The sequence below is a fragment of the Cupressus sempervirens genome, chromosome 5 (assembly GCF_028749045.1).
Source record: "Cupressus sempervirens isolate cs-2001-9-10 chromosome 5, ASM2874904v1, whole genome shotgun sequence".
Taxonomy (NCBI): Eukaryota; Viridiplantae; Streptophyta; class Pinopsida; order Cupressales; family Cupressaceae; genus Cupressus; species Cupressus sempervirens.
Genome location: NC_143122.1, coordinates 204,343,282 through 204,487,460, shown reverse-complemented (window position 1 = coordinate 204,487,460; position 144,179 = coordinate 204,343,282). Strand labels below are relative to the sequence as shown.

Below are 144,179 nucleotides of genomic sequence, written 5' to 3'. Positions count from 1 at the left end.
AAATGTGTGCATAATTACTTTCCAAGACTAAAATGAATATGCTATGAAATGATATGTCATTTGATTACAAAATGGTGAGAATGATGTTTTTCTTCCTTAGCTAGGTTGGATAGTTCTCCTGCAACAATGTGACATAGGGTAAACTAATTTAAATGACATATCTTCAATTAGTCTTGATGTATGTTATTACTTTGGAGGCACTAATACTTTGCAAATTCAAAGGTAAAGTCAACTCAGCTAAGAGGAGTTAGCAGTCCAAGAAAATGGTGGTAAATTTCATTGATGACCTTCCACATCACCAACTGTTTCATCCATAACGGCTAGTACCCATTTTTAGGAAAGCGAGAGTCAAAGCAGGAAATCCAAGGGTCATGAGTTCCTAAATTCATGTTCCATTTGGTGCCAAAGTTAATCTATCTCTTGTAATATTCAATGATGTCCATTGTTTTGGTAGTTGATGAAGTCTAAAATCTAGGAATTTTGTTCCTAGTTTGTGCTTAAATAACTAGAAGTCTTTGTTCTAGAAAAAGGGAATTAATTAGTAGTTTTTAGTAGAAGGAAGAAGTTTTATGAGTTTTGAGTACTGAATATAACATTTTTGTCTATCAGTATGTATATTTAATTTTGTTATGAATAAAAAGATCATTTTAGGTTTCCATCTTTGAGTAGTTCTATTTCACTTCTCTATAGGGGCCCACATAGGAAGTGAACTAATTAATTAGCATAGGATTTACTTTCAGATCATAGAACTAGAGTAGACTCTGTAGTTCATGTAGCCATTGATAGCAAAATTAGTGAATTGTTCCTCCAGCATAGGCAGTTGAAGTAGTTCTTAGTTGTATTTCCATGCTTTATTAAAATAGATTTGATTCTCATCTATAGTGTAGATTTCCTGTAGCATAATCATTTGAATTTTTGTAGAATAATTATTAAGTTGAGAGAAGTTTGAAGCATATACTTTGCAGCCACCATTTCAAGTTTATGTCCCTGGTTGATAAATTAAATGAGTCCAAATGAGTTGTGTTAGAAACACTTAGGATGTCCAATCCTAGATTAAGTAGTCCATTGCTGTAGTATTTTGATCCCTTTCTTTGGCCAAGCATTTTTGGTTTTATTGTCAGGGATGGTGTTAATTCAAACCAATCTTTGCAGTTGCACCTGTATTTCTTGTACAATAGAATTTAGTATTGAAGAAGCATGTTATGCATAGAAGAAGAGACCACCTTGGGAGATTCCTTCCTCATGATAATTAATCCAATGATGTTCATCCTAAACTAGATGAACCCCAAAGAGAGAATGACGAAAAAAAACCTTTTGAAAATTTATTTGCTAATATTCAAGTTGAAATACCTTCTTCATCTTTAGAAGAATCACTCCACTTGAATGAACTTTTTTTTGAGCTTGCATATCAAGATAATCCACTAGCCATTGTTATATATCAAGCACCACCTCTTCCTCTAGGAATGGCTATGCCTACCTTTTCTTTTCCTATTCCACCTTAGGAAGGGAATAAAAATTTGAAGAACATACATGTTGCTACCCTTCCAAAATTCTATGGGGATAAGTGCACCAAGTTGTGGTGCCAAAGGGAGGTATAAGTGGACACCTTTTTTTTTAAATCAGCAATTTCTAAACTTCAACAAGAATTTGAAGATAGTTATGCTCAAAATTTTAAGATATGACAAAAACAAAAGTAGTAGTCCTTTGAATCTAGTTTCTAAACTACTAATTTTTTTTGAAAATGGTTTAGTTTTAGGTCCTCAAAAAAGGGGGCCACAGAAAGTGGTACTATTTATTTAGAAAAAAATATACCACAGTACAAAGTGTGGCCCCCCTAAAATTTTAACTTTTTTTTAAAAATTCCTTAATTGCTCTAGTCAAAAGTTAGCTAACACTGTGTAGTTTATCCTAGATTTTTTGTGTAATTTTATAATGTGTATTTTTCTTTTATGAATTTTTTAATTGGACACATCCCAAAAATGTGAAATATATGTGTGCTCCCCCTAGAAATGATTGAAAACTAATCTAAAATCAAAACTTCTTTTTTTCAAAGTGTGTAGAATGGAGTCTAGTTTCTAAAAAATTAAGTTGTGAAATTCAATGAATAAGCTAAAATCTACAGCCCAATTAGTACATGTTGGTTTTTGACAAAAAATGGACATACATTCAAAAGAAATTATAGTTGAAAGGCTTGAAATAGTTCAAATAAAAAATAAATTATATGGTTATATAGCTAACACAGAGACCTACAATGTCATGTAACCTGATTTTATCAATGTTCAACCATGAGGAAACTTGAAGGGGAACACACAAGAAAAATCAATCATTTTTGTATGTTTGTAGCAAAGCAAGTCTCAAACTAGTTTAGAGACTCCAAACCTTTGGGTTAGATCCCCAAGGAAAAACCAAGCCTTAGGCTTGGTAGAATGCAAATTTTTAAATAGCACGTGTGTTCTATAGTGCACACGCACTATTTAAAGGTTTTTTTTTAAATTTCAGTCTTAATACTATGTACACGCGTTAGTGCGTACATGCTTTGCACTACTAAAACCTAAATGGCAGAGTGAGAGTGAGAGAGGGGGAGAGAGAGGAAAGGGGGGATGGGAGTGTGTGTGTGTGTGTGTGTGTGTGTGTGTGTGTGAGAGAGAGAGAGAGAGAGAGAGAGAGAGTAGGGGATGGGAGAGGGGAGAGAGAGAGTAAAGGATGAGAGAGAGAGAGAGAGAGAGAGGAGTGTCAGAGAGAGAATAGGGGGTAGCAGAGAGAGAGAGAGAGAGAGAGAGTAGGGGATGGGAGAGAGAGAGTGTGAGAGAGTAGGCAATGGGAGAAGGAGTGCAAGAGGGAGAGAGAGGGGGGAATGGGAGTGTGTGTAAGAGAGAGAGCAGGGGATGGGAGAGAGTGAGAGTGAGTGTGTGTGTGTGTGTGTGTGTGTGTGTGTGTGTGTGTGTGTGTGTGTGAGAGAGAGAGAGAGAGAGAGAGAGAGAGAGAGAGAGAGAGAATAGGGGGTGGTAGAGAGTATAAGATGGGAGAGAGATTGAGAGTAGGGGATGGGAGAGAGAGAGAGAGAGAGAGAGAGTAGGGGATGGGAGAGGAGAGAAAGAGAGAGGGGGGGATGGTAGTGTGTGTGTGTGTGTGTGTGTGTGTAAAAGAGAGAGTAGGGGATGGGAGAGGGTAGAGAGAGAGACAGAGTAACTTGAGAGAGAGAGAGAGATTAGGGGATGGGAGAGAGAGAGAGAGAGTATGTGATGGGAGAGAGAGTGGGATATGGAGAGAGAGAGGGGGGATGGGAGTGTGTGTAAGAGAGAGTAGGGGATGGGAGAGAGTGTAAGATTGTGAGAGAGAGAGTAGGGGTGGTAGAGAGAGTAGGAGATGGGAGAGAGAGAGTGAGAGTATGGGATGGGAGAGAGAGGGGGGGGAGAGAGAGAGAGAGAGTAGATGGTGGGAGAGGGAGAGATAGAGGGGGGATGGAGTGTGTGTGAGAGATCTAGAGAGTAGGGGATGGAAGAGGAGAGAGAGGGAGGAGATGGCAATGTCTATCTATGAAAGAGAAAGAGTAGGGGATAGGAGAGGGGAGAGAGAGAGAGAGAGAGAGAGAGAGAGGGGGGGGGATGGGAGTGTGTGTCTATGAAAGAGAGAGAGAGAGAGAGTAGCCTGAGAGAGATCGAGGGGGGATGGGGGAGAGAGAGAGTAGGTGGTGGGAGAGGAAGTGGGAGAAGGAGAGAGAGGGGGATGGGAGTGTATGTAAGAGAGAGAATAGAGTATGGGAGAGAGTGTAAGACTATGAGAGAGAGTAGGGGGTGCTAGAGAGAGAGTACAGGATGGGGGAGAGAGAGTGAGAGAGAGAGAGAGTAGGTGGTGGGAGAGGGAGTGGGAGAGGGAGAGGAGGATGAAAGTGTGTGAGTGAGAGAGAGAGTAGGGGATGGGAGAGAGAGTGTGAGAGAGAGTAGGTGGTGGGAGAGGGAGTGAGAGAGGGGGAGAGAGAGGGGGAATGGGAGTGCGTGTAAGATAGAGAATAGGGGATCTGAGAGAGTACAAGATGGGAGGGAGAGAGAGAGAGAGAGAGAGAGAGAGAGAGAGAGAGAGAGAGAGAGAGAGAGAGAGTAGGTAGTGGGAGAGGGAGTGGGAGATAGAGAGTGAGAGAGAGAGGAGGAGGAGGATGAGAGTCTGTGAATGAGAGAGAGAGTAGGGGATGGGAGAGGAGAGAGAGAGAGAGGGGAAAGGGAGGATGAGAGAGAGAGTGTGTGTGTGTGAAAGAGAGAGAGTAGGGGATGGGAGAGGGGAGAGAGAGAGTAGGAAGTGGGAGAGAGAGTGGGAGAGGGGGAGGGAGAGAGAATAGGAGATGGGAGAGAGTATGAGAGTGTGAAAGAGAGTAGGGGTTGTAGAGAGAGAGTGAGCAGGGGATGGGAGAGAGTGAGAGAGTGAGAGAGAGAGAGAGAGAGAGTAGGCAGTGGGAGAGGGAGTAGGAGAGGGAGAGCGAGTGAGAGAGAAAGTAGGTGGTGAGAGAGAGAGTGGAAGAGGGAGAGCAAGAGAGAGTAGGGGATGGGAGAGAGAGTAGGTGGTGGGAGAGGGAGTGTGTGTGTGTGTGTGTGTGTGTGAGAGAGAGAGAGAGAGATAGAGATTAGTGGATGGGAGAGATTGTAGGAAATGGGAGAGGGAGTGGGAGAGGGGGATAGATAGAGAGAGTAATAGTGGGAAAGGGAGTGGGAGAGGGAGAGTGAGAGAGAGGGGGGATGATATTGTGTAAGAGAGAGAGAGTAGGGAATGGGAGAGAGAGAGAGAGAGAGAGTGAGAGAGAGTGTATGCGGTGGGAGAGGGAGTGGGAGAGCAAGAGCAAGAGAGAGGGGGATGAGAGTGTGTATAAGAGAGAGTGTGTGTGTGTGTGAGAGAGAGAGAGAGAGAGTAGGCGGTGGGAAAGGGAGTGGAAGAGGGAGAGCGAGAGAGAGAGAGAGACAGAGAGAGAGAGAGAAAGAGAGAGAGAGAGAGAGAGAGAGAGAGAGAGAGTAGGGGATGGGAGAGAGTAGGCGATGGGAAAGGGAGTGGGATAGAGAGAGAGTAGTAGTGGGAAAGGGAGAGAGAGAGAGAGGGGGGATGGGAGTGTGTGTAAGAGAGGGAGTAGGGGATAGGAGAGAGAGTAGGGGATGGGAGAGGAGAGAGAGTGAGAGAGAGTAGCGGATGGGAGAGAGAGTGGGAGAGAGAGTAGGTGGTGGGAGAGAGAGTGAGAGAGAGAGTAGGGGATTGGAGAGAGTAGATGTTGGGAGAGGGAGTGGGAGAGGGAGATAGGTAGAGAGAGAGTAATGGTGGGAGAGGGAGTATGAGAGGGAGAGTGAGGGAGACATGGGGGATGGGAGTGTGTGCAAGAGAGAAAGAGAGAGAGAGAGAGAGAGAGAGAGAGAGAGAGAGAGAGAGAGAGTAGGGGATGGGAGAGAGAGTGAGAGAGAGAGTAGGGGATGGGAGAGAGAGAGTGAGAGAGAGTAGGGGATGGGGGAGAGAGTGAGAGAGAGAGTAGGTGGTGGAAGATGGAGTGGGAGAGGGAGATAGAGAGAGAAAGGGAGAGGAGAGAGAGAGTGTGTGAGAGAGTAGGGGATGTGAGAGGAGAGAGAGTGAGAGAGTAGAGGGGATGGGAAAGAGACAGTGAGAGAGAGTAGGGGATGGGAGAGAGAGTGAGAGAGAGAAAGTAGGTGGTGGGAGAGGGAGATAGATAAATAGAGAGTAGGGGATGGGGGTTGGTGAGATAGGAAGATATTATTCTTCACATAGTGCATACGCACTATAGTGCATACACATTTTATAGGGCATACACACTATAGTGCATACGCACTATATGAGAACACAAAAAAGGGTCATAATGCAAGTTTGGGTCCCTTTTGATCCATATTCTACTTTTTTTCTATTGTTCATTCTGTAGTTCTGACAGAAAATGTGAGTTTCAAGCTATTGGAAGTTAGCAAACACTATTTGAAGGCTTTTTGAATATTCTTTCATTCTATTTGAAGCTAGCAAACACCAAACTCAATCATTGGATACACTATTTGAAGGTTTTTTGAATATTCTTTCTATAGAAAAGGTTAGTGCATTCCTTTTTAAATATTCTTTGTTGTTATGTGGAGACAAATTTGACTATAATTTGACATGTTGTTTAATAAATAGTGAATTCATTGAAATTTGTATGTTTGAATGAATTGTTATTTGAAAATGATTAGAAATTTGACAAGTTGTTTAATAAATATTGTGTATTCATTGAAATAATTGTAATTTGTATGTGTATTTGAATGATTTTTAATTTACAAAGTTTAAGTAATTTAGATGATGAATAATTTGACATATAGAAATCATCATCATGCCAAAGAAGAAACCAAAAACTCAAACAATGGAAGAAAGGGAGAGAGATTTGGTAATTAAAAGAGATAAAAAGAAACTACTAGGTGAACAAATTTTTTTTTAAAGCAATAATAAAGAATTGACTTTCAAAGAGGAACAAGAACCACTGATACAAAGAAACAAAGAGGAAGAATTAGAAAGACAAAGAGAACAAATAAGACTGTTGCCCTTAAGAAGACAATTGAATTGTGAAGCTACACCATGTTCCAATGTTAGAGTCATAACATCATCCCATTTTGAAGAGATGCTAATTTGTAGATTCAATGATGTACACACTCCATCATGTCATGTTGAAGGCACAACATCAACATATCAAATAGGCGACATTCTATCTTTTGCATCTTATTACCAAGGCACATAATCTTCAGTTCAAGGTATGCAAACCACTCAACCTTATGTTGATATCAAAATGTTGATGGAATGGAAGAGATTATAACACCTTCTAGAATTAATTTTACAAGACCAAAATATTTTATTGATATTGATACTAACATTTTGAAACCAATACCTGACAAGATTAGCAAGCGTACTTGTCAAAGAAAAGTTAATCATATGTAGAGATTATTCTTTGAAGAATTAAATATTATAGGTCAATGCCAATTATTTTTTGAAATGATGAGGAATTTGAAATTTAGGCCTATCATGAAGATTCTTGGGCTAAGAATGATGGATGATTCAAATGAAAAAAACATTGTAAAGAATCTAATGAGTGCTTATGACAAAGTGGGTTCTAAATAATGCACCAAAGATAGTAATATTACAAGACGAGTGCTTACATCGACAATAGTAAGTACTCAAATGAAGAAAGCTCGACTCATGAGAAAGACAAGCAAAACATTAAAAATCAATAGAGGTACTCTAAGGAGAGCCATGCTGAGGCATGAGAGATTGGAAGATCCAACAAAAAATGAGTTATAGACATTTAGTGGTAGACTACTGCAAAAGGATAAAGAAATTAGTGAAGATTTGAAATCATTGATCGAAGATTTTTGGACAAATAACACACATGTTTCCCCTAATCAAAGAGATGTTGTAAGAAGGAGGACTCGTAGCCAAAATCCTGACCCACATGCAAAACATTTTTTGGACTCAACTTAGATAGAATTTTTTGCAAAATTTATTGGTATGTATTCTCAAATTTGAATAATTCAAAATTTTTTTGAGATGGCTAAAATTTTTTATATGAAGATAAATCACACACACACAACTTGTTGTTCTAGGATACACATTGAATTTTCTAACCATTTTGATTTTTTTAGGCATATATGTGTCTTTTGCATTCTAAGTTTATCTTGCAAGATTGTGACATGAATGAGCCACCTAGATCTTCAAGGGAATTCATATCCAACATTTTATTTGAAATAGGGGATGGCCAACAATTTTACAAGACATCATTCTTGGATGGTACATGCTTATTTTGTGGTTCTTTGCAACTTTAATCAACTTGTGAACATATGGATAGTACACATGAATTGGAAATGAAATAGTAGATTACAAAAAAATATAAGACAGTGACATATGCTCTAAAAGATGGGAAAGAGGGTAAAAGATGTGATTTAGTCATTGAAAAGATTTTAGTATATGAGTTGATGAAGATTTGTCATGAAAATATTATTTACAAGTATGCAAGGCCTACACATAGAGCTCAATGGCTAGATTTGCAATTCAAGTTGTGCAAGGACATGTTTCCACTGGATACCATTGTTTTGGTTGTAGACTCCACAGAGAACTACACACTACAACCACAAAATGAGGTGCAAGCAAAGTATTATACTTCTCAATAGGCTTATTTATTTGTTCACATAACATTCATGCATTCATCTACAAGTACAAAAGATGATAGGAAGATTTTGAGGGAGTACCATTTTTACATTAGTGATGATTGATCACATTCTATGGAGTTTGTACACAGTTGTTTTCAACTATTTTATGGAGATTTGGCTAACAGGGGCATACCATATCATTAGACCATTATTTGGTTAGAAATTTGTGCATCTCATTTCAATAATGCATGGATGTTCTATTGGTTGAGCAAGATGCACTAATACATTAGGGGTCAATTTGCGACGTTAATTTTCGACGACAAGAAAAGATAATGTGGTTTTGGATTTTTTTTTTCAATTTTAGCCCGATGGCGTCGCAATTGCGACGCCAGCGGGATATAAGAGAAAAAAAAAAGCCAAAAACCCTCATTTGAATGAAATTGCATGACACAGGGTCCTTCTGAAAGGCGTGCGTGGGAGAATATCAGGCATCCTTAAAACTAGTTCCATGGAGTTCATTTTTTGAATGCAATGACCCATTCTATTCTCTATGTTTTGGTGGCAACTTGAGATCTCCATTCACAGGTGAGTCCTAATGACTCAAAAAGATTTTAAGGCACCGGCATTTTGTGCACTTTGAGGCTTCATTTTTTCAAGGCAGGGCACCGTTTGCAACCTACGTGGATGTTTTATCAAATGGGAGCAGCTGGTTGAAGGAAGGGTGATTAGTAGGAAGAAGGATCTCACTGCCAATGTTTGGTATGTACATGTAAATGTGATAAATTTGTTTATTATTTCTGTGTTTTTTGGATTACTGATTATACAATCTCCTTTAATCTATCCTAAAGACCTGATTAGCAGCTTAGTAGCCCAAAAACCTTTGTATGACTATTTTGGGCCAACACCAACATATTTCTATGGCAGATGCTCTATTTTAATTGCATAAATTCACCAGATTAACAAAGGAACTATATGTAAGACACTTCCTAAAACCTTCAACTCTTGGAAAATTCCTACTTATACTATCAAATGGTCAATTCCAAAAGGAATTAGCCCCAAGAATTTTGCAACACCCGAATCCCCAAATCTAGACTCCAAACCCCTATTTTAGGGACTCCTTGATCTCTTGTCTGCACATACTCTTGTAACCAATTAAAGATGGGTTCACCATCTACTAGACATCACATAATATTCCCAATCACCACCTATCTCCTTTTCTTGGCAGATTAGCCACTGCTACACTTTGTCACACCTTTACAACACATGGTCGGACTGTTCTCAACAATGATCACCTCTGTCCCAATGAATTCTGCATATGCATGGTCAATATTATATAATACATGTTAAATTTATTCATTCCATGAATATCAGGCCTACATATTCATGGAATGATCACCATTTCTCTTAAAACCCGACTGTGGTAAAAAAATAGTTAAAGAAAATTACTGTTACTTCAACAGGCGCCGCAGCAGTGAATTCAAAACAATATGGAATTCATCAACTAGTAACTGCAATAGTTAAAGAAAATCTTGTCAAATCCTATGAACTCCAATGAATCAATAAAGACTTCCAAAAACCATAGAATAGTAGAAATCTCAGAGTTTTTTTATTCACCAATGTTACAAACCCGCACACCAGTCTCATTCACTGTCGCATAACAGCGACTCCACAAGATTAAATAAGTTAAGAAACTATCTCAACCAACTTGTCATTGAATTGAGAATAATTCATTAAACAAAGCACACCTAAACTCTAACTTCACTCCAATCCCAAACTAGCCGTTTATGTTTAAATATTTGAATATTTAACTAACAAAAGGTTTTATTTGAATATTCAGCCTTAATTTTAATGTCTTGGGATTACCTCCTACCTAACCTAGACTTATCAAATATTATTAAACATTACATCCCAATACTTAGTCCTTTGTGGACATGACCAACATTACACAATGAAGAGTACTCCTTTAAGGACCTTGTAAATATGCCAATGTAGTGTACTACTTGAAGGTCATGATCGACGCTAGGTTCTTCCAACTGATCCTTGGACTCCGCTTATACATTCCACACCTCTGATTTTCTTGGAGAGTTTTGAAGGTCTTCATGATCCTTAAGCCTGACTTGAGTGTTTGAGGTGCTCTTGCACCAGTATATTTATTATTTCCACATATCTATTAAATATACAAATATATATTCAAACTCATATCCATTGCAAATAATAACCAATATAGTTCATATAGAATTCAAGATTAATTCTATATTAATCCATTACTGATCTGACTGAAACTATAACACTAACAGCAATATCATAGATTCATGAATTCAAATACAATTGGCCACAAACAATACAGGCTTATAGAACATACAGGTATATACCTATGCTCCACAGTATAATGGCTCGCCTAGGGCAAGACATGAAAAATAGCAAACTGCATTTTTTCAACCCAAAAAAGATATAATACATGATACATTGAATGCCCTCAAAAGGCTGTGAAACACTGTGGGAGTTCAAGAAAATGGCATGTTTATTCAAGAAACCCTAGTTCTGGCAGTGAACAGGCCAGTGGGTTTGGAATTTTATTACACTGTGCCAAACTATTCACAAAGATCTACCAAAACATATAGAGCAAGGAATCAAAGCAAACTAACTAAGAATAAAAATAAATTGTGAATTTCAATTCATATTAAGGTAGTTTCTCGAGTTGCAAGCCAAACTGTGACAAAATTGCAGTTTTAATGTTATTGCTTGCTATTAAGGTTTGAGAAAAACCTCAACCAATACATACACCAGGCCTTGGATGACCTTATATATCTCCATATGCCATGTTCAAACTATTGGAACTGACCCATAACCACCTTTGGAGATTTTGTAAAATCTTTCCCAAATGTTGAAGTTAAAATGACAACTTTACAACTTTTCAGCATCTTGACTCCTATCAACCTACCATCACCTCAAATCGATGTAGAATGCCTTCCTTAGCTACATGAACCATGTCTCCATCCTTTTCAAAAAATTATGCTAAAAGTGTTAGATGATACTCATCAATGGCAAGTTAAAGCAATGTAAAGTTCTTCTTTGCCTGCAACACATATAACAACAATGTAAACTTATCTTGAAACTTCTTCTTTTCCTGCAACACATATAACAGCAATTATAAGTGCTTGCAAGGTATATAGTGGCTTTTGTTCTTCAGGATACCTTTAGGGGAAGAGTATGTGAATGCCCCCTCGTGTCTGGAGTCCTGTTTAGAGGAGATGGCTATTTACACTGCTAAGGTTTGTTGAATCTAATTTTGAATAACATTGCTTGCTATTGTATCATGACAGAAATGAAAGCAAATGATTTAAGAGTTAAAAGAACAAAATGGATTTTTTGAAAAGGCTTAAGAAACTTTCAAGTAAATACTATTGCTAATGATTTATTGCTGCTCTATTTTGGTATTTGATGATCGTCCATGCTTAAACATTTAATGTCATTATGGTTATATGAATAGATTCTTTACCTTAGAACACTATCATCTTCAAAATCCCATATGAAATCTATATGACCATATCATTTCTTCAATATGCCCTATGGATGTCCCTATCTAACTTTATATCTTTTAATTGCATATAATAACTATTTTATGTGCTTTTTCATGACTATGTTTGACTCATATAATTGTGATCTCTCTAGTACTATGTTGTCATTTAATATTTCTTGCTAAAGCTTGTAAATTTTGTTCCTTTTTCCATGTCATGTAATATGTCTTGCCTTGTAGCTTATATATTTTGTAATTTTTGTTAGGCCTTGTAGCTTGTATGATTTGATTGCTGGAGAGCTTCTACAACTAAGCAAGAAGGTCGTTGCACGAGTTATAGCCGCGCATTCGGGTATGAAAATTGTATATTTTTTAATCTAATGTATATTTTAACTAGACTTGTAGCTTATATGTTTTGAAATTGTTGTTAGGCCTTGTAGCTTGTATAATTTGATTGCTGGAAAGCTTCTATAGCTAAGCAAGAAGGCTATTGCACGAGTTATAGCCACGCGCTCGGGTATGAAAATTGTTTTTTTTAATTCTAATGTATATTTTAACTAGACTTTTAGCTTATATGTTTTGAAATTGCTTTTAGTGGCTTAATGTTGTAAGGTCTCTTGAAATAAGACCTTCAGGCTGTTGGTCAAAGTTTTACAAATAATCTTAGGAATAAAGTCAAAGAAAGTATTTTTAAAATATTAAAGTATTTAGCTAGGTCTAAGAAGATTTGTGTACTTTCAATAGTTTTGCTTAGTTTTTGAAAGTTGTAGTAGACCGAAGTTTTCATAGCCCAATTTTTGCTTCCTGCAAAGAACGATCATGTTAGATAATATAAGTGAAGAACAAAATAGGGAGATAATCGCTAGATTGTGGTCTAACTTGAAAAGAAAAGGTGATGGAAAATGTTATTGTCCTTGCAATATTTGTAAGGGCTTAAACCGTAAAAGACTGCTAATCAAAACAGTTAAGAGACATTGTAGGGAGAATGGTCACATTGAAGGGGGGCATGACTATCATCCACTGGTAAGTCGTTCATTATATCATTTTAACAATTTATATACATATGAAATCACTTGATGATGAGTTGATGATCATGGTTTATTTATGTTAATCAATTTTATATAGGTTGATCTTCCCAGGGAAGTACATGATATGAACCACAACAATTCGAAGAATATGGTTTTCGAAGTGGAGGAACATGGAGGTGCAAATATTGAAGGTGAAGATAATGATCCCATGGAAGATGACAATCATGCATCAGAAAACACAATTGAAGAGGATGGTATAAATACATTGATCCATGACACATCTAGTCCAAGCGTATCTGATCATGATGATGATGATAGCCTTGATGTACCTCTACTTCAGAAGGCATACAAGCCCCTATACAAAGACTCCCAAACAACTCTTCTCTCTGTTGTATTGTTGTTGTTGAACTTGAAGGTTATGAATGGTTTATCCAACATAACAATGTCACATATGTTAAGGTATGTCATATATGTCTTTATAGTTAACAAAGGGTGAATAATGTACCACTAATATTGTTTATATTAACAACTTATATTTTTGTTGTAGATTGATAGGCGAGTTTCTGTTACCATCATCAAATATTCTACCTCACTCATATCGAGAATTAACTGCTGTTATGAAAGATATTGGAATGGAGTATGAAGCAATACATGCTTGTCCCAATGATCATATTATATATTATAAAGAACATGAATTTGCAACACAATGCCCTCTATGTCATACAAGTAGATATTGAACAGATCGACTAACAAAAAAGGTGCCTCAAAAGGTTCTTCATTACATCCCCATTAATCCACGGATGCGACAATTATTCAGGTGTAGTAGCTTGGCTCAATTTATGGATTATCATGCATGCAATAGAAGTCGAGATGACATTATTCGAATCCCTGCAGATGGTTCGGCATTTATGCACATAGAGGAAAAGTGGCAACACTTCAAAGAAGAACCTCGTAATCTCAGGCTTTCATTGGCAGCGGACGGTGTCAATCCATTTGGAGAGATGAGATTTGTTTACTCGGTGTGGCCTATTTTTGTTATCAACAATAACATTCCTCTGTGGATGTCAATAAAGAGGGAGCACATTATGTTGGCAATGATTGTTCCAGGTATCTTATCGTTTGATAGTTATTAATTTACACGTACTTACAAATCTTGTAGTAAAACGGTCACAATAACTATGTAATGTTACTGTTCATTCAAGTAGGTAAATATCAAGTAAAAGATATGAATGTATATATTGAGCCTCTTATTGATGAGTTGGTGGAGTTATGGAACATTGTCACTATGTATGACGTGTCTAGACCAATACAACAAAGACAATTTCAATTCCATGCAATACTTGCATGGACAATACATGATGCCCTAGGGATAACACATTTTTGTGGTATGTTATAGTGAATTCAAGTTGCGCACAATAATTCTAATTATAAAAATCAACATATTTAATAATCCAATTACATCATTATCTTGTAGGTCTTCAAACAAAGGGAAAATTTGCATGTCCAGTTTGTGGTCCAAAGATGAAATCTCGTCATTCAAAAAGTTCAGGAAAGCAGGTGTTTGATGAGTGTAGACACTTCCTCCACAAGAATCATAAGTATCGAAGTACAGAAAAACATCTTTTCAATGGGAAAGAAGAGACTACATCAAAGCCACGAAGAATGACACCTCGCCTATGGAAGTTGGAATATAATAGAATTAATCGTCGAGGTAATGTCGTTCCACCTAATGGTTTATGTTTGTAATTTATATATTTCTATTGTGATTTTTGTTGACTAATTGTGTAATTGATGATCATGAAGGTCGTCAATGCAATACTAACAACCTTCCAAAGGGACTAAAAAGCTATCCCAGATAATTTAGTAGGTTGCCCTACTACGAGCACTTACAAATTGTGCATTTGTTTGATACTATGCATATTGGAAAGAATATAACAGAGACATTGTGAAAAATATTGGATGGAAGGCGTGACAAAGAAAAAAATGTCAAAATTTGTAATGACATACATGAATCCAATCATATTGCATTGAAAAATTTCATTCACTCAAATAGCAACAGAGATCAGATTAATATAAGTGCCCTTCCATGGTTATTAACGGAGCAACAAAGTGATGCCATAAAAGAAGTCCTATGAAAAATTCGATTTCCCATAGGATTTGCTGCGAACATAAACAATCTCATATCAAAAAAAGTGAATTTGGGCCAGGGCTCAAAACACATGATTGGCATACTTTCGTCAAGGTAAGTTATGTTCTTCTGTATTTACAATATATTCATAAACTACGTGAATTGTTCATTATGTTATGTTAGAAAACAATGAAATGATTGGTTTATAATTACTGCAGTACGTACTTCCTCTATCTCTCCCAGAGCACTTCAACAATAACATCAAACAAGTGATATACAATCTTGGAAAATATATGAGGTAAGCAGTAATATCTGTTCAATTTGTTGTATATATTTATTATATTGGTGATTTTTTTTTCTTGCTATGTAATCTATTGTATATTATTTTGTAAAGTCTCATATCTATATATTTTTTGTGACTTGAATCTCTTAATGTAGGTGGTTGTCATCTAAAGAAATCCATAAAGAAGATATAAACTATTGGAAGAGAAGAATTCCTCATTTACTGTGTGAAATGCAAAAGTGTCTACCTCCAACTTTTTTCAATGCACAGGAACACTACCTCATACACCTAGTTGAGGAGATTGAATTGTGTGGACCTGTACACACTAGGTCAATGTGGATGGTTGAGAGGCATTTGAAATCTTTGAAGGCTTTGGTTTGACAAAGAGCACATCCTGAGGGTTCTATGGTAGAGGGATATATGGTATACCAGACTATGGTGTACATTACTGAATATCTTCCTAAGTTTGCATCAAATATCCATGTAGATCGCATTTGGGATCTTGAGCCTTTTAAAAAATTAGAAGGGGAGTACTTGATGGGGAAAGGTACATTGAGGAAAGTGAGAGGTAATAAATTATAAGATGTTATTGTAATAAATTATTTCTTAATCTTCAAAATAAATCAGTTGTAAGTTGTCTATTTTTTTTTTGTACAGGTGCTCGAGAGTGGGATGCACTACATTTGTATATTGCAAACAATCTTGATTGGATGACAGTATGGATTGAACGATGTCAACATTTTGGTCGCACATTAACATGGGAATGTGTATCTTCATTGGTTAAAGAAGCTCATCGTAATGGAGATTCCAATGTTACGCAAAGGGAAATAGATCTAGCACGTGGTTCAAGAGATTTCCAGGTACGTACAAATTTATTAATCGCCCGTATGTTTATCAACTCACGATACAATAATTTTGATATGTTTCACATATTATTGCAGGTTAAACACCACAAGGCTATGTTCTGTAATGGTCAAAAATTTTGTGTCAAAGTGTTGGATGACACGAAGAAAACTTGTGATTCAGGAATAACTGCAGTCTTTCAAGTGACTAATATTTCATCTAGAAATGACTTACATCCTCAAGAGTCTGAAAATCGATACTATGGCATTTTGGATGAGATAATTGAGTGTGACTTTAGTTCCTTCAAATTAGTACTCTTCGTTGTCAAATGGTACAGGCTACGACTTAATCCAAATGATCTCGATAGAACTGTTATTGAACATGATAATGGATTTACAATGGTTAATACAAGGTCGTTTGAGCCAGTTGGGGATGAGCCTTATGTTCTTCCAAGCCAATGTGAGCAGGTATTTTACTCAGAGGTTCCACATAAATCGGGTTGGTCATTTGTTGTTAGACATGAACTGAGAGGAAGGCCAATAAAGTATTATGCGATGGAAGAAGAAGATACCGAAGAAGTAGAAGATGATGTAGATGGTGATCATGATCGATAGTTATTGGATGATGTTCCTGACACAAATTTTCATGAAGAAGAAGAAGAAGATGATGACAATGATGCTGCTACTGATGATGATGATGAAGATGATGTTGATGTTGATGATGATGTTGATGATGACGATGACGACGATGATGATGGTGAGGAGGATGATGATGATGACGATGACGATGATACTGAGGACGATGATGATCATGATGATGATGATGACGATGACGAGGATGATGATGATGGAATTTAGAGGTATGCCATCAATCCTTAATCTATTTAATATTCATTTCTTGCTAGAAATATATTTGTCTTATATATATGGTTACATAGTTTATTCATTATCTATTTAAAAGCTACAAGTTTCAACTACAAATAGAATATTGCTAATCCATTTTAAAATTATTATAATGGGTTTTGGAAGAAATTATAGTTATCTTAATTAATATAAAATATCTAACTGAATTTCAAAATGTTATGCAAGTGGCTTTAGTCTAGGTGTTTCCTCCACCTCCACACACATCAAACAACTTCAAATAGCATGTCCCCAAGGTGACTAAGCCCTCAACTCATCAGCTGATACAAAAACCCAGTTTTAGCCCTTCACTAGGCCTACTTCCCTAGTAGGCTTATAATGTGAGCCTGATTTAAGTGTTTTATTGTGTACCTTTTAATGTTTTTAATTTTTATGTGATGCTAATGATGGATGTGATTATGATTATGATGTGATTATGCTCACAATAATTGAATTACATTTGCAGGAAATTGAACCCCTTTCAGGAGCATCCCGCACAGTCTCATGGATCGACAGGTATAAGTCAATACTCCTTATAGACAGTCTATTTAATACACTTATCAATAGTAAGATTGATGTCTTCTAAGATCTCTCTCATTTGCAGGTACTAGCGAACAGGTATTTGTTAGAAGTGTCTTCCTCGAGTGAGGGAAATATAGGAATAGAAGAGGAAAGTGAGACATGCAGTTTATCTAGAACAGGGAGATTAACTAGAGGTCAAAGGACTAGAAGGAAATTCAATAAATGCATGAAATTTTTCCTTGCTCAAGGGGGGTTATGTTCTTATAATGATGAGATGGAAGGCGACATCGAGGTGCCCTTGAGGTACCAACATCTACAGAAACATTGGGTACCCAAGGAACTTCCTCCAATAAACACTGATTTTTGTGTTAACGAGAGGATATATCGCATAGCACCATCATCACTACATGGTTTGGGCCTATTTTCTATGGACGGCATAAAGGTGTCTTACAACAAAGTTTATGAATCGATGCAATATGTTGGACCATGTTACGATTACAAAAGTTGGATGCATATTGTTAAATATAAAAAAAGTATGCGTAGGTATGCCCTCTCGGCAAATTATATACAACAGCAAGACAATAATCAAAGTAAAAGTGTGGCTATATACATTGATGGAAGGCCAAAAGCAATAGGGAATATTGCAGGTTTTATAAATAGTACACGACCTGGGTCAACTATAAAGCAACCCAATTGCATATTTGAGGTGCGTGAGGGAAATCGTGTATTCATCTGTGCGATAAAATCAATACGTTCAGGGGAAGAGCTTCTTATTGATTACAATTTGAATCGCATAGATACAAACGAGGCTACTATCATGGGGGTGGTACATACTATTAAACCAACTTCTAATCAATGACTCCAACATACCATTTAGTCAATAAATTTTTGGCTAACATTTTTATACTTCATCTTTGACACAGGGGCACAATATGGAGCAACCGCTCGGAGGGGATGCTGACGATGCTCCCGGCTCATCTACACATGAGTAGGTAAAACTCATTTGTAATTGTGCAAACTAGATAGAAGAAAAATGTTATTTTTTTAATGTTGTTTTCTTTATTGTTTTGGAGTAATTTTGATAATACTAATACTATTGTTGTCACAGAGGGCTAGTGGTCGGAGGGAGGGAAAGGAACCTGCAGTCCCTCAGTAGGCCCCCCCTGAGGAGGACCCTATCTATATCGATTTAGCAGAGACCGATGACCCGATCGGTTCGATTAAGATTAATTTAAAGAAAATTAGCAAAGAAATTCTACGTTTGGCAACCATAAAGCCTATGACTCAACAAATAAAAGATAGGGCATCTGAATTGTTGCACACCTCTGAGTCCTTAAAAGTAAGTATTAATGAAATTTTTAATTATAAAAAGAGTTCAATAATGGTTTTTATGTTATGCTCTTTTATGGCATTAATTAAAATATGGATGCGTTGTCTTTACAGAGTTTTTTGCTTGATTTCGAGCCCCGTTCCCATAATGAGGGTGCTGCAGGTGGTTCAAGTAGATCGCATGTTCCATTCGCCACTTCTATTTTCCACTAAATATATATAGGAATGATCATAATCATTGACAATACATGTTCGAACAATCATTTTTTTTAATGCTCTAACAATCTTGTCCATGCTAGTCCACACGTTCTATATTTATGCATGCTCTAACAATTTTATTCTTCAGCTTCACATCAATTCAATCCTACGATGACACCGCCTCCATCTAGGAAAACCACAAATCTCTTTTTGACTGCTGAGTTAGCAACACGCAGCTTACATGCATCGACTGTTGCACCATCTGCTGGTACACGAATCCCTCTTTTTCTCTCTTATGACAGCAACAAACAGTTTCTTTTTTACAACTTTATAACATCAATTATCATTTGTTCTTTTATACTTCGATCGTGACAAAGACTTATGAAACTTTTTGCAATAGGACCTGCAACATCATTTCCTGGATGTTCCTATGTTCCTAGTATGGGATAGGTGGCTATAGAGCCATGGCTGAATGGCTACGAGTTGAAATTAGTGTGGAAGGTTCTAATATTGATGCATCTCAGCCACAGGTAAATAAGCTAAATGAAATTTATTTCAAATTGAATACTTTACCAATTAGTCTATTTGATGTTAAGTTCCAATATAAAGTGAGTATATCTGTTTTAAGCAAGCAATGATAACAATGCATAGGATGTTGGAATGCAGCCTCACAATCCTTCTACACAATCTGTGGATGTCGAAGGTTCGCATGATGTGCATTCCAGTGGTGGAGGTATACATTTGCTATTAAATTTTTTATATGTAATTGCAATTGGTGTTTGGATTAATGTAACATTTTGTATAGCAGCTGTAGAGGATCGAGGAGTCGATGTTCATGACCGTGTTGACGTTGAGTCCAGACAAAATGATGTGGTCAGATCAGGTAAAGAGACACAGTTATGTTATTTAAAATAATTAAATACTTGTAACAATTATAATAAATTATTTTTAATTTAACTCTTTTATTTGTTATTGCAGAGGACCCCCCTTTGCAACAGCATAGGAATTTGAGATCATCAAGAACAGAGAACAGAACAATTGATGAGGGGGGAATTGATGATGACACTGATGGTCCTCTTAGAGCTTACATAGAAAAAAGAAATAGAAAGAAAAAAAAGAAATGATTGTCACTACATACCTTAATTGATAATGACTGTATTTTATGTCTCAATGAATTTAATTATGTGCTAATGAATGTTCATGAATTATGTGTTAATGCAAAATATTGATGAATGTTGCATGTTAACGAATCTAATGTGTTAATGAATGTTATCATGTGATATTGATTGAATGTTACATTTTATTAATGGTTGAAAGAATGAATGAATGTTAGATGTTAACAGGGAATGTAGAGTGATGTTAGGGGGAGGGGAGTGGGGCCAAATGAGCTTCCACCTTCACGTGGTTGGCCCTGTTTAGTAGAGAATATTAAACTATTCTCGAAACAAAGTGAAGCTCAATAAGATGTAAGTGAAGCTCAAATTGGCACAAATAGGGAGTCTATATGATGTAAGGGGTCATTTGAAGTCCTAGGGCGTCCTAGGAAGAGTTATGGGTGGATGGTAGTGTTTACATGATGTAATAGGCTATTAAAGCCCCTATATGATGTAAAATGCACTCAAAGTGCAAGATCCGTTATTTCCCGCTCCTTCCCCAATATCAAATGCTTTAATTTTGATCTCCCTGAAGTCATGTCGGAGGCTCCCAATTACACCAATACATGGATGCAAGAACACTGGCAACAACCTCATGTGTTAATAGGATATGGCATAAAGCTGCACAAGATAGATATTTTTGTTCTCAATAAGATATCACAGATAGACTTGAGACTTGATACATATTCCAAATTGAAATAAGTCACCATCTTTTCCTGAAGTAACCAAATTTTGTAAATATGTTACCTTGGATATTTTAGTCTTACAATTTATGTACATATTATTTTATAGTATGATTAAGTATTGTTAACTGTGTATATTTACTATTTAGTTGTATAGGATACTTAATGAAATAAATTAATGTAACTTTTTTGTTTTTTTTTTTTTTGTATGGAGTTACCCAGCCCCAAAAAACATTGTTGTATTGGTATGTTGTATGCAACTACCCATTCCCAATTATGATTCCAATTTGGCAACTTAGGAGTTGTGAGAGCAGTTCAAATCACTCACTGGGGAAGATGGTTCATAATCATTTCCCCACTTGCTTCCTTGTATTTTCATAATTGGAACATAGGCATCTCTCTCTAATTAATGCTTACCTCTGATTTATTAACCGTATTGTTACTATGGATATAACATAATTAAATTTAAATCTCTTGATATCAGGATCATCAATCCAAGCATGGCTGTAGAGAATCGTAGCTGTGTAGACACCAAATTTGAACAGTCCACTTACAATTGAGAAATAGATTATTGGTAGTGTCCTCATCTACTTGACAGATTGAGCATGCAGAAGCTTGGTAGGTGCCTCAAACCTAGCTCTAGTTTCATTGCCAACCATAAATTTGGTGTATACACGAAAGCTGTTTTGATCTTGTGAGCATTGAATATCAGGATCTCCATTTGACTTCTCATTATTAATGCCTTGACTCACTACTACTGGATAAACAACCTAGTTGAAGTCTAGTGCAAAGAGGTTGCTAGCTACCAAAGATTTGATAAGTGTTACGAAAATATTCACTGTAACAATCTCCTTCTAAATTGAACTCCCGATGAATATTAATCTGGAATTCTTTTGGCACCATCTTTTTTATTTATTTTTTAATATTCTAAATTCCTACTCTAGCCTCATTGCTCTATTTTTGTTTTTATTCTATTTAATTATATATGTAATATTACAATGTGAAATTCAATGTTCAGATGTTTTTGGATGAAGTAATGGAACTTGTGGAGCTCACTTCTTTGAGAGGTGCCTTGGTTGGGCTTCCTGGACTGAATGGCCTATCTACTGAATAGCGTAAGCGGTTAACAATAGCAGTAGAGCTTGTGGCTAATCCTTCAATTATATTCATGGATGAGCCAACTTCAGGCTTGGATGCTCGAGCAGCAACTATAATTATGAGAACAGTAAGAAATATAGTTGACACGGGGAGAACTATTGTTTGCACAATCCATCAGCCTAGTATTGATATCTTCGAGGTATTTTACGAGGTAAAGATTTGGTTTTCTTAAAATAGCTTTGTGAAGCATTTGAAATTGGCATCTTCTTAAAGCTAAATGAAATATGCTGCAGCTATTCTTAATGAAGTGAGGAGGTCAGCTTATATATGCAGGTCCACTTGGTCACAATTCTAACAAACTTATAGAATATTTTTCAGTAAGATGTCATCCACTACGGTTTTATTCTGTTGAGAGATTTAGATCTAAATTTGTTACCTTTTGATGAGCAGTTTGAATTTTGGAGTTGTAAGTAGTCATAGTTTATTGTACCAGAACCAATAGGAAGTTGATTTTATATACAAGGAATTGGTCATGCCGGATAGTGTTGACCACTAAGCTTTTAGCAAAAATTCTCAATACGTTGAGCTTAAGAGTCAAGCACTAGCTGCAATCATCATATATGTTTCAACTAATTGAAAATGATTCATGTAGGCCATTGAGGGGGTTCCACAGATCAAGGAAGGTCATAATTCAGCTACGTGGATGCTGGAAGTAACTTCTATGTCAGAAGAGCACCATCTAGGTGTCAACTTTAGTGAAATCTATAAATCATCAGACCAGCTTAAAGCACGAATTTTTTTTTTTTTGTTTTACTCCTTCTACCGTCACAATTGCGACGGTGTTTTCGTTGTACCTACAGTAACCTCGTCGCAATTGGAGGGGTTGGCATCGCAATTGCGACGGAAAACACGCAAATTGTGATGCGGTTACCATCACACCTACCCTCCAATTGTGATGGGGTAGCTGTAGGTGCGACAGAAATCTCGCCACAATTGCGACGAAAAACACAAGAATTGCGACGATGATGACAAGACAACATGGTGGCTGCATAGCGACGGATAGGCGTCGCCATTGCGATGGTGAGAGTAGACGTCGTAAATTGCAACTAAATAACTACGATGTCTATGTCTGTCGCAATGTCGACACATTACTGTCGTAATTGCGACACATAGCTGTCGCAAATCAATGCCAAATCTATTAGTGATGCATAGGTTGTCTAGAATTCAATATATGTGGAATTTCACAGAGGCTAGTCATGGAAAGGGAGAGCATGATGGTGCAAGTGTGTGCATCAAAAGAGCCTTAGCTCATGAAGAACTAAAGTACAAAGATGGAGCAATACTGATAGATGAAAAATCCATTATCTAGTGGTGTAATGCTACAATGGATCTAGGTAAGGAAGGTGAGTCTACAGCTCGTAGATTTGTTTGGTTGATAGATAATACTAACATTGCACCATATGAGGATTGTTGCACACTAATAGGATCAAGTGAGTTGTACTCTTTTAGAAGCTTTGATGCAGGTTCATGGAGTATCCAAACATGAAAAATTGCATGCTATTGTCCATCATGTGCAAAGGAAAATTAGGTTGATTGTGAGTGAACTAAATGGGTGGACAAATAGGATATATGGATTTTTGACCCAATTGACACCTATCATCCCCCACAAGCACTAGAAATGGTAGAGATGGATTTGTCTATTGACTTTGACCACTTGTCTGATGTAGTGTAACCTAGTATTTATATATCTTTGTAATTTCAATATGTAACTTTATAACTTTTACCTAAGTATTTTCTTAATTAATGACCGCATTTGTACATTTATCACTATAGGCCATGTTTTTACTATTATTGCACCTAAAGACAATGAAGAAGGGATAGATTATTATTTGTGTCATTGTGTCCAAGCCAAACAACAATTGGATCACTCGGTTATAGATGGTGAAGGTTTACAGTACCATATCAATGCAGTGGTTGTATCTTGTACATGGCTTAGACGATATTCTATGAAGAACCATAACTTGTGGTTATTCAAGGATTGGGAATCAGAGAGGAAGATTCTTCATTATTCAAGCCTTGTTGTTGCATCAAATGTTCACTTGATAAAATATGGTGGAAAACCACATAATAAAACTCTTTGGAAAGTTCGTGAGTTAGACCATGAGGAAATACTTGAGATATTAAAATGTAGAGCAGATCCAGTTGGTTCATTAGATTAAATGAGGAGAGAGGGAGAGAGAGAGAGAGAGAGAGAGAGAGAAAGAGTGGTGTTGGGTCACCTTGAATCATTGATGCTAGTGGTAGGGTACTAACAATGAAGGTTGGGAAAGTACAACCCACAAGGACACCTAAACAAAGTTTGAAAGCTCAAACAAGGCCCAAAACCCCACACTTGCACCTTGACAACAATAAAGGCTTAACATATGAAACCTAATCTAGACATGGAACCATGAACACTGACTTAAGGTATCTTGCTTTTACATCATCAAGGGCATATTTACTGAATTTGAAAGCCTCAAACTAAGAAAAAGTCATAGTTCCTTCATTAACCTCTTGGATTACTAGTAACCCAAGAAGCAAGGTTATAGCCTACAACTTAATAAATGTTGAATGGAAGAAAAAACTAACCACCAAGACACCTCCTACTCTTGATATACTATCAAATTCCAAAGTTCTAACATTGCATACACAAAAATGATGCATTAACTTGTGGGGACAACAATTAAAGCTAAACGGCTGATTAGGCCACTATTGCAAAGGAAGTACTATTTAGACATGTGCTAGAACTACAAAAAAAATTTGACATGTTGAGGAATGTTCTAAATAGCCTAAATCCCAATTTTTAGGCTTTGGAAATGAGTTTCAAGGTCTCAAGTGTTGACTGTAGCAAAATAGTGAGTTGGTGTATATATGCTACATGCACCTAGGGCATCATCTTTCTCCCTTGTAGCTTCATTTTTGCAACTAAAACCACACAAAAAATCTCAAAGAGCATTGAGAATTAAAGTACTCCACCAAAGGCCATAAAAATTCCTATGGTGGAATCTCAAGTTATAATGTGATTTCCACCAAAACCCTTGAAACCCTTAAATTCTTGGTTGTCAGCACTAAAATAGGAATAACTTGAGTTCTATAATGTTTCAAGACCTTAAACTAGTTGCATTAGAAAGGTAACTCAAATAGTTATCCAACCATACCAAGCTTTGACACCTATTCATCCATACAAGTTCGTACCATGTAAAAAAGTAGCCCAGAATGTAGAAAAATAGGTTATATTTTATTGATTTCAAAGAAAAATCTTACATTATACCTTCCACCCACCTAAAAGGGATATATTAAGGTCTTACCCAACTGATCCAACCAAATTTGAAAGTTTGTGACCATTCGGGGAATGATTACAAATATTTTTTTCTTAGTTATGCAAAAAGTTGCAAGTTGCATATCAACTTTTGCAACTTTTATTGCATTTTTGTGCCTAAAATGAATTTTAACTATGTAAATGGGTCCTACTTGACTCAATACAACTATTAGACCCTAGATGACAATAATATACATTAAAAATATAAAAATTGTGCCCTTGTGACCTCATTGAGCAACGGGCTTATAAAACACCCAATACTGCTAATGGACCTCACAAAAGGGTTAATGGAAAATCTAGGAGTATGAAATCATGACCTTATTGAAAAAATGGAAAGAAAATTGGAAAGAGGTCATAAATGACCCAAACAACTTGATTACATGATTTCATAAGAGGGGTGCTCCTACACCAATCATAGGGCCCTCACCTTTTCATTTTTTTTGTTTTATGCTCCAAGTGAGCCTTGTAAGTATAATAAGCATCATTGGACCTAGGTGTGGTAGTTAGGATATTGAATGTCATTTAATGCCCTTAGAAGAGTCATTATTTTGGCCTAAAAATTAAGGCATACATTGCCATAGGACAATGAATAAACTAAGGGATGATTCATTAGCTTAGGGAAGAGTCCCTAGCATAAAATTGCTAAGGGATAGCCTAAATAACAAGTTAGAAGTGTTAAGAATTGAGCAAGCAAGAAAAATCCAAAAGTTGCTATATTGCAATTTTGCAATTTTTGTAAAATGTTGATTTTGCAAGAAATTTTGGATTTACCTTTTAAAACTTGAAGGAGGCCAATGCAAACCATAAGGATGAAGGAGAAAGACCTAGGAGGAGATATAAAGACTTTCCAAACCTTAAAATGAGAGAAGTTAGAAGTGTTAAGGCTTGAACAAGCAAGAAATATCCAAAAGTTTCTATATTGCAATTTTTTAATTTTTGCAAAATGTTGATTTTGCAAGAAATTGTGGATTTTCCTTTTAAAACTTGAAGGGGGTTGACGCAAACCATAAGGATGAAGGGGAAAGATCTAGGAGGAGATATAGAGACTTTTCAAACACTAAAATGGGAGAAGTTAATATCATTGTGTACGGTCAACATTTTATAGCATGATATTTGAAGGCAAAATGATGTAGCAAGCTAGGGTGGTCAGCTTCAATATACAATAAGTTTTAGAAATTTTAGTGGTTTAGGCATTTGGGCCTATCAACAATCTAAATGCTCCAAGGAAATGACCTAAAACTTGTCTTAATCTACATATGCTCAATTAGTACTTAATAATACAAGTTAGTTTGGTCATCCCATGAATATTGGGCCCTAAATTATTCAAAATAGTGATTCTTAGTACATAACTTTATTGATTCTTTGGCATATCAAAACAAGCATAGTTGAGATTCTCAAGAATGAACAAACTTGCAAACACAAAGAGATTTATTGTTCTATTTCACCAATCTCACTGTGTCTATCCATACACCTGATTCTCACATATATTAAAGCTTCAAAATAACTTCTCCAAACCATTTCAACCAACTTTTATCAGTTGGGATGAAGGTTTAATGCTTTAAAACAATAACAACTCCAACTTCCCTCTAAATCCAAAATTCCAACATACAATATCTTGAATTCTTTTAAACAAAAAGACTACTAACTTACTCATTTTGATCTTTTATGATCATTAAATTTTCCTAGACCCTAAAAATTCCAATTTAACCCAAAGATTCTATTGGTCCCCCTTACAAAGCAAATTTGGTCCCTTTAGGACTTTTAACAATTTCTAGGATTTGCAAAATCAAAAAGCCATTATAGGCTTTGTTATTTCCCAATTAATTTGCCTTATCCTCTGATTGTCTTGTTGCCCCTGATTGTGTATTTAATGAAAATGATCATAGTACTAACAAGGTAGGTTGGGAGAGATCAACCACAAGAACACCTTCACAAGGTTTGAAAGCCCAAACAAGGCTCAAGACCCCACACTTGCACCTTAATCACCAGAATTACTTAATGAATGAAACCTATTACCAACATGGAATCATGAAACTAGACTTAAAAAATACTATTCTTACACCAGCAGGGTCATGTTTACTATATTTGAGGACCCCAAAACAAAAATAATGCATAATTCCTTCAATACTCCCCTGGATCACTAGTAGCCTAAGAAAGTGGATTAAGGCCTACAACTTGAAAACCTAGGATTGAAATAATGAAACTAACCACCCAAATTTTTTTATTCCTAATGTACTTCAAGATCTCCAAGTGTTAAGACCTATCATCAATGATACTACCCAAACACTTGAAATCAGCAATTAGGCCTAAAGGCTAATTAAGGAAAATTTTCAAAGGAAGTACCAATTAAACGCATGGTAAAAACTTAAAACCAACTAGGTTACATGGAAAACATCTCAAATAGCTTAAATCTAGACTTACTGGCCTTAGGAACAAGTTTTGGAGTCACAAAATGCTGCTATGGTAGGACTATGCATTGATGCATACAAGATATATGCATCTAGGGCATCACCTTTCTCCCAAGTTGTCCCTACATATTGAAAGCTAAAACCAAAATAATTTAAAATTGCATTAGAATTACAAGGATTCCACCAAAGGCCATAAATTTCCTGTGGTGGAATCTAGAGTTATAACCCGATTTCCTTCAAAACCCTACAAACCCTCAAAATTGAGGTTGTTTGCACAAAAATAGGTATAACTTGAGTTTTAATAAGTCTTATAACCTCAAAAAAGTTTCATTATGAATTTTATTCAAGCAAGCATCCAACCATACTAGGTATAGATCCCTAGGCATCCGTACATATCCGTAACATTCAGAAAATTGACTAAAAATTCATAAAACAGGGTTGTCTTTATTGATTTTCTTGCCAAAACATTACATTGTACCTTCCACCCACTTGAAAGGGCTATATGAAGGTCTTATTCAATGGATCCAACAAAATTTGAAAGGTTGTGACCATTGGAGGAATGATTACAAACAATTTTGCTTAGTTATGCAAAAAGTTACAAAGTTGCATAGCAACTTTTGTACTTTTATTGCATTTTTTACATTTTAGAGCCTAAAAGGCATATTAACTACCTAGATGAGTCTTAATTGAACTAATTAGGCTAGAATAAACAACCCTTGGATGAGAAGTCCATGGTTGTCAAAGAAAGACACCATTTTTTATGCTTAAGGCACTTTATGCAATTTACAAGCAAAAATTGCTCATTAGGAAAATTCAGGACTTTTAATATGTTTGGTCAAGAAATCCTAGGATTAGTTTTTTAAATTATTTTTAGGTATGTTGGAACCTTTTCCAAGTCCTAGAAGTTGAATCAAGTGAAAAATGTAAAAATTGCACTTTTTGTGCAAAGTTGCATTGTTGAAAGTTGTAAAAGTTTCTCAAATTTTTAACTTAGTGGGAAAAGGGTTATAACTATTAAAATATTGGTTATAACCATTAAAATGTAAATAGGAGATATATATACCTCATTTTTGAGGTCTGGAGGGCATTAATGTACAGATTGGAAGAAGTTACAAAGAAAGAAATTTAGTTTTGTAGTCATTTTTACTGTTGTTTGCATGTTGCATAAAGCATATAGACTTTTAGACTAGATGTGATGGATTTTTGAGATAGATATTTAAATCAGCTTTCTTTTTCTTCTGGTTTCATCATTCTATGTGCTTTCTAACTCAAGTTATTACATTTTTAGTGAAACTAGGTTTTTAGGACAGCATTTTTGGTGCACATAGCAAAAATGGGCCTCTAACTGTAATTTCCTTGGTTGAAATTTCATGGAAAATTGGGAAATGGTAGTTAATAGGGTACTTTTTAAGATTCTATGGTTTCAAGACTAGAGGATGTGTTTTGTGATTTTTTCAATAAAGCCCGAGGTCAAGTACCATGAAGGATTTGACCTCTTGTAAAATATTGATTTGTGAATGGCAAGAGTTTGGGAATTGGTGAAGGGCTAAGCATTTGGACATAAGTTATTTTATTGTTTTCAAACCTTCTTGAGCATTAAATTCATTTCTATGACCCTATTTCCTACTGGTTTCTTTGTAAACCAGTCATCTACTTGACTGGGACATGTTTGGGAACTGACAATCTCCATTTAAACTGAAGTCTCCATTTAAAGGTGGCAATGAGATTTTTGTTGTTCTGTTAAGATCATTAATATATTTCAATGAGAACTTTAAGGGATCATGCCCAGCTTGATTATCTTGGCTTCCCAAGTCTTGCAAACGCAAGGCCATTGATGAATAGGCATTTCTAATTAAAACATCTATGGTGCTGGAATGAAGTGTGTGATCAGATTCTTTGCCTACCAATGAGCCAATTTGAGGCTTTACTTCACATTTCTCTATGAACAATTCTATAGCACTTGTTACTTCTCTATTTCAAAATTTCGTGTTTGTGTACATGTGCACTCTTTCCCAATAGCTGTAGGCTTTGTCTCTTCATCCTAAGTAATTGGCATACCTTGGATGGCACTAAGATAACCATTTTCTTATGAAATTTCCTTTTCTCTCAAATTAATCTCTCTATTAAGGAGGTTTTCTATATCTTACTTTGTATATTTAATAGATAGAGTTGCAATTCCTCTGTATATATATTCCTCTGTATATTAAGCTTTCCTTCATACAAATGAGAAGGCATGGGGAGTGAGGCCAACTATTGGTCACTATATTAAAAAGGTAGTTCTTGGCCATGCCACTAATGGGAATCATTTCAATCTTGCACAAAGTGGCATGGGCATACATATCTTGCTCATATCTCTCTCACCATTCATCATGGGATCAAACTATCTATTTTGTTAGCTCTTAGTGGTCAGGTAAACCCTAGCCCCAAGCTCATCCTATCCTGTTGAACACTCAAACATTCTAGAGCATGCCAAACCAAAACATCCCTAAGAGTCACTAAATTTCATAGGGTAGCGATCTTTGATAGGTTATATCTCAAAGCTCATGTGAGGTATAGATGTGATTCTAGGTGCTATAAGACAGTGTTGCAGAGACCTACAATAGCCTCTCTCACTTTTTGGAGATCTTACTCCATTTTTATTTTGCGATGCCATCTCAAGTGATGTTGAAACTCATATTTTTGGTTAGTACAAAATTTCCAAATACCAAATCTCCCTCATCATTCATCATGAGATTGAACTGTATATTCCGCTAGCTCTAGGTGGCTAGGTAAACCCTAGCCCCAAGCTTGTCCCATCCCGTTGAGCTCTCAAACATTCTCAGGCACATCAAACCGAAACATCCCTAAGAGTCACTAAATGCCATAGGGTAGTGATCTTTGATGAGGCATATATTAGAGCTCATGCAAGGTATGGATGCAATTCTAGGTGCTATAAGATCATGTTACAAAGACCTACAATAACCTCTCTCTCTTTTTGGAGATCGTACTCTGTTTTGATTTTGTGATGCCATCTTAGGTGATGCTAAAACTCGTAGTGTTGGCTTGTACAAAGTTGTCAACTACCAAATCTCCCTCACTATTCATTGTGGGATCAAACTATCTATTATGATAGCTCTAGGTAGCTGGACAAACCCTATCCCCAAGCTCATCCCATCCTATTGAGCACTTGAACGTTCTCGGGCACACTAAATTGAAATGTCCCTAAGAGTTACTAAATGCCATAGGGAAAAAATCTTTGATAGGGCATATCCTAGAGCTTGTGCAAGGTATGAATGTGATTGAAGGTGCTATAGGATTGTGTTATAGAAACTTACAACAACATCTCTCACTTTTTGGAGATCTTACTCCATTTTGATTTTGCGACGCCATCTCGGGTGATGTTGAAACTTGTAGTGTTGGCCAATACAAAGTTACCAACTACCAAATCTCCCTCACCATTCATTGTGGGATCAAACTATCTATTTTGTTAGCTCTGCGTGCCTAGGTAAACCCTAGCCCCAAGCTTGTCCCATCCCATTGAGTACTTGAACATTCTCGGGCATGCCAAATTGAAATGTCCCTAAGAGTCACTAAATGCCATAGGGTAGAAATCTTTGATGGGGCATTACTCAAAGCTTGTGTGAGGTATGTATGCAATTCTAGGTGCTATAGGACCATGTTGTGAAGACCTACAATAACCTCTCTAACTTTTTGGTGATCTTACTCTATTTTAATTTTGCAATGCCATCTTGGGTTATGCTAAAACTCATAGTGTTCGCTAGTACAAAGTTTCCAACTACCAAATCTCCCTCACCATTCATCATGGGATCAAAGTATCTATTCTACTAGCTCTGAGTGGCCAGGTAAACCCTAGCTCCAAGCTCATCCCATCCTATTGAGCACTTGAACATTCTCGAGCACACTGAACTGAAACATCCCTAAGAGTCACTAAATGCCATAGGGTAGCGATCTTTGATGGGGCATATCTCAGAGCTTGTGTGAGGTATGGATGTGATTCTAGGTGTTATAAGACCATGTTGTGGAGACCTACAATAACCTCTCTCACTTTTTGGAGATCTTACTTTGTTTTGTTTTTGCAATGCCATCTCGAGTGATGTTGAAACTCATATCGTTGGCTAGTACAAAGTTGCCAACTACCAAATCTCCCTCACCGTTCATCATGGAAAGAAACTATCTATTATGTTAGCTCTTGGTGGATGGGCAAACCCTAGCCCCAAGCTTGTCCCATCCCGTTGAGTGCTCAAACATTCTTGGGCATGTCGAACCAAAATGTCCCTAAGAGTCACTAAATGTCATAGGGCAATGATCTTTGACAGGGCATATCTCCGAGCTCGTAAAAGGTATGGATGCGATTCTAGGTACTATAGGACCATGTTGTGGAGCCTTACAATAAAATCTCTCACTTTTTGGAGATCTTACTCCATTTTGATTTTGTGATGCCATCTTGGGTGATGCCTAAACTCGTAGTGTTGGCTAGTACAAAGTTGCCAACTGCCAAATCTTCCTCACCGTTCATCATGAGATTGAACTATCTATTTTGTTAGCTCTATGTGGTAGAGTAAACCTTGGCCCCAAGCTTGTCCCATCTCATTGAGAGCTCAAACATTCTCAGGCATGCCGAACTAAAACATCCTTGAGAGTCATTAAATATCATAGGGAAACGATCTTTGACGGGGCATATCTTGGAGCTTTGTGAGGTATGGATGTGATTCTAGGTGCTATAGGACTATTTTTCAAAGACCTACAATAACCTCTCTCACTTTATTGAGATCTTACTCTATTTTAATTTTGTGATGCCATCTCAGGTAATAGTGAAACTTGTAGTGTTGGCCAGTACAAAGTTGCCAACTGTCGAATTGCCCTCACCAATTGTCATGTGATCAAACTATCTATTCCATTAGCTCTGGGTGGCTGGGTAAACCCTTGCTCCAAGCTTGTCCCATCTCATTGAGCACAAAAATGTTCTCGGGCATGCCGAACTAAATCGTCCCTAAGAGTCGCTAAATGCCATAGGGCAATGATCTTTGATAGGGCATATGTTGGAGCTCGTGTGAGGTATGGATGCAATTCTAGGTGCTATAAGACCATTTTGCAGAGACCTACAATAACCACTCTCACTTTTTTGAGATCTTAATATATTTTTCTTTTGCAATGCCAACTCGGGTGATGCTAAAACTTGTAGTGTTGGCCAGTAAAAAGTTGTGAACTACTAAATCTCCCTCACCATTCATTGTGGGATTGAACTATCTATTCTATTAGCTTCAAGTAGCTGGGTAAACACTAGTCCCAAGCTCCTCCTATCCTATTGAGAACTTGAACATTTTTAGGCATGCCAAATTGAATCGTCCCTAAGAGTTACTAAATGTCATAGGGCAATGATCTTTGACGAGACATATCTCGAAGCTCATTCAAGGTATGGATGTGAATCTAGGTGCTATAGGACCATGTTACAGAGACCTACAATAACCTCTCTCTCTTTTTGGTGATCTTACTCTTGTTTGATTTTGTGATGCCATCTTGGATGATGTTGAAACTTGTAGTGTTGGCCAGTACAAAGTTGCCAACCATCAAATCTCTCTCACTTTTCATCATGGGATTGAACTATTTGTTCTGTTAACTCGAGTTGGCTAGGTAAATACTAGCCCCAAGATCCTCCCATCTCGTTGAGCACTCAAATATTCTTGGGAATGCAAAACCAAATCATCCCTAAGAGTCACTAAATTCCATAGCGTAGCGATCTTTGAGTGTAGCAACTAGATATGTCATCTCATCCAATGATGGAGACTCGTGATGGAAGGTAAAGGGGTGATCATACACATCATCTTGAACATGATTTTTTATGGTAATAAGGTAATCCTTGTTTGTAAGGTCAAGGAGCTTTAGGTCACCTATAAACCCAAATTGCCTTAGTCTTAACGATTTTCCTTTTTTTTTTGTTTTGTTAATAAGTTGACTCAATAAGTGTTTTGAGAGTCATTACACCTTATATAGTTGCATGTTATCACTGAATGGAGTTAGTGGAAGATGTTAATGATCTTATTGGTTGTCTTAATAATCATTTCATGGGTTTGAAACATAACCACTTTCTTTTATAAAGAGTTGTCCAAAAATCAGCAAATTACACAGTGTTGCAAAGAAAATGTAGACATGGGATGTTGGAAGATTGTTTTCACTTATAAGATGTTGAAGAATATCTTGGAAGGATGGAATAGATGATAGGCTGAAGTTTGTGAGATAGTTATTAGGTGTTCCTTGAAGTGGCTAAAATGCTAGTTTGAAGCAAGAAGTTGATTATGATCCATTTCTCAAATTCGTTCATTTTTCACTTATTGCTTCCCAAGTCTTGAATAGGGAAAGTGATCAAGTAGATTTTTGGTGTTGGGTAGAAGTTTGTTCAATATTGTAACCAAGTTAGAAAGAGTCTTTGAAGACACTTACAAAGGTGGGAAAGGTAGTTTTCCTTAAAAGTGTTCTTGTTGGCAATCCACTAGCTTTGGTGTGAGCACTCTGCATCATTTTGGATGCAATTTACATTAAAATGAAATACATAAAATGTACTTAAAAGATAAACAATAATATATATATATATATATATATAATGATAACCAATAATGTCATACATGAACAAACATATAAGATACAAGGTTGCATAGGGATGGGGGTACTTGGGGTACTTAGGGTACCGGTATGTGTACATGTACAGCTACTTTTTATAATAGGGGATGGGGGTACTTATGTATGTAAAACTTTATGTCTAATTGTACTTTTATATTTATAGAAAAATTGAATTTAGAGTCATGACAATGATTTTTCAAATCAATAACAATGATAAAGTTTGCACATGTAATGTATTGTTTTCAGTTTTAGATTTGTTATATGTTTGTAATAATAATTTATGATAAATGTTTAAATCCATAACATAGAAGGAAGACTTTAAACATGAACAAGAAGATCATAAATCATATAACAATGACATATTGCAGATGATATATTTTTGGCTTTAACAGTGATAAAGTTTATTGTTGATCAATATTGTATCAAAGTTTCAAATTGATTAGGTATTGAATTAAGCTTCATAAACAAATAACAAAGAAGGAAAACTTTAAACATAAACAAGATCATAAATCATATGATGATGAAATATTGGAAATGATAAACTTATTCTTGAATAGTGATAAAGTTTATTATTAATCAATATTCTATCAAATTTTTTAACTGATAAGGTATTGAATTAAGCTTGACAACCAATGAGTTGATACACAAACAAAAAACTAAAAAAATAAAAATAAAAAAAACCAAAAATCTCAATCAAGGTCCTTAGTTATGATGCTCTCCACCGAGTACCCAATACTAGGGATAAGTGTACTAAATACTTGGGTACATGGGTACGAGTACCATGGGTGTGGGTACAAGTACCCATGCAACCTCGATAATATATTATGATAACCAATAATGTCATACATGAATGAACATATAATATATTATGATAACCAATAATGTCATACATGATTGAACATATAGTATATTATGATAACCAATAATGTCATACATGAACAAACATATAATATAAAATAATAACCAATAATGTCATACATTAACAAACACATAATATATTATGATAACCAATAATGTCATACATGAACAAACATATCATATATTAACCAATAATGTCATAAGTCTAATAATGTCATGCACCAAATATGTCATACATCAAATATAAAATGTCATATATACATCAAATGTATATCGAATATGTCCACTGACATAAAATTCAACATATATGGCCACTAATGCCTATACATGTGTGTCTATCAACTATATATTCTCCTTCCCACAAGGGGAAGGAAAAAAATTCCTAGAGGTCTTCAATCGTCGTGTGGAGGGAGATGATGGGGATGATGGGGTCTTCCTCACACACTCACTCATCCTCTTGTTTAGGCTCTTCTCTAACTCGAGCTGATACAAAAAAAAAGTAGATATGAATCAATAATTATTATACATTGAAATAAAATATATGAATACACAAAATTAATTATTTTCTTACTGCCATCAAATAGTCACTCTGTACATCCACCTCAAAGGCTCGTAGATGATCGGGTGTAACAAGGCCTTACAAAAATTCAATCAATATAATCACTTATAAATAACATTGGAAATTTTGATACTAACTATTGTAAACAACAACTAAAACCAAGAAAATTCTTTCATACCTTAGTCAATGGATCTAAACTAGCCATCACTATAGCAACACCATGATCAATGGATTTGCGAAGATGACGAGGAGTCTTAGATGTCAAGAGCTGCATGTCATAAAATACAAGTTACATGTAACATGAAACATGAAAAAAAGAAATCAAATGAATTAAATTAACATGAAACAAATGCACCTCTAGGAAGCTCGTATCACACCTATGCTCAGAGTCCCTAGTGAATGTCGATGGTCCTATAGAGAACTGATGCACATGCATAAAATTTTTTTCTTAAGCATTCATATGATTACTTAATAAATATATGTATTAATTTAAATGATTAAATCAATACATACCTCTAGACTCATTGACGGGACAAAAAATGAGGTCAAGGATCTCTGCTAGGGCTAGCAACACTCTTACCCTAAATTTTGAACAATCTCAATATATGCTAATTAATTAGTCATTCATTATATATACAAAATGCAATGAAATTAGTTTGTTATAATTATATTTTACCTGTGTGTCAATGTCAAATGTCTGAATTAGGAACTAATTAATGACTAGCCCATCATCCATACTATCTCTAGCATGACAGCCAAATGTGCATAAGGATTCACATGATGTGCACATGTGACCGCAATGCATAGAAGGCTCCTCCTCAGCTAATGGACTTATGCATTTAATGAGGGTATGCATCAAAGAATTAATAGTCCCTAGAGTGTTGGTCTCAACATGTTCCTTCACAACTGAAGGAATAATCACATGCTCACCTTGTGGCTTGACAATCGATGCCCTAACTACATTAGGGTCATGATGTGTCCCTGGCCTCTCAAATGATGACCCCTCACCTCTACCCTAAGATTCTAATATATCAAAATAATTGGGGATCTCCCCAAGGACAAATTCATAATACAATTTCTTTAACGAATACATTGGAACCTCGTGATTATTGCAGGGAGGGGCATCAAAGGCCATCCACCATCTATTCCAAAAGTTATTTCTAATACCATCATGTATGCACCAATGGATGGGGAACCTTTTAGTTATCTCTCTAACAATATTTTGTTCACCAAGCTTTTTAAACAATGCACAAATGCTACCTTTTTCTATTTCTTTTTTTTACATCTTGATATGATAATTTTTTTGCATGATATCTTATTTGTTCATCCCTCTTAACACACTAAATATCCAACTAACCACTAATAGAAGCTACATGGGTCATAATGGACTCGAGTGAGGATGTCAATTGTGCTCTCATTGGATTGGTTTGTCCACAAGCTTTTAACCTACCAATGAGTGCTTCTAATTCATTTTTCCCTCTTTATATTTTATTTATTATGTTGTCTTGTGTGCCAAGAGGAGGTCTTCCAATCCGTGCAGGTTGTGAAATTTCTTGTTCTTGTTGTGGAGGGTTTTGATTCTCATCTTGTGGAGGGTTTTGGTTTTGATCTTATGGAGGGTTTTGGTTTTGATCTTATTGATCTAGTTGGGGATTTGGTGGTTCATTATTGTTACCACATTTTGTTTCCCTTGCCAAATTTCAAATTTCAAACATTCGGCCTGTCCAAACGGCTAATTTTGAAGGTTAATATTATTTTAATGTCGAGCTTTATAACATATTTTTTGCAGCCTGCAAGATTCTCTACCGTCAGATCTAAGGAAGATCTATGGTTGGCGCTATCTTGCCATCAAAATCTACACGAGACTTACATTCGCGACATCGCACCCTTTCGCCACGTGTCTGGTGGGTCCAGCTTGCAGGGCAACAAGTTGTGTCATCGAAGTTTTGTGGCACCATAGGCACTATGTCACTATTGCGTGTTGGCTGGAAAATCTTCATAGCGACATAGCGCCCGCCAGAAAAGTCTGACGGCGAGCAAGTCGCGTCATTGGAAAATTTTCACGATGGACTAGGAATTGTTCACGGTGGCGGGTGGTCAATTTTCATGAGCTGGAAAATTCAAAAGGGCGGCAAGGCACCATGTCGCCATTGAAAAACTCATGAGTTTTCCGATAGCGAAATAGTGCCTGGCCGGCCAGAAGGTGTTCTACGGTGAGTCCCAGCGTCAGCGGCAAGGTTCGCGGCAACAGAAAGGATCAACGGTGAGAGTTCAAGCAAGTGGTTGGGTCCCATTTATACCTCACCTGCAGTGTCAGAAGCCCAGTGCCATGGTGGCAAATTAGAGGGAGCCACATGCAAGAGAGAAGACATGTCATCAATTGGGCGCCATGGCACTATGGGAATTTGACCTCGATTTTCTCATAATGACATGGCGCCTAGTCGACACGTGGCCACTCCGTGGGGTCAGGTCTTGGAATCTGCCAGGTTGACACTTCAAATGGCCAATAAGGAACTGCCACATATACCAAGTCAGAACACAGTTAGTGCATGGGACCAGATCTTCAGCGCGGTCAGTGCAGTTAAGGGTTAGAACTCCACCGTCAGATCTGCAGAGATCAATGTCAGGCGCCATCGCACTATAGAAGAGCTGCATGAGAATTATGATGGTGACATAGCACCTGGAGGACACATGTCCCTGTGGGTCCATACATGTCAGTGAGGATCCATCCGACAGTTCAACGAGGCCAGTTCCTATTCATCGATGCACTGAGGGGCAGTATCCATCTTGCTTGCCGTCAGATTTAAGGCAAATTGACGGATGGCGCCATGTTTCCATGATGAAGTTGCACGATCTTTACCATAGCGACATGGAACCCTTTCGCAACGTGTCGGCAGAGCCTGGTTGCAATAGGGTACGTCAGTTAGTATTGACAGGTGTCATTTGGGCATGGTGCATTTCACTGAGGTGGCACCAGATATGATGGGCCCGAGGTAAGGACAGCAGTAACACGACGAGTCTTCACGATCATCAGATTCAAAACCGATCGATGGATAGAGCCATCTCGCTATGGTAAAGTTGTGTGGTCTTTACCATGGCGACATAGCGATTTGTTGACACATGTCTCACTGGCCTAGCCAAGGTTGGTGGTTAGCGGCTGGCGGTTATGGTTAATGATAATAGTCTGAAAGGTGGCGCGGTTAGTTAAATAAAGGAAGGTCAACCATGGAGGACTTCCTAGGTGGAAAAATTAAAGGAATGTGATTGGCCCGCGTGGCCCAGTCGGCATATGGAACCGTTTGACCTCGACGACCCTGTTGATTCATGAACCAGGAAGCAAAGGTGATCGATTTTATCTTGCGATCTGATCTTTTTGATCAATTTTGACATACCAAAAATGAATGCAAAACATAGGAAAACACTCGACCATCTCAGTTGATCCATCTACTGTGTCAGGATCATTCATTGGTGTCGCTTCTATCTATTCAAGGCATTTCTTCAGTCAAATACCTAATTTTGTACCTCAGAACCATGCTTGAGTGTGATCTTTGATCGGATCTTTTTATATGGGAGCTGGATGGCAGTAGCTGAGCAGTTAATGCAGAGCCAATTTTCTCAGTTATGTTGAACTATAAGGGCAATTTTGTAATCTTTTCTTAAGGGGACTCTTTTTTTGATTTCTCTGTTACTGCTTACAGGTCTGCAGTGTAAAATTCCCTTTGTCTCTGAGCTGTATAACATTTTGTATCATCTCCTTCAGCCATCAATGTGCATGTGCATTCATCTTGCCTCTCATTGGTGTATTATTGAGATCTGTGACTGGCATACTGTATCTATTTTTGGCCTACTGGATAATATATAAGTGAAATCCTTTTCCTTGTGTCATTCAGTTTGGTCTCCTGATCTGTATGTGGTTGTTGATTGATATAAGTCTAAGGGTGTGTATGTCTTTTGAATGTTATCCTGGTTCTGTAGTGCATATATGGGCAGAAAAGAAGTCTGAACACTCTATTTTGGTGCATCACCTCCTTAGATTAGACTAGGTAGATTTGCTTTCGTGCTCTCTTTCTCCCCTTTTCTCTCCAAGAGTAGATAGGTGTGCCAAGATAGTAAGAGGAAGCCGGCCTTCTACGAAGACTCAACCTCACAGTTCAAGTCCCATAGCTTGGAGGTTGTTTCCATGTTTCACTAGGTTGTCCTCGCGCATAGGCCTTGGACAAGGGTGCAAACCTAAGTGAGAATAGTTTTTGGCATGCTCGGTGGGACTCTCTTCAAACAAAATTTAAAGTCTACTGGTGTCAAAGAAGAAAGAGTTTCAGATATCAATGCTAAAGAGGTAGTGCTGGCTTCAGTATTCAAGCCTTCAAGAGGCTGATTCTTCAAAAGTACTTGGTGACTCTGATCATCAAAAAATCTGGTTCCAGGCAAAAGTGGCAGCGATTCATGCCCAGAGCTGAAACAAGGGCATCTTCTAGAGGTAAATTTCAATATCAAGAGCTTTCTCTTTCAAATCCTAGAAGAAGGAGGGCTAGAACTTCATTATCACCAGTTAGGGGAGTGATAATAGTTAATGTACTTGTAAGGTCTGTCTCTACTCCTCCTACTGTTCAAACTCAGCCTAGATTGCCATCAACACTCATCAATAGAACACTTGTTTACATGGCACAACCAAGAGTTCATGCTTTTGCCACCTTTAATGGTGGAAGTCCTCTATTGTTAGCCCAAAGACATGATATATCAGTATCAGCACTAAAAAGTATACCTAATTTTACTGGTGAAACTTCCATCTCCCCTTTAGAGCATATCCAAGAGGTAGCAAATGTCTGTAATATTCATGGTATTACAGAGGATGATGTTGCTATCAGACTTCTAGCCTCATCTTTAAAAGGAAAAGCATTATAGTGGTATAGAGGCTTAGCTCATGGTTCTATAACTGATTGGGATGGACTAGGAGCAGGATTGTGCAAATATTTTGAGGATAGAAGTGACCATCTGTCACTTTTAGAGCAGCTGACTACTATTAAAAGAGCCCCCCATGAGTGTATGACTGATTTTAACTATAGATTTCAAAAGACATGGGATAGAATACCTACTACAGTGAAACCTACCCCTGGTAATGCCTTCTTGCATTACCTTAGAGCTTTTAACAGTGATATTACCACTATAATCCAAACTATGGGAAGAGATACCTTGCCTAATGCTTATGAGATAGCCATAAAAACTGAGAACATCCTAATACAAGGAGGAAAGTTGGCTCCAAGGCCCCCTATGGCTTTCTTTCCTGATGTTCCCAACCACCAACCAGCAATGGCCCCTCTTCTTACAACTTCTACATCACAGGCCCTTACTCCAGTTCCTCAAGTTTCCATGTCCTCAAATGGGATAGATGAACTCAAAGAAATGCTCCAGGGTCTAGTGCTGAATACAGATAAAAGAGAGAAGACCCTGGATAAAAAATTGCAAGAGCGGGGGAGGGAGTTGAAGGACCAAGGGAAAAGATTAGAGGATAGTTTTTCTATAATGCAAAAAATGAGTAACAAGGTGGTGGCCTTAGAGAGACAGCAGGCTCAAAGTGGCAAGCCTCCCCAATTGCAATATCAAGCTCCAAATGGTGGTAGGCCTCCTAATCAGTGGAATAGCTCTTTTGATCAGGGTAGGCAAAATAGTCATGCTTCTTCTTCAAGCTCAAATCAAAATAGAACAATAGTCCCTCAAAATAACTTGGCCCAAGATCAAGATTTTTGTCCTTCTTGCAACTATTCTTATACCTATTGCATGTGCCAGAAGGCAGAATCTTATTTGGCCCTAACTAACCAGGAACCTATAGCAAAGCAATCATACAAGGAGGATCATCCCAAGGACGCCTCATATATTCAATGACATGATGATTGCTCTTTTATGAATCATCAGGTTGGGGAGCACTGTAATGTAAACTAGGATTTCGTTGCTCATAATACAAGAAGTAAGAAGAGAGATATGGAACATGCTGCCCCTCCTTCTCCTAAGTAGGCCTCAACTTCAAGTGTTGCACCTCATGCACATGTAGAAAATGAACAAACAAGTACTTCACCACATCAAAATCAAGATCCTAGGAAGAAAGATGCAAGTGATCCTTATGCTGCCCCATCTCAACCTCTTATAAGTGCAGCTCCCAAAGTTTCTACCAAAGTTCCTAATACACCTTTCAGTGTGGTAGAGCAAATGAAGAAGACCAATGTGAATATTTCTATGTGGGATGATGTTGCTACCATACCAATGCAAAAGAGGTTGCTGCAGAAAGAATTAGAGAAGATTGAACCCAAGGATCAGCCATCTATCATGGGGAATGCCACAAGTCTAGTACAACCAGTAGAAGATGTGGAGACAAATAAAAAGGTTAGACCTCCTCCATTCTATGTTTCCCTGATTATAGGAGGCAAACTAGTCCACAATTGCATGATAGATTCAGGGGCTAGTAGCTCAGTAATGACTAGGTGTGTTGCTAATGCTTTAGGAATGAAATATGAGCCCATTGTTAGGGAATTGTTACAGTTGGATGGTAGTATTGTCAAAACTGTAGGTATCCTTAGGAATGTGGAAATGGCCCTACATGCATGCCCTGGTTGCACTGTGATTCAAGACATATCTGTTGCTAAAGTCAAGCCTCATTTTTCTATCTATCTTTCAAGAGACTTCACTGCTCAAATTGGTGGATTCATATCTGCTGATTGGTCATATATGTCATTTAAGACTAGATATGGAGCCAATGCCTCAATTAGAGCAAAACCTCAAGCCCTTCATCACACTGAATCCTACACCCCCAACTTCATCAACATGAATTGCCCTATTCTAGAGATGGATGAAAATGACATAGTAAATGAGCCTATCACTTCCATAGTAGAGATTCCTAATTTCTTCTTGGATGAGTGGGCAAATGCATATCAGTTTGAGCCTATGTTAGAGACTCTTGAGACAGGCCTTAGTACATATTGCATAATAGAGAAAGATGCTCAAGTTCTTGATCTTGTTGGGACTAATGATGATATAAATGGAACATGGAGTATGTACTTTGATGGCTCAAGGAATAGAAATGGATCAGGGGTTGGTGTTATGTTGGTCTCTCCTACACAAATAAGATACTACTTCTCCTTTAGGCTCCAATTCAATTGCACCAATAATGTGGCCGAGTATGAATCCTTGATTCAAGGTCTCTTACTTGCCCAAAAGAGAGGAATTCAAGCCTTGAAAGTATATGGAGATAGTGAGTTGGTAGTCAACCAAGTGAGAAACCAGAATATCACCAAAAATGGCCTGCTCAAGTCTTACAAACACAGAGTCTGGGACTTTCTTGAGGGCTGAAATGCATTTAATATTCAAAGCATTCTTAGGAAAGAAAATAAACATGTTGATAGACTTGCAGCAGTGGGTGCAACTTATGATGTACCAGAGAATCTTGAGGAGAAGAAGAAGCAAAAAATAAGGGTGGTAGTGAGGCCTACCATCCCTGACAACAACACTCATTGGCAGGTGTTTGATTCTGATGAGAAAATTGTGAGTTTCTTACAAAATGAGGTAGCATTCTCAGGTAAAAATTAGTCAAGGCTGCAAGATCAGTATGGTGATCAGATCATTCATCTCAGTTCTAACAAGTTCCCCAAGGGTCTCATTACCTTGGAGAGTGTCTTTAATCCTAATGATCAAACAAGAGGTAAAGGAATGAATCTAGCTGCAGAAAAGGATGATTATGCCCCAGTTACAATTGCTGATGGAAAATCTCTAAATATGGGGAAGGTATGTTCTGAAACTAAGCAAGAAAACTTCATTCATTTATGTCAAGAATTTAATGATGTATTTGCTTGGACATACGATGACTTAAAAGGATTTGATCCTAGTTTGTTTCAGCATACCATAGATTTAGTTGATAAAGCCATACCAGTAAGGCAAAAATAGAGACCAGTGAATCCTAAGATTGAGCCCCTAATGAGAAAAGAACTATCCAAGTTGATAGAGGCCAATATAATATTTCCTATCAAACACTCATCATGGGTAGCTAACCTTGTCCCTGTAAGGAAGAAGAATGGAGAAATCAGATTGTGTGTGAACTTTAGGGATCTTAATCAAGCTTCCCTTAAAGATCACCATCCTCTCCTTTCCATGGAGACAATCCTGTCCAGAGTCAGTGGGTCAAGGAGGTTCTTGTTTCTTGATGGATTCTCTAGTTATAATCAAGTACTGGTTAAAGAATCTGATAGATATAAGACAACATTTACTACTAAGTGGGGCACCTATTCTTATTGCAAGATGTCATTTGGACTAACAAATGCAGGTGCCACATTTTAGAAGGCAATGGAGATGGCCTTCAAAAAATTAATCGATAAGTTTGTCTAGTATACCTTGATGATATAACTGTATAGTCAAAAAATGTAGAAGATCATTTTAATCATCTAAGGCAGGTATTTTTGAGATGTAGAGAGTTTGGGGTTTCCCTTAACCCAGCCAAGTGTGTCTTTGCTACAAGCCAAGGAAAATTATTGGGACACATTGTATCTAAGGATGGGCTGACCATTGATCCAGAAAGAACAAAGGCAATACTTGCCCTTCCTCTTCCTAAACACAAGGGGCTACAAAGTTTCCTGGGTAGAATAAATTTTGTGAGAAGGTTTATTCCTAATCTTGCTACAATGGTGAAACCTCTTACTGCTATGCTTTAAAAAGGTATGTCTTCTCATGGACCAAGGAAGGGAAAGAGAGTTTTGAAGAGATCAAGATAGCCATAGCCTCAGCCCCTACTCTCATGAACCCAAATTTTGAGAAAGATTTCATCCTCTACACTCTAGGTGGTGAGTCAAGTATCTCTGTTGTCTTGACTCAAACAAATGGCAAGGATGAGGAGTAGCCAATAGCTTTCTTCAATGAAGGACTCAAGGAATATGAAGATAAGTATAGTTATGTAGAGAAGCAAGCCCTTGCAGTCATCAGAGCCTTGAATAAATTCAAGAACCTCTTATCCCACAATAGGATCCATTTGTTGGTGCCCCATGCCAGTGTAAAAGACTTCCTATTAAACAAGGATATCAGTGAAAAGAGAGCTAGATGGATCACCAGGGTAATGGAATATGATGTTGATATTCAGATTACCAAGCTAGTAAGAGGGAAAGGATTGTGCAAAGAGATGTTATTAGGCCAGGATTCAGATGAAAAGGCTGCTATGGTAATAAGAGAGCAGCAGGAGGAAGGAAATGTTAATGGTCCAAGGAGCTAGATAGATGATATGAAGAACTTCTTATCGGGGAATGGATACCCTCAGGGATTGGACAAAGCTAAAAGAAGACAATATAGACTACAGTTCATTCCCTATGTTGTGATTGATGGTATCCTATTCAGGAGGGATTTTAATGGGACCCTATTGAGATGCATTGAAGAGGATCAGGCTAAGAGGATGATTAAGGAACTTCATGATGGCCCTGATGGTGGCCATTTCTCTGCAAGAACAACTGCCATGAAGATCATGAGGGCTGGTTATTATTGGCCATCTCTGTTCCATGAGTGTTATAGACATGTGAGGAAATGTGAGAAATGTGCTTTCTTTTCAAGCAAACAGAGGCTTGCAGCTCTCCCCCTTCATCCTATTCAAGTGGATCAGCCCTTTACCCAGTGGGGGTTGGATTTTATACACCCCATTAATCCTCCATCTTGTGCAAGTCATAAATGGATTTTGGCTGCTACTGATTATTTCACTAGATGGACAGAGGAGTTTGCCTTGAAGGATGCCACAGAACCATCAGTTGTTGAGTTCCTTGATGGAATTTTATCTAGGTTTGGTGCTCCTTCTACTATCATCTCAGACAATGCCAAGTCTTTTGTTGGAACCCAGATTTGTGCATGGGCAATGAATCACAATATCTACCTGAGCACATCATCAAATTACTATCCCTAGGGTAGTGGTTTGGCTGAATCTTCCAACAAGAATCTAATCAGAATCATGAAGAGGACAATAGAAGACAATCAGAGGGTCTGGCATAAGAAATTAAGAATTGCTCTATGGGTTGATAGGATAACACCCAAGAGATTTATTGGGAATTCACCTTTTGTGCTGGTATATGGTAGGGAGGCTAGACTCCCAATTTCATTGGAATTCAAATCCTTGGAGTTGGCTCATCAGCTGGAATTGATTGAAGATAGTGCCATGTCAGTAAGAATGGCAGAACTGATTGAACTAGAATAAAAGAGAAACAAGGCTATGCAAACTCTGGAAATGCATCAACAGTAGATGAAAAGAAGTTTTGATAAGAGGGCTAGGGCCAAAACCTTCAGAGAAGGAAATTTAGTCCTCAAGTGGGACTCAGACAAAGCAAAACTAGGAAGACATTCCAAGTTCGATGCATTATGGAGTGGCCCCTATCTGATAGCCAGTTGCAAACAGGCCAATGCATTTCAATTGAGCAGACCCAATGGTGAAGTTTTGCCCATTCCAGTCAATAGGATTTATCGTAAAGCTTTTTTCTAATGAGGGTCAAGTTCATGTATATAAGTAGTTTAGTTCTTTCTGATGTACTTATTTTTCAAGAAGTGCGCGTGCACATGGTTCTCTTTTTGAGTTGCCAACTCTCGAAGTTTTGATAGTCTCAGGTTGCAGAGGAAGTCTTGTTCTGTTTCTAGTTGCAGTTGCAGAGCTAGGGTTTTCAATGTTCTTACAGACGAATTAGGGTTTTGCAGTGCTCGAATTCAAGCCTTTTTGACTCCATAGCCCAATGGATTTTTTGCAGGCACTGGTCTGATGCATAGCAGGCTCGCATCCCCTACGAGTCACCAGAATGTTACCACATTTTGTTTCCCCTGCCAAATTTCAAATTTCAAATGTTTAGCCCATCCAAACAGCTAATTCCCAAGGTTAACATTATTTTAATGCAGAGCTTTATAACATATGTTTTGCGGCCCGCAAGTTTCTCTACCGTCAGATCTGAGGAAGATCTATGGTTGGCGCTATCTTGCCATCAAAATTTGCACGAGACTTATGTTCACGACATGGCACCCTTTTGCCACATGTCCAGTGGGTCCAGCTTGCAGGGCAATAGGTCGCATCATTGAAGAAGTTCTGTAGTGCCGTAGGTGCTATGTCGCTATCGCATGTTGGCCGAAAAATTTGCATAACGACATAGCACCTGCCAAAAAAGTCTGACGGCGGGCAGGTCGCGTCATCGGAAAAGTTTCATGACGGATTGAGAATTGTTCACAACGGCGGGTGGTTAGTTTTCATGGGTCAAAAAATTCAAAAGGACGGCAAGGCGCCATGTCACCATCGAAAAAATCACGAGTTTTTCGATAGCGACATAGTGCCCAGCCGACCGGAAGGTGTTCATGGCAACGGAAAGGATCAATGGCAAGAGTTTAGGCAAGTGGTTGGGTCCCATTTGTACCTCACCTACACAGTTAGAAGCCCAGTGCCATGGTAGCGAATCAGAGGGAGCCACGTGCAAGAGAGAAGACATGTCATCAATTGGGCGCCATGGCACTATGGGAATTTGACCTCAATTTTCTCATAGCGACACGTGGCCACTCCATGGGGTTAGGTCTTGGAATCTACCAGGTCAGCACTTCAAATGGCCAATAAGGAACCGCCACATATACCAAGTCAGAACACAGTCAGTGCACGGGACCAGATCTTCAGCACGGTCAGTGTAGTCAAGGGTTAGAACTCCATCGTCAGATCTGCAAAGATCAACGATAGGCGCCATCATGCTATAGAAGAGCTGCACGAGAATTATGATGGCGACATAGCACTTGGAGGACACGTGTCCCCATGGGTCCAGACATGTCAGCGAGGATCCATCAGAAAGTTCAACATGGCCAGTTCCTATTCATCGATGCACTGAGGGGCAGTATCCATCTTGCTTGCCGCTAGATTTAAGGCAAATCAACGGATGGCACCATGTCACCATGATGAAGTTGCACAATCTTTACCATAGCGACATGGCACCCTTTTTCCATGTGTCGGCAGAGCCCGATTGCAACAGGGTACATCGATCAATATTGACAGGTTTCTTTTGGGCATGGTGCATTTTGCTGAGGTGGCGCCAGATATGATAGGCTCGGGGTAAGGACAGCAATGACACGATGAGTCATCACGATTGTTAGATTCAAAACTGATTGACAAATAGCACCATCTCACTATGGTAAAGTTGTGCGATCTTTACCATGGCAACATAGTGATTTGTCGACACGTGTCTCACTGGCCCGGCCAAGGTTGGCGGTTAGCGGCTGGCGGTTACGGTTAATGATAACAATCTGAAAGGTGGCGTGGTTAGTTAAATAAAGGAAGGTCAACCATGGAGGACTTCCCAGGTGGCAGAATTAAAGGAATGTGATTGGCCTACGTGGCCCAGTCGGCATATGGAACCATTTGACCTTGACGACCCTGTTGATTCATGAACCAGGAAGCAAAGGTGATCGATTTTATCTTGCGATCTGATCTTCGTGATCAATTCTGACCTACTAGAAATGAATGCAAAACATAGGAAAACACTCAACCGTCTCAGTCGATCCATCTACTATGTCAGGATCATTCATTGGTGCCGCTTCTGTCTATTCGAGGCATTTCTTCAATCGAATACCTGATTTTGTACCTCAGAACCATGCTCGAGTGTGATCTTTGATCGGATCTTTTTGTATGGGAGCTAGATGGCAGTAGTTGAGCAGTTAATGTAGAGCCAATTTTCTCAGTTATGCTAAACTATAAAGGAAATTTTGTAATCTTTTCTTAAGGGGACTCTTTTTTTGATTTCTCTGCTACTGCTTGCAGGTCTGCAGTGTAAAATTCCCTTTGTCTCTGAGCTGTATAACATTCTGTATCATCTCCTTCAGCCATCAATGTGCATGTGCATTCATCTTGCCTCTCATTGGTGTATTGTTGAGATCTGTGACTGGCATATTGTATCTATTCTTGGCCTACTAGATAATATATAAGTGAAATCCTTTTCCTTATGTCATTTAGCTTGGTCTCCTGATCTGTATGTGGTTGCTGATTGATATAAGTTTGTGTGTGTATGCCTTTTGAATGTTATCTTGGTCCTGTAGTGCATATATGGGCAGAAAAGAAGTCTGAACACTCTATTTTGGTGCATCACCTCCTTAGATTAGACTAGGTATATTTGCTTTCGTGTTCTCTTTCTTCCCTTTTCTCTCCAAGAGTAGATAGGTGCACCCTAATAGTAAGAGGAAGTCGGCCTTCTCTGGAGACTCAACCTCATAGTTCAAGTCCCACCGCTTGGAGGTTGTTTTCATGCTTCACTAGGTTGTCCTCGCGCATAGGCCTTGGACAAGGGTGCAAACCTAAGTGAAAATAACTATATTTCTTGATAAGAAACCAATTGCAATCTAAATAAATAAAAAAATTTAAAGAAAAATTGAAAAAACCTACAAAATAATGCAAAATATATAAAACAATGCAAAAACAATAGTAGAAAACATACGACGTGATCCCAATCTTGAACTTTGATGATGAGGAGGCATTTTGAGGAGGCAGGTGGAAAAAGTCTTCAATTTCTTCAACTCACATACAATCTACAAGCGAGAAATACAAGCACAATAAAATGGGCTATGGGTTTGTAGCCCATTTATAAAATTTCTTAATTTTAGAAATCGTGTACACACTTTTAAATTTTTTTTTAAAATGGGGTGTCATGTTTTTGGCACCACAACTTGGTGCACACACCCATGGCCTTATTATAGAAGACCCTTAAACCTTTCTTTTTGAGTTTGACATTCTCTGTAGGAGCTATGACTACACAACTGATGCCCATAAGTTGAAATTGTTTCCCTCTACTCTGAAGGAGGTTGCTCTAAGATGGTTCATGGGGTTGGGTGCAAATGTTGTAGCAAACTGGAGTAAAATGAGTAATTTGTTTCTTCAAAAATATAAAGAATATTACAGAGGTCAAGATATGAAGGGTGATGACATTTTTAACATGTCATGGAAGGAGGGTGAAACCTTGGAAGACTATGTTTCTAGATTCTTGTTCAATGTGCAATAGAACACACAACATAACTTAAATGAAGAATCTAAGAAGCATCTTTTTCTAGGAGGTGTGCAAGAAGAAAGTATGGAAGCCTTGGACCTAATGGCTAGAGGAGATGTTACAAAAATGACTTGGAATGAAATCAAGGAGATATGTCAGAACTATTCAAGAGCTATTGTGAAGAAAGGTAGAGTAATAAGGAACCTACCACATAAGACCAATGGTGGGTCTGGTGTATCTAAGATGGAGTTATCCAACCTACTGTCTAACTTCAAGTAATATATCATTAATGATGTTGCTACAAAGTTGGATACCATGCAAGCCCAAAGGAAAAAGGATGAAGTTGATGCTATGCTAATTGAATTTTGCTCTTGTTGTAGATAAAGGAAGAAGAACTGCACATGAAAGACCATTGTAGCTATAAATGCATGGAAAATGCCCACTGAGTTTAAAGCAATTGATGAGGATACAGGAGAAGTAATCTATGTTTCTCAAAGATGACCATGGGCTCAGAGAAGGTATGCCTCAAGACTCTCCAAATAATTTTGGTTATAATAATAATTAGTGGTAATGCACTATTCCTCCAAATTATGCCCTCAAGGATAGAATTAGAACAATAATTGGCCCAACCAGCAACCACAATATAACCAAGCCTACCAACAACCACCTCTGTATCTATAGAAAAATAATCAATGGCCTTAACAAAATAACTAGTATCCTCATGGGGCCCTAACTAGCAACCTATCTACCAAGAGAATTGGTAGCAACCACCTTAGTGGGGGCCTAACTAGCCACCTCAACAGCAATCCCTTATGCTTCTACCTTAGTAGCAAGCCCCGATGCCTTTGCCTCCTACAGCCAATGTTAGCCCACAAAAGCAAACACAACTTCCTACTTAGCCAGCACCAAATCCCAACAATAAGAAATAGGCTTATTCTTTATAGATAAATGACATTCATCTAAGGTCCTGAACCAAGTTGCCTCCACCTAAAGGACCTACAATAACTGAGGTTGCTGATACTAAAAATATTCTAAAAAATCAACTAGCCAATGCCTCAATTCCCCCACAAGCATCTACTCCCTCTTATTCGCAGTTAGTTCCTGGAGCTTCATCTAAACCAAATCTTGTAGCAATTGATCTCCTAGACCAGTTTAAACAAATGACTATCTAGATTCCCTTATTGGATGTGCTTAAGGAGATTCTCCTTTACAATAAAACTTTAAAAGAAGCATGTGTCAAGTAGTCTAGTAGAAAGAAAAAAGGATCCTCCTACTACCCATGTGTTGGGACAACTTTCTAATTTAAATTTGAGCAAATCCCTAATGCCTAAGTATTCTAACCCAAGAAGTCCTGTGGTTACCATACACATATATGGCATCCAAATTTAGAATGTTTTGATTTATCTAGGATCATCAATTAATTTCATGAATAGAGAAGTCTTGTTAAGACTTAGCATTATTGGATTAAGGGATACTCCTACTATACTTCAGTTAGTAGATAACTCAATTGTCAAGCCTAATGGAATGATAGAAGATATCATTATAACCTTGGATTCCCTAGATTTTCCTTCAAACTTTGTTGTGCTATCACCTAGATGCACCCTTGGAGGATATCCATTAATCTTAGGAAGATTTTGGTTAGCCACTATAGATGCATGCATTGCATGTTGAGCAAGAAAAATGACAATATCAGATGGTGCCAAGACTAAAAAGTTAACTCTGTACTCTCCTGCACAACCACAACTAGATCTTGACCAAGTTTCTTGGTTGGACCTTGGTGATGATCCTTCACAAGTCAATTATGTTCAATAGCTCATGATGCTTAAGAGAAACCCATTTGTTGTATCCTAGGAAGAAGATGATGTACTAGTTACAATCCTTAGTAATTAGTATGATTCTAAGCAATCCACTTCTGCAAATCCTACTGTATCCTTACAAATTGTATTGTTTAAATGTGATGCATCTCAATCTCCTATAGCACCTAATTTCCTTCATACATTATTACCCCATGAAATTAAATCTCCATCAATAGTAGAGGTTTTAAATATGGATAAGGTAAAGAGAGATGAGATTGCTGCAGCAAAAGAGTTGAATGTCAATAATAACCTTACTGCATCTCAGATGACAAGTCTCATTAAACTATTGCAAGATAGTCAGCAACCCTTTGCATGGGACTATACTAACATAAGGGATTAGGTCCTAGTCTTTATACACATAGAATATTTATTAACTTAGAATGTTAGCCAGTGAGACAACCCCAAAGGAGAGTAAACCCAACATTAAAAGATATAGTCAAAGTAGAGTTACAAAAAGCTTCTTAATATTGGATTTATCTATCCTATTTTTGATAGCCAATGGGTGTCACCTCTAGTTATTGCTCCAAAGAAGGGAGGAAAATGGAGAGTATGTGTAAACTATAGGGAGCTTAATAAAGCCACTAAAAAGGATCACTTTCCTTTTCCATTTATTGACCAAGTACTGGATAACCTAGTAGGAAGGAGATATTTTTCATTTTTAGAAGGTTTCAGTAGATATAATCAAATCCATATTTATCTAGAAGATTAGGATAAGACAGTGTTCACCTATCCATGAGGAACATTTTCTTACTCTATCTTACCATTTGGATTATGTAATGCAACTACAACTTTTCAATGAGTAGTACTTAGCATATTTTCAAACATAGCTACTGATTGTGTTGAAATCTATATGGATGATTTCACCACTTATGGTGACACATTTGAACAAGCTCATGCCAACTTGGAGAAGTTATTAAAAAGGTTTCAAGAATACAACCTTTCTCTTAATAGTGAGAAATGTTATTTCATTGTGGAAGAAGGAGTTGTTCTTGGCCACTACCTTTCCTCTTGTGGAATTCAAGTGGACCCTAAAAAGATTGCTATAATTACTAATCTACTAACACCATCCAAGAAAATAGATGTTGGAAGCTTTCTTGGACATGCCTATTACTATAGGAGGTTCATCAAAAAATCCAGTAAGCTTGCTACCCCCTTGTACAACTTACTCGAGAAGATAGCTGAATTTGAGTGGACAGAAAACTATGAAGTAACATTCCAGCAATTGAAGGATGTTTTGACTATAACACCATTTCTTAGAGGCCCTGATTGGAAGCTACCTTTTCACATTCACACTAATGCATCTGGAACTTCTTTAGGAGTAGTTTTGAGACAAAAAGAAGGTACTATTGAGCATGCCATTTACTATGTTAGTAAGAGTTTGCAGAGTACTAAGCTGAATTATACAATCACTGAAAAAGAATTAATTTTTGTTGTGTATGCATTTAATAAATGTTGGTATTATAACACAAGCTATGAGGTTTTTGTCTACATTGATCTCTCTGCTATAAAATATTTGATGAAAAAACTTGCTATTTCTAGTAGATTAGCATGTTGGCTACTCTTCATGCAGGATTTTAATGTGAAGATAATAGATAAACCAGGCTGAGCTAATGTAGTAGAAGATTTTTAGTCATGACTTCAAGTACTTGATGATCTTGTAACCATAGATGACAGCTTCCCTGATGAACATCTATTTTTAATAGAAAGTTATCACTCATGGTTCATAGATATAGAAAATTACCTTGCTATAGGAAGAAAACCACCTCACTTTTCACCCAAGTAGTGTCATCTATTGGTGGAAAAGAGTTTCAATTTCTCGTGGATAGCTGGGTTAATGTTCTACACTAGACTAGATCAAGTAACTTGCTAGTGTGTGAGGGAAGATGGAACCTATGACATCTTATGGACATGTCATTATGAACAATGTGGGGGTTATTTCATAGAAAAGAGAACAACCTACAAGATTTTAACAACTAGATACTACTGGCCTACTCTCCAAAAGATGCAACAAAGTATACAAAGCCATGTGATCAATTCCAATGCATCGGAAGGCCCACTAAATTTGATGAAATGCATGTATAGCCATAGGTGGTGGCCACACCTTTTGACAAGTGGGGTATTGACTTTGTCAGTCCAATATAACCCTCTTCCCATGGAAAATCATACATCTTAGTATGTATTGATTATGCAACTAAATGGGTTGAAGCACAAGCTATGACACATGCCAAAGATCACAAAGTAGCATATTTTCTATATGAATGCATGTTCAGCAAATTTGGAGTACCTAGAGAAATTGTCATAGATCAAGGAGCTCAATTCACATCCAGCCTAATTTCAAAACTCATGAAGAAGTACATGATCCATCATGGTACATTTTCCCCATACCATCCTCAAGCTAATGGTCAAGTAGAAATAAAAAACAGAGAGATAGAAGCAATCCTGACCAAGATAGTTGCTATTCACAAATAAGACTTAGTTACCTAACATCCTGAAGCAATTTGGGCTTACAAGACTACATGGAAGAGCACCACTGGCTTTACCCCATTTCAATACTTTATGGTAAATCTACTTCCATGCCTATAGAATTTGAGCACAAGACTTTAAAAACTACTTTGGAATTAGATGTTGATCTTTCAAAGGCTCAAGAAGATAGGTTACTACAACCGAATGCCCTTGATGAATATCGCAAATTTTCCCTGCATAATATTGAGATAATTCAAAAGTGGTGGAAGAAATGGCATGATAAGTTCATCCGCAACAAGAAGTTTTCTATTGGAGACTAGGCCCTACTATATAATTCTCGTTATCAGCAAACTCCAGGAAAATTCTAAACTTGTTGGCTTGGACCATATAAAATTATTTCTGTGTTTGAGAATGGTGCAGTCTAGCTTTCTACCATTGATCTTGTTTGCTTTAAACTACTTGCTAATGGGCACCGCTTAAAACTCTACCATAAGTCATCTAGTTGTGAAGAGTTCCTACAGCAATTCTATCCATCTAATGATCCTACGATTCCTATAGAAACTATAGATGAGTTTCTTGCTCATTTGTTGTCCTCTCTCTAAGATCACTTCACTCATCATAATAAACTACTTTCTTTGTGAAATTATTTTCTCAGTAATAATTCTACCTCTCTCCACTTTTTCTCATCTTCCACCTCACCTCATCCTTCATCAACTTCCATGATAGTATCATCTGACAACACTAATTACAAGGTTTGTACACATACTCAAGTTCAAAAATTTTCTTAATGTGTTCTTTTTTTAGTTACCTTTGTCACTAGCAATTGCAAGAGCTATTGCCTAATTTAGTTGGGGCGAGGGGTATTATATTTCATTCATTTGTTGGATGATCATTAAATGTTCATGTTATTCTTTATATGCCACCACATGATAAAAAGAATGATGTGATGTGACAATTACCTTTATGTCACACATTTTTGCAAATTGGTAAGTACAAGTTCTAGCTAAGGTGCTTAATGTAGAATTAAGTGATCTTAAATGCTAAAAACATCAGTATCTTAAAACAAGTACTATCACTTGTCTTCTCGTCTTGTTCCAAGTTTTTCCATTTTTGAAATTACTCTGGTAATCACTCTAGAGGAACAATGGGGGTGATTTGAAAAGAAGAAAACCACTTGACCATACAACATTGTTGGGAGACCCAATTTTCCTACCTATATTTCAAGCTAGGAGGTGGATGAATTACATGTTCAAACTATCTACATGGGATGAGGAGCTTACCTTAGAATTTTTGCAGACACCAAGGGATGGTTTTTCCATAGTTAAAGGAATAAGGGTTTTGTTTTCACTTAAAATTGTAGCTGAGATAATGGAATTGCCTCTGGCAAGGGAGGATTTTTTAAATGCATTGGATGCAGCGTTGGCTAGAGCCCAATTTACAATGCACACAGACCCAAGGCTTCAGATAGATTAGAAACAATGTACAATCCATACATCTTTACTCGAACGGTCTAAACAATGTGCTATCTATATTGTGAGATATTTTACTTGTGAGGGGAGACATTCATATTTACATGCCACAAATTTCAAATTTTTGAGTTGTCTAAGACATGATGACTACCCTTTGAATGTTCCTCATTTTATGTATCACATTTTGTTAAAAAGAGTCGTTGTAGTGCAAAAAGGAACCCCAAAAAAGATATTTCACACCACTATTTTACTAAGCTCATCATAGAAAAATCCCTCAGGGAACAACTTGGGATATCTTGGGAAGATTTTGTTTCAAGCAAAGTGCAAAACCCTATTAGGCAACCTACAGAGCAAGTTGAAAAAGAAAGAGAATCTCAAGAAAATCCTGTAAACCTAGCACCAGGATCTTCCTCATCCGGACCCAAGAGGTCACAAAGAACCCCAATTTTCTCTCTCATAGCTTCTACCTCTAGGTCGGGTCCAACATCTAATAAGGGTAAAAGTAAAATTAAATTTCCCTAAATACTGTCTCTCTTGCAGTTCCTAGGGTTTATAAGAAGAAGAAAGGGTATGTATAGGAAACATATTTAGAACTTCTTGTAGCTTCAAAGGTAGCAAAATTACCCTTTTAGGCATAGAACTTGAAGGAGACAATCATTTGTAAAACCCAATAAGGGTGTGCCTTTATAATGCCTTGTGTCCAAAAATGTAACTATTGAAAAAGAGAAATCCTCTTCTTCTGATAAGGATAAGATCATCATTGAAGATGGTTCAAATAAAGAAACTACAGAATGTTTGCCTACAATAGCAAGAACATCCTCTGTCCATCCACCCATCATTTCCATAGATTCAAACAATGATGATAGTGTATCTATTAGAGTTGCAGGCTCTCCTCCTATTCTTCAAAGGAGAGAATTTCATGAAAAAGCTATTGGAATAAATTTAGAAATAGTTGATACTATTGATGAATATATTCTTTCACAAAGACCTGATGCTTTAGCTTCTATAGCCAAGCAAGTTGTTCCTCTTGGTCCTTCACCTGCATCACATGTTACTTACCATCCTGGTTCCACTATTTCATTGTTGAGCAATATTTCATAGCTATCTAATCAATTAATCTAGGAGAGGGAAGAATGGAAAATAGAGAGAGAGAGAGAGAGAGAGAGAGAGAGAGAGAGAGAGAGAGAGAGAGAGAGAGAGAGAGCTTCAACAAAACAATCTTCAATCAAACTTGAGAATTGATTGAAATAACTATAAAGATTGAACAATTAAGTAGCAAACTTACAAAAGTCACTACCATGATTCCTAAATTGATGTCTTGTCACTCTCCTTCTCTTATTTATGCTCTCTTTTTGAAAGAACAATTTGTTAATTACCATATGACCTGTGTAATGCAAGGTAAAAGTTTAGCATTGAATACTCCTCAAGAATTCTCCCAAACTTTTCATACTACCCTTATAACCATCAAAATTTTACTTTGTAAACTCTTTTTACATAATTTAGTAGTCCCTGAAAACATAGATTGGAACCCTCTGCTTTATGTAGGTGATATTCAACTCAGGGCATTGATATCTTGGATCCAAAATGAAGTTAGTAGAGAAAATCAGGCCTGCTAGTATAGAGAATTACTGTATGAGATTCCACTTTTTCTTAGGCATGAAGCCAAAGATGCAAGAATAATTTACTCTGATTGGTTGAAAGTTTCTCAATCGAAATCTAGAAACCAAATTATTTCTCCTTTAAGGGAGGTAGCCTATCAAGAATATAAAGCTATGGTAGAAATAGATCTTCTTGTAGCAAAGTAGGGAAATCAATGGCACTAGATAGGATTTAAAGAAGACCTACCGAAGAAGGAACCTCATTCTCTGTTGAATTTTATCATGGCTGGTCAGCAAGCACCCTAGTACATTAAGCTAGAGGAAGAAAGGAAAAGTGATTGGATCGCTGTTACTTTTCAGCCTCCACTGCTATTGTCCCCATTGCTTACTAATAAGCAAGATTTAGAAAAATTTGATACGATAGAAGAGCTCTGCAAATGGGAAGGGTACAAGAAGAGTAAAGGTTTTTATTGGAACTACACTATAGAAGGTAAAGGACATACTGTTCCCTCATATTTGAGGATGGCTGCGGGGGTCAAGAATTTTATGTTTCCTTGAGGACAAGTCAAAGTTTTAGTTAGAGGGAATTATGAGACCAGAATATGGTCTATTTTATCATTTCATTTTCAGTTGAATTTGCAAACTTTCTAAAAACTTTGATGTTTAAGAACACGATGTTTATGATAATTTCAAACAAATGTGTGCATAATTACTTTCTAAGAGTAAAATGAATATGCTATAAAATGATATGTCATTTGATTACAAAATAGTGAGAATGATGTTTTTCTTCCTTAGCTAGGTTGGGTAGTTCTCCTGTAGCAATATGACATAGGGTAAACTAATTTAGACGAGATATTTTGAATTAGTCTTGATGTATGTTATTACTTTGGAGGCACTAATAGTTTGTAGATTCAAAGGTAAAGTTAACTCAGCTAAGTGGAGTCAGTAGCTCAAGCAAACAATGGTAAATTTCATTGATGACCTTCCACATCACCAACTATTTTGTCCATAATAGCCAGTACCCATTTTTAGGAAAGTTGGAGTCAAAGTGAGAAATCTAGAGGTCATGAGCTCCTAAATTCATGTTCCATTTGGCACCAAAGTTAATACATCTCTTGTAATATTCAATGCCATCCATTGTTTTGATAGTTGATGAAGTCTAAAATATAGGAATCCTATTCCTAGTTTGTGCTTAAATAACTAGAAGTCTATGTTCCAGAAAAAGGGAATTAATTAGTAGTTTTTAGTAGAAGACAGAAGTTTTCTGAGTTTTGAGTACTGAATGTAATCTTGTTGTTTATCAATATGTATGTTTATTGTTGTTATGAATAGAAAGTTCATTTCAAGTTTCCATCTTTGAGTAGTTCTATTTTACTTCTCTGTGGGGGCCCACACAGGAAGTGAACTAGTTAATTAGCATAGGATTTACTTTCAGTTCGTAGAACTAGAGTTTACCATGTTGTTCCTGTAGCCATTGATAGCAAAATTAGTGGACCGTTCTTGTAGCATAGGCACTTGAAGTAGTTCTCAACCATATTGTCATGCTTTGTCAAAATAGATTTGATTCTCGGCTTTAGTGTAGATTTCCTATAGCATAATCATTTGAATTTTCGTAGAATAATTCTTAAGTAGAGAGAAGTTTGAAGCATATACTTTGTAGACACCATTTCAAGTTTACGTCCCTAGTTGATAAATTAAATGAGCCCAAATGAGTTGGGTTAGAAACACTTGGGATGTCCAATCCTGGATTAAGCAGTCCATTGCTATAGTATTTTGATCCCTTTCTTTGGCCAAGCAAAATATATAATAAATAATATAAAATATGTATTAACAAGTACATAATAGTATTATTTATTAGAAATTTAAGTTTCTTAAATTCACATATTTAATATTCTAAATTATTACTAATATACACAAGCATATATTAATATTAATAAAAGAAATGTGTGTGTGTGTGTGTGTGTGTGTGTGTGTGTGTGTTATATGCTTTTTATAGGTATTAAAATATCCTATATTTTATCATACATATATTGCATAAATTTTATATAATGATATATCTGTATTACCAGGTAAAGTATTATGTTATAAGAAATGTTGACAATTTATTAAGAATTTTAACTATCAAAATTATGGTTTAAGAAAAAATTGGCTCATTAATGTGTACGATCTTTAAAAAAATTGCCTACCATATAAAGTTATAAAATAGAAAAATGACCAATACAACCATTAATTTCTAGGCTTGCTCATGCGTCACACATAAAGCTAAAGTATATGGCATTGTTTTATAATACCCTGCATAGAACAAGGAGTCTAAAAAAATAAATTTATCAAATGTTGTTGGAAAATCTCTGGCTGATATGTTCAAGAAATTCAGATGCAAAGATAAGACATGTGAACTATTTGATCACGTGTCTTGAAAATGTGGTCTAGTGAATGTAATCTGTTTGACAAAATGTCCAAATAAATGTCTCAAAGGTGCTTTCATGCAATGTTCTAATTCCTAGATATTTACCAAATGGTTTTGGTGAAAATGATTTGGAAACCTATAAGAAAATGCATTGGCGGTTGTAAAATTGGACTCTACACATTGTATTTTTAAGGTGGGAAAAGAGTGGAGGGAGATCCTATAGATTGACGTGGTTGGACTAAAAAAAATGAGCAACAAATCATGGGTAGGGGATGAAGCACATGCAATTTTGATGATAAAACATCAAGCCACATTTAATTTTTATCGATATATGTGATTTGTTATAAACAATCTCATTATTTTTTAGTGGTAGGTGTTGTTGGAAGCATTGAGTGGGTTCATATTTCTTGAAACTTGTGTGTTGTAAAGAGGATAAAGATAATCAAAATAGTTTAATTTTATTGGTTCAAGGTACTTCTAGTTATAGATGATGAAGAGGTTAGTGCTAAAAGGGGAGTATAATATAATGTGTTGCATGTATCTGAAGATGTGTTTAATAGATTTTCTAATTCTAATTAAAAATTCACAACTCTTTAACTATGGTTTGGTATTGATCTTTAACTTGTTTGGACTTTTTCGTTTTATTTAAGTGTAATTTAGATGGGTTGCTTCTAAGACTATTTTATAATTCAACTAAATATAGTAAAAATGTGAAAAAAATTATTTGTTTTTTATAGAGGTTCAACTTTTTTTGTCTAGTTTTTTTGGTTAAGAACTAAGGAACAAGGGTTATCCATTCTACCAAATTCGCCCACAGTATGATCTTGGCCTCATCCGTTTAAAAATGTCGGAGACCTTACACTCAGCAAAACTTAATCCCTAGTGGGCTCTTTGTAAGCTTTTCAACTTGAAACTTCAAAAAATGTTTAACAAAAATTATAACTAGGAAAAATTTTCATAGAATAGAACAATTAATTTAATGAAAAGAAAAATTTATAAATAAAAGCTAAAATTGCTAGTCTTTCAATATAGGTGTCAAATCTCCATCTATCAATATGTATGAACTATTAAAAATATATATAACATTAGTAATTATATGTTTTGTGCTTACAATGATAAGTCGATAGGTGTTTGATAATAAAATTATGTTTAAAGATAATTTCATATGAATAAATTTAATTATAATTAATGTATAATTTATAATAAAATAAAAAATTATATTTGATAAATAGGAGATATTTTCCACATGAAGTCAAATTGTGAGGATCACCTAGATCCAATGAGATTAAGTATCCTAATCAATATCACGAGAGATGGGTTTATATAAACCACTACTCGTGAAACACAAGTCAATTGATGAGCTTAAAGGGCTTTCTAATGGATGCTTCACAAGACGCAACGCTTGGTGAAGGTTTTGCAAATGGAGTTGCAAATCCTCATGCTTCACCTATGAGTGTAACCTAGATCCAATGAGTGCTAAGTATTCTATTCACTGTTAGGAGAGATGAGTGTATGTAAACCAATCACAAGACTCAAAAACTGCACACTTAAATCCTAAGAATATTATCACAAAATATTATATATTTATATTCAATTTATTATATAAGATAGAATAATCATCAATTTTCCCCACAAAGAAATATTATTTCTGCAAACAAGGTTACCAACTTCAATATTTGTTCGTAATTTTATTTAATTCAATATTTGTTCGTAATTTTAAAAATAAATTGAAAATGCATAAAACTTGAGAGAAGTAGGACAAGGAAGAGCACTTTTATTCATCTTTACTTGGTTTTGTAAGATTCAACAGAGTTTCCTGTGTGCCTGTAAAAAACCGCAGAATGAAGTGGTGTTTGGTCGTCTCCTCTCTTCATATTGCTGTTGGAAACGATGGAACGCAGCAATCTCTCAACGATCTTCGTATGACCACTCTGGCAAGCCATAAAGGAAGCCGTTTCACCCGCATTATTTGGTAAGATGATCAGATTATCATCATCACGGGAATGCCTCAGCAGAACTTCCACAGCCTTATAATTTCCTCCCTTTGCCGCTTCATGAAGAGCAGAAACCTCATAAAATTGTAGGCCTCTGCATCTCCTCCCATTAGACTAAGGAACTCTGTATAGCCGACTGTCCATTCCTGGGAAGAGACCGGAAGACTCATATTAGAAAAGGGATGGGCAGAATCAGACATAGTTCTCAAGAATTCAGGTTCAGAAATGAGAGAACCAGGGATAGACAGCAGGGGAGTGGTTATTCAATTACGCGCTAGCTAATCTCCAAACAAAATATACTAAAGATAAAAATTCAAACATGATTCTTTCTCAGATTCACGAAAACACAGCAAAATTTTCTTAAAAGTTTTATTGTTTTCGATCACAAAGTATATAGATCAAGGAGATCAAATGCTGAAAATTTAAAAAAAAATTCATTGTGTTTTTGTTTTTAGAAATTTAGTCAATGGTGCAATTTGTATGGAGGATAGTTGTGTCCATCCAATTAATTGCATGGATTGAATCACACACAAAGTTTTGACTAGGTCTCTTTATGACACTAGTCTCATCAGCTCGCATAAAGAGAGTATACTAAGGTTTCATTCATTATGTGCTTTAGGGTCACTTTAATGTAGGAATCAAGTCTTACTATGTAATGTTTGACTTTGAGCCATCTAAACTCTAGGTTCCACTCTCTTATCATTTAGTTAAATATCTCAAGTTTCATGTTCAATTTGCCACTATCTTCCTCAGAATCTTGACAGTTACAATCGTTGCAACTTCTAACCAAATCAACATTCATTCATTACATGACTAGATGGTTGAATGAATTTGAATTTTGATGAGGATTTCTTGTGCTCAAGATATTTTTCGCTCTTGACCTGCATCACTTTGCCAAAATAGAAAGTTGCTTTGATGCATCTTTTCTTCATGGATGTTTCTAAGCCTAGATTTGGATGGAGGGATACACATACAAATAGTAACAAGGTTAAGTAAATTTTTGTGGTTATGATCTCCAACTATTAAATGTAGATAGCCTTTGCCAAAATATGGACATTCAGAGAAGAAAGAAATCTTATTTTGGCTTTATTTCAAATTGTTAAAAGGTATATTTGGGATAGTGTCAATGTTGCTATTTATCCCAAGTGCTTTTCCTTTCCTAATTTACTGTTACTAGAATAAAGAAAAAATGGAATGTCAATCAAAGCCTCGTAAATCTAAACTGGACTAGCATATGGAAAATGAAGGAAACTAAATGGTACCCACCTAACTCAGAATGGTTGAAATGCAACAAGGATGGTGTTGTGATGTGGAGCCTATTTAGACTCTGAGGTTTATTTGGCATAGTTTCCCTCCAAATTATTTCTACAGGGTTTTGGAGGCAGCGCCCCTAAGATGAGATCAAGAGGTTGTGCCCTAGGTGCACTCCCTATTGCAATACATGGTTGGGTTGAGGGGCAACGCCCTCACTAGGGTTTTTGGGGGCAATGCCCCTAAAGCCAAAATGACCTTATATTGTAAAAGGCTTTGGCTACTATTTTTCTATTATTCTAGCCCTAATTTTGTAAGTAGCAAAAACTCTTGTATAAAAAGGCTTAGGATTAGGGATTTTCATAATGTGTGATGCGAAAATTAGTTCTTATGGTAGTATTGAGCTGTAAAGGATTATAGATTGTAATTAGGTTATAATCACTTAATCATAATAATATTGGACTTGTTGTTGGTGGACATAGCCTAGGGATTGGGTGAACCACGTTAAATATTGGTGTCTTGTGTTCTCTTTTATGCAATCTACTATTTTCTAGTATTGGTTATATTTGCATGTAACTATTATTTTGTCTAAGGTTAATCATAATAGATAGTTTCTCTAAAGGCAACCGTGGGAACTCAGGGATGGGTGGATTAGTAAGAAATAATAAAGGGAAAATGATTCAAGGATTCTCTTAAAACATAGGACTGAATTCTAATAATTTTATGGAAGGTTTGGCAATGTAGCAGGGAACTAAAGTCCTTCAAGAGCTTAGAGCAGAAAATGTCATTGTGGAAGTGAATTCTAAGCTCATTGTTGATATCCTCCTAAAGAAGGCTAGAAGTTCTTGGAAAATCCCAAGCCTTATGAAGGACTGTATGAGAAGACTAATTACACTCAAGAATGCTAAAATAAGTCACACACTTAGAGAAGGAAATGGAGTTGCGAACTATCTAGATAAGTGGGGTTTAGGATACACAGAAGGAAGGAAAGCAACAGGCATGGAATGCCTAGAGGAATTACAAATTATATTTATTAGTAATATTTTGCAATATAGTGTTAAAGTGGGAAGGTGGGAGACTACAAGAAGTCCTTGTATGCCATCCAGGAAGGTCTACAAAAAGAAATAATATGGTATGACAGCCTTGTCATAATTTTACCTATACCCCCCATGAGTGTTCGAGTTTGAAAATGATAAATTAATAATGAATAAGGCATATGATATTTCTAAATTTGGTAAGGAGAACCAAAACAAGAAAATGAGTTCTAAGTTTAGGGAATCGCTAAATTTTTGAGGGCCAATTACTATTATAGAAATTATTTATTTTTTCCTTAATAATGAGATGAATAGGGGATTTGATAAGGGTAAGCATGATCATAAGTATGATTTTTTATTAATTACCACAAATTCCCTAAATGATAATTTTCGAAAGGGTGCTACCAAAACTAAAAGTCATGTCAATCAATATAAGGACAACCATGTTGACCTTATGGCAAGACATATTGTCAATTAGTGAAAAACCACTTAAGTCATCCAAGAAGGTTGGTTAATACTACAACCGAGATTTCCATCAGTTGGCATGTTTCAGTGTAGCCCGAGCAAATTGAGGATATCTAGTGTAAACTAAGCTCATAGTATAAACTGAGTTCTCAGTGTGTACCAAGCTAGCAGTGTGAACTCACAATATTCACTGAGCTCTTAGTATAAACCGAGCATCAATGTCACTTGAGTGCTAGAGTGTTACCCGAGCATCCAGTGTTACTTGAGTGCAAGAGTATCACTCGAGCTCACTGTATTTTCCAAGCATCAGCAATTTGTTAACTTGAAGGTATAATTTGGTTATTGTAAATATATATCTTGTTTGAGCTGACTTTGAATGAAGATATTTTTTGATGGATATATAAGGAAGGAAAAATTTTATGTCTAAAGAGATAGAAAGTGAATATAGAATACAAGAAGAAGAGAGAGAGCAGATTGAGTAAGTAGGCTACCAAGCAATATAAAGGGTAGAGAAGAGACATATCTATCATAGTTAGCTGATTACAATCATCAAAGGATGTATATCAGCAAATCAGTTGCAAACAAGGATCATCCTATAGATTGTTGCCTAACAGTTGTATCAGGTAAATCGTCTAACAAGGTGGACCTAATAGTCCTTTGTAAACGTCTTAACAGAGTAAATACTTCATTGTATTGTAAAATTCTTTCATAAGGTAGACCTAATAGTCCTTCATACTCTTAACAGAGTACATCATCAAAAGTGATCAATTGTAAGCCCAAATAGGCCAACTTTATTACTGCAGTAGCAAAGCATTGTGGGTGTCATCCCCACCTGAGTTTTACCTTCTCCTTGGAGGGTTGTAGGGTTACCAAATATTGTGTTAAAGTGTAATGGTGTTGATTTCTTTATTGCTTTATGTTCATGCTTGGTAGTAGATTAGATAATCTAATGACGTAAAGAAAAAGTATTCTAAGTGAAAAGTTTCAAGTGGTTCCTAATTCACCCCCCTCACCCCCCCAACCCCTCTTAGTTACTTGTTTGTCATTACATTTCCAACAAACCATTTTTTGACGAGTTCTTTAATTATGATTATCTTTGATCATAGCTCTTCATATTTGAAAAAAAAAAGAGACTTTTCCTTTTTAAAGTTTCTTTGAGAAAATATTATAGTGAAAAAAAAGAGAGAAAGAACTAGGATAATTTGAAAACATTGAAGAAATCTGAATGAAAATTGCTATGAATTTGAAAGAAATTTAGGAAGAGATACATGAGTTGGGTAAGGCTAGAATCATGAGAATTCCATTGAAGATGGTTGAGCCAAGAGAAATCTAGGAAATAAAGCAAAATGTGGAAATCTAGAATTATTTCCAAAATGCTCATCTAGGGTGCTACATTTAATCTATGAGAGGATTTTATCATTTTTTGTCTTCTAAATTAGCCAATTATTTCCACAAAGGAACTTTTATGATTGATATCCTTAATTATTTTGTCACCCCTAAATTATTGTAGAAGAAATTGGGCTTAAATGTGAAAATGTTTGCATTGAACGAAAATCTTGGTGAAGTCACTTCTAAAAGAAGTTCTTCAAGGATGATGAGAAACCAAAGAGGATCAAATCCAAACATATGTATGATAGATCTGCACTCCCTCCTCCCTTTACTATTGTTTTCTTTTGGGTCATGAAATATTTTACCCTTGAAGGGTGTTTCAACCCGTTTCGTGCTTATCACTTTCCTCTACTCAATTTCTTGTGCAATGGGGGAAAATAAATGTGTTCTTGTTTCTACTTCCCTCTCTTAGTAACAACATTGCAAGTGGATATAATCCTCCACTCCACTAGGGGCTAATTTTTTTTACCAATATGTTTTCTCCCACTTCCCCAAGTTTGGTAGAATTTTGACCTTTAGAAAAGATGTTGAAGGGACCAACTCCTCTATTAAATTGAAGAAATTAGCTCTAAGCCCCTATAGAAAAACCCCCCTTCTAAAAAGAAAAGAAAAAAGGAAACTAATAGCCCCAAACCCAAGAATTTTCATAGGCTTTATCCCTTGAGTAATCCATCTTTGTAGAAACCCTATCCAAAAGGGAAAAAATGTCCCTAAATAAAAACACTGATACCACCACAAAACATAGCAAATTTTCTAGAGATTTTATAGATGTGGATAAACATGGGTATGAGGATGAACTTGGTAAGGATTTTCACCCTAATGTCATAGGTATAGATCAAGAATCTAGCTTTTTTGAAAGGAGGTTTGAAATATTGTGTAAGAAGAGAGAAATGAGAAACAAGGAGAAAACTAGAGAAGATATGCAAAACACTAAAGATTCATCTAAGAAATGGTCTATGAGGCTAAAGAAGAGTTGTCTAAGTACATGGAGTATGCAGAAGAAGAAGAGGAAAAGACTGAAGAGGAGGAAGATTCCCAAATGGAAGAGGAGGAGGCCCATACAGAAGTGGACTTGGGTGTGGATAACCCAAATCAAAAGAATCTGACCAAAGGTGAGCACCAAAATCAGAGGAATTTGAATAAAGAGAAGGAGAACACTAATAAGGAGGAGAATTATACTAATATGGTGACTATTAAATTTAATGAGTTAGAGAAGGACCTAACTAGCCACATTGATAGTTTACGAAGCAAGGGCACTTCCTTGAATAAGATGTACGTTGAGGCTATCATTAATATTTAGTATCATGGTTTCTACCCTTTGTAAGATTTGGCATAAAATATTAGAAATCACTATTCTTAGGGTATCATAGGTAGAAGAAAGTTGAAAATAGTGGGAAGCATAAGCAAGGAAAACTGGAAATTGACCAAGCACTAGTAACATCACTGATTGGATGGATGATCTCAACCGGCTGGCAAATGAATGGAAGGCCATCAAATAAGGCCTAAAAAAATTTCTTATGTTTGGGTCCCATTTATATTTTTCCTTGGTTTCAAGGAAAAATTTTCTTTTATGGGTACTATGAGTTTATGTTATAAATTTATGATTGGTTACCAGTACAAAGAGGTGTTTTGGTGTTTAAACTTTATATTTTATTAGGATTGGTCATAGTCTAATGGTTCCTAGCTAAACTAGTTTGATCAAGTATTGTGATGCTTTTGATAAAATTTGTTTCAAAGTTTTGGTTACTCTGTTTGATTATGGTGCTCTAGCTCACTGCTTGGCTATGATGACCCAGGGCATTTCTTGTATTTTTTTGTTGTTCCTTGGGTTCAACGCCCTTCTCTTGTCTTCATTGTCAAAAACAAGGGTTCAAAGTCCCCTAACAAGGATTTATCCTCTTATAAGGACTATTATACCGATTGCACTATTTTTGGCTCCTAACATGGTCATATCCTTTCACAAGGAACTTTTATATTAATAGATTAGATCTTGTGTGTGTTTTCCCCATTTGGGTATTCTCTCTAATCAAGGGTTTCCATAGTTCACAAATCATTGTGTCAATGTGTATGATTTATCTCTAGCTATGGTTAATTAGTTTGGTTATTGAAGTTGAATTTAATAAGTTGGATATAAGTTTTAAATTGCTCACACCTTATTCACCCACACCCCCCCACAAGTCGTGTGGGTCAAATATACTTTCTAAAATTTCATATTAGAGCATTAGGTCTCTTTGATAAGGAAGCTTAGCAGTTTGAAGAGATCGATGAAACTCAAGAAGTAAAGTCCAAAGTTCAATGGAGACAACTATGATAGTTGGAAAGACATAATCAGAACTCACTTGATCTTCATGGAAATTGACTAAGAATATAGTAGAGGAAAGGGATCTACCTATATGGATCAATGAAGAAAAAAATCTATTTATGTCCAACATGTATGCAAGAGAAGAAATGATCTCCGTATTTCCAGAAATAGAATATTTCATGGTAAAGAATTTACAATGTGATTATAAATTTTAGGATAGATTAGAAAGACTTCAGTAGGATTAGTCAAAGTAGGTGTAGGCATTATATAAACATTTATTATATACATCCACAGACCAAACCTCAAGATTACAAATATATCTCAATCTAATACTCTAGAAAGTAATAACAAGTATCATCAAATAGTTGGGGTGGTGGGTTTATTTGAGGTGATCCTTCTAAAAATGCTTTCTTTAACCAATATGCACTCAAGTTGATCAAGTCTTTTCAAGAACCAAGCTCAAATACTAGTTGTGGAACACAATTTTCTTTATTAGGTCCTTAATGAATTAAAACTTTAGTAATGGTGATAATAAAATTGAAATGAAAATAGAACAAATCACACATTACAACTTGAACACACGTGTATGTGAAAATCATAGGATAGGGAATACTATGAGAAATGTTGATAAGATTGACTTTCTTGATGTAGCCTCTTTAAGGGTGCCAGTTGTAAGGAATAACAAAATCTCTTACTTGAGAGTACCAAGTATAATTAAAGCATAAATTTCTCATACTAGCACACTAACATAACATCCTTGAAACACTACTCTTCTAGGTGTTAAAACCTTCTTCAACAAAATCTTTTGCTATTGAAACCTCTCCAACTTTCAAATATGATAGAATACATTTGTCTCGAGTGATTGACTATTGAGAAAACAAGTCAATAAAATTCTCAAAATTTATGAACTTGTTGACATTCTCTAAATATGCAACCTTACATTCTCAAATTTTACAATTTCATAGGACTAAATATGATCAACCTTACAACTTACTTTAAACACTTCTTATAAAATGTCATACTTCTCTCGACTTATTTAAATCCAAGCACCTTTAAATAGAGTTCATCATATTTACTATTAAATGCACAATTTCAGAAGGAAAAAAAAAACTAACTATTTGGAAAAAGTTTGTAATCATTATTTGTCGATTACAACCTAGCTCTTAAATAGAAAATCTAATCCAATATTTAATCACTAAAAAAGAATACATCTAATCCACTATTTAATCACTATTTAAAATTAATCTTTAAAATACAAATACATATGTCAACAACAGTTGAAAAATTCACCCACACAATTGAAGATTGCAACATTCATCTCCAAATAGATGTACATATGTTTATGTGTTTTTTATTTTAACCCTTCAATACAAGTGTGTTCGAAGAAAAATATATATGATCAAAGATTTTCTCAAAGCATTGTCTCCAAACTTTTTGAGGAGATGAATTTCCTTTAAAGAGGACTTGAATGTAATGTGCTTTTACTTGATATATGCCAAAATTTATTATCTTTTTAATCTTCAATAAATTAATCACTTATAAATATTATAAACTCAATTATTAATTAATACTAGAGCAAAAAAAATGAACTAATCTAATTTTAGATATATCTCTAAAACGAAATGACAAAAAGTATGAAATAACAATAATTAGACTAGAGATCAAATGCTTAGATTGATCTAAATGTAACTAATTTTTTATTAGTATTATCAAATGATTGCATGCAACCTAAATGACTTGGTAAAGAGTCTACTTTTGAAATTAAAATCAACAATTATTATTCTTATTTTTTGATTGTTCAAAGAACTTGGAAGTTTAAAGATTATATTTAATGTCCAAAAAATGTTATCTAAATACACATAGACAATTTTCCTCCTACAACTAAAATGAATATATGAATGTCATTGTAAAGCTGCATAGTTGCATTCTACAAATCCAATTTAAAGAGATTTGACCACCAATTGAAAGAAAAAGGTCCCTCTAATATGATCGCTATATATAAGATACAAAACTAGTAAGCAAGTTGGTATATATTGTGCACATATGTTATTTTACAAAAGAAGACATGTCAAGTATAGAGATATCCTAGCAAATGTCTATGCTAACCAGTGCATTAGTACAAGGAACCTCAACAAAGAAAATTTGCAAGAAACATTATAGTCTAGGAAACTATACAAATTTGACCCATTTATCCACAAATATTTGCTTGCTCACATTCATCAATCCACTCGCTATACTTGAGAACATTTTCAGAGAATGCATTAGACCTTGCTATCCAAGATCTACCTCATAGTTTGCACTTCCAAACCATAAATTAATTTTGAATGATTCATATGAATTAGAATGCTTTCACTTCTTTAATGAATGAATGAAATCATAGAAGTGTATAGTTTTATCAAAGCTTACACGTCAATGGGCTCACTTAGTGCTATCACACGTCCAAGAAATTGAAGGCAGAGATACAATATTCAGTTAGGACTATTGTGGAGAATTTAATGTATTAAGATTATAAGAACTAATATTCAACGAGCCAATAAAATGACACTGACCGTTTATAGGGGTACCAAAACCCTCTCGGCATATTTGGCATTTGGCCTCCCCAATGAAATTCTTTCTATCCCTACAACTCAAACAAATTTGACAAAACTGGCATAACTAAAATTAACAAGAGTTTTCAAAAGAAGAACAATTCTTAGTTAATTAGGAAACCTCCACAAGGAATCAAAAAGACTTGATAGCATAGTATTAAAGAATTCAATTTTCACAAATGTATTTTTAAAATAAATAGAAAAATTATCACAAGTGCATCTTTCAACTCACTAAGACCCAAATCCTTGTTTCCAAGTATAGTATGAACGAATCCCTTAAATATTTCCATAGAGAACTTCTAAAGAAGACATACAGAATATGCTCTATGGTTGTAGAATGGAAATCAAGAACTTTATAAATACTGAGAAAATATTAATAGGAAGAAAATCACAAATTCTAATTTTGAAATTTTTTAATATGTGAATTAGTTATTAAATATTAAGAAAGTTTCTACAGACTTTATTAGGTAGTGGCTGCGGTGCAACTTATATGCACCCAAACTAGTGTTAAATAGTCTGAAGTCTTTAATATACAACTGAAATACATTCAAAAGAGGTACATATAAGTTGCATTATAGACAGTGCCACTTTATTAGGCATCTAATCAACCGACAGTGCACTCAAAAGTGGTACACAAAAGAATCAATTATGAATTCAAAATCTCAATAATAATTGGTAATTATGCACAACTATTAGAATGGCCTACTATTGCTCCTCTTCTAGTTGTACTAATGTTATACATAATTCCCAGACTGCCCTTCTAAATGGTCATATTTTTAAACCTTACAAACCCAAAAACCAAAATAATAGCTGAAGTACAATTAACATAATAAAAAAAATAACAAACTACTACTACACGTACTGGCCATAAATTTCTTATCATTTGAATGCCATGAGATACTAACAGTAAACCAGTATTCACCAGTTGTACCTTCACCCAATGACTAACCATACATTCCTTGTCGTTCAAAGTTATTGAGGCCTTATCCACCATTTTTAAGCACAAGACCGTAACAGTATGAAATTCTTGATTCAATCAAAGACTGGCAAACAACTTAAGTTGAAAAGATACAACAGAAGGCTCTTTAAAAAGGGCACCCACAGCTGCAAAGATAACTTAAACGAGACTAGTGAAAAGACAAATTAATACTGAACATAGAAGGGAAAGAAAAACAAACAAGTGAAAGACAAAACTTACAATTTACGCTCAACGCTACAATTTTCCGAGTAAACTTGACCAAGCCTAGTACAATTTTCTCCGAAGTAGTTTCGCGAAAATGGATTACCAAATGTTAAGGTGGCGTTTTAATTAGAGTTTCTTTAATCTTAGATTAGTCTAGATTCCAGCGCCTTCTAGAATTCCACGACCCTTATCAAAAAGCATTATGTGGTGTTCTCCAATTTGATATTAGTCTTTAGCTTTCTTCATGACACGAGTAAGTCGCTTTAAGAAATGGGCTTTTGTATTGTTTCTCTTTAATTGGGAGATGGGCTTTTATAGTGTCTCTATTTAATTGGGAGATGGCACATCTATCGAGTAAAAATCAAACAAGGGGCGCATGCGCTAAAGTTCGTGCCTCCATGATTTTATGGTTGATTGAAGTAGTCTTTGGTTAAAATATAATGTATTTAATTTAATAAAATAACAAATAAATAGTAATGAAAAATATAACATTATAGTGCTATAGTGCTAAACTAAATTAAATTACGAGTATAGTTAGTATATTATTAAATTATATAACTGCAATGATGTATATTAATTAAAATAGTAAAAGAATATATAAATAAACATTACAGTATCATGCTAAATTAAAATTCGATGACATCCTCAAGAACATTTATCATACCAAAGATATCTATCAACTAATTATACATGAGATATATGTAAAATTGTATAATTTTTTTAAAAAAGAGTTAAATTGATTAATTTCAATTATTAAATTGTTTGATATATCTTGTTCAAGTGATAAATTCATTCAATTGCAGAAGTTGGTTAAATATAATGCAAAAAAAAAAAACATAAATTAATTTTAAAATAACATTTATGCTTTAAAAAAACCAAACACACTTATAATAAATAAAGTTGATAATATACCAAGCTAAATAATTTGAACTTTATTAAAATTGATACAAAATTAATATTATGTATTTTAAAGTATAAACTAAAAATATCAATATAGTAAAAATTATATATGTTAAATAAATGTATAATCTAATAAAATTATATATATAAATAAATAATTTTAAAAAATGTATTAAAAGCATTGGTTTAGATGTGTAAAAATAAAAATAATTAAATTCTAATTTAAACTTATATACAAATTAAAATTAAAATAAATATGAAATTAAACTATATAATAAATAATTTTTGAAAATTGACAATTTAAAAGAGTTAAAATGTCTATATTTGAATAACATTTTACAAATTACAAGATAAACATCAATTAAAACTAATTGTCTTTTTTTTTTAAAGTTTATCCACTTATCACAAATGTGGAAAAGATAAAGTTGAAATTAATGCATTCATTAATAGAGGTGTTAGAAAAACGATTATTTAAAAAAAAAAGTTTATCCACTTGTCACAAGAAAAGATAAGGTTGCAATTAATGCTTGCATTAATAGAGGTGTTGAAAAAAATTGTTGTATTTTTTCAGAAGAAAATTGAATTTTTTCATTGCCTTTTTCATGATGAACCAATAAAGTTTTTAAAAAATTGTATTTTTCAATTTTAAAAAAATATGCAAATTAATAAACCTTTTGCAAACATTGGTACATCAATGAAATTTTTAGATTATAGAACTAATATGGAACTTGGTGATTCCATTAGTTTCCTGCCAAACAGGAACTAATAAAACAATGGAAAAACAAGAGCTTCGTTCTAGCATGAGTCCCTGTCTATATCCATAGATTATAGATTTTAGATTTTAAATTCTTAATAATATATTTGTGAGCCATATTAACCAAATATTTATTTATTTAATGTATTATAAAAAAAAATTTTTTAATAATATATCTATTAAAATTACTAAATAACATAGCATGAAAATAAATATCATAAAAAATAAGTCTAAATTTTTAATTCAATTATATTTTTAGAATTATGTTATAAATTATAGTTTGTGTCATTTCCTTTTATTCTTCAAAATTTAAAAATCTTTTAATTTTTAAAAAAAGGTAACATAATTAAAAATACTTTTAAATAACCATGTTTTAATAATTAATGTTGAATACTTGATTAAATAAAGTATCTTGAATCTTTTTTCATTTTCTTTTGAAATGATTATTGCCCTATTTGTCAATACCAGAGCATACTTCAATGTATATTTTGAAAGGCTTTTAAGTTCATAAATTTTATTGTTCTATATTATACTATACTTTCATATAATATATTTTAATCTAGCCACATTTCTCCCTTTCATAAGGCAGGGACTCTAGCTCAATTAGAGCTCTTGTTGCTTTAGTCTAGTTAGATTTAAAATTACATGTTAAAATTATGAATCTTGGCGATAATGTCTTGTGTGGGCCCAATTGGGTGCAGTAATATGATATTTTTGTATAGGTATAAGAATGATCTTAATAATGGTAATTTGTATAAGTAGTTAATTGTAATGTTTAATGTGTAAGAGTAAGCTATTTATTTTCCTTGCTCAAAATTCATACAATATTGAAGGAATCTAAAAATTAAGATTTACTAAGAAAAATGACACAAGTATGTGGCCTATAGCAAATACTAATAAGATCTAAGAATTTAACTACCCTCCTTAATAAACCAAATTAAGTGTGATTTCTCAATACAAAAAGAACATCATTTTTGTCCTTAATTTTCTTATTGTAATGATATTTTTTTCTATAAGAATTATGATGTTTTAGTTTTGACAATAGAATTATGGTACTGCCTTATTCTTTGATTCCTCCCTTAATTCAAACTAGTATGTGGTACATAGACAGCAAATAATAAGATGTGTTATACTTATTGTTTCTATTAAAATTTGTATTAATTTTTAAAATTACAATTAGCAATTCATTTAATTGTTGTTTGGAATGGTTAAAATACACTCCAATATATTTGGTATGAATTTACATCATACTTGTTTACTTATATTATTTTAGTAACACCTTTTTTGGTTACTATTATTATTTGGCATCATCTTCCAATTTATAGTATTTATAGTATTTAATATTTTACATTAAATATCCACTACAAAATATCTACATTTAAAAGAGTTTTACAAATATATAATATTTTATGAACTTTTAAGATTTTCATGTCTTTGTACCTCAAGTCCTGTTTCATTTCTATTCTTGATACCAAATGATGTTTTTGAATTAAAAAATTTGTAAGAGGTTGTTGACTTGAGGTACAAACAAAACACACTAGAGATTGTTAAAGAAGAAATTAATAGCACTAGTGTAATGATCCCATCTTTTAGCAGTTGACCAAGTGTGTGTGCGTTAGCCTTGTTCTACATGGTCTCGAGGGCTAACGAAGGGTTTAATGGGATCTTGGAGAGTTTTGGCCTAGTCATTTCCAGTTTGGGCCAAAACGAAGTTGATTTACTCAGTTTCAGGCATACTTACTATTTTTAGTAAGTCAACAGGACACAGTGCAGGTCAATTTTGGTGATTGGATTTGATACTCCTCGGTGAGAGCTTTCCGATGAACTATCACTCGCATTATTCAGAGTCCGATTGCTAATACATTTTAATGCCTGAAGTTTTATTAAAGTAATGTCTAATTTAATTGTAAAATATTAAAGTGTTACTTTAATATTTATTTTATGGTGATGTGTACCCAAGGGAGACATAAGGGGTATTTTAATATATGTTTTATATTACACATCTTTTATCCCACATTGCCCATATGAGTTGAGCGGACCCGTGGGAATAGAATAAAAGGAAGCATTTGTGGCTTCATTAGGCAGGTTGAATATGAGAAGAAATTGGTGTGTGAGTTGCAGCTTTGTTCTTGGCATTTGAGGACGTCTATCCTCTCTTGTAACATTCTAGACGTCATTCCCTTGGGGTTTGGCCTTTGGACTTCTTTCTTATTGGCTTCATTATCAGGCAGTTTAGTTGCATTTCCGGCTACAGGCAGATTTGATATTTTGCTCATATCTTCTTCACTACTTGTCCGACGCTTATGCCGCTTGGAGGGAATGGTATTATAAAGGTAGTGGACTGATTGGAGGACAAAGTATTGTAGCAGCAAGTTCGTAAGCATGGGCTGGAGTATTATGACAATATTGCTGAAGTAATTAGTGAGTTGATAAATCTGCCATGTATTTGGTTTTATGAATTCTGAAAATAACATTTTATTAGCAGCAGTTCATTTCCACTTTGCATATTATTGTAGTTTCTTTCTTGTTTATGTTGTATGATACCAATTCCATGCATGAAACACAACAAACAAATAAATGTTTGATTTTCGGAGTTATAAGGGGTTTTAAGAAGTTGAATGCAAACTGTTTGACATAATTCCTTTCAGCAATTTGGTTTTTTTTTTGGGACATCTAAGGGTGTCCATTACAGTGGTATCAGAGCTATAAGTCCTGCCATCCTGTGGAGATCATATTGATAGCTAGATAAGATGTATATTAGTCCAGATCAAGATGTGATGTTCAGATAGTTATTGGGTACATTAGAGAAGGGGCAACATATGCAACAGGAGCAGAATAGGCGAATGGATATGATATTGCAGCTTATGGCTAGACAGATGGGCATCAACATTGATGATTTGTATGTTGCTCCAGAGCAGAAGGTAGTCGATTTCTCACGTGGGATCGAGACACGTATAGAGCCAGCCAGCTATGATGTTGGTGATGTGGGCATTTCGGCAGAGTCAGTAGAGACATGCGTGCGAAGTCAGGAGACCACATATGAAGCCTTGTCAGGGGATGATGACGTAGCAATAGTGGAATTAGGAGAATGTGAGGAGACTATCATATCAGCAGCCACTTCTATGTCAGTTGAAGCATCCAATGAGGAGTTTAATGGTATAAATGCAGTGGTTGATGTATTTTCTAATGAAACCACACATGTTAATGATTATGAGTTTTCATCAACTACAAATTCAGTTCAGTTTTTTGTTGTAGCAGTTAATGTTGTTCCTATGTCCATATATTTCAATGCGGCAACACCTATTGTTGATACAGTTAGCATGAGTACATATGGTTCACCTACAACTACATCTTTTTCAATGCATGATGGTGATAATATGCATTCCAGTCCAATATATATTATGTGGATGGATAAAGGGAAGAAGATGTTTCATAGATCTTCTATGGAGTTGCCTTATGGTGACATTCTGACTTCATCAGCACAAGTTTTGGGAGCTAACTTGCAGGACATGTGGTTGGTCCTAATGATGTTCATTTGCAGTTTGTTTAATGTCTATATGGATATCACACATTACTTCAATTGGGATCTAGGTGGAGGTTGGAGTTCATTATGTTACTTAATTGCTTGAGGACAAGCAATTTCAAGGAGGGCGGATTTGTAATGATCCCATCTTTTAGCAGTTGACCAAGTGTGTGTGCGTTAGCCTTGTTCTACATGGTCTCGAGGGCTAATGAAGGGTTTAATGGGATCCTGGAGAGTTTTGGCCTAGTCATTTCCAGTTTGGGCCAAAATGAAGTTGATTTACTTAGTTTCAGGCATACTTACTATTTTTAGTAAGTCGACAGGACACAGTGCAGGTCAATTTTGGTGATTGGATTTGATACTCCTCGGTGAGAGCTTTCCGATGAACTATCACTCGCATTATTCGGAGTCCGATTGCTAATACATTTTAATGCCTGAAGTTTTATTAAAGTAATGTCTAATTTAATTGTAAAATATTAAAGTGTTACTTTAATATTTATTTTATGGTGATGTGTACCCAAGGGAGACATAAGGGGTATTTTAATATATGTTTTATATTACACATCTTTTATCCCACATTGCCCATATGAGTTGAGCAGACCTGTGGGAATAGAATAAAAGGAAGCATTTGTGGCTTCATTAGGCAGGTTGAATATGAGAAGAAATTGGTGTGTGAGTTGCAGCTTTGTTCTTGGCATTTGAGGACGTTATCCTCTCTTGTAACATTCTAGATGTCATTCCCTTGGGGTTTGGCCTTTGGAATTCTTTCTTATTGGCTTCATTATCAGGCAGTTTAGTTGCATTTCCGGCTACAGGCAGATTTGATATTTTGCTCATATCTTCTTCACTACTTGTCCGACGCTTATGCCGCTTGGAGGGAATGGTATTATAAAGGTAGTGGACTGATTGGAGGACAAAGTATTGTAGCAGCAAGTTCGTAAGCATGGGCTGGAGTATTATGACAATATTGCTGAAGTAATTAGTGAGTTGATAAATCTGCCATGTATTTGGTTTTATGAATTCTGAAAATAACATTTTATTATCAGCAGTTCATTTCCACTTTGCATATTATTGTAGTTTCTTTCTTGTTTATGTTGTATGATACCAATTCCATGCATGAAACACAACAAACAAATAAATGTTTGATTTCCGAAGTTATAAGGGGTTTTAAGAAGTTGAATGCAAACTGTTTGACATAATTCCTTTCAGCAATTTGGTTTAGTTTTTTGGGACATCTAAGGGTGTCCATTACAACTAGTGCAGGACATCCATAGAGGCATCAACTAAGGTCTACTTCTATCAAAAAGAAATGTTAGAATGTAGAAAATCCACCAACCATAGTCTGCATTGCTAATGATCAGCATGAGATAAGCCCTCATACTAGTTGTAATCTCAACCTAAAAAAAAGAACAAGAACAAACGACCTTATGCTTTTAGATGTGTGAAAAGTGGTCCCAGATTTTCTAATTCTACTATTCATCTTGATATTGGAAGGATTTCCTCAAACAAGTTTCAGTATATAACTCTATTAACCTTCATCATATCATGTGAAGTCAAAGGGCATCATGGTTCTTTATCAACTTTACCAAATTGACTTACAAGGCCAACTCGTTTTAACAACCAAATTTATGCAATGAGCTTGCATCTATCTTTTGGGGCCTGTCACTTTGACTCTAGAGATTTTCCTTGACTAGGAAAATTTTTTATAGCATTGTATGTTACTATTGGAATGAAACAAACTAATACATAACACCTTACACAACAATTTGTGGCTGAAGATTTAGAGTTCTATAGAAACAATTTAAGGAGATTCTAAACATGGATTGAGAAAGTCAATATTAATATGGTCACATTAACAAACGTATACTAAACTAGGACAAAATAGGATAGTTGAGTGTACTATACTTGCTACATTCTCTTTATTCATTTCCATTGAATCTTCCAATTCACCAAATCACAATCATTTGAAGGAATAGTAAAATACATTACTTCTTTAAGCTCATAAATTTTGGGATGCAAATAGTATTGAGGTGTAGGAATGAATTTAGTTGATCCTATGTATTTTCAAGACCAAAAAAAGCAATCATTTTTATTTGAGGAAAACACGACATAATAATGTAGTCCTGGATTAGGAAACATGTCAATGAACTTAACAAATGAGTCATTGTGGGTGAAACTTATTAAAAGATTATGTCATATAATAATGATGATCCAACCCCAAAATTTGTACATGTAGTTAATTATTGTTTAACAATGTCAATACCCATGCAATAGTTTGTTAATGGTGCTATTATTGGAAAAATAGAGAAGGAATACTCAAGAGGAAAATAGACAAGAAAAGAAGAACTAGCAACTTGATTTTATTGAATAATGGAAGCCTATTTATACGTTTGAATGAACAACCTAAATATGTAAAATATTGTAAAGGAGATTGAAAACAAACTCTTAAAATTTTGACAACACACTAAGAGGATTTGACACCACAACAAGAGTAATGGACAAGTAGACTACTCTAGATAGCTAACTGATCCAAGAGAAAGATCTATAGTTAAAGTCATTTGTTCAAACTAGAACTATGTCACATTACTACAATTAAAGGGTATGTGCAAGATCATGGTGTGTCAAAAAGTGGCGATGTGAAAAAAGTGGAGTTTGAAAATGTCTAAAAACATTTCAAAATCTAGTCTAACTTTTTTCCACCCATCTTGATACCAAGGCTAAAAATTTTGGGCCAAGCCTTTTCGGGTATCTGATTTCATATTAGATATCAAATATGATATCAGGTATCCAATATGAAATCAAATACCCAAAACCTATGACATAGATGTTGAAAAAAAACTTGAGAGTGATTATGCATTGCATCTTTTTGAGTTTTATTGTTGTGCTCCATTCGGGTATTATATTTCTAAACAGGTATTACATAAAGGTAATTTTTTTGTATTTTGTTACAATGTGAATGAATATTATTATAAATTAGTTATTTTAAATATAATTTGTTAAAAATTAGGTTTTTTAATAGAAATTGTTGAAATTTAAGTTGTTTTTAATAGAAATTATGTTTTGTAAATTAATAGGTATGGCTGACCCAAATGATGATACTGAGCCAAAAAACAATGTTCCTCATGACCCTCCACCAAACAATCTAGTACCCCCTTAAAACCGTCCACCAAACGATCCCCTGCCCCCTCAAAACCCTCCTCGAATTGAAGTTTTGATAATTGAAAATCTCACCAAACTAAGGGTTTTATGAACTACATATAACAATATACCTACATTGGCTCCCATGTTATCCACATTAAACACCATAGTGCATAATATTGAAACACTTAACAATGAACACAATGTTGCTCTTCACTAGTGTGAGGAAATGCATGCCATGTTTGATGATGGGTTGGACTATAATGAGGTTGTGGCCCTAACTATAACTAAAGATGATATAGTTAACCTTTTGCAGACCCAAAAATTAGTTAAAAAGTGGAATGCACAAAGCCCAAATTATCAATTAATTGGTGTACAAATGCGGCTATGCATGTGAACTTTTGGGATTGTTAGTGGATGTTTTTTGACATCCCTCCACACAACAATTTAGAGGTGTCATTCTATTTCATTAAAAAAATGTATGTCAAATTTGTGTTACACCTCAAGGTGAACTATTGGAGCATGAGGCCCAATATGGGTGTACAAGGAGGAGTTCCTTAGAATAGACCCTTTTCCTAGTGGACGAAAGATGACATTTTTGTCCCCCCTACTGATGTCTTCCCCTTTCCTCCAGTGCAACATCCTGATATCATTGCAGAGGCTAGCTCCTAGACTATGATCTAGAGCCATCCATAAAGTGAGTAGCCTATTGATATCCCAGGCTAAGTTAGTGTTGCCTCACCATGTTGATGATGTTGGTGTGAGTTCATCATCGATGAGCTTATCACATGTTTTTGTGCCCCATACTTGCATAATGTGCAAGAATATTTGTCTGGGTCCCATAGGTGATCTTTCTAAGTATTAGTTTGTATTTGAGGAGGATACACCAAACGCACATACAAAGGTTACACACCTAACATGAGAGAGGAGGGGCATGTAGAGGCATTCAATCCTTCTATGTCAGTATGTGTATACATTATTTTGTGATGACATATGCAATTTAAAGTTAATCTTTATAATACAGTAATTTTAACCTATATTGACTTATACATGTATGTGATATTGATTCATGTTTAGTTGATGACAAAGGAGGAGCTTAGACAAGTTGATAATGTCATGCTCTCGGCTATTTCATTTGGCCTTGAGATATATACAATACATTATGTTGTGCTCTAGTTGTTTTTCTATTTGATATTGGAGCACATACGGTTTCTAATCTTTCTTTTCTCTTGTAGGTATCACTTGTCAACAGGGGGCAGAGTGCGAGGGGTGAGGCACAAACCATTGACAAGGGAAAGGTAATTAGGTTCTTTTAAAGTTATTAAACATCGATGCATTCTTGTAAAATGTTTTTGGTAATGAAATTTAATTACATTCTTTATTGTAGAGGGCATGGCTACTAGTGATGAGTCTAGGCAGATTTGACATCGCAGGCCCTCTGGCATTTTCATTCGCAGTGAGAGCCCCATCATATGTATAAGTATCATTTATTTTTTATTTTCCTTATTTTCATAAATAAATTCAAAACTAATTTATGTGATATTAAAAACTAGTATTTTGTATCTCATAGGAAACACCTAATGCACAGGAGGTTGGATGCCAACTTTTTTTTATCTTTGATGATGCAGCCATTATATCTAGAGGAGGATTCGATAGAGGTAAGTTGTAGTTTGAATTCTTGATTATATTTTATAAATTTAGTATGCTATGAATTATAATATTATAGTTTAAGTTGTAGATTCACCTAACAAACATACTTGAACATATATAGGCCATAATCAACGAGGTTCAAGTATTGTCGAGGACTTATGAGAGGACTCCTAACCGGCGTAGGAGGTCGATGAGAGAGGTATTTATGATGAAATTTTAGTACTATAAATCTTCATTAAAAAAGGATCATTATGCATTTGAGTAATTCAATGTTCGATACATAGAATCATATAAATTTAGTAGTCTAACTTTGGGTTTTCCTTTTTTGTTTATGTAGAAGGCATCTTATCCACCTAGTGCAACGAAAAGGCTACATTTTGATCATCCACTAGCAGCATAGGATACTATAGTTGTCATAGGATGTGTCATGAGACATTTTGAGATGGCATATGCCACATTAGATACAAAAGCATTGATATTATACACATTCTGATGACATGATCAGCCACATTTTGTAAATGGATCTATGTATTTTGATATATATTTGCGTAAGTCAAGGTGAACTACCCTAGGATCCAATAAAAGAAAATGAGGAGGATCCTACCCTATTGTAGATGTTAGCTGAAAGTGAGATGCAAATTGTAGGGCAAAATGAGAAAGTAGAAGAGACTGAATCTCCAAGTGATGGGACACAACTAGAAGATAGCAACGTGTGTATCTACTTTATTGATACCCAGACAGAAGATCAAATGCTTATTGGAAAGGCTACCCCATTCATTGAGCAAGGAACTATGGTGAAGCCAGTAACATCACCATTTTGGCATGGAAAGAACATCTTGGGGGGAATGATCAACTTATCTACAAAGAAGGTGAGTACTTCTATTATGTCTTCATTTTGTCCTTTCAATGAAGTACAACTTGGTATTGTCTTGCAAATAGTTCATGATGTATTCGTGATGATGGAAGCAGAGCTAAAGAAAGAATTGGTGGTAGAGACAGAGTGGGTTGATAATGCAGAGAAAGATGCAAATTTATTTCAAGGTTTGATTGAGAGAGCCCAAGAAGATGGAGCACGTGAGGAAGTGAAACAAGTGGAAGCAATCTTGGCAGTAGAACAAGCGCAAGTAGAGACTGTAGAGGCATCTCTAGCAGCAAAGCGGGCATCAGTGGAAAAAATTTGCAATTAGATGGTGTTGTTAAGAGTGTGGGTGGAAGCATTTAGAGAAACTATGGCAAACTAATGCCATAGCATATCAATCAAAAGATCAATTAAATGTTGCCAATGCAAGGATCACCCACTTCATGAATTAGATGCATGAAGTGAAGGATGAGAAGGAATCCTGAAAAATGACTACGAATATGTATAAGGCATAACAGACATTGCTCAACAAGCAACAACGCTACCTAGGGCAATGAGACTATAGTCAGATATAAATAAAGTTTGAGAGCAATTAAAGAAGCTTGCACAAGAGGCGGCATACTACATGGGATTGTATCATCAGGCAGTCCCTCTAGAGCATAGGAGAGGAATGTCCTTCTCAGATAGAACATTTATGACACAAATGAACACTATGTTGAGATGTGGCCATATCCCAGTTCCAATGGATACAATTTGTGAAGGTGCAAGACTGACACCAGGAGCTTCATCATCTGGAACTACACAAACAGGAGTGGGAATGCCACCTGTTGGGAATCCAAATATCCAGCCCCCATGATGAGGAGCTCAATGAGCATTTTTTTATGTTTTGGCTTTGTGTGTTTGCAAACAATGCTTTAGATGCTCATTAATAAATTGCATATTGTTTTGTTTATAAACATTGTCTCAAACATGTATCACCTAATGAGATGATCTTCATTCAATATGAATGTTTAGAATTTTTGGAACTTTGTGAATGTTTTTGGGATTTTTGAAAATTTTAATTTTGTTTATGATTTTTTCATGTATAGATGTTTTTGGTAGTTTTCAAAAGTAAAGCTCGGCATGGCTCAAATAGTTTTAGTTTCTATTTTTCAAGTTTGGTATAAGTGGATTGATCTCATGTTTGAAAGTCATAGTGTGAGTGTGAGAAATCTTTGTAGTAAAGCGACAGTAAACAGATGTAGTTAGAAAAACTGGTGACTTAAGTGAGAGATAATTTCTAATAACACTAAAGGAATCTCATTTTAGTAGAGCGACAATAGAAAGACTTAGTTAAAACAACTAGTGCCTGATGCAAGAGAGACTTTTAGAAAGCATAGGACATTTCCCTCTAGAACTGGTAGGTTGCCCGCTAGACTTATAACCAATTTCAATCCATGTAGGTATGAGCAGTGTTTTGAAGTTAGTTGAGAGCTTATGCACAAGCGAAGATAGAAATGCTAAAGCATACAACTTGCAGAGAGAAAATCACTCAAGGCACGAAAGAAAAAAAAGATAGTTGTACAGGAATGTTGAGCAATTTTTTTTTTTTTGAATTTTTTTAAATTTTTATATTTATTTTTAGGTATTATCAAGATGATTATTGCTAGGTTTTCACCAGGATAATGATATTTTCAGGGCATTTTGAATTTTTTAGCATTTTTTTTAGAGATATTTAGCTCTCAAGCATTGATCACATTGGTTTGTCCCCAATGTCTAGCAAGGTGTAGGACAAGATGTAGTAGCAAGTTGGTGGATAAGTAGAGATGGATAGGCAAGGAATATAAAGCAAGTGAAAGTGATCCTCAGGGACTGACTCCTCAAGAGTACCCAAGCTAGGTAAAAGGATATAGCAATAGGTGTAATGGAAGGTAGCATGTAGGATATTGACATGATGTCATAAAATATAAGTTATCTAAGAGAATGGACATGTCAAGAGGTTTCTAAGAACCAATTTTTTTATTATTATTTTGGTCAAGACCAAAGGCTAAAGTGAATAGGATAAAAAAATTGGTATGGAGGCTATGAGACGTGGGATACATAAGATCATGATAGGGAAACCAATAGATAAGATGGCTAATGCTCATAGGAAAATCAACTTTGTCAAGATCAAAGGTGAAAGAGTAGATAGATGGGTGATGGAAGAATTACACATGATGCTTGTTTGCAAATTTTTCATCATGGCACTTGTCCAAAGTGCCACATGAAGTGGTTTTCACCATAGGACATATTTATTTTTATTTTATTTTTTGCTACCAATGTGCCACAAGAAGTGGTTTTCACCAAGGCACTTTATTTTATTTTATTTTTGATTTTTTTTTATTTTTATTTTTTAAGAAAGAGTCCAAGCCTTTTTCAATTTTAATAGTGCTCCTATTAGAAGGATAAGTAATTATAGGCCAAGACCATAGAAATGTATGCTCAAAGATGTTGATAGGGTAATTGAAGGGACATTGTAGGAAAAGGAGAGGTAGATGGATGATAAGGTTGTAGGTTTTGGATGGATAGATGGAGGATGGATAATAGGGAAGTGTAGGCTTCTAAAGATTGTAGAAGGGTAGGTGTGAAAGTGTGAAAGATCAACAAAGACACGCACCTTGAAAGGTAGTGGAATGATTGAGTAGATATGGATGAGATAGCTTGAGGTTTTGATGTAGGAGATGGTAGAATAATAATTTTGGAGGAAGGTGGAGTGGAAGGCTTTGAAACCTTTTTAGGAAGATGGTTGAAAGAACATGGAGTGGAGCTTTGAAACCTTTTTAGCAATATGTTTGGAAGAAGATAGAGTGGAAGCCTTTGGATGCTTGAATGTCAACTTTGATTTGTTTTCAATATTCTAGTCCTTCAAAAGAGACTTGGGAATCCATACAGCTTTAGGTTTTTCTTCACTTTTGAATGCTTTAGATTGTATTTTTTTCATAATGGATTTAGGAACCCAAATTTTCTTTGATTTTGCAACAACGGACCATTATGGTCTCTTTTGCGCATTTTCTTTCTTAGCATTCACATGTTGATTAGAGGAGACATAGTGATTATTTTTAAATGGATTCTTGTGTTTTTTCTTAAGTTGATCATCCAAATTGCTTCCAAAAGACTTGGGACTTGTGGATGAAGAAGGTTGATATGTCTGGTTTAGATAGAAAGCTTTATGTGAAGGACTCAAGGATATATATCTTTGTTGATCTTGAGGTAGGGTAGGAGAAGTAGGTAATGAGTTAAGAGTGGAATTAGGAGATGGAGGAATATAAGGTCCCAAAATAGATGGAAGGTTTGAAGTCTTTAGCTTAGATGGATAAGGACCAAGGATAGATTTAGAAGATACAAATGGATAGTGAATAGGGATATCAACATCCTTGGAATGAGCAACATGACCTAGGCCATTAATAGAATCATGAATAACTTTAACAGGAGCAACACCATTAATAGGAGCACTTATAGCTTGAGTCTAGATGTGAAGGGGATGTAGAGAAGTAGAAAAAGAGGGTGAGGGAAAAGCATCCTTCTCTTGATCATGACTAGTCTCATTAGGGATGGTGGAAGTAATATCATGATCTTGCCTAGTAGAGAGGCACGATATGGGAGATGGAGGACTATGTGGCTCTTGAGATGGAGGGATGACATCTGGAGGGAGATGAGATGGTTCTTGATCTTGATCTTGATTTTTAGAATCCTCTTGACATGGATCCACTTTTAAGGACAAGGTAGAATGTGGAGTTTGCATGGTAGGCTCTTGAAGAGATAGTGAAGGACTAGTTGGAATGATAATAATAGGAATAGTAGTGCATGAAGGTTTTGGGTCTTTAGTTTGAATAGTACGAAAGAGGTTTGCAGCTAGGTCAAGATTATCTTGGCTTTCTTTTAGAGGCAACATTTGAGGGTACACATAGTCAATAGAAAAAGTAGTGGATTCTTTATTTGGTGGAGGTATTTTGGAAAGCTTAGATGCTTTAGAAGGTGATGGTCTGTTGGAAGAAGTAGAAGTCACATTCGAACCATTACTGGACATGGTTTTATGATGTTGATCAAGCTTGAGAGTAGTATCTTTGAAAGATAAGTTCTTAGGTTTTGGAATTATGCCCTCATCAAATAAATCTTGGATTTTATTTTTCAAATCCATTCAATGTGAAGTTTATGTAGATTATGTCTATGATAGGCACAATAGTTACTCATAAAGAAGACTCCAACCAAACTGACTTTACGTAAAACAATGAGTTTGTTTTCAAGAAGTTCTTCCAAAGTTGATTCATACGATTTTCCCAAAGAGGTGAAATCACACTTTGGTTTAGGTCCCAAAGGTTTTCCTTCAAAGATACTTCTAGATTTCTTGAGTGTTTATGCATTGTTCTTAGATGGCTTGGATTCAGCATCGTAGGAAGTTGATGGTTTGGTATCATTGGAGGAATGAGAATAATCTTGCCAGGAGAACTTGTTTGATGATGTGTCATCTTCTTCTTTTAGTCTTTGAAGTTGAGCACTTATTGTTTCAATTTATTTCTTCATTTTTGTAATTAGAATCCTTTCTTTCTCACTCAAAATTTTAGACTGAGTGTATTTATTGCTAGCCATTTTGATGTACTATATTTCAAGTAGTGATAGCCAAGTTTTAGAACATAAACCCATTGCAGATAGAGAAATAATGTAATGCTTACAGCCACAAACAATGACAAAAAGAAAAAGCCTAGACAAGGGCCACACAAGAATGTAGCCTCAAAGTGAGATAAGAGTGATGTATACTAAGGTACGAGTAGTCTGAGTAATGGCTAGAATAGCCAAAGATTATGACTACCATGACATCAAGTATGACAAGTGCTAAAGGACAAGAATAGGATAACTAAGAAATGAGACTAGGTTGAGTGTACGTCACAAGTTGTTAGCTAAGAAAGATGTCACTGTTTGAAACTATTTGAAGACATAAAAGTGGTAAAGTGTCATAGGTAATAGACCAAACTTAGAGCGCAGATGGCTCTAATAGAACAATTTGACATTTTTGAGACAAAATCCCAAAGGGGTCAAAGCACAATAACCCAAGGTGCAAACAAGCTTCTAACAATGGGGTAACTTGCCTAATCTGAACCGGGTCAACCTAGGAAGACTAGAAATAATAGGATAGAAAGTAGTTTGATCATAAAGTATCGACTCAGGAACTCAGATTTTATTCTTTTTAAATATCCAACTAGGTATGATAAATTTTGAATCATGAACCAAGCATGCAAGACAAAAATCAGAGATTTCAAACAAACATCTTCAAACAATGAGCAAAGGACAAAGCAACTGTACACACAAATAAGAATAGTGTCATAGTACCAGTCTAATCCCTAGAATCACCACTATGTATGTTCTCAAAATGTTTTCCAATTAAACACAGTCTTAGAAAATAAAATTTGGTAGCACTATAATTCTTAGTAATGTTAAACCCTGTAGCTTTTACAATCTAGAGTGGGTGAAATCCAATCCCAGCAAACCAAGGTTTTGAAATATTTTTAGAATTTAATCAATCAAAGATATTGAGGAGATTAGACAACCCAACAAAAGACTACACCCATGAGGATTTTCCCTACAAGGATATTTATATAGCAGTTGCTACTACCATGTCAAAAATGGCTATTACTACTTGAGGTTCCATCCACATGGTTGACCCAATAAAGGAAATGTCCACTATGGTTAACCCTCTCTAATCAAAGAAGACTCACAAAGTTGTACCACATGGGGACTTGGTTTGGATTTGAGGGTTCCAACTTTCTGATGTACCCAAAAGGGAATAGAGCATAATCTTCTAGCCTCTTCACCTTACCCAAACATAGCAAAAAAGATTATTTGAAATGCTAATTCAAAATCAACTTACTATTTTTTTTGGAAAAATCAATAACAAACACCACCAATCTCAAAAGAGAAAGTAGTAATGGATGTTGAGGACAAACCCAAGTAGAATAGTGAGATAATAACAAATATCTTTCCCTACCTACAGGGGGGTCTATCATTGAGAAGAGCCTCCCATGTAAGGCAAGTGAATAAAGCACATTATCTCAAGAACTCCACAAATAGTGTTCATAGGGCCTAATTACTATGTGAAACACATATTCATGAAAGTAAATCTAGATCCAATTTTAGAGCACCAAATGAAGTGTGAGTCTATGAAAGCATGTAAAAGAACTCAAGCCAAACACATGAGAGGGTTCATTTTCTTTCCAAATCCAAATGTTATAGAGATCCAAAAAATTACCTGGTAATCCTTGTAACGTGTCTTTTCTCCATTGTACCTTTCATTTATGCTTGGACGCTCACTCACAACGAACAAAGCAATAGGCAAACCAAGCAAGCACAAGATATGCAATATATATCCAACTTATGAAAAACTAACGTTAGATCTAAAAATATGATTTGAAAAAGTGATAATAACCAAAAAATAATCCAAATAAAAGCTCACATCCTGCATTGATCCATGTGAAAATTAAATGCAAGCTATTCATCAAATGCCTTTTTTTTAATATTGTTTTTTTGACCTAGTCAACAAGATTTGATTTATATCTTATGATTTTGACTTCAAAAATAGAAGTAAAAAGAAGAGACCCCTATTAAAAATCAGCAAGGTTTCTAAAAATGTAAGAATTTTGGTTGTATCTACCCATTTGCTCTTGTGGGATCCACTTTATCAAAATAGACTAGTTTTGGTAAATCGACTATTTAAGCATTGCTATAACATGTAAACTAAAAATGCAAAGAATAAAACCCCTCTATAGTTTTTGGAACTATCAAAAAATGCTAAGTTGATTGAAAAATTCACTGATTTACACCTAAAAACACATTTTTATGGAAAAACAAAGAAATTGTTACAAATCATGAAAATCAATTTCAATAAGTCTAAATTTTGGAATGAAGACTCTCAGGACTATCTCCATCCTACCAAAAAAAATTCAAATCCATATCCCAAATGGTTTCGAAGATATGAGTAAATCTTTCAAAATGTAGAGTTGTAGCCTTCAAACCAATCCTCATATGGGTTAGCCTTAAAACTAAAGTAAGAAACCTGCAAAACCACTTAAATGCAATAGGTTGCTATAAATAAACCAAACATGAGAATAAAACTAAAATACTAGCAAGCAAAATGGAGCTAGAAACTTGGTTCTTGCCCCACAGTGGGCGCCAAAAATGCGTGTGAGAAATGTGGATCATGTATCTGCAAAACCAACACACTTCAATAAGACATTATATCATAGGGTTAGCACATATAATGAAACAAAATTAAGAATAAAACCCTATAAAACTATCGTATTACTCTCTAACTAAGAAATGAGTATGTAAATGGAATTAATTATTCTCAAAACTAATACCAAATCAATGACAATAACACCCCTAGAATGAGAGATTCAAGCTAGCATGAATGCAAGATTCAAACTTAGAATTGAAATATTAAGCTAGCATCGAGTACAATCAAGCTAAGAAACAAATAAATCAAGCTAGAATTGAATTAGAAAAGAAGTGAAATGAATTAGAATTGAAAGAAAGAATGCTTAATTTAATAGAGTTTATTTGCTCCAAAATTGCTTCCCTTAGCTCTTAGAATGCCTTGTATTTATAGATTTTTCCAAGGGCTTGGGGTAGAGTTTGATCCAAGCATGGTGAGGTTGGGGGTTAATTATTGTATTCATGGTGGAGATCCCACTAGAATAAATAATGCAAAGTGGAGATCCCACTCAGAATAAACAATCTAAAGTGGAGATCACACTCAAAATAAACAATATGAAGTGGAGATCCCACTCAGAATAAACAATATGAAGTGGAGATCCCACTCAGAATAAACAATCTAAAGTGGAGATCCTCCTTAGAATAAACAATTTCAAGTGGAGACCCCACTCAGAATTGTTTAAGAATATCCTTGGACCCCATAAAGAATAAAATATTCATTTATGGATAGGGGGTCCCTTATCAATATTAAATTGATTTTTAGAATAATGACTCATTAATGCTTATTCTGAAATTAATATTCATGTGTCAAAATTCAAATGGGTTTTAATAGTTGATTTGAATCAATTAATTTTATTCTTTGATTCAATTAATTCAATTTGAACCATAACCATGAGATATAATTATGCAATTAAAGGATTGACCAATTTTGGGTGATTACACATCACAGCACAACTTTGAAACCACTGAACTTGGTATCAAATCATCAATACCACTAGCTCTGGATAGGCAGGTGAACCCTAGTGACACTCTTGTTCTAGTTGCAGAGAGCCTCCATCATCTGTGGCCACCCCATACCGAAGAGTCTCCAAGGTGCTCTAAGTGCGTATCGAGGTGCTCTAAGTGGGTATCGAGGTCGATCTTCCAAGGCTTGTAACTTGGAGCTCATGAGGGCTATCAATGAAATGTTAGATACTATAGGATGGTCATGGTGAGACCTAGAATAACCTATCTCATTTTTGAGAGATCACATTCCATTTGGATTCAGCACAACGATCTCGCTCGATGCCAAAACTCGCAGTGTGCCTCTAATCATAGGTGCATCACAGCGTAACTTTGAAACAATTGATCTTGGCATCAAATCATCAATTCTATTAGCTCCAAATGTGCAGGTGAACCTTAGTGACACCCTTGTTTTGGCCACGGAGAGCCTCCATCATCTGCGACCAACCTGTACCAAAGAGTCTCCAAGGTGCTTTAAGTACGTATCGAGGTCAATCTTCCAAGGGTCGTAACTTGAAGCTCATGAGGGCTATCGATGAAGCATCAAATACCACAAGATGGTCATGGAGAGGCCTAAAATAACCTATCTCATTTTTGAGAGATCACATTCCATTGGATTCGACATAGCGATCTCACTTAATACCAAAACTCGCAGAATGCCTTAGTTCATAGGTGCATCACAATGTAACTTTGAAATTGTCTATCTTGGAATTGAATCATCAATGTCATTACCTTTGGATGGGTGGGTGAACCCTAGTGACACCCTTGTTCTAGCTGCGGAGAGACTCCATCATCCGCAGCCACCCCGTACCAAAGAGCCTCAAAGATACTCTAAGTGCATATCGAGGTCGATCTTTCGAGGGTCATAACTCAGAGCTCATGAGGGCTATCAATAAAATTTTGAATGCTACATGATGGTCATGCTGAGGCCTAAAATATCCTATCTCATTTTTTATAGATCACATTCCGTTTGGATTCGGCACAGCAATCTCGCTCACTGCCAAAACTCACAATGTTCCTCAATTCATAGGTGCATCACAATGTAACTTTGAAACTGCTAATCTTGACATGAAATCATCAGTTCCATTATTTCTAGATGGGTGAATGAACCTTACTAACACCCTTGTTCTAGCCGTGAAGATCCTCTATCCTCTACAACCACCTCGTACTGAAGAGACTCCATGGTGCCCTAAGTGCATATTGAGGTCAATCTTCCAAGGGTCGTAACTCAAAACTCATGAGGGCTATCAATGAAATGTTGAATGCTACATGATAGTCATTCTAAGGCCTAAAATAACCTATCTCATTTTTGAGAGATCATATTCCATTTGGATTTGGCGCAATGTTCTCGCTCGATGTCAAAACTCGCAGTGTGCCTTAATTCATAGATGCATTACAGCGTAACTTTGAAACATCTAATCTTGGCATCGAATCATTAGCACCATTAACTTTGGATGAGCGAGTGAACCCTAGTGACACCCTTTTTCTAGCCGTAGAGAGCCTGCATCGTCCGCAGCCATCTTGTACTGAAGAGTCTCCTAGGTGCTCTAAGTGCATATCAAGGTCGATCTTCTTAGGGTCATAACTCGGAGCTCATGAGGGTTATTGATGAAATTTTGAATGCTACAGGACAATCATTGCAAGGCCTAAAATAACCTATCTCATTTTTGAGATATCACATTCCATTTGGATTAGGCACAATGATCTCACTCAATGCCAAAACTTGCAATGTGCCTCAGTTCATAGGTGCATCATAGTGCAACTTTGAAACCATTGATCTTGGCATCGAATCATCAATGCCATTAGCTCTAGATGGATGGGTGAACCCTATTGAAAGCCTTGTTCTATCCATAGAGAACCTCTATCATTCATGGCCACCTCGTACTAAACAGTCTCCAAGGTGCTCTAAGTGCATATTGAGGTCGATCTTCTGAGGGTTGTAACTCAAAGCTCGTGAGGGATATCATTGAAATGTCGAATGCTATAGTATGGTCATGCTGAGGTCTAAAATAACATATCTCATTTTCAAGAGATCACATTCCATTTGGATTTGGCACAATGATCTCACTTGATGGCAAAACCCATAGTGTGTCTCAGTTCATAGGTGCATCACAGTGTAACTTTGAAACCACTAATCTTGACATCGAATCATTAGGGCCATTAGCTCTAGATGGGTAGGTGAACCCTAGTGACACCCTTGTTCTAGCCATGGAGAGCATCCATCGTCCGCAACCACCCCATATCGAAGAGTCTCCAAGGTGCTCTAAGTGTGTATCGAGGTCGATCTTCTGAGGGTCGTAACTCAAAGCTCATGAGGGATATTGGTGAAATGTTGAATGCTACATGATGGTCATGCCAAGGTCTAAAATAACCTATCTCATTTTTGAGAGATTACATTCCATTTGGATTCGGCACCATGATCTCGCTTGTTGCCAAAACTCGTAGTGTGCTTCAGTTTATAGGTGCATCACAGCATAACTTTAAAACTGTTGATCTTGACATCGAATCGTCAGCACCATTAGCTCTAGATGGGTAGGTGAACCCTACTGACACCCTTGTCCCAGCCGCAGAGAGCCTCCATTGTCCATGGCCACCCTAGTGCAGGAGCACCTAGGTAGTCTAGTTTGTACCTAGTGCTTCTTTCTTGTCTTTTTGGCTTGTAGTTATGCTAGCCACATCACTAGTGGTTTAATAAGACCTATTAGGTCCTGAGGTAAGGTTAAATTAGATGTTAAGTGGGTTTTTGCTCCTAGGTTGCTATTATGCCTATAAGTTGCTTAATAAGGGTTAGGTTGACCAAAATGGTAAAAAAGTTGACCAAGGGTCAAAAACCATCTTGGAATATCTAAATCAACCTAATAGGATCCCTTACCAAGTGTGGTGAACTCATCTAATTAAGAATTTTAAGTTATAGGAAAAATTGCTCAAAATTGCAAAATTGCAACTTTTGCAACTTTTTTTTGCAAAGTAAAAATGAGTGCAAAGAGTTAGGAGTTTGAACATGACCATACAAGGTTGGAAACACCTATATAAGGTGTCAAATGACCTTGCTATGACTGTGATTTTAATGTGCTAACAATAACATCTAGTTAAAAATTGTTTGAAATATTGATTTTTGGTTATTTTAGAGTTGTTTGTTGATCCAAACTCATACATATCAATGTCATGATGCTGATGGATACCGTGAATCCTTTTTGCATTACCAAAATGTCATGTGGGCTTGGTAAGCCGAATGTGTAGTAAAGTCTCATAATAACACTTGTTCTCATTTTTCTTTGTAAATTTGATGTACAAGGGTGAAGGGGGTGGATTGTAGAGGTTATTTCAAATTAAACATATATGATAGCATTTCAAATCAAACATTGCATCAAAATTTGATAATAAAGGTTGTTAAAATGTTATTCACAAATTATTGCATTTGAATCGAATATAACAAACATGATCAAAATGAATGATATTCCATAAACATGAACAATACACATGATCCATGATAAATTGAACAATACTATACTAAATTAATATGTATATCATTATGCAAATAAATGATAAAAATATATATCAAAATACATGTATCCATAGGCAAATTACACAAATATATATATATATATATATATATATATATATATATATATATATATATATATATATATATATATATATATATATATGTGTGTATATATATATATATATATATATATATGTGTGTATATATATATATGTATATATGTATATATGTGTGTATATATATATATATGTATATATGTATATATGTGTATATATATATATATGTATATATGTATATATGTGTATATATATATATATATGTATATATGTGTATATATATATATATATGTATATATGTATATATATATATATATATATGTATATATATGTATATATATATATATACATATATATACATATATATCAAAGTTCATGTATCCATAGAAAAATTACACAAATATATATCAAAATGTACACAGATCCAAATATAAAATGTGGTTGATCATTGTCATTGAAATGTGTATAATATCAATGTTTCTGTAAACAATGTGGCATATTCCATCTCAAAATGTCTCATGACACATCCTATGACAACTATACTATCCTAGGCTATTGGTGGATGATCAAAATGTAGCCTCTTCGCTGTAATAGGTGGATCAAATACCTCCTACATAAACAAAAAAGGAAAACCCAAAGTTAGACTACTAAATTTATATGATTCTTTGTATCTAATATTGAATTACTCAAATGCATAATGATCTTTTTTTAATGAAGATTTATAGTATTAAACTTTCATCATAAATACCTCTCTTGTCGACCTCATGCGCCAATCAGGAGCGCTCTCATATGTCCTCGGCAACACTTGTGCCTGATTGATTGTGGCCTATGTATGTTCAAATATGTTTGTCAGATGAATCTACAACTTAAACAATAACATTATAATTTATAGCATGCTAAATTTATAACATATAATCAAGAATTCAAACTATAGCTTACCTATGTCGACTCCTCAAGATATAATGGCTGCATCAGCAAAGATACAAAACTCTATTGTCCAACCTCGTGTGTACTAGGTGTTTCCTATGAGATACAAAATACTAGTTGTTAATATCATGGAAATTAGTTTTGAATTTATTTATAAAAATAAGGAAAATAAAAAATAAATGATACTTATACATACAATGGGGCTCTCAGTGCGAATGGAAATGTCAGAGTGTCTACAATGTGGAATCTGCATGGGCTCATGACCAATTGCCATGCCCTATAAAATAAAGAATGTAATTAAATTTCATTACCACAAAAATTTTACAAAAATGCATCAATATTTAATCAAATAAAAAGCACTTAGTTACCTTTCCCTTATCAATGGGTCTTGCCTCATCCCCCGCACTCTGTCCCCCAAGGATAGGTGATACCTGTAAGAAGAAAGAATGATTAGAAACCATATATGCTACAATATCAAATAGAAAAAACAATGAGAACACAACATAATGTACCGTAGATATCTCAAGGCCAAATGAAATAGTCAAGAGCATGGCATTATCAACTTGTTTGAGCTCCTCCTCAGTCATCAACTAAACATGAATGAAGATCACATATATGTATAAGTCAGTATGGCTTAAAAATAAAAATTACTCTATTATAAAAATTAACTTTAAATTGTATATGTCATAATAAAAAAATGTATACATGTACCGACATAGAAGGAGTCCATGCCTCTGCATGCCCATCCTCTCTCGCATCAAGGTTTGTAGCCTCTATATGTGCATCTGGTGTATCCTCGTCAAATACAAACTGATACTTAGAAAGATCACCTATGGGAGCTAGAAAAATATTCTTATACGTTATGCAAGTATGGGGCACACAAACATGTGATGAGCTCGTCGATGATGAACTCACTCCAGCTCATCAACACGGGGAGGCAGCACTAACCTAGCTTGGGATATCAATAGGCTACTCAATCTATGAATGGCTCTAATAGTCTGAGAATTAGCCTCTGCAATGATATTAGGATGCTACACTCGAAGGGGGGGAGACATCAGTAGGGGGAGGAAAAGTGTCATCTTTCTTCCACTAGGCAAAGGGTCTATCCTGAGGAGCTCCTCCTCCTACACCCATGTTGGGTTTCATGCTCCAATAGTTCACCTTGAAGCCCAACACAAATTCTACATACAATTTTCTAAGGAAATAAAATGGCACCTCAAAATTTTTGTGTGGAGGGATGTCAAAAACCATCCACCAACGATCCCAAAAGTTTGCTTGTATAGCATCATTTGTGCACCATTTAATTGATAGTTTGGGCTTCTTGCAGTCAACTTGTGAACCAATTTTTGGGTTCACAAAAAGGGCAACCAAATCATCTTTACTTATATTAAGGGTCACAACCTCATCATAGTCCAACCCATCATCAAACATGGCATGCATTTCATCATGCCAACAAAGAGCGCCATTTTGTTCATTGATAAGTGATTCAATATTATCCACTATGGTGTTTAACGTGGATAACATAGGAGCCGATGCAGGTACAATATTATATTAGGTTCGCAAAGCCCTCAATTTAGTGAGATTTCAAATATCAAATCTTTGATTCAAGGAAGGTTTTGAGGGGGTAGAGGATCGTCTGGTGGACAGTTTTGAGGGGGCACTAGATCATTTGGTGGGGGGTTACGAGGATTATTATTTCTTGCCTCAGTATCATCATTTTGGTCAGCCATACCTATTGATTCGCAATACATAATTTCTATTAAAAACAACCTAAATTTCAACAATTTCTATTAGAAAAACCTAATTTTAAAAAAAATTAATTAAAAACAACTAATTTATAATAAAATTTATTGAAATCATTAAAAAAAAAAAACTTTACTAATATCATATACCCGTTCGTTGATCGGATACTAGAGCTCTGAGCAAAAAACATACTGTGAACAGTGCTTGGGTTTTTTTTTAAATAAAAAATGTAGGTATCGGGTATCCGATATGAAATTGGATACCCGATAAGGCTTGGTCCTAACTTTTTAGCTTTGGTATCAAGATGGGTGGAAAAAAGTTAGAGAAAATTTTGAAACGCTTTTAGACGTTTTCAAACTCTATTTTTTTCACATCGCCACTTTTTGGCACACCATGATCCTGCACATACCCATATTCTTGTTCTCATGGGAAAAAGACAAACATTTTGTTTATAAAAAGGTTAGTAGGATTTTCCATGTCTATTGTCACATGTCATTTTTTGTACAAATGATGATATTCTATCTTGAGAGCTTTTGCAAAGTGGATCATATTATGACGAATGATATTATGATTTTTTGTATAAGTGAGTGATATTTTGATATTTTAAAATCACAAATAATCAAATGATTAAATTTGTGTAACTAAAAATTATTTATAATTTATAGATCAAACTCAACAAATAATTAAAATTACAGTAACAAGGATAAGTTACGGTAATAATGATAACACCTTCCTGTGTCTAATTAAAGAAAAAGAAAGAGGAAAAACCCAATAAGAAAAAATCATTCTCTATTCATTTTTATGAATAATTTTATAAGATTAACTTGACAATAGAAAGTTACTATACTCAATGTAGTGATTCTTGATCCCTTCTTTGCAAAAGATTTTTTCCAAATACACCCACTCTTCTAGTAATTATGTCGAACATTCCAAAAAGTTTTATTTCCTTTTGTCCATCCTAATACTCAAGCATATGCACCAAGTTGTGGTGCCAAAAAGATGACAACTATTTTTTTTTTCTAATTTTCAATAGCGCGTATGCGCTATTTTGTGACCAAAAAGTTATATGATGGGTTGCAGACCCGCGGCCCATCATTTTCATTTTGTTTTTTGGCTCTCCAACAGCGCATACGCGGGTTTGACAGTGAAATTTCACCACCATTTGCCAAAATGCCTCCTCACCGATGAAATCCAAGACAATGAGCACACCCACGATGATGAGGTAAGTGATATAAACTTAACTTTGCATTGTTTTATATGTTTTCCATATTGTTTTATTGGTTTTTGATATTCTTTTGTAGGGTTTTTACAAATTTCATTTAGATTTGTTTATTTAGTTGAATTTTAATTAATTTTTTATCAGAAAATGTCCATAATCAACTAAAAAATCCACAAAACCCTCAAGAACCTCAAAATCAAAACCCTCCTCAAGAAGAACAACAAATTCCACTACCTGAACCAATTGCAAGACCTCTGCTAGGCACACAAGAAAATATAATAAATGAAATAGAGAGAGGCAAAAATGAATTAGAAAGACTCATTGCTCAATTGAAAGAATCTGGACAAACCAATCCAATGAGGGCTCAATTGGCATCATCCCTCGAATCCATTAACACTTAGATAGCCTCCGTTAGTGGTCAGTTAGATATTTGGTGGGCTAAGAGGGATGAACAAAAAAGGTTTTATGCAAGTAAATTGTCATATGAAGATGTTAAAAAAAAAGAAATACGAAAAGGTAGTATATGTGCATTATTTAGAAAACCCGGTGAGCAAAATACTGTTAGAGAGGGTACTAAACGATTCTCCATCCATTGGTGCATACACGATGCTATTAGAAATAATTTTTGGGATAGATGGTGGGTGGTTTTTGATGCCCCTCCTTGCAACAATCACGAGGTCCCCATGTATTTTTTGAAGAAATTATATTGTGAGTTTGTCCTTGGGGAGATTCCCAATTATTTTGATATGTTAGACTCCTAGGGTAGAGGTGGGGGGTCATCATTTGAGAGGCCAGGAGCACGTCATGACCCTAATGTAGTTAGGGCACTTGTGGTCCATCCACAACATGAGCATGTGATTATTCCTTCAGTTGTGAAGGAACATGTAGAGGCCAGCACTCTAGGGACCATTAATGCTTTGACATAGACCCTCATCCATTCCACGAGCCCATTATTTGAGGGGGAGCCTTCTATGTGTCGTGTTCACATGTGCACTTCATGTAGATCCCTATGCACATTTGGCACTCATGCCGGAGATGGTGCGGATGATGGGCTTGTCACCGATCAGTTCCTGAATGAGACATTTGGCATTGACACACAGGTAAATTACTAATTTGATCACATTTCATATGTATAGTGAATGATTAATTAATTAGCATTTATTAACATTGTTCCAAATTTAGGGTCAAAGTGTTGTTCGGCCTAGCAGCAATCCTCCAGGCCCATTTTTTGTCCCTTCGATGAGTCCTGAGGTATGTATCAATCTAATCATTTTAATTAATACATATATTTATTACATAATCATATTAAGGATTGACAAAAAAAAATTATGCATGTACATCAGTTCTCCACAGGACCCTCAACCTTTACCACAGAAACAGAGCAAAGACATCATACGAGCTTCACACAGGTACAGTTGTTTCATGTTAATTTAATTCATTTTATTATATTTATTCCATGTTTCATGTTAGATATAACGTGTATTGTATGACATGCAGCTCATGATGTCGGACACACCTCCTCATCTGCGACAGTCTGTTGATAGTGGAGTGGCCGCAGCTGTGGCTAGCTCACAGCCACTGACGGAGGTATGAAAGAATTTTCTTCATTTTAGTTGTTGTTTATAATAGTTAATCTCAAAATTTCTAATGTTATTTATAAGTGATTATAGTTATTGAATTATTGTAGGGTCTTGTCACACCTGATCGTCCACGAGCATTTGAGGTGGACTTACAGAGTGACTATTTGTTGGCAGTAAGAAAATAATTGATTTTATGTGTACATATATTTGATTTCAATGTATAATAAATATTGATTCATATCTACTTTCCTTGTATCAGTTGGACCTAGAGAAGAGCCTCAACAAGAGGTCAAGTGAGCATGTCAGGAGGGCCTCGTCATCTCCACTGTCTCCCTCCACACGATGGAAAAGGACGTCGAGAGACTTGTTTCCTTCCCCTCATGGGAAGGAAAAGATGTAGTTGACATATTCGATATATATATATATATATATAGAGTGAGAGAGAGAGAGAGAGAGAGAGAGACTTGTTTCCTTCCCCATGTATGTATATAGGCATTAGAGAGACATATTCGACATACATTTGATGTACATATGACATTCTATATTTGATGTATGACATTATTGGTTAATATATGATATGTTTGTTCATATACGACATTATTGGTTATCATAATATATTATGTGTTTGTTAATATATCTGACATTATTGGTTATCATTTTATATTATATGTTTGTTCATGTATGACGTTAAATTAGATATGTTCGTGTATGACATTAAATTATATATGTGCATGTATGAAATTAAATTCAATTGCTGGAGAGTTTCCATTATGTCTACCAACTAATAGATGTTCTTTTTTGCTTTATTAGTATTTCTCAAAAACTGCAAAGAAGCTGTTTTTGGTGAATAGTTGTAAACAATTGTGATCACTGACTTCATGTACTCATGGATTTGGCTGCGAACACTCATAACTTTGGCTATAAGAATCGATGGCTTTGGCTATGTGCACTAGTGGCTTTGGCTGTGAGCATTTATTGCTTTGGTTGTAGGCACAATATAGCCTTGGCTGTAGGTTGTCTTTCTTGCTGCATGTCAAAGTTACCTTCAAGAATATCATTAGTCTAAGATCATTACAATTAAAATATTATGACATAATACCTTGGAAATAATAGTCTTTAATCCATTACTTTATTTGTTAAAACATCATGTAGTATCTATTGTAGTGCTTCTACTCAAATATGTTTTCAAAAATACTTAGTATGGCAAAGAAATGTCTATGGAAAGCTTGTCAAATAGGATATTGAAGAACTAAATGTGGACAGTCATTAGTACCCATCAATAAGAACACAAACATATTTCTCAAGCAAGCCATATGACATTAGCTTAATTTATAAATTTCCTTTGCAAATAACTAGAAGATGCTATGAATCTTAATACAGAGTTAATCACGAACTCATTATTCCATCCAAGAAGCATATATCACCCTAAGCCAATTAACCAATAGGATAAAAATTAATTCAATTTCAACAAAATTTTGAGTATGACAAGCATCTTAGGGATTCTTACAAGAATTAACACAATGTTCACAAGAGCATTACAAGTTCTTGTAATGCTATTTCACATATTGTAATCATATTCAGTTTTGAATGACCATTTGTGTTAAAAGCATAAATGTTCTTTAAGGTCTTTTAATTCTAGACATGAATTTTATTCTGAAGCTTTTTTATGACAACCCACTCAATGCATATATTGTTGTTCCACATTATGCTGATTTGACTTTCATTGGTTGATTTGGGTCTAGACGTGACGTTATTCACTACCTTTTATATGTATTATTTTTTTGTAGTGAGGTTCTAGCCTAAATGAATGTATTAATCATCGAAGTTGTGAACCTTGGTCGAGATCCTTACAAATATATTTTCAAATTGGACCTCAAATAGTTTTCTCAGTCACCCCTTGTACACAGATACTGAAATTGTAGTTAATTACAAAATTAATACTGAATTAACACAAGTTTAATTGAGAAGTATTATGTACCTCAATAGGCTAGATTATTATTGATTGAGAAGCTTTATCTTAGAGCATTTGGTTTCTTGAATCTTTAGCACAATGACACTCTTATGGAATGTGGAATTAGGTATGCTAGCTAAGGAACGTTCTTTAAAAGGCAGAGGAAACTCAAGACTCGCATGTTTCCAATCAATATAAATTTTTAAATTGCTTCTCTAATTTTTTTTATTTATGATCTTTTTAAAACTTAACTTTCTAAATGCATTGATGGGGAAATAAAGATATTCTAGGAACTAAAGGCTAATCATGTTTAATACTTACAATTCTCTGTTTTTATCTAATAATTTAAAAAAGATTGTACAAGTGTTTTCAAAGAGAAACACTTGTCACTAACATCATAAGAAAGAATATCCAAGGAGACTTACCACTGATCCCCCAACACCAAATTCAAGAGAAAACAAAAATCCACTACTAAAGAGATAATAACAATGATCATCCCTAGTCTCTCCCTTATCACAAAATGATTACCATCAAAATTTGCATTTCCAATTGTGTCATGTGCGTCGAAGCGATAGTAACATTTTCACTCTCTTACCTAATGTCTCCCATTTTTGAAACTCCTGGGGAAGGGCAAGGCCATCTTCTCAGTACTTCAAAATACAACGAGTTCCATTTTTTCCCATATTGATAATTGTTGACGTAAAGTATAGTCAAAGTATTGACAGCCCATAGGAACTCAACCTTTCAACATCCCATCTATAAATGACCTCATAAAGAAAGTTCAATAAACCCGCATGAAACAGTGAAACAAAAGTTGCATACCTGTGAAGATGATCAGACTGCAGGTGATCAATATGTCTCAAATCTATATTCAGTTCTTTTACTATGCATATAATTGGTTTGTTATATAAAAGACTTATATCCACCAGATAAATAATCATTTTCTTACTATGCTATCCTTATCCTTGGCTGATCTCTGGTAGACCATTTCTTAACCATCCTCCTTCGATCTATAGGTCACTGTATTAATCTGGTTCATCTTGTCTCTACTCGAATTAATAAGAATTGGCAATCTCAGGGATTGCCAAAAGAGGAATGGGTCCAAGTGGAATTAAAACATAATAAATAGTGTATTACAAAAAGGAGAATGGTATGTTCTTCGCAATCTACTCCCTTATACATTCTATCAATGTTCCACATTGAACCTGATAGAGAACATCACAACACATAACTAGCAACATAGAACATACCTCCTAGCCACCTCAAGAACATAAAATTTCAAAAACCAAAGTGCACAAGTTTAAATTCAAAGCCTCAAAGGTCAAGAGTGCAACAAATAAAAATAAATAAATAAATACGAACAAAACCCACATTTGATGGAATCACAAAAAATCTGGTGGCTAGATAGTTACAAGCTGATTCAAGCTAATCCTTCATCATCATTAAGGTTGAAAATAACATACCCAATTGAAAACCAATTTACATATACAAAGTGACTAACATTACTCACAAAGAGGGAGTAGAAGCTACACACTACCTTGCGTCCAAGGTGCGCTAAAGAACATAACCAAACTCTTGGAGATCATATAATCCTAAATTTACATAATCTGGTAGTAACACATTTCATTAACTTATGAAACATTCACCAAGTTCCATGATTTGTCTTTCCAAAAATGACATGCTAGATACGCTTTCGAACAATATAATTAAGATCCTTCCATCACACACTGCAAGTTTCAGCATCACCCGAGATGGCGTTGTAGAATGAAAATGGAATGTGATCTCCAAAAAGTGAGAGAGTTTATTGTAGGTCTCTACAACACGGTACTGTAGGAATTGGAATCTCATCCATATCTTGCACGAGCTCCAAGATATGCCCCATCAAAGATTGCAGCCCTATGGCATTTAGTGACCCTTAGGGACATTCCAGTTCAGCATGCCTGAGAACGTTCGAGCACTGAAGGGGACAAGACAAGGTTGGGGATAGGATTTACCCAGCCACCCGAGCTAATGGAGCAGACAGTTTGATCCCACGAGGAAAGATGAGAGAGATTTGGCAGGTGGCAACTTTGTACTGGCCAACACTGCAAATTTCAGCATCACCTGAGATGGCGTTGTAGAATAAAAATGGAATTTGATCTCCAAAAAGTGAGAGAGGTTATTGTAGGTCTCTACAACATGGTCCTATAGGAATTGGAATCTCATCGATATCTTGCACGAGCTCTGAGATATGCCCCGTCAAAGATTGCATCCCTGTGGCATTTAGTGACCGTTAGGGACATTCCGGTTCAGCGCGCCTGAGAAGGTTTGAGCACTGAAGGGGACAAGAAGAGGTTGTGGATAGGGTTTACTCGGCCATTCAGAGCTAATGGAGTAGATAGTTTGATCCCACGAAGAAAGATGAGAGAGATTTGGCAGGTGGCAACTTTGTATTGGCCAACACTACAAGTTTCAGCATCACCCGAGATGGCGTTGTAGAATAAAAATAGAATGTGATCTCCAAAAAGAGAGAGAGGTTATTGTAGGTCTCTACAGCACGGTCCTATAGGAATTGGAATCTCATCCATATCTTGCACGAGCTCTAAGATATGCCCCGTCAAAGATTGCAGCCCTGTGGCATTTAGTGACCCTTAGGGACATTCCGGTTCAGCATGCCTGAGAACGTTCAAGCACTGAAAGGTACAAGATGAGGTTGGGGATAGGGTTTACCTAGTCACCCGGAGCTAATGGAGTAGATAGTTTGATCCCACGACGAAAGATGAGAGAGATTTGGCAGGTGGCAACTTTGTACTGGCCAACACTACAAATTTTAGCATCACCCAAGATGGAATTGTAGAATGAAAATGAAATGTGATCTCCAAAAAGTGAGAGAGTTTATTGTAGGTCTCTACAACACAATCCTATAGGAATTAGAATCTCATTCATATCTTGCACGAGCTCTAAGATATGCCCCGTCAAAGATTGCAGTCTTGTGGCATTTAGTGACCCTTAGGGACATTCCGGTTCAGCGTACCTGAGAATGTTCGAGCACTGAAGGGGACAAGATGAGGTTGAGGATAGGGTTTACCCAACCAATTGGAGCTAATGGAGCAAACAGTTTGATCCCACGACGAAAGATGAGAGAGATTTGGCAGGTGGCAACTCTGTACTTGCCAACACTGCAAGTTTCAGCATCACCTGAGATGGCATTGTAGAATGAAAATGAAATGTGATCTCCAAAAAGTGAGAGATTTTATTGTAGGTCTCTATAACACAATCTTGTAGGAACTAGAATCTCATCCATATCACGAGCTCCGAGATATGCCCCGTCAAAGATTACAGCCCTGTGGCATTTAGTGACCCTTAGGGACATTCCGGTTCAGCGCACCTAAGAACGTTCAAGCACTGAAGGGGATAAGATGAGGTTGGAGATAGGCTTTAATCGGCCACCTAGAGCTAATGGAGTAGACAGTTTGATCCCACGACGAAAGATGAGAGAGATTTGGCAGGTGGCAACTTTGTATTGGCCAACACTGCAAGTTTCAGCATCACCTGAGATGGCATTGTAGAATGAAAACAGAATGTGATCTCCAAAAAGAGAGAGAGGTTATTGTAGGTCTCTGCAACACAATCCTGTAGGAACTAGAATCTCATCCATATCTTGCATGAGCTCTGAGATATGCCCCGTAAAAGATTGCATCCTTGTGGCATTTAGTGACCCTTAGGGACATTCTGGTTCAGCGTGCCTGAGAACGTTTGAGCATTGAAAGGGACAAGATGAGGTTGGGGATAGGGTTTACTCGGCCACCCAGAGCTAATGGAGAAGACAGTTTGATCCCACGATGAAAGATGAGAGAGATTTGGCAGGTGGCAACTTTGGACTTGCCAACACTGCAAGTTTCAGCATCACCCGAGATGGCATTGTAGAATGAAAACAGAATGTGATCTCCAAAAAGTGAGCAAGGTTATTGTAGGTCTCTGCAACATGGTCCTGTAGGAACTGGAACCTCATCCATATCTTGCACGAGCTCTGATATATGCCCCGTCAAAGATATTTGAATTCACAGTGTTTAATGAGAATATAGTTGAGGCTTGCTTTACTTTTCTATGTTAAGTTTGGCTTTCAATTTTGGTTTCCCTACTTATCTATGTGAAAGTTCCACTTTCATAAGTAACATGGATGCAATAATACTAAATTAAGTATAGGTCCATGGTTCTAGAAGCTTCACATAGCTTCTCTTCAACTATGGATCTTGTAAGCATTGTACCATGACTATTGGTGTTGTGAGAATATACAAAGCATATATATTGTTTGACCAAATGTCTTCAATGAACATGAACTATATGGAAGAAGAGAAGACATGTTGCAAAGTCTTTGAAAATTTTCTTCAAGAAATGTAAGGAGCCATGGGTGATTCATCCAAATTATTTGGTAAAATAAGAGGAGGAATGAATCAACCTTGATGATAGAGGTAAATGCTGAATAATATTTATTAAATCACATTGTTTGAAAAAAATTCAATGACCTTTAAATACAATTGAAAGAAATGGAATTGATCTCCCTTACTCATGTAGATGAATAAAATTGGAATTTAAAAAAGAGAGGGACATCCACCATAAAACCATGCAATCATGCACTCCTTGATGGGAGTATAATAAGTTCATTGTTAGATGGATATGCCAAATGTGGAAGAATTAAAAGGAAAATATGTTGATTGATTGAATATAAAACCAAACATGTGGAATATTTAAAAATATATCATGGGGCTATTAATAAAATCAAACTAATAGAATCAAACTCTACAAACATGGGTATTCAAACTATGAACAAAAAAAACATCATTATTGAGGTTTTAGCATGTTGCGCAAGATAGGGTCTTATTGAAGCTAACAAGAAGCATCATTGTATATAGTGTTTTATAGGCATAAAATTAAAGTGCCATAAAACCATTCACATGCAAAAACATCTAGAACATGTGATAAAATCATACGTTCAAACCATTCATGTAGCCATAGTCACAAATTTCAACAAAGAATTCAACCAACATAAAGGTGCTAAACTTTGTAAGCTATGGATAACTATTGATCTTTAAATATAAAAACATTTGTATGTGTCTAAGGTAATATGCATTATGAAATTTCTTGATTCTCCAAAATATTACATCTTAAAATTCACAATCATCAAATCTTAGCATCCAATCAACTAATCCAGTAATACAAGCATCAAATCGAAGTTGATTCCATAAGGTCTAACAATATCATATAATTCATTTATCAATAATTTGAAATATCATAAGCATATGTCTAATAATGTCATACATGAAATATATGTAAAAAATGACATACATAGAAAAAATTATACAAAACATATGCCCAATAATGCCATATAGGTGTAAAATGTACATCATTAGATATATACTCTTTCCAACTAGGGGAACAAAATAAATCCCTAATTGTCTTTAATTTCCAACAAGTGGGAGATGGTGTATATAACGAGGTCTTCCTAACATGCTCACTAGTCCATTAGTCTAGAATCTTCTGTAACTCAACATGTTACAATCAAAATTATGTATGAATTTTATATTGAATTTCAGTACTAATGAAGTTTTAATGTAAACTCTTTCATACCTTAGTCATTGGCTTAGAACTAGTGAGTGCAATAAGGACTCGTTGATCAATAAAATGATGAAGATGTAAAGGAATCTCTAATGTCAATAGCTGAAAATGAAATGCATGAGACTCAAATGCAGTTATGAAGAATACACATTTTCTTTTGTCTCCATATCAAATAAAATATTTTGGTACCTCTGTGAATGTAGTATGACATCCTTCATTTTATAGTGTTGATCCCAAAGCTACAACACTTATTATTTATTACACATGTATGTAAATCTGTTAAGCATCAAATTCAACACCTTTGTGTGCAAAATAATGTACTATATGTTAGAGTAATAAATTCATTTTCTTAGTAATTAAATTATATTGATATAATTACTAAGTTACTTATTATATTGATATAGTTTACTTATAATTCTTTTCGATTTACAACTAATTGAAATGATTTCCCCAATTTTCCATCTAGTCACTAGAAAATTGGATTTGTTGTCTCTTTCTCTTAAAGAACCGGATCTTCTAGTTCCTTTGGTCTAGAAGCCTTCCATTGAGATTGGGGTTTTGAAAGGTTCAAGGTTTGAGGAACTTTTTATAGAATATCTTGAAGAAGGAGAGGTCATGTATAATGGTTTTGAGGAAGGCTAGAGTTCCATCCAGATGGTGTTGCAAAATGGCCAAGCGGAGGAGGAGGTAGAAGAATAAATAGAATAAATGCATGAGAAGGAGGGTCATGGGGGCAATGGAAAATTTGGGGAGGGAAGCAATTAGGAGAATGGGTCAAATATGCTTCTCAACTAGAAGGAGAGTATTGCATTGGACACTGATACTAGTCCGCCTCATAGCAAGATCACCTTGTTATGGAGATCACTACCAATCAGAATTTTACCTATAAGCCTACAAGACTTCATCCCTTGGTAGTGGTAATGGTGGTAATTATGGTTGAATGTGTTTGAAATAGAAAAAGAAACGAAGGGTGTTTTGCATGGCACTATTCACTCATCATAGGTTGTATGGATTCAAACCCACAACCTAGCTTTTATACCATTATACAAATTACAAATTACAAGACTATGCCTTTCATGATAGTCGCATTTTCATATTGGCAAATGAACAATGACTTTTGGAACAAACATAATAAATACTTCCAAATACAAATGAAGCCAATGTATTGTATTATAAGCTCGAATGGTAAAGACCAAGCCCAAACATTTATTAAGGTGTAGCATTTATAATTGTCAAGTTCATGTGAAGAAGTCATCGTTCATATTCTCATTGATGTGTAATTTGATGATAAGAAGAATACAATGATATAGAGGTTGATAGTGACTTAAAACTTTACAAAATGCAATCAATGAGAATTTTACATTGAGGGGGGAGTAATAATCAATATTTCATTCTCATTGTTTGACAAACTCTTATATAAAGAGGGAGTAGACAGATGATATGGTTTAGTCTTCTTCTGAGAATCTTAGTCATATTGGTTTAGAAGGATTCATGATACAACTACTATACTTAGCATGACCAATTGATGCTTAAAACCTTAGTATTGATGCTACAAATCTTAGTATTGACATAATTTAACCTCTGCAATTCCAGGCATAAGATGATTAGCATACAATGGTACTTGAACAAAGAACACTAATAAATATTGAGGATGTGAATTGATAATACCATTTCGCAGATGATTTTGGCATCTCACCCTTTATCAGTTGTGTATCAACTTTATTAGCTCTCTTCTTTGGTGACCTACAAATGGAGAATTAGCACAGTAAAAAATCTAAGATAAGATTAAAAAAAAGGGTCCTATTAAAGAATCTAATATAAATTCAAATAATGTATCTAGATTCTAAACAAATCAAAACTAAATCTCATCACTTACACATCATAACAATACAGTCCACCTTAGTCATGTGATAGTCTTGGGGAAGAGGTTGTAACATTGTATTTGGATCCAATTGATCACTTTTTCTCTCTCTCCCAATTCAATCTAATGAGCCAACTGGATCTGCTCGACATTTTAATGTCTCAAGTATTGCCTCATGGTCTAACTCGCAAACTTTTCAAAGAATCTTATTATGTAGTTTTCCACCATATTTTATCAAGTGAAAATTTGATGCGACAACAAGGTTTGAATAATGAAGAATCTTCCTCTCTGTTTGCCAATCCTCGAATAACCACAAGTTAGGATTTTTCATAGGATATCGTCTAAGCCATGTGCCTGTTACAACCATCGCATCGACATGGTACTCTAAACCTTCACCATCTATAACCGAGTGATCCAATTTTTGTTTGGCTTCAACACAACGACACAAATAATAATCTGTCCCTTCTTCATTGTCTTTAGGTGCAATAACAGCAAAAACATGGCCTGCAATGACAAATGTAAAAAATGTGGTCATTAATTCAAAAAATACTTGAGTAAAAGTTATAAAGTTACATATTGAAATTACAAAGATATATATATATATATATATTACCAGGTTGCACTAGATCTGACAAGCGGTCAAAGTCAATAGATGAATCCATCTCTACCATTTCTAGTGCTTGTGGGGGACGATAGGTGTCAATTGGGTCCAAACCCGTATATCCCATTTGTCCACCCATTCAGTTGACTCATAGTCATCCCAATTTTCCTCTGCACATGATGGACAATAGCATGCCATTTTTTGTGTGTGGATACTCCATGAACCTGCATTAGAGCTTCTAAAAGAGTGTAACTCACTAGATCCTATTAGTGTGCAACAATCCTGATATGGTGCAATCTTAGTATTATCTATCAACCAAAAAAAATCTACGAGCTGTAAACTCACCTTCCTTACCTGGACCCATTGTACCGTTACACCATTGGATGATGGATTTTGCATCTATCAATATTGCTCCATCTTTGTACTTTAGTTCTTCACGAGCCAAGGCTCTTTTAATGCATGCGCCTACACCATCATGCTCTCCCTTACCATGACCAGCCTCTGTGAAATTCCACATATATTGAATTCTACACAACCTGTGCATCTTGCTCAACCAATAGAACATCTGTGCATTCTTGAATTGAGATGCACAATTGTCTGACCAAATAATGTGTTGATGATATGATATGCCCCTGTTAGCCAAATCTCCATAAAATAGTTAAAAACAACCATGTACAAACTTCGTAGAATGTGATCGATTATCGCTGATGTAAAAATGGTACTCCCTCAAAATCTTCTTGTCATCCTCTGTACTTGTAGGTGAATGCATGAATGTTATGTGAACAAATATGGAAACCTGTTGAGATGTATAATACTTTGCTTGCACCTCATTTTGTGGTTGTAGTGTGTAGTTCTCTGCAAAATTTAAAACCAAAACAATGGTATCCAATGGAAACGTATCCTTGCACAACTTGAATTGCAAATCCAACCATCGAGCTCTATGGGTATGCCTTGCATACTAGTACATAATCTTTTCACAAAAAATCTTCATGAACTCATACACTGGAATCTTTTCAATAACTAGATCACATCTTTTACCATGTTTTCCATCTTTTAGAGAATATGTCACTGTCTTGAATTTTTCGTAATCTACTATTTCATTTCCAATTGCATGTGTACTATCCATATGTTGACAAGTTGATAAAAGTTGAAAAGAACCACAAAATAAGCACGTATCATCCAAGCATGATGTCTTGTAAAATTGTTGGCCGTCCCCTATTTCACATAAAATGTTGGATATGAATTCCTTTGGAGATCTTGGTGGCTCTTTTATGTCACAATCCTGCAAAACAAACTAAGAATGCAAAACTATGCATATGTGCCTAAAAACATCAAAATGGTTAGAAAATTCAATATGTATCCTACAACAACAAGTTGTGCGTGTGTGATTTATTTTTACATAAAAAAGTTTACCCATCTCAAAAGATCTTTGACTTATTCGAATTTGAGGATACATACCAATAAATTTTGCAAAAATTGTGTTTGAGTTGAGTCCAAAAAATGTTTCGCATGTGGCTCGCGATTTCGGCTACCAATCCTCTTTCTTACAACATCTCTTTGATTAGGAGAAACACGTGTGTTATTTTTCCAAAAATCTTCGATCAATGATTTCAAAGCTTCACTAATTTCTTTATCTTTTCGTGGTAGTCTACCGCTAAATGTCCATAATTCATTTTTTGTTGGATCTTCTAATCTCTCACACCTTAGCATGGCTCTCCTTAAGGTACCTCTACCAATTTTTAATATTTTGTTTCTCTTTCTCATGAGTCAAGCTTTCTTCATTTGGCTACTTACTATTGTCGATGTGAGTACTCGTCTTGTGATATTACTATCTTTCATGTGTGATTTAGAACCCACTTTGTCATAAGCACTCATTAGATTCTTTACAATATTTCTTTCATTTGAATCATCCATCGTTCTTAGCCCAAGAATCTTCATGATAGGCCTAAATTTCAAATTCCTCATCATTTCAACAAATAATTGGCATTGACCTACAATATTTAATTCTTCAAAAAATAATCTCCACATATGATTAACTTTTCTTTGACAAGTACGCTTGCTAATCTTGTCAGGCATTGATTTCAAAATGTTAGTATCAATATCAATCAAATATTATAGTTTTCTAAAATGAATTCTAGAAGGTGTTCTAATCTCTTCAATTCTCTCAACATTTTGAACATCAATATAAGTTTGAGTGTATTGTGTACCTTGAACCGAAGATGATGTGCCTTGGCAATAAGATGTAAAAGATGGAATATCACCTACTTGATGTGTTGATGTTGTGCTTTCAACATGACATGATGGAGTGTGTATATCGTCGGATCTATAAATCAATGTCTCTTCAACATGAGAGGATGATATGACTTCAACATTGGAAGATGGTGTAGCGGATGATATGACTCCAACATTCAAATATGGTGTAGCGGACGATATGACTCCAACATTGGAGGATGGTGTAGCTTCACAATTCAGTTGTCTTCTTGAGCATAATAATCTCATTCGTTCTCTTTGTCTTTCTAATTCTTCCTCCTTGTTTCTTTGTACTGGTGGTTCTTGATCCTCTTCAAAAGTTAATTCTTCATCATTGCTTTGCAATTTTCTTTGTTCATGTAGTAATTTCATTTTATCTCTTTTAATTGTCAAATCTCTCTCCCTATCTGCATTTGTTTGAATCTTTGGTTTCTTCCTTGGCATGATGATGATTTCTACATGTCAAATTATTCAAACATCCAAATTACTTAAAATGTGTAAATTACAAATTATTCAATTACATATAAAAATTATAATTATTTGAACAAATACACAATATATATCAAATGACTTGTCAAATTTCTAACCATTTCGAAATAACATTTCATTCAAACATACAATTTTCAATGAATTCACTATATATTACATAACATATCAAATTATAATCAAATTTTTATCTATATATCGACAAACAATATTTAAAATGGATTGCACTAACCTTTTCTATTAAAGGAAATTCAAAAATTCTTCAAATCACGTATCCAATGATTGAATTTGGTGTTTGCTAGCTTCCAAAAGTGTTGAAATAGTTTTTGCTAGATGTTGAAACCCATGCTTTCTGTTGGAATAATAGAGAACATAACAGACCAAAAGTTAAAAATGGATGAAATGGGCCCCAAGGTTGGTTTTGACCATTTTTTGGTGATTTGAGATAGTGCGTACGCACTATCTCAAAACACATCACTCCCCATCCTCCCTACTCTCTATCCTCCCTACTCTCTCTCCCATCCCCTTCCTCTCTCTCTTCCTACTCTCTCCCATCCTTTAATCTCTCTCACTCTCCCTCTCCCACCACCTACTCTCTCTACCTCTCTCACCCCCTCTCCTCTCCCATCCCCAGCTCTTTAGATCTCTCACACACACTCTTATTCCCCCCTATCTCTCTCGCTCTCCCTCTCCTACCACCTAATTTCTCTCCCCCATCCCCTACTCTCTCTCTTCTCTCCCATCCCCTACTTTGTCTCTCTTACACACATTCCCATTCCCCCTCTCTCTCCCTCTCCCACTACCTACTTTCTCTCCCCCATCGTCGTACTCTCTCTACCACCCCCTACTCTCTCTCACACTCACACTACTACTACCTACTATCTCTCTCTCTCTCAAGTTCTCTCTCTCCCTCTCTACTCTCTCTCTCCCCCATCTTGTACAAGCTCTCTCTGCCTCTCCCACTCTCTCTCCCATCGCCTACTTTCTCTCCCCCATCCCCTGCTCTCTCTCTCGTCTCCCATCCCCTACTCTTTCACACTCTCACACTCTCCCCCATCCCCTACTCTCTCTCTCCTCTCCCATCCCCTACTCTCACACTCTCACTCTCTCCCATCCCTTACTCTATCTCTCTTGCACATACACCCCCATCCCCCCCTCTCTCTTTCCCTCTCCCACCGCCTACTTTCTCTCCCCCATTGTCATACTCTCTCTCTTTGCCACCCCCTACTCTCACACTCTCACACTCTCTCCCATCCCCTGCTCTATCTCTCTTACACACACACTCCCATCCCCCCTCTCTCTTTTCCTCTCCCACTGCCTACTTTCTCTCCCCTATCGTTGTACTCTCTCTCTACCACCCCCTACTTTCACACTTTCACACTCTCTCCCATCTCTTACTCTCTCACTTTTATAGATACACACACTCTTATCCCCCCACTCTTCTTCTTCTCTCCCATCCCCTACTCTCTACATCTGTCACACACACTCCCATCCCCCCTATTTCTCTCCCTTTCCCTCTCCCTCTCCCTCTCCCTCTCCCACTCCCTCTCCTACTGCCTACTGTCTATCTCTCTTAAGTTCTCTCTCTCTCTCTCTCTCTCTCTCTCTCTCTCTCTCTCTCTCTATCTCTCTCTCTCTCTCTCTCTCTCTCTCTCTCTCTCTCTCTCCCATCCCTTACTCTCACTCTCTCCCATCCCCTACTACTTTCTCTCAAACTCTCACACTCTCTCCCATCCTTTACTCTATCTCTCTTATAAATAAATACACATTCCCATCCCCCCCCCTCTCTCTCTCTTGCAGTCCTTGTCCCACTGCCTACTCTCTCCCATCCCCTACTCTATCTCTCTTAAATGCTTCCATTCCACCTCTCTCTCCCTCCCACTCCCTCTCCCATTGCCTACTCTCTCTCTCTCTCTCTCTCTCTCTCTCTCTCTCTCTCCCATCCCTCTACCATTGCCTACTCTCTCTATCTCTCTCTCCCCTCTCTCATTCTTGACTCTCTCTCTTTCACACACACACACCCATCCCCCCTCTCTCCTCTTCCATCCCCTACTTTTTCTCTCACTTTCTCTCCCTCTCCCACTGCCTACTCTCTCTCTCACTCTCACTCTCACTCTCACTCTCTCCCTCTCCACTCTCTCTCTCTGCTACCCTCTGGTCTCTCTTAAATTTTCACACTCTCCTATTGCCTACTCTCTCTCTCTCTCTCTCTCTCTCTCTCTCTCACACACACACACACACACACACACACACACACACACACACACATTTCTATTCCCCCCTGTCTCCCCCTCTCCCACTCCCTCTCCCATTGCCTACTCTCTCTTCCATCCCCTACTCTCTCTTGAGCTACTTTGTCTCCCCCCTCTCCCATTCCATACTCTCTCTTTCACACACATGCGCTCCCATCCTCCTTTCTCTCGAGTTCTTCCTCTCCACTTCGTCTCCCATTGCCTACTCTCTCTCTCCCCCATCCCCTACTCTTAATCTCTCTCTCCCAACCTGTACTCTTTCTCACACTTCCTCTCTCTCCCATCCTCTACTTTAAATCTATTTCCCCCCTCCCGCACTCTCTCTTTTCCACCCCTACTCTCTCTCACACTTCCTCTCTTTACCACCCCTACTCTCTCTCCCATCATGTACTCTCTCCTCTCTCCTATCCCCTACTTTCTCTCTATCTCTTTCATGCACACACATAGCCATTCCCCTATCCTCCCCCCCACCTAGTTGTCTTTTGCAACTTACATCTTAATAGTGTGTGCGCCCTATAGCGCGCGTGCTATTTAGAATTGAGGTTTAAATAGCGCGTGCATGCACTATTTAAACCTTAAACAAACCCAAGCCTAAGGCTTGGTTTTTCCTTGGAGATCCAACCCAAAGGTTTGGATTTGATGAACAGGCCTGAGACGTGTTTTCCAGCAAACATACAAAAATTGATTATTTTTTCTTTTGTGCTCCCTTTCAAGATTTCTCATGGTTGGGTATCGATAAGATCAGGTTACATAGCATTATAGGTCTCTGTGTTAGCTATCTGACCATATAATTTATTTTTAATTTGAACTATTTCAAGCCTTTCATCTATAATTTCTTTTGAATGTATGTTCATTTTTTGTCAAAAACCACCACGTAATAATTAGGCTCTAGATTTTAGCTTGTTCATCGAATTTTGTAACAACTTAGTTTTTTAGAAACTAGACTCCATTCTACACACTTTGAAAAAAAAAGTTTTGATTTCATATTAGTTTTCAATTATTTCTAGGGGGAGCACATAGATATTTCACGTTTTTGAGATGTGTCTAGTTAAAAAATTCATTAAAAAAAAAATACACATTATAAAATTACCCGAAAATTTTGGGATAAACTACATAGTGTTAAGTAACTTTTGACCAGAGCGATTAAAAATTTTCAAAAAAAAAGTTAAAATTTTAGGGGGGCCACACTTTGTACTGTGTTATGTTTTTTTGGAATAAACAATACCATTTTTTGTGGCCCCCTTTTTTGAGGACCTAAAACTAAACCATTTTGAAAAAAAATTAGTAGTTTAGAAACTAGATTCAAAGGATTACGACTTTTTTTTTGTCATATCTAAAAATTTTGAGTGTAACTATCTTCAAATTCTTGTTGAAGTTCAAAATTTGCAGATTTCAGGAAAAAGGTGTCCACTTATACCCCCCTTTTGGCACCACAACTTTGTGCACTTACCCACTCATCCCAAGAAAACTCTCTCCTGCCTATAACAATCCTTTTGAACTCAATCAATTTTGTCCCATGCTTGACAATCAATCAATACATTTAAGACCTGCTCTAATACTACCTAATAGTAAAAGTCTCTTACACTCATACTTTGATAACACTTAAGGGCTCACACCCACACTCAAATACTTCAAATATAAACAGATTTCTACAAAGCGCTTCTGTCATTGTCCTGAAAGGAACCTTAAAATAATAATAAATATTTAACTTTTATAAAAGTCTACATTATCTAAGAACTGATTAATATTCTTAAGCAATGCACTCCAAGTTTAGAACAGAAACCTCTAGAATTTCAAACAAGAGAGCATCAGTACTCTTCCTCAACTCAGCGGTGCACACACTCCCTTTTATTGTGCTACAACTTTCTGCGCAACCCTTGTCTTCTTTTACTTGTGTGTTTTATTTCCCTGTGATGCTCTTTTTCTTCATTATCCCCCATTATCTACACAAGCGTCCCCATTAACATCACTGCCATTTCCAATCTTGATTGTTGTCCTCGAACCGTTTCCCTTTGTAATTTACCTAATAGTTCATAAACTGATTACACATTGTGTTTGAAGAAAATTCAAATAAGAAAAAAAAAACTCAATCGATGCTCCAATGAGTGCTAAGTATTCTATTCATTGTCACAAGAGATGGGTTTATGTAAACCAATCAGAAAAATTCAAAAACTATACACTTAAATCCTAAGAATAATATCACAAAATTTTATATATTTATATTCGATTTATTATATATGAATAGAATAATCAACAATTTTCCCACAAACAAAGATAATTTCTCCAAACAAAGTTCCCACATAAAATATATTAACTTCAATATTTGTTCTTAATTTTAAAAGTAAATTAAAAATGCATAAAACTTGAGAGAAGTAGGACAAGGAAGAGCACGGTTTATTCATCTTTACTTGGTTTTGTAAGATTCAAAGAGTTTACTTGTGTGCTTTTAGAAGATCACAAAATGATGTGGTGTTTGGCCATCTCCTCTCTTCATATTGCTGTTAGGAGTCATGGAACACAGCAATCTCTCAACAATATCTTAATCAGACACTGAAACATCACACACTAAGCTTCATTCTAACTGTAAAAGTGTTAAATAGTCAAAATTGACTTATTTTTTCGAAGCTTTAAGGATGGCGCATCTTCATGACACTTTGACATGCCACAAAAAGAGCGTTTCGCCCACATTATTTGGTAAAATGATCGTCATCACGGGAATGCCTCGGATAATTTCCTCCCTTTGCAGCTTCATGAAGAGCAGTGTTTCCTTCTTCATTTTGAAACCTCAAAAAGTTACCAGCCTCTGCATCTCCTCCCGTCAGACTGAGGAAGTCTTCCACCAATTCGTAATGGCCATAAAACGCTGCAAGGTGAAGTGCATTATTTCTATCTCAGCATTCATTCATATCAACAGTTACGATCATTGCAACTTCTAACCAAATCAGCATTCATTCATATCAAGACCAGCGGGTAGAATGAATTTCAATTTTGATACGAGGATTTCTTGTGCTCAAGATATTTTTCGCTATTGACCCGCATCAGTTCGCCGAAATAGAAAGTTGCTTTGATGCATCTTTTCTTCGTGGATGTTTCTAAGCCTGGATTTGGATGGAGGAATACACACACAAATAGTAGATAGCCTTTGACAAAATATGGATGTTTCTAAGCTGAGATTCTCAAGCATGCTGAGGAAGAAACCTTAATTATTATTCCTACCTATGTGATTTGATATTATTTATTTACTTTAATAAATAGATCAAACATGATCAACAAAATTACATACCCTTTAAAGAATGAAAAACGTAGATTTGAAGCCAAGAGTAGATTTGAATAAATAAGACGTTTGGATTTGTTTAGGGCCTCACACCATTAGGAAACTATAATTTTGAATGGGTTCTCATTGAACGACTTTTCTGTAGCTTTTGGCCTACTTTGTATGGGTTACATGTTGTCTTCATGTGTTCTCTCTCAAAAAGTATAAGTACATTGTTTTTTCGGTTTTGAGAAGTTATTGATTTGTAATCTGAATAGTTTTCTTTGTGAAATAACGGTTTCTAGAGGCAAATATGGCTGGATCAATGAAAGTCAAATTCCTATCATGTTGCTTCTCTTAGCCATTATGTTTTCCATATAATTTTTTTCCATTATGTTTTCCATATAATTTTTTTCTTTGATATAAGATTAAGAACTATGGAGATGTTGATTCAAATAACAATTATAAGGGAATTTTTAACTAGGCGACTGATGATTTGTTCAGATCTAGATCGTAAGTGTTGTAAACAACAAAGTAGGATTGCAATAGGAGTTTGTCATTGAAAATCATATGTAGAATATCAATGATACACAAGTCAACAACCCAATTCAAATTCTCTTATTAATGAAACTAAATATTGTTTTTATTAAAACTTGATCTATGCATTCTTCAAATATAAAGGAGCAATAAAATATATTCCTTTTCAATGTTTCTTATGATTCACTATCTGAATTTCCATGGTTTGAGAATGAATCATGTATGTAAAGTATGTGGTCAGTGGATGCGAATTTGAGCAAAGAAGAGCAGAGATGGAATTGGATGTTGGTTTTAGACTTCAACAGCCTATTTGGCAGTGAGAATACAATGGAATAGGCATATGTAAATTCTTCAAATTTTGAATTCTTTATTTGGATGCACCAAATCGAAATTAGAATAGGAATATGTAATTCAATTTTGACCCAAAAATGAGCATTTTCTATCCTACCCAAATAGGTGGAATTGGAATATGTATTCGTATTCCAATTTTATTTATTTTACAAAATATAAACTTTTGAGTCTCTGAATTCCCCATCAAGTTCTAGCTGAACCAAACAAGAATAGGAATACGTACTCCCATTTTGTATTTGAGAATAAGTATTCAAGAATAAGTAGTCCTATTCCCATATTTATATTCCTACAGCCAAACCAACCCCAAAGGAACTGTATGGGCAATTAAGTTGCAATATTGGTCAAATCATCTTTTGGATTTGTTATCCTAAGGATCTTCTTTTTATTGTTGAGTGAAGAAATCTGGACAGGGGGTCTAGCTATCTTTCTACAAGCCTTTACTAGGGTTTGAACCTTCTAACAAGGGTTCAAAGTTCTAATGAAAATGTTTTCAAATTCTTTTCTATTCTATAATGGATTGGAAGATAGATGGATATAGAAATATATCACTAATGGTTCCTTCTCTGTGAGATCTGCCTTCTTATTGAAATATTCAATACAAGAATCTAATCCTCTATCAAAAATGAGCTGGGCTCCGAAACTTACTCCTAAAATCAACTATTTCTAGTGGGTGGTGGCTCATAATAAAATTCTTACCCTCAAAAATTTTTCTTAGATAGGATTTATGCTCCCTAACAAGTGTATTTTGTGTGAAATGGAGGTAGAGTCAATTGATCACATCTTTTGGCATTGTTCCTTGGCTTATGATTTATGGGGGCTTGTGCTTCAATCTCTTCAAACTCAATGGGTTAAGTCAAACTGTGAATAAATGCTCTATATCTAGACAAACTCCTCTTTGGCTCACCTTGTTCTATCCAACCTTTAGTTTCATATTCTTCCCATTGTAGCTTGGACTTTGTTGAAAGAAAAGAGTAATAGGAAATTTAGAGAAGAGAGAAAACCTATTTTAATTTTTTTCAAATTGGTAAAAGGTTGATTAGGGATAATGTCAATGTTGTTACTTATTCCACTTAGTATTTTTCCTTTCCCAATCTTACATATACTAAAATAAAGAAGAATTGGAATATCAATCAAAGCCTTGTAAATAATGAACCAAAATAGCATATGGAAAAGGAAGGATACTAAATGGTACCCACCTAACTAAGACTAGTTGAAATGCAACGTGGATGGTTTCTCTAAAGGCAACCCTAATATCTTGGGATAGGAGGATTAGTGAGAAATAATAAAGGGTAAATGATTCAGGGATTCGCTAAAAACATGGGACTGAATTCTAATAATTTTATGGAAGGTGTGGAAATGTGGTAAGGAATTGAAGTCCTTCAAGAGAGCTTGAAACAAAAGTTGTCATTGTCATTATGGAAGTGAATTCTAAGTTTATTGTTGATATCCTCCTAAAGAAGGCTAGAAGTCCTTGCAAAATCCCAAGTCTTATGGAGGATTGTAGGAAAAGACTTACTACATTCAAGAATGTTAAAATAAATCACATTCTTAGAGAAGGAAATGGAGTTGCGAATTATCTGGCACACATGTGTAAGAAATTTAGATGTAAAGATAAGGCATGTGAACTATTTGATCATATGTCTTCAAAATGTGGTCTAGTGAATGTAATGTGTTTGGAGAAATGTGCAAATAAATTTGTCAAAGGTGGTTTCATGGAATGTCCTAATTAATGGATATTCACAGTGAAAAGGATTTGGCAACCTATGAGAAAATGCATTGGTAGCTGAAAAATTGGACTCTACACATTTTATTTTTAATGTGGGAAAATTAGTGGAGGGAAATCCCATGGATTGAAAACCATGGGTAGGGGATGAAGTACATGCAATATCGATAATAAAACATTAAGCCACATCTAATTTTTACAAATATAAGTGATTTATTATAAACAATCTCATTAATTTTCATTGACCTAGGTGTTGTTGGAAGCATTGAGTGGGTTCACATTTCTTGAAAATTGTGTGTTGTGAAGATCACATAGATAATCAAAATAGTTTAATTTTATTCATTCAAGTTAATTGTAGTTGTAGATGATGAGGTTAGTGCTAAAAAGGGAGTATAATATGATGTAATGTACCTGAAGATGTGTTTCATAGATTTCCAACATTGTAAAATCTATTGACTTCAAAATTTATTCTTAATTTTAAAAGTAAAGTAAAAAAAAATACATAAAAGTTGAGAGAAGGAAAAGAAGAGCACTTTAATTTATCTGTACTTGTTTTTGTAAGAATCAAGGGAATTATTTGTGTGCCTGTAGAAGACTGTAGAATAAAGTGGTGTTTGGTCATCTCCTTTCTTCATATTGCTATTGGGACTCATGAAATGCAACAATCACTCAACAATATCTTTATGGCTACTCTAGGTAGCCATAAAAAGAGTCGTTTTGCCCACATTTTTTGGTAAAATGATCAAATCATTGCCATCATGTAAATGCCTCAATAGAAATTTTGTGAATGGTTAATTCCAACTCAGGGTTTTCTCATGCATCTATCAGATTTTCTTGCATTAATTTTAGATCACTACTCATAGATCACAGCTTACAATTCTAATAAATCCAAATGTTATGACAGAGACTGTTCCTAGGACCTTGGTTAACTGGTTGATGTTTGATGTGTTGGTTAAACATTAGATTTTTTCCATTGATTAGCTTTAGGCTTTTCTTATGTTTTAGTTCTTTTTAATAAGGTTGTAGTGGTTGTTAATAAAAATTGAAGCAATTTTCATAGACTGCTATGTTGTAATTAATAGATGCTCTAGTTTTCTCATTGTGGTTTTTATCATTAACTACTTTTTTCATACATAGATATTGTTATTTTTTTCCTTCAATTGTTCTATAAGCTACAAATTTCACATGGTATTGGAGTAGGTTACATAAAGGGAAAAATCCAATTTTCTTTTGTTGTAGGTATAGAAAATTACATCTAAAAATGGATTCTCCAACCTTTGTTATTCTCACACTATACAACTACTTTGATTGGAAGCCTAAACTTTTACTCTAGCTCTGGAGTAAAGGCCTCTATCAAATAATTAAGAATATAGAGGTAGAGAAATATAAATACTTCAACTATATGGATGAAGCATTTGGTTTGCTATGCTTGTCCATATCTCAAGAATTATTGTTCCATGTTGAGGCTTGCACAACTCCAAACCAATTTTGGAATACCTTCGAGACTCTCTTCGGAAAGAAAGATGAGATGCAGGGTCATATCCTTAAAAATGAGCTCATCTCATTAGATCCAAGGAGTTTTGACATATCCAATATTACTTCACAAAGTTCAAAGCTTTGTTGCTTTAGCAAAAAGGATGTGGTATTGAATGAAAAAATTAAGTTAATTATTGCCATTCTATCAAAGTTGGGTCCAAAATATGTAATATTTGTATCTTCTTTCCACACAATCAGACTCACAACAAGAGAAAATTAGTAGATTCCCACACTCAATGCCTTTATTAAGTCTCTAATACATGAGTAGGATAAGCTTATAAAGATGGGTACCTTGAAGAATTTCAAAGCTCGTCCACTCATTGTGTGCACAAATGGGAAGAATAACTCTAAATCCAATCAGCAATCCAAAGGAAAATGGAAGAATGATTCATATCCAAGAAAGGATGGCAATCCAAAACCTTTAGATGGTTCTATAGACTCAAAAGAAAATGACACAAAGGGAAAATCAAAGTGCATCTATTGCAATCGTGAGTACCATCCAATATCATCATGCTTGAAGAAGACCATTGATCTCATGGTAGAGACACTTCAATAGCATAATCTTGGTGGTCTTATTCCTAAGAGTCCCAAGAAGTAGAAAGAAAAAGCACCAAAAACCAAAGGCAATGCTCATGCATTGATAGCTTAGATTCATTCTTCCTCAGATGCATGGATCATAGACTATAGAGCTTCACACTATATGGCTGCCACAAAATATGCTCTTTCATCTTTGAAACCATATTTTGGTTCTCCTATTCTCATGAGAGATGATGTTTGTAGAAGCATGTGGAATTGGGAAGGTTGAACTTAGAATTGGAAGTTTTGAGAATTTCTTGCATATCCCAAAACTTTTTGTGTATGAAATGACACATACTAGAACTAGGAGGAGAGTTGAATTCAAACCAGATTCTGTGAGCATCTATGACATGCAAGATAACTCCAAAATTGTTGTTGGTAAGGTGAATTGTCAATCTCATTTGTACACTTTCTTTGATTTTGTTGCAAAATCATATAAAATCATATTCTAGTTTACTTATAACACATGCAAATGATGAAAGTAGAATTTGGCATGAGAGATTTGGACATATGAATTTTGGATACATGCAGTAGCTTAGTAATTAGGGGCTGGTGAAATGCTTTCCTATCATGGAATTCTCTACTAGAGTTTGTGAAGGTTGTGCTCTTGGCAAACATCCAGAAGAAAAGTTTCCCAAGGTAATCTAATGGAGAGCCTCCTCTCCTCTAAAGCTTGTTCATAGTGATTTAATGGGTCCTTTTCCCCAGCCCTCTATGAGCAAAGCCAGATATGTCCTTACATCCATTAATAATTACTCAAGGTACACATGGGTATACTTTCTTAAATACAAGTTTAAAGAGTTTGAGAATCTCAAGGGTTTTAAAGCCCATGCAGAAAAGCAATTTGAAAATTTTGTCTAAATCCTCCACACAAATAATGGGGAAAAGTATGTCAATAATGATGTCCAAAATCTTTGTGATGAAGCAGGCATAGAGTTGCAGAATAGAGTTCCATATACTCCACAACAAAATGGGGTAGTTGAGAGGAAGAACTGATCTTTGAAGGAGATGACTAGTTGCATGTTGCATTTTAGGTCCCTTTCCTCAAAATTGTGGGTTGAAGCAATCAACTATGCTTCATATATTCAAAATAGATCTTTTCACAAATTTGTTAAAGAAAAAACTCATTTTGAAGCATGGAGAGGTATGCAAGCAATGGTCACTCATTTTTCATATTTTTGGATCTCATGCATGGGCTCACATTCCTATTGATAAAAGGAAGGCTTTGGAGCATCAAAGAAAGGAATGTATCTTTGTTTGTTATCTAGATGATGTGAAGGGTTATAGATTACTAGATCTTTCTACATAACAACTCTTCATAGAGAGGAGTGTATATTTTGATGTAAGTCCCATGCCAAGCATCTCAAGTGCAACATGTTACCACTTTTGTGCTTCATTCTCTCATAGATCTTGAGGATGATGGAGATACCACAACTCTCATTTTAGATTCATCTAAATTTGATAAACATGAACATGCATGTGCAAGTCCAAATCTTAATTGGGATTCAAGTGATAATTCAACATCTCCTATGAGAAGACAAAGAACATGCTATATGATGCTCCCCATGCATTTTCAGCTACCAATTCCATTATTCCAATGCATGCTTATCTAATCCTCAAACTTATGCAGAAGCTACAGGGAATCCTCATTGAGAAGCTACCATGGACAAGGAGTACAATTCTCTTATTGTGAACCAAACTTGGAAGCTGGTTCCACTTCCATCCAATCGCAAGCTTGTCAAGTGCATGTGGATCTATCAAACAAAGAAATCAGCAAATGGTCAAGTGAGTAGATACAAAGCAAGGTTAGTAGCCAAAGGTTTTCAACAAGTTCAAAGCATTAATTAAGATGAGACTTTTGTTCCTGTGGTAAAAATGGATTCCATTCAATTGTCTCTAACTATTGCAGCAACAAAAAGATGGGAGATTCATCACATGGATGTGAAGAATGCTTTTGTTTATGGTGATCTTGAAGAGGAGATCTACATAGAGCAGCCAAAAGGGTATGTACATAATTCCTTACTAGTATGCAAGCTCAAGAAATCACTCTGTGGCCTCAAGAAGGCACCTCGTGCTTGATATGCTAAAATGGATTCTTATCTTTTGTCTCGAATTTTTTGAGATCTAAATCTGATCTAAATGTTTATATGTTAGAACATCTGGCTCTTTGTTGCTCATGGTACTCTATATAGATGACCTACTAATCACAGGAGATTAGTACTCTATGTTGCATTAATTATGGATCACTGCTTATAGATCACCACTTACAAATTCTATTAAATCCAAATATTATGCCAGAGACCGTTCCCAGTCTTGGTTAACTGGCTGATGTGTCAATTAAACATTAGATTTTCTCCACGATTAGCTTTAGGATTTTCTTATATTGTATTGTTTTTTAATAAGGTTGTAGTGGTTGTTAATCAAAACTGAAGCAATTTTTACAGACTGATATGCTGTAATCAATGGATGCTCTCTTTTTCTCATTCTAGTTTTTATCATTAACCGATCTTTTCATACAGAGATATTATTATTTTTTCTTTTTCTATTGTTCTGTAAGCTGCAAATTTCACAAATTCCACAACCTTATAGTTTCCTCCATTCCTCCCATTAGACTAACTCTTCCACCAATTCATAAAGGCCATATAAGGCTGCGAAGTGAAATGTACTATTTCCTTCCGAGTTTTTTGTCCTAGCGAATTCACGCCGTGCATCCAAATCTTTCTCAAGCTCTTCAATGAGTCTGTTAAGTTGAAACACATACCCCTGTTCGGCGGCTCTGTAATGCCGACTATCTATTACTAGGGAAGGAGCGGAAGAATGGCCCATGGAGTTGCTCATTCTTATGCGAACGCATATTTCTGGGAAGAGATGGGCATCGTCTCTCAAACTGCTTATACCAGGAGATGGATGGGCAATTCATGCATAGCGATCAGAAATAAGAGGAACAGGGATTACATTTGAGTAAATAAAATGTTTGGATTTGTTTAGGGCCTTACACTGATAGGAAACTAAAATATTGAACGGGTTCTCATTGAACGAATTATCTGTAGCTTTTGGCCTACTTTGTATGGGTTAGATGTGGTCTTCATCTGTTCTCTCTCAAGAAGTAGTACATTTTTTTTTGGTTTTGGAAGCTTGTTCATTTATAATCTGAATAGTTTTCTTTGCGAAATAACGGTTTCCAGTAGCATATATTGTGGGATCAATGATTGTCAAAATCCTATCATGCTTCTTCTCTTAGCCATTTTGTTTTCCATACAATTTTTTTCTCTGATATGAGATTAAGAGTTATGTAGATGTTGATTCCCGGAAGATAATAACTATAAAGAAAATTTTAATTCAGCGGCTCATGTGATTTGTTCATATCAAGATCATAAGTGTTGTAAACAACAAAGCAAGGTTGCAATGGGAGTTTTTCATTCAAACTAATATGTAGAGTATGAATTATACACCAGTAAGCAACCCAATTCATATTCTCTTGTTAATGAAAATGAATATTATTTTTACTTAAAACTTAATATGTGTATTCTTCAAAGATAAAAGAGCTGTATAATATATTCCCTTCCAATTTTCCTTATGGTTCACTGTTGAGAAGGAATCATGTATGTAAAGTGTGTGGTAAGTGGATGTAAATTTAATCAGAGAAGAGTAGAGATAGAATTGGATGTTGGTTTTGGACTTCAAAGGAACTCTATTGGTAATGAGGTGCAATATTGGTCAATTCAAATTTTAGATTTGTTATTCTAAATATCTACTCTTTGTTGTTGATTGGAGCAATTTGGAAGTGGGTCCACCTATCATCCTACAAGCCTTTAACAGGGTTTGAAACTTCTCACAAGGGTTCGAAGTCTCCTAACAAGGATTTTTCCTCTAATAAGTACTATTGTACTAATTGCACTACATATGGGTCACAGAATCATATCCTTTCACAAGGAACTTCTATATTAGTACATTATCTTGTCTAGATGTCATCCACACTAGGCTTTTCCCTAGTTAACAAATCATTATGTCACTACGTATGATTTATCTCTTATTTGGGTTCCCCGCCCCACCCCACCAATTGTGTGGGTGAACTTTACTTTCTCACAATTTATATGAAAGCATCAAGTCCTCTTTGATAAGGAATATTAGCAACTTGAAGAGATACATAAAGAAAGTCCAGAGTTTGATGGAGACAACTATGATAGTTGGAAAGACAAAGTCATAATTCACTTGATCTGCATGGAAATTGACTATTGGTTGTCAAGACTAAGAAGATAGAGAAGGAGGAAAAGGATCTACTTATATATACCAATGAAGAACAAAATCTATTTGTGCAACGTGTATGCAAGAGAAGCACTGGTCTCTATACTTCTTGAAACCAAAGTTATTGAGGTCAAGGGTCTATAGCTTACTTATGAAGTTTAGGATGGATTAGAAAGACTGGTAGGATTAGTTAAAGTAGTTGTAGACATCATATAAACATCTACTATAGACGTCCACACACAAAACCTCTAGATGACATATATTTCAATCTAATAGTCTAGAAATTATAAGTAGTATCATCAAATAAGAGGGGTTTTATTTAAGGGGGTCCTTCTAAATAGGCTATATATTCTTTAACTAGTATCTACTTAAATAATTATTTTCAAGAAGAAAGCTTTAATGCTAGTTATAGCATATAATTTCCCTATTGAGAGGGGGTGAATTAGTAGAAGATATAAATTTTAAGGTCCTTAATCAATTCAAACTTTACTAATGATAATAATAAAATTGAAATAAAAATAGAACAAGTCACACATTGAAACTTTAACACGTGTGTTAAAATCCTAGGATAGGGAATACTATGAGAAATGTTGCTAGGATCCACTCTCCTAATGTAGCCTCATGAATAATATAAACATGTAAACACTTTAAAGGTATCAATCATAAGGAATAACCAAATCCCTTACTTGAGAGCATCAATTCTAGTTGAACCATAAACTTTTCATACCAGCACACTAGCCTAACATCCTTGAACAAAATCTCTTCTTAGTGAAACCTCCTAGCTTGCAAATGCAATACAATACATTTATCTCTACTTGATTAGCTATCAAGAAAAAAGGTTGACTATTGAACAAAATCTGTTCTTATTGAAACCTCCTAACTTGCAAATGTAATACAATACATTTATCTCTACTTGATTGACTATCAGGAAAAAAGGTTGACTAGACTTACATTCAAATCCTACAATAACATTATCAAGATTTACAAACTTGTCAACATTCTCTGAATATTCAACCTTACATTCTCAAAATTGACACTGTTAATGGACTAAATATGATCAACCTTTAGCTTCACATCTAAAACTTACTTAAAGCACTTCTTAACAAAGCTCATACTTCTCTCAACTGAATCCAAGCACCTTTAAATAGAGTTTTTCATATTTCTCATCAAGTGCACAGTTTTAGGAAAATAAAATAATTATTTGGAAATAGTTTGCAATTACAATTGTACAATTGATAGTTATTTGTCACTTACAACCTTTCTCCTAAATAAAAGATCTAATCCAATATTTAATCACTAAAAAGGCATACATCTAAGCTCTTTTACATTGATGAAGAGGTTATATATGTCCTTTCTCAATAAAGGAACTAATTATAGTCATTAAGAATATAAATGGTTGGAAATAAACTCATCCAACCAAATTGTTAACACCCTAATGCATTATAATGAAGTCGAATTTGATCTGAATACAAGACTAACCCATAAAGACTATCTCTATAGATATAGAAGTTCTAATTGGATCCAACATTCTACAAAAACAAATATACATATGAAGCAATCTTCATCACATTTTGAGACCAGAGTAGTCTAAAATATTGAAAAGACAACTTTATTTTCACTAATATCTAATTTTTGTCCCATTCACATTCATCATTCAAAATTTATCTTTAAAATACAAGTACATATGTCTACAACAACAGTTGAAAAATTCACCTACATAGCTAAAGATTGCAACCTTCATCTTCAAATAGATGCCCAAGTGTACGTGTATTTAATTTTGACCCTTCAATACAAGTGTATTTGAAGGAGAAGAATATGACTAAATATTTTCTTGAAGCATTGCCACCAATACTTTTAAGGAGATGAATTTCTTATAGAGAGGACCTAAATGTGATGTTATTTCACTTGATATGTGCCACAATTTAGTATCTTCTAAACCGTTAATAAATTAGAAACTTGTAAATATTATAAACTCAATTAAACGTAGAATTAATAAATACTAAAATAAATTAATTAATTAACTACTCTATTTTTAGATATTTCTGATATGAAATAACAATAATGAGACAATAGATCAAATGTTCAAACTGATTTAAATGCAATCTTTGGACATTAAAATCCATAGTTATTATTCTAATTTTTAAATTGTTCAAATAACATAAAAGTTCAAAGATTATATTTAATTGTATTTTTCACAACATTTAATGTTATTTTTTATGTTGAAGAAATTTTTTCTAAGTAAATAGTGATAATTAAATAGACAATTATCCTTCTACAACTAAAATGAATATATGAATGTCATTATGAGCCTACATATTTACATTCTGCAAACCCAATGTAAAGAGATTTTTAACCACCAACTAAAAAAGGCCCCTCTAATATGACCAATATATAATATACAAAACTACTAACCAAGTTATTATGTATTGTGCAAATATCTTCTTTGACAAAAGAAGACAAGGCTAAGTATAGAGATAAGTATTCTACCCAAATGTCTCTACTGACCAGCTCAATATTAGAAGGAACCTCAAAAAGAAAATTTCTACAAGATATATTGTATTCTAGGAAACTATACATATTTGACCCATTTATCCATGTATATTTGCTTGCTCACATTCATCAATCCACTCGCTATACCTAAGAACATTTTCAGAGACTGTATTAGGGCTTGATATTCAAGACCTATCTCATGGTTTGTATTTCCCAACTATGAATTAATTTTGAATAATTCATATGAAATAGAATGCTTTCATTTCTTTATAAAACGAGTGAAATCAAGAGTGTATAGTTCATATCAAAGCTTACACATCAATGGGCTCGCTCAATGCTGTCACATGTCCAAGAAATCACAAACAGAAAAACAATACTTAGTAAGGACTATTGTGGAAAATTTAATGTATAAAAATACTAAGAACTAATGTTCAACGTGCCAACAAAACAACACTGACCGTTTATAGCAGTACCAAAACTCTCTTGGCATATTTGGCATTTAGCCTCCCCAATAAGATTCTTTCTATCCCTACAACTCAAACAAATTTGTCAAGACTGACATAACTAAAATTAACAAGAGTATTTGAAAGGACCAACACAATTCTTAGTTAATTAGGAAACCTCTACAAGCTCAAAGAATTCAACTTTCACAAATGTATTAAAAATATCCAAAACTTTCACAAGTGTATCTTTCAACTCGCAAAGACTAAGGATCTTTTTCTAAGAATAGTATGAACAAATCCTTAAAGACTAAGGATCTTTTTCTAAGAATAATATGAACAAATCCTTAAAACCATTTTATAGAGAAATTTGAAGAAAACATACAAAAGATGGCATGGTTGGAAATGCAAGACTTTGTAAATATTGATAAAATATTAATAGGAGGAGAATTCACAAATCCTAAGGGAATTATATCAGATTTTTAGGTTTTCTTTAAACACGAGTTAGTTGTTAAATATTAAGAAAGACTACTATAAATTTTATCAAGCATCTAAGAATCAAAAAATGGTCATTTCAAAGTGTCAATAGCAGCACATTCAAAAGTGCCAGTACTTCTAAATGTGGTATACAAAATGGATCAATTATAAATTTAAAAATCTCAAAAATGATTGATTACTATGCACAAATAGAATTTCTATGTTACCAGTGCTCTCTCTAATTGTACTTGTGATCTGAGACGAGTTTAGCCTTTGTAAATTTGTGACAATAACAAAAAGCTGATTAAGAAAGGCACCCACAGCTGCACACGAAATTTAAAAAATACAAAACTTACAATTTGCACTCAACGCTACCGTCATGGTTGCAGAAAGGACAGCTGAAGAGGGTATTCAGCTTCTCTTGCTTTTTCTTTGCCGGAGCCTTCTTCGACTTCCTTTTTCTCTTCCCCATCTTCCCATCAAACTCTTTGCGACCTTCGAATCTGCAGCCGCAGTGAATTCACACACTGAGAAAAACAAATATCTAACAAAACGATCTGTGAAAGACAGCCAGTGAAAAAGAAAACAGAGGGAGAAACGCTGGTTAAGGAAACTTACACAAGATTATCAAAAACCTCAAAGTAAACTCGTCCAACTCGACTACAATTTTCTCCTAAGTAGTTTTGCGAAAATGGATTACCAAATGTTAAGCTGGCGTTTTAATTAGAGTTTCTTTAATCTTTACCTAGTCTAGATTCCAGCGCCTTCTAGAATTCCACGACCCTTCTCAAAAAGCATTATGTGGTGTTCTCCAATTTGATATTAGTCTTGAGCTTTCTTCATGACACGAGTAAGTCGCTTTAAGAAATGGGCTTTTGTATTGTTTCTCTTTAATTGGGAGATGGGCTTTTATAGTGTCTCTATTTAATTGGGAGTTGGCACATCTATATACTATATAGTAAAAATCAAATAAAACAATGGAAAAATCTAGGGGAATAAAAATTCCTAACATCGTATGAAGTAAGCTAAAGTGTAGAAATTATTATTATTATTATTAGTTCCAAAACTTTGGATCCGTTTAGTTTCATTTTGTCATTTCATTCTAGCAATGAGGTTTAATAATTTTTTGCACATAAATGTTTTCTTTATAATTTATAAATTTTAATAGATTTATAAAATCTCAATAAAGTCAGTTTTCTGTATTCACATTGGCTCTTGGCAGAAAAGGTAAGGGATAAAATTCAATTTATTAGGAAAAAAAGTTCAAAAATCTCCCTTCTGGAACGCTCTTGATAGTTCTTAGAACTCTCTGGAAAGCGTAGGACTCTTGTGTAAATCTCTCCCCTCATAAGCGTTTCAATGTGTGTGTGCAATGACAAGGATGCTGACTTAGCAGAGGGCCACAACCAGTCTCGTGGAGAATGATCAACAATCCTTTCACTGCAGAGTCAAAACCAATAACAACATGTTTAATCTTCTCCCCTTCTTTCTATAGATTGATAGTTTCTTGTGTAGTTCTCACCTGAATCTGCAGGCGACAGAAGCATATCCCTATTTTGTCTTTTGCTCTTGGCATGGGAAGACCGAGTCGTCCTTGCAAAGCCCACATTGTTGTATTACCAAATTGGAAGGAGAGACAAAGCTTAATCAGGTTTGTTATTTTAACTAGTTCTTTGCATATTTGCAGCCTATTTGTTGTGGGGCATAAGCATTATATCAATTGGAAATTAGGTTACCGCTCCCTGACGTAGTTTGTGAAGAATTCTGTTCAAATGATCTTAATTAGGCAGAAGTAAATCTTGTAGCTTATGCTCTATGTCTTGTAATCTTTTAACTGTACTATATGTAAGAACCTACAAACCCATATACAGAAGAACTTGTAGACAGGCACCTGGAATAACTTCTTGCCAAGTGTATGGCTTCACACCTGCCAATTGCATTTGCTTGCAAAATGTTTATTTCCAAATTAGTCACGGGCAGACTTCATAACATGTCCTCTCATGAGAGTTTTAAATTCAATTCAAAGAGTTTCCGGTCTGTCAAAACTTTGAGTGACTATTATGATGTGTCCAAGCCTAGAAGAGACACACTATGTGACAGACGTGGGGTGTATGTTTATTGCAGATAATTGTTTTCAACCATCAATTCCCTATATCAGCAGCTAGATCATCAACAGAGGAAGACCCATTTGACCCAACTCAATTGGGTCTTGGTGTGGGACCTCGGCCACATGGGACTAGGTCTCCTGAAACCAGTAATTGGATCTCTGTGACATAGCAAAGTCCAGTTGGAGGACCTCTTGTACAAGTTTTACATTCTAGAACTAATGCAAGAGGAACTCGTAGAGTTGGGAGTAAAAAATCAATGCTTAATCTGATGAGTGATGGATGGAAACTAAGCCCTCCTCGCAGCCCAAGAATGACATCCCCAACTGGAGTTTTGCAGAGGAATTTTTCTTCTGTGTCAGATTGCAACACTCAAAGCAACCGTCGAGAAAGCTGCCGAACATGAGTGGATTTTCAGAGAGTATGCAGTCGCCAGTGAGGTAAAAGACATCAAAATATGCAAGCATATGTAAGGTGCTCAAATTGTATGGAACAAAGAAACATAGTTTATTCCCACAAAAAAATCAATAGCCATTTGACTATTACATGTAATAAGTCGCTTCACCGCAAATTCAACAAATTCAGCTGCTCCACGGCTAGAGTTTGGCACGTCCCTTTAACTGTTTCCTGCAAACCCTTGCCTTGACAACTTTAGAAACATGGAAATTTTAGATCTATAACTTATCATCCTGCAACGACTCATTAAATACCCACTTAATAGTTCAGTTTGACTAAAAACTTGAATTATTCTTTATGATTTAATTTTATCATTAGCATACAGAAATATTTTTAAAAAAATAAGCATCAATAATGAAGAATTGCTTAATGGGTTATGTTAGTAATATACAGTGTGAGGTGATTTTTTTTTTGTAAGTGGCATCCATCATAAAAAAAACTTAAAACAATTTTCAATAAATTTAATTAGAGATTCTAGATCGTAAGCGGCTATTTTATCAAATAGCTTGGAAATTCTATAAATGATTTTCAAAAGTTCATGACAATGTAAGGTAGAAAGTTTAAGCCACAATAATAATTTGAAGTTTCTCTCAGAACTTGTCTTCCTGCTATGGATTATGTTACAATGTATTTTTCTTTATTGAAAGTTGGCCAAACAGTCCTCACGTTCTGTTTCTGTAAGATTTAGCCTAAGATTTCAATTGGTGATAAACATGTTTAGTATGAAATTCTCCATATTAGTTTGACATGTTCTTGTTGATTGTGCATGGTATCTTGTTGATTGTGCATGGTAACAATCTGGATGATTACCAGATCCGATTAGATTGCTGATGGGTTGCACTTAAAGCTAATTTTGTGGTTCTTTAATGCACATTCGCAAGTTTTTTAAATTGGACTAAAAGGTTGTTGAATTGTCAAATTAGTTGATGAATGTTGAGCTAAATAAGTACTTTAATGCACATAAACAATCTCTGAAAACAGCACGAAAGGTTGTTGATTTTTTTTCTCTTTTTGGGGATCTTTGATTTTTAAAAGTTAACTGTATAAAGTTTAATCTTGTGTTTTCAAAAAGAAATGGTAAGAATTTTTTTTTTTTCAATTTCTTCTACAAACTCAATGAGACTTAGCCAAATGGTTCTGAATACTTTATACACAACTACTCTTGGTTACGGAGTCTTGGTTTAGGACATAGCTCCTATGGTTCTCAGAACTATTGTTTATTTAGTTTGCATACAATGACACAATTAGTAAACAAAACCATGAAGCTATACCAAATGCTTTACTACATTTGTTGATAAATTTTAAAATACTCTTTTCAATAATCTGTAATAACAGAGGCACTGTATTTGGTAAAATCCTTTGTTGCACCGAATCCTAAACAACACCCAACTGCCACTTATCCCATGTATTTGGTTGCATATTGGGGTTGTTCAAGTTCACAATTAGCCCACCAACATTCACCCATCGGACCTTCGAAGTGAATATACGCCCAATTAAAAGACATCATAATGTAGACCATAAATGATAGATTACATCCCAACCATAACAACAATGAATCAGACTAACTGCTAAATAACTTGTTTATTTATAGAGTTTGTAAAATTATATCGAATCTCCAGCCGCAGTGAATTCACACTGTGAGAAAAACAAATATCTAACAAAACGATCTGTGAAAGACAACCCGTGAAACAGAGAAAAGAGGGAGAAAACCATCGTTAAGGAAACTTACACAAGATTATCGAGTAAACTTGTCCAAGCCTAGTACAATTTTCTCCTAAGTAGTTTCGTGAAAATGGATTTAATAGCTATCATTTGGTTGAAATTTTCATATAATCATTTTATGTAGCCCTTGACATCAGAAGCAGCACAACATTGAAGATATTAGATATTTATTCAAGGACAACAAAATTGGAAACATGGTTGAGAAAATTACACATGAACATTGGAAGGATTTCCTCGCACATGTTTCGCTATGCAACTCGATTAACCTTTTCTTATAATGTGAAGTCAAAGGGCATCACGGTTGTTTATCAACTTTTATCAAATTGACTTACAAGGCCAACTCATATTGACAACGAAGTTTATGCAATGAGCTTGCATCTATCTTTTGGGGTCTGTCGCTTTGACTCAGAGATTTTCTTGACTACGAATTTTTTTCATAGCATTGTATGCCAGTATTGGAATGAGACAAACCAATGCTGAACACCTTATACAGCAATTGATAACTTAAGATTTTAGAGTTTTGCAGAAACAATTTAAGGTGATTCTTAACATGAATTGAGAAAGCCAATGTTAACGTGGTCACGTTAACAAATAAACAGGACAGTTGAGGGTACTATCCTTGCTACATTCTTTTTACTCATTTCCATCGAATCTTCCACTTTACCATATCACAATCATTTTAGGGGATAGTAAAATATATTACTGCTTTAAACTCCTAAATTTTGGGATTTTGCAAAAAGTCTGAGGTGTAGGAATGAATTTGGTTGATCCTAGGAATTTTCGAGACCAAAACAAGCAATGATTTTTATTTGAAGAAAACACAACCTAATAACGTGGAAACACAACCTAATAACGTGGTCTTGGATTGGGAAACATGTCAAATGAACTTAACAAATGAGTCGTTGCAGGTGAAACTTCGTCAAAGATTATGTCGTAGAATAATTACCATAAAAATGATGATCCAGCCCCAAAATCTGTGCATGTAGTTACCTAATTGTTGTTTAACAAAGCCAATATCTCTACCTTCTTTCCTTAGATAGATCTAACAGTCAACGTTGTTCACCATCTCAATGTTTGCATGCCTACTATTATAAATAAGAAATTTCATTACATAATGTTTTGGCCAATTCATATCCCTCATAAGCATCAGTACATTATGAACTAACTAATCATCTTTCCCGATAACATTATTATTCCCATTGAACACTCAAAAAGAGATAACTAATTGCTTAGATATTTTTAATTGTTCGATAAGACTTTCTTCCTAGTCAAATAAAACAACGTCTTAGCATTATCTTTGGTATTCAGATTAACTCCTACGAGGAATTTGTATTTAAGACAAATTATTTAATTGGAGAAATGAGTTGTTTCCATTAACTAGCAATGTTCACGTTGCAAAATAAAGATTTCATTGTCATTCGCATAATATTTCCCTCATGCTAGATATTCTCAAGCAAAGGATGTGAAAATTTCTGTCATGATCAAAACGTTTGGACGACTTATTAAACATGTCTATCAAATTAGCATCTATTTCTCTGCAGTTTGGCACATTCAGTTGGAAATATATACATTTCAATCTATTCATAACGTCAAATACATCTCTGCGCTTTCATAGACATTCTCTATCACAGCTTTAGTACCATGCACAAATGTTGATTTGCTCGATATTTGGTTTTTTTTAAACTGTTAAGTTCAAGCATTTTCAAAATTGTTATTAAATTCGTTGAACCCCAGTAGAACTTAGAATCGTTGAATTAAACCTAGATGCATTCTAATACTAATCTGATACGCATAAACTAAAAAGAAAATGCAACAAACAATATAGAACACCTTAGAGAGCAAATTGTACCTCCATATTTATGTTTCTTGCAGATCTAATTCAGAGGGAAATACATATAAATTGAGTAAAAGCCATTGTTGCATGGTCACCTCAATATAATATATACAAAACTGTTAACTGAGCTAGTAAATACTTTTAGTGAAAAAACAGGGCAGCTAAGTATAGTAACAAGTATCCTGTCCAAAACTCTTTCATGATCGGGTCGGTGCTCCGTGATATCTCAGGAAAGAAATTGTCTAGAAGGGATACGGTACTCTAAAAATCCATGCAGACGTAAGCCTATTTATCCAGAATTATTTACTCGCTCACATTCATCAATCCACTCGCTATACCTGAAATCACATTCAGTTAACACATTAGGCTCTCCTATTCAATTCCATACTTATATTGTACACTTTCCAGCTCTAATTGCTTCCTCGCTATAAATAAATTTTCTGTGATCAGTGTGAAACACGATGTAATTATTTCCGAAATTACAAATTTTTAAAATATACAGATTTGCTTATGTAAACTTTCCTCAAATATGACAAATAGAATAAAGAAAATTCTGAAAGATAGGAATTCTGAGTTATTGTAGCTTACACATCAATAGGTTCGCTCAATGCTGTCACGTACAAGAAACCCAAGGCGGAGAAACAACATTCAGTATGGACTCGAATGTGCAAAAGAAATGTACAAAAATATTAGGAACTAGCAATTAATAAGTGGGTAAAGATGTACTGACCGTTTACAGAGGTGCTGAAACTCTCTTGGCATATTCGGCATTTAGCCTCCCCTATGAGATCCTTTTTATCACTACAAGTCAAACAAATTTATCAGGACTTACAGAACGTAAATTATCAAGAATATGAGAAAGAACCAGACCAACTGTTCGATAATAAAGGTATTTCCACAAGGAATGGGAAAAACATTATACTGGATAGCAGAGTAATTGTTCTACAAGCTTAAAGAAACCAGACACTTCCACAAGTCTCTCATTTAACTCAAACAGATTCAATGCACTTTTTATAGGATAGTATGAACAAATCCCTTAATCCTTGAGACATTCTTAAAAAGAGACTCAAATGAAAACGCACAAAATTAACAGCGCTACCGAGGACTTCCAAACACTGAGAGGGTAATTTATGCAAAAGCCATGATGATAAAACACGAGGAGAATCAAGAAATCTCAGGGGATGGCAGAGGCCATTGCATGAAGGACCCTGTCAATGATGTTAAAACACTGTATCATATGTAAATTTTGCAAAATGTCAAGAGTAATGCTCTTTATCCAGGGAGAAAACATGGTTTTTATGTCATTTTGAGGCCTTGATGTCTGACAGAAACCTAATCTCCACCATCTTAAACCACATGCCACTACAGTTTCAAAATCTTAATCTAAGCAAAGACCTAGAAAGGAAATTGTGTTGGGAAGAAAAAACGAAAAAAAAAACAATCCTTGACCACAACTGTGATTACTCGAGTTGAAACCCTACAGGTCTTGTTCACACATGATTTTAGGGTGAGTTATCGACGATTCGTGAGTGGATATCTGCAGAGCAAATACTCACTCTAAATACACCACTCTATACCTCAATAAGCATGAATCATTCAAATTCATTCGAAATAATACACAACATCAGGGTTCCGAGGCTCGTGGAATACCTTAACAGAGAAATTGGGGCTAAACATAAAAAGCTGGAAAAAACAGGGCATGGAAAACTCACATTTTGCACTCGACACTGGCGTCATGGTTGCAGAAAGGACAGCTGAAGACTGTACCCAGCTTCTCCTGCTTTTTCTTTGGCGGAGCCTTCTTTGACGACTTTCTCTTCCCCATTTTTACAGAAAATCAAAGTTTTCGAGCTTCCAAACTGCAGCCAAAGGGAATTCCCGCTTTAAAAATAATTACAAAGCAATCTGTGACCTCTAAAACCGATGAAATAGGGGAAAACGAAGAACCACTTCGAAAAAACTTACTCCGCAAGAAAGAAAACCTGAAGAAAAATACGTCTAATATTCTTCTCAGAAGAAGTTTCGCGAAAATATATTTAAACGGTTTAAACTTCTATCGCATTAATTGCTGAACTTCTAGCATCTTCTAATACGCGGCTTTTTCTTTTTCTTTGAATAAAAAGCTTTATGTGGTGTTCGCTCAATGAGTGCTTTTCCAAGGTACGGACATGCAATTTGAGCCGAGTCTTTCGCCGACGTAATGACACGTGTAAGTGACGCTTGGCTTTAATATAGATATTTCCAATTTCTATTTGTAAAAACAATAAAAATGATACCTAATACAGTAATTAGTTCATTTGTGCACCACTATTAGAACATTTTTGTATGACTACTTGAACATTTGTTTTTAAAAAAATGAAAGATATATGTTTTTTTAAGGTGTCAACATGTTTAAAACTAGGACTGGCACCTTATGATAAGGTGCAATTGGTACGTCGTAGTCTATTTTTAGTGATGTTTAACTCATATGGAACTCTATGTATATCAATGTAAAGCATTGATATTTAAATAATACAATATGATTTCAATACATTATTAAATAAATTAATATAACAATTTTATAGAGTCAATTAAGTTATAATTGTGAAAGAGTACATTGAAAACTGAATAATTTAATCTAAGTTTCATTCTTAAGAGGTTTAATAGTGTAAGCTAAAGATTGAGGCCTAACTTTATATGACAATATAAATCGTCTATTGGCTTTTTTAAATGACCCCTCATTAAGTGAGTCTCTTACCTATTAGATCCAAAGATTCACCTCTGAATGGGAGGAGGGAGAGAGACGTGTTAAGGGATGGAGGAGGAAGAGATAGGAGGAAGAGACAAAAATAGGGAGAGGTAGAAAGGGAGAGAAATAGGCAGACTATAAATATAAGAAAGAGAGATTGGAGAGGGAGAGATTAAAAGACAGGAAAATAAGTAGTATTATAAAATAATTAAAATAATTGATAAATTTATATAGTTTAAATATTTTTAATTAAGATTATAGTGAATATTTATTAATGTTATTATTATTTAAGATTATTAAAAAAATGATTGTCAAATCACATAATTTATAAATTAGAACTCTCTACTATATAAACTATAATTTCTATTCTAACTTTGTTTAAATTATATTTTACATGATACATCATTTTAAAATTAATTACAATCTTGCAATAAATTGTGTGGCATTAATATCTAAACAACTTATACGTAGCACTAGTTGTTGACAATGATTGGAACATTAGATCTATAACTAATTTCTTTTGTACATCATGATACAAATTTAAAAAAGACATAATTGTTATTTTCTTTATTTGTTTCCTTTTTTTTCATAGCAAACAAAAAGTTATTTATGATATATCTTATTATTCAAAAATCAAGTGTTAAAAGGACATATAAATATCTAATCAATTTCTCACAGAGTCACAAGCCAATCCTACAAACTCTATTAACATTTTTAAATTCTTTACATTTCAATTGGTACTTAATTAATCTTATTTTAAGTTTAATTAATAAAAAATTGGCAATGATATAGATCTTGATGTCTTCTGTTTGCCTAATTTAATATGACCAAATAAAGAGTTAAGCTTAAAATACCAAATAAATATTAATTTTTTAATTTAATATTTGCTCCTTGTTGTCGAAGACACAGTTATTTTCCTTGCATATTCTTTGCTACATTGGATATGTGTTAGCCAAACAATTTGTGTTTCTGCATGATGATCTGATAATTATCTAGCCATATGATTTTTGTTTTAAGGCAAATTATAGATGTCTAGAAAACAACATTATTGCATGTTATAATTTTTACATTTTGATTGTACCTTTGTCTTCTTAAGTCTTTAGAAAATTATGACAAATCACATGCATTAACTCTGTGATGTTTTAAATTTCTCTAAAAAAATTCTAGAAGTATGTTTAGTTGGACAAGAGCTTAAAATAGGGACATGGCTATCCTCCCTATAAATCGCACCATTGACTAAATTTCAAAAAAATGAAAATACAATGAAAGTTTTTGAATTTTTTAGCATTTGATCTTTGTAGTGCCTGCCCCTAAGTCGCATTTCAGTTATCATTGCCAAACTCTTTTAAGCTAGTTTTATACTTGATGTTTAGTAGCATTACTTTCAGATTTTTAGATATTGTTTCAGATTTGGTTTATTATATGATGAGATTACTTGGTGCTCTATATTTCATGCATGTATGATGATTATTTAGTGTTTTCAGTTATTGATGATGATTAGTTAGATGGTTTATTATCACATGTATTTTCTTATGGATACTTACCTTATGCTACATGTGTATGGTGTGCGTGTTTGTTTTCTTTATGTATGATGTTTATGATGTGGTTAAGGAGGAAGGGAGTCGTAGTCACCTGCTAGTCGGGATCTACACAATGCACCACTTCCTACCATTGCTTGTTTAGCTTAGAATATTGTGTCTGTACATGCGTGGATTTTATGCAAGTTGCAGGTACCGGGTATCGACTTCCCTGAATTGCCAGGATGAGCGTACCCTATCGCATTATTTCAATGGTAAGAGAGGGGAGATAAATTCTTAAGTCTAGATCCTAAACTTTTAAGCCATTGTCCTAATTAAAAATTAGGACAAGTATCTGAGTCAAGTACCCTCTGAATGCATCAAATGATGTAATTTCGTGATTATAACCCTCTTGTTTGATTTAGTATGTGTTTTTCTATGATGGGTTTTTGTATGTTGCTTTATGAGTCCTTGATGTATTTTTCTATTAATTAAGTCTAATTAAAAAGATTAGTTAATGATTTAATTTAATGGATAATTAATATGATATCTTTAATATTTAATTAATTGAAAAATTAATTAAATAAAAAGAATCAAATTTGAAGATAAAAGTTTAAGGATAAATTTAGAACGTGATAATATTTATTTAATTTAATAATAATATATTTAGAGTTCATTTTTAAATAAATGCTAAATATTATTGTTATTTAAGTTAATTAAATATTTTTATCAATTAAGTTTCTATAATAAATTAAAAGTAAAAAAAAAAGATATTAAACTATTGAAAGATTCTAGATCGCGTGATGCGAGCATGAGTTGAAAATAAAAGAAATTAATTAAAAAGATAAATAAGAAAAAAATAGTAATGTTATTTTAATTTCATAAAGTGCGCATGGGTTTAAAAGTAATAAAGATTAAAATAGAAGTCAAGTGGAATATTAAATAAAGTTATTTAATAATTCAATTTAATGTTCATGAAAAGATTAATGCAAGATAAAGAAAGATAAATAAAGTTAATTTTGAGTTGAAATCTTGTGAGCAAGGAGTCCTCTCGGGTGAACGCACAATTAGTGCCCTGATTTGAGGAGAAAACTCCTTATCACAACTTTGGGGCTCATTTTTGAGGGACTGTGGAATTTTGGAAACAGAAATTTTGGGAGACAACTTTTGGAAGTGAATTTCAGAAGGCGAATTCTAGGAAAGATTTTCAGAAGAAAGTTATTGAAGAGGAGCGAATTCTCTTGCAATTTTTGGGGATTGCATATTAGCATCAGGCTCAGGTAGGGTCTTGTGTTTTGATCACTGATTAATTACGCAATTATTCTTTCATGTCTTCTTCGTGCCTATGGATTGTATATCTGAATTCTTTGTGATGAAAGCTTAAATATTTCAATATTGCAAATTATTAAATGCTTGTCAATATATTCAGCATATGTAGAAATTAGAAGAGTGATCAGGAATCCTCGTTTGATAGATTAAAGAAATCTAGATTCAATCTGGGAAGGGTTTGATTTTGAAAATGAAAATTTTGACCTTAAGAAAAAAAATTTGAATGGTTATACTTAATTCTCCTATTAGATTAAAAATTGCAATTATATTTATATATAGAAAATAATATGTTTGGATTTAATTTTATTAAATTATAATAAAAATTAAATTCAATTATATTTACATATTAAAAGAAATGGTGATGTTAAACTTTAAGCAGAATAAATTTTAATATATTTAAATTTAAAAATATATATTTTAAAAAAAACTAAAATTTGGGAGGGGGGGGGATTAACCCCACCCCATCCCCTTACCTGTCCGCAATTAGTATGCCTTGCTGCTGACGCAAGGTAGGTGGCAACGGCAGTACATAGTACTGTCGTGGCCACAGGCCCTGCGGCAGTCGCAGGGAAGCCACGACCAAGGCTGACGGGCCTTTAAATAAATGCTTGTATATAATACAAAGCGCATGATTATATTGTTAGATGTGCTTTTTGATATGTATTTGAAGTATTAAATATTTTTAATATATTTTAATTGAAATTATTAAATGTTTTAAAATTTATAAATATATTAAATTATTAATTGTTTTAAATTTATTAATATATTAAAATTAAAATTATTAATATCTTAAAGTTATTAAATTTTATTAAGTTTTAAATATTAAATGCTTGTTAATAGTAATAACGTCATTAATTAATAATGATAATTAATTAGAGTACGATTATTTTATTTTATTAATTAGTTTAAATTAAATGAAATTTAATTAAGTCTAATTAATATACGAGAATATATAGTGGAAATTAGACTTATAAATGTTGACTTTAATAAAATTGGTATTATTTATAGGGAAAGAATAATCATCATTATTTTAATAATTATCTATCTTTTGATTATTTTTAGGGAAATGATTTAATGGGGTAATTTTATATTTAAATTTGAAGAGATGAATGGGCTTAACTAAAAGGATTAAGATGTAATATTTTAAACTCGAAAAAATTTACACTGGGAATGGAAACTAGAAACCTTACTATAAATTAAAATATATGTGTTTTCAAGACTTGACCAAGCTGAAAGATTATCTTGTTTTCCATGTGTTATCTATGTTTGGGATTTGGGTGGTTCTAGAGTGTTGACTAGTTTAGGATGTTACTAGAGGCTCGGGGGTGTATGCAATTGTGATGTTATGGTGATTTGTTCTCGATCTTTATACTCGACCTTGGCAATGCGATGCTATGTTCTATTATGGATATTTTTACTGGTTGTTATTGTTTTCCAATTTCCTTGTGTGAAGCTGAGGTGTTTTAAGTCATTTGTTCTTGATGATGTCATGTTGTGACATGTTTGACTTGACCTTTTTGGAGCCTTTGATCAGTATTCTGATCTATTATTGGGATACTTGTTGGTTGCTCGTTGGAGAACCATTGGATATTGCGACTTATCATTGATGCCTTCAGTTGTTGATAGAGAATTGTTGTGATCATTATGATTATCATTTGATGCTTTCCAGTCGCTTGTATAGGGTTGAGGTGATATTTGTGATTTGTGATTTCATGAGCTTAAGGTAGGTTATCTATGTGTAGTGTCGAGAAGTGGCTTGCGATGGGGGTCGGGGCCCTAAGTGGTTGCTAGGGTAACTCATTGTAAGTTGATTTAATAAGTGAAAACATCTCACCTAAATACTGACTTAAATGAACCTAATAAGATAACTGTATGTTCTCTCCCATGCCTTGAGTGCTAGTACAGACTAGGATGGGGTAAAGAGAACGCTTGGTTGTGACCTTGCATTCCATACTATGCCTCATCAGTATGAGAGGATACTAGTGGCCGCAGGATCACAGGGGACCCGAGATTCCTAGGGGATTGCTCAGGTAACTTCCAATGTGACTTTTGCGATGACACTTTCTCGCTTGCATAGTAGGTTTCCTACGTGTCTTTGTGTGCCTCTGGGTCTAGATGTCTATCTATGTTGCAACCTTTGAGTTAGTATACTTTTAGGATTTCTCAGACTTAGAGA

At 35.3% G+C, this 144,179-nt stretch overlaps 3 protein-coding genes and 1 long non-coding RNA gene across 4 annotated transcripts; 1 reads left to right on the top strand and 3 right to left on the bottom strand.

Annotated features, from left to right (window-relative positions):
- Positions 1-47,185: 47,185 nt before the first annotated feature.
- On the bottom strand, positions 47,186-125,498 carry LOC149555130 (uncharacterized). The gene is made up of 4 exons (XM_089829190.1): positions 125,327-125,498; positions 117,406-117,574; positions 61,194-61,493; positions 47,186-47,306 (listed from the first exon to the last, which is right to left on the bottom strand). Exons 1-4 carry the CDS (start codon positions 125,496-125,498, stop codon positions 47,186-47,188), a joined length of 762 nt encoding a protein of 253 aa, XP_089685316.1.
- A 3,677-nt stretch (positions 125,499-129,175) lies between these two features.
- Positions 129,176-131,059, bottom strand: LOC149555129 (transcription elongation factor 1 homolog). The gene is made up of 5 exons (XM_089833587.1): positions 130,931-131,059; positions 130,669-130,815; positions 129,854-129,924; positions 129,711-129,732; positions 129,176-129,542 (listed from the first exon to the last, which is right to left on the bottom strand). Exons 2-5 carry the CDS (start codon positions 130,782-130,784, stop codon positions 129,494-129,496), a joined length of 258 nt encoding a protein of 85 aa, XP_089689713.1. The 5' UTR covers positions 130,785-130,815; positions 130,931-131,059; the 3' UTR covers positions 129,176-129,493.
- A 601-nt stretch (positions 131,060-131,660) lies between these two features.
- On the top strand, positions 131,661-132,972 carry LOC149555128 (uncharacterized). The gene is made up of 2 exons (XR_016365281.1): positions 131,661-131,963; positions 132,437-132,972. It is a non-coding gene; the product is annotated as an uncharacterized LOC149555128 (long non-coding RNA).
- Positions 132,973-136,426: 3,454 nt separating this feature from the next.
- LOC149555127 (transcription elongation factor 1 homolog) lies at positions 136,427-138,438 on the bottom strand. The gene is made up of 5 exons (XM_089829151.1): positions 138,395-138,438; positions 138,142-138,288; positions 137,160-137,230; positions 137,018-137,039; positions 136,427-136,767 (listed from the first exon to the last, which is right to left on the bottom strand). Exons 2-5 carry the CDS (start codon positions 138,252-138,254, stop codon positions 136,719-136,721), a joined length of 255 nt encoding a protein of 84 aa, XP_089685277.1. The 5' UTR covers positions 138,255-138,288; positions 138,395-138,438; the 3' UTR covers positions 136,427-136,718.
- Positions 138,439-144,179: the final 5,741 nt, after the last annotated feature.

Excerpts from the sequence above, each read along its gene's own strand:
- LOC149555130 (XM_089829190.1), bottom strand. The coding sequence starts at position 125,498 with ATGAGCAACTCCATGGGCCATTCTTCCGCTCCTTCCCTAGTAATAGAT. Across the intron at positions 61,494-117,405 it reads AAGGGAGGAAATTATCCGAG|AGGCCTACAATTTTATGAGG; the intron begins GCATTCCCGTGA and ends GAGGAGATGCAG. Across the intron at positions 47,307-61,193 it reads GTTGAATCTTACAAAACCAA|ATCTGACGATGGAGTTCTAA; the intron begins GTAAAGATGAAT and ends TGATCTTTGCAG.
- LOC149555127 (XM_089829151.1), bottom strand. The coding sequence starts at position 138,254 with ATGGGGAAGAGAAAGTCGTCAAAGAAGGCTCCGCCAAAGAAAAAGCAG. Across the intron at positions 137,231-138,141 it reads GCCAGTGTCGAGTGCAAAAT|TGATAAAAAGGATCTCATAG; the intron begins GTGAGTTTTCCA and ends TTTGACTTGTAG. Across the intron at positions 137,040-137,159 it reads TTTCAGCACCTCTGTAAACG|CATTGAGCGAACCTATTGAT; the intron begins GTCAGTACATCT and ends TGTACGTGACAG.
- LOC149555129 (XM_089833587.1), bottom strand. The coding sequence starts at position 130,784 with ATGGGGAAGAGAAAAAGGAAGTCGAAGAAGGCTCCGGCAAAGAAAAAG. Across the intron at positions 129,925-130,668 it reads GGTAGCGTTGAGTGCAAATT|GGATAGAAAGAATCTTATTG; the intron begins GTAAGTTTTGTA and ends TTTGAGTTGTAG. Across the intron at positions 129,543-129,710 it reads TTGAGCGAGCCCATTGATGT|GTATAGCGAGTGGATTGATG; the intron begins GTAAGCTTTGAT and ends AAATGTTCTTAG.